Source organism: Salmo salar, chromosome ssa13 (assembly GCF_905237065.1).
Source record: "Salmo salar chromosome ssa13, Ssal_v3.1, whole genome shotgun sequence".
Taxonomy (NCBI): domain Eukaryota; kingdom Metazoa; phylum Chordata; class Actinopteri; order Salmoniformes; family Salmonidae; genus Salmo; species Salmo salar.
Genome location: NC_059454.1, coordinates 30,782,266 through 30,926,444, shown reverse-complemented (window position 1 = coordinate 30,926,444; position 144,179 = coordinate 30,782,266). Strand labels below are relative to the sequence as shown.

General features: G+C 42.2%; 1 protein-coding gene across 1 annotated transcript; it reads right to left on the bottom strand.

The window, feature by feature from the left end:
* Positions 1–35,714: 35,714 nt before the first annotated feature.
* ajap1 (adherens junctions associated protein 1) lies at positions 35,715–125,288 on the bottom strand. Its single transcript, XM_014135425.2, has 6 exons — positions 124,222–125,288; positions 87,585–88,342; positions 49,968–50,055; positions 49,575–49,817; positions 37,042–37,173; positions 35,715–36,185 (listed from the first exon to the last, which is right to left on the bottom strand). Exons 1-5 carry the CDS (start codon positions 124,248–124,250, stop codon positions 37,101–37,103), a joined length of 1,191 nt encoding a protein of 396 aa, XP_013990900.1. The 5' UTR covers positions 124,251–125,288; the 3' UTR covers positions 35,715–36,185; positions 37,042–37,100.
* Between the last annotated feature and the right edge of the window lie 18,891 nt (positions 125,289–144,179).

The window sequence follows — 144,179 nt, the reverse complement described above, 5'->3', positions numbered from 1 at the left end:
ATCCGGTCATCCCCCTCTTCAAAGGGGGGGACACTCTTAACCCAAACTGCTACAGACCTATCTCTATCCTACCCTGCCTTTCTAAGGTCTTCGAAAGCCAATTCAACAAACAGATTACCGACCATTTCGAATCCCTCCGCACCTTCTCCGCTATGCAATCTGGTTTCAGAGCTGGTCATGGGTGCACCTCAGCCATGCTCAAGGTCCTAAACGATATCATAACCGCCATCGATAAGAAACAATACTGTGCAGCCATATTCATTGACCTGGCCAAAGCTTTCGACTCTGTCAATCACCACATCCTCATCGGCAGACTCAATAGTCTTGGTTTCTCAAATGGTTGTCTCGCCTGGTTCACCAACTACTTCTCCGATAGGGTTCAGTGTGTCAAATCGGAGGGCCTGTTGTCCGGACCTCTGGCAGACTCTATGGGGGTGCCACAGGGTTCAATTCTTGGGCCGACTCTCTTCTCTATATACATCAATAATGTCACTCTTGCTGCTGGTGAGTCTCTGATCCACCTCTACGCAGCCGACACCATTCTGTATACTTCTGGCCCTTCTTTGGACACTGTGTTAACAACCCTCCAGACGAGCTTCAATGCCATACAACTCTCCTTCCTTGGCCTCCAACTGCTCTTAAATACAAGTAAAACTAAATGCATGCTCTTCAACCGATCGCTGCCTGCACCTGCCCGCCCGTCCAGCATCACTACTCTGGACGGTTCTGACTTAGAATATGTGGACAACTACAAATACCTAGGTGTCTGGTTAGACTGTAAACTCTCCTTCCAGACTCACATGAAACATCTCCATTCCAAAGTTAAATCTAGAATTGGCTTCCTATTTCGCAACAAAGCATCATTCATACATGCTGCCAAACATACCCTCGTAAAACTGACCATCCTACCGACCCTCGACTTCGGCGATGTCATTTACAAAATAGCCTCCAATACCCTACTCAATAAATTAGATGCAGTCTATCACAGTGCCATCTGTTTTGTCACCAAAGCCCCATATACTACCCACCACTGCGACTTGTACGCTCTCGTTGGCTGGCCCTCGCTTCATACTCGTCGCCAAACCCACTGGCTCCAGGTCATCTACAAGACCCTGCTAGGTAAAGTCCCCCCTTATCTCAGCTCGCTGGTCACCATAGCAGCACCCACCTGTAGCACGCGCTCCAGCAGGTATATCTCACTGGTCACCCCCAAAGCCAATTCCTCCTTCAGCCGCCTCTCCTTCCATTTCTCTTTTCCCAATGTCTGGAACGAACTACAAAAATCTCTGAAACTGAAAACACTTATCTCCCTCACTAGCTTTAAGCACTAGCTGTCAGAGCAGCTCACAGATCACTGCACCTGTCCATAGCCCATCTATAATTTAGCCCAAACAACTACCTCTTCCCCTACTGTATTTATTTATTTATTTTGCTCCTTTGCACCCCATTATTTCTATTTCTACTTTGCACTTTCTTCCACTGCAAATCTACCATTCCAGTGTTTTACTTGCTATATTGTATGTACTTTGCCACCATGGCCTTTTTTTGCCTTTACCTCCCTTCTCACGTCATTTGCTCACATTGTATATAGACTTATTTTTCTACTGTATTATTGACTGTATGTTTGTTTTACTCCACGTGTAACTTTGTGTTGTTGTATGTGTCGAACTGCTTTGCTTTATCTTGGCCAGGTCGCAATTGTAAATGAGAACTTGTTCTCAACTTGCCTACCTGGTTAAATAAAGGTGAAATAAATACAAATAAATACATAAGGACGAAGGGAGGGCTGACATTCAAACTACTATAGGTGAACGACCAAATAAAGGACTACCATAATGCTTTACAGGATTAACCTACTCCAAGAATGTACTCTTAGTGATGAAAAATCTGATTAGGGAGAGAGACTGTTTTTGTAATGTTACCTGTAATGTTCCCCTGATGTTTGAGTGTCCAGTTTTCCGTTCTGCCTTCTGCTCGTCGAACATCTCATTCCAAAATCATGGGCATTAATATGGAGTAGGTCCCCCTTTTGCTGCAATAACAGCTTCCACTCTTCTGGGAAGGCTTTCCACTAGATGTTGGAACATTGCTGCAGGGACTTGTTTCCATTCAGCCACAAGAGCATTACTGAGGTCGGGCGCTGACGTTGGGCAATTGGTCCTGGCTCACAGTCGGCATTCTAGTTCATCCCAAAGGTGTTCGATGGGGTTGAGGTCAGGGCTGTGTGTAGGCCAGTCAAGTTCTTCCACACTGATCTCGTCAAACCATTTCTGTATGGACCTCACTTTGTACATGGGGGCATTGTCATGTTGAAACAGTAAAGGGTCTTCGCCAAACTGTTGCCACAAAGTTGGAAGCACAGAATAGTTTAGCATGTCATTGTATGCTGTAGTGTTAAGATTTCCTGTCACTAGAACTAAGGGGCTTAGCCCAAACCATGAAAAACAGCCCCAGACCATAATTCCTCCTCCGCCAAACTTTGCAGTTTGCACTATGCGTTGCGGCAGGTAACATTCTCCCTCCAAACCCAGATTCATCCGTCGGACAGCCAGATGGTGAAGCATGATTCATCACTCCAGAGAACGTGTTTCCACGTTCTCAGAGTCAAATGGTGGCGAGCTTTACACCACTCCAGCCAAAGCTTGGCATTGCGATCTTAGGCTTGTGTGTGGATGCTCGGCCATGAAGCTCCTGACAAACAGTTATTGTGCTGACGTTGCTTCTGGTGACAGATTGTAACTCGGTAGTGAGTGTTGCAACCGAGGACAGATTTTTACGGCTACACGCTTCAACACCCGGCAGTCCGGTTCTTTGACTTTGTGTGGCCTACCACTTTGTGGCTAAGCTGTTGCCCCTAAACTATTCCACTTCACAATGACAGCACTTACAGGCTCCTGAGTGGTGCAGAGGTCTAAGGCACTCAGTACTTGAGGCATCACTACAGACATCCTGGTTCAAATCCAAGCTGTAACACAACCAGCTGTGATTGGGAGTCACATAGTGCAGCACACAATTGGTCTAGTGTTGTCTGGGTTTGTCCGGTGTAGGCTGTCATTGTAATTAAGAATTTGTTCTTAACTGACTTGCCTAGTTAAATAACTAAAATAAAGTTGGCTGAGACAGCTCCAGCAGGGCAGAAATTTGACAAACTGACTAGTTGAAAAGGTGGCATCCTATGATGGTGCCATGTTGAAAGTGTACTGAGCTCTTCAGGTAGGCCATTCCACTGCCAATGTTTTTCTATGGAGATTGCATGGCTCTGTGCTCAATTTTATACACCTGTCAGCAACGGGTGTGGCTGAGGTTGCCGAATGCACTCATTTGAAGGGCAGTCCACATACTTTTGTATATCTAGTGTATGTTAGCAAAAACATCCTGAGAACATATTTAGCATGTTTTGGCTTAATGTCAAACAAAAATGTTCCCAGAATCTGGCTATGATGTTCTCAGAAAATACAATATTAATGTTCTATACACGTTTCATAGGATGTTGCAAGAACATTCATTTGTCCAGTTTTCTGAGGGTTCGTTTTTACCCAGAAAGGATTTGATATTGAGATAAAAATGGCTGCATTGGACCTTTAAAAGTACACTAATTATGTTTTATCAAAGTGATTAAGGAAGAACCTTCAATTGGAGTAATATGCCCCACTAGCATTAGTCAACTATCAAAACAAAAATTACATTTGCTGAAACAAGTACAGTTAATGAAATCAATGATGAGAGAATGGTCAAATGAGCTGATAACTGACACGGACATGTTGGTGTAGCAGGAAGATTGGAACGCTGTGAACCAAGAGGTTGCGAGTTCAAATCCCAGGTTAAAACATGTTGAATAATATTTACTGTATAAATGAGCATCCACAATGTAATTGTGTGTTGAATATTTAAGTTGAAAACATTGTATGTTAAAAGCACTGTGTGTGGGTGTCCTTGACAACAGACAAATAACTGTAAATAGATCAGTGGTACACCAATTAGACCCTGATGGGCTTGTGTGTACAGAAATACATACTTTGGGGGGGTGAACTTTTCTTTGGGACCATCAAGCGACATCCTAAAAACATCTTTAGGGATGTCCTGGAACATGCTGGACAAAAACCTAGACAAAAACTAGACTAGACAAAAACCTCCAGGGGACCATGACAGAAGGCCTATGTTTTAATCGTCATTGGACACAGAAATGCTTTTGCAACGTTCCCATGAAACGTGTCTAGAACATTAAAATCGTATATTTTGACAACATGGCAACTATGTTCTGTGTATGTTTGATGTGACGTTGATGGAATGAATATTCTCATAACCCTCAGAAAACTAGACACTGGAATATTCTTGCAACGTTCCAATGAAACATGTTTAGAACATTAATCTAAAATATTCTCAGAACATGGTAACCACGTTCTAGGTAAGTTCTATTTGACATTAAGGGAATGGTCTCTTGGAAACAGTCCTTGCACATCACTGGAACATTCCTATGAAAAAGTTATGTAATGACCTAATGAGACTCTTATGGGAACGTTTTCCAAGTTTGTGGGAACGTTTATTGTTAGCTGGGCTACAGAATCAAACGCTGCTGTCACTGTCGTCATCATCATAGGCTGTGACCACCATCTGGTTGTAGAAAAGACACACCATACAGACTTCCAGGTGATTATTCTAGGCCTATAGGTTTCTATCGATTCTAATGATTAATAATTCATTTGGATCTCATGGGGCCAAAAGCACTAATGAAGATTAGAGCAAATTAGTAATTGTCAGCTGCATTATTGAATCCTCTGAGCCAGTACCGAAACATGACGAGTCGTACACATAAGGACTACTGTACTGCAGAGACCTCCTAACATACAGTATAGTAGTTATGTTTCCAGCCAGGTGGTTGGTTCTCTATGCAGTCAGCCCTGGTATAGTAGCAAGTAGTGACAATGCGCTGACAATTTTTTCTCCCTGTTCATTTCACTGGGTTATATTCCCCATAAATCCTAACTAAGAAGGGTGTCTTGCTTCCCTGTTCATTCCCCACTCTGTCATCGTGCTCGGGGTGCTGCAGTTATATATCTAGCCTGTCCGGGCATCTGAATCTTGGGCCTGATTGAAATGTACCATCATAAACCCCCGAGTGGGTCCCGCAGCCCGCCTCGCTAGGGGAGCCAAATGCCAGGGCTCTAGATCATAACAACCATGATAGTGGTTTCCTATGACAGTGGGAACAGGGAGCCATTGAAGGGCCCTATAAAGGGCTCCATTCAGGCCCCTGGCAGTCCCTATGTGCCCCTAAATGCACCTGCGGCTGCTGCAGGGACCCGGAGACCAGAGAGAAGAGCGAGAGAGAGAGAGAGAGAGAGAGAGAGAGGAGAAAAATACAAAAAGAGAAAGAAAATGGCAAAAGGAGAGATAGATGGGGTTTAGCATGTGCAAAGCATCGCCGGAGGGAGGGACAGTCAGGCAGTCCGCTGGGGTAAGGAGAAGGAGACTGCCGCCAGAGCTGCTGGGATATGGATGATAATTCAACCGGAGTGAATCATTTCCACTGTGGAATTCCCATTACAAATCTGTTGAAGCAGGCCGATGACCCGGGAGTGAGAGATCAGCGTCAAGCAGGGGAGCCTGATTACAAATGTCTCCATTAGCTTCCTCAGTAATGTCCACCCTCAGGATTAGTGGATGGCCTGTCGGCCTGTGTTTAACTCTAATAACCCTTCATTTAGGCAGTGTGGCTCCAATTCTAGGGCATCTACAATGGTCTGCACCTCTGCCATTGTCATGAAGGGGAGAGAAGAGGGCAAGGGAGTTAGACATGGTTATGGTGGGAAGAAAACGCTACTGGTGAATGAGGGATGAGGTCAAGGATTTGCTTAAATTCTGCCAAAAATGTCTAAATGTTTACTCCAGAGTGGTTACACAATGGCTTAGTTCACACAGTTTGTACCACTTATGTACAGTGCATTTGACACATCGTTTCTGATACAACAGATCATTTTCATGAGTTTGTCTGCTCAAAGCTGTTTACCCAACCGTTGTGGAGACACCACACAACCGATATAGTTACGCAACATGTTGATGTTTCAGGTTGCTTCTCCTGACAAAATGGGTGCATCCTTTTCTATAGTCACTTGAAAATAAATGTCAGTACCATAATGTTCCCTGTGATTTACGTGGATGGCAGGCTGTTATTTTTTTTTATCACTTGACATTAATATAAAACTTCTACTTAATTCAAAGTGCACAATTGAATTCATGAAAGGAAACTCCAGTGAGTTACCAGTGTAGTTACTGTGTGTAATCACACAAATGCATTACAATATTCTAGGCAACTACATGTTACCTTCATGTACAGCATGACCTCCAAAATCTCTGTATAGCAGTCAGACTGATGATTAATAGGGACACCCATAGGTGCAGAATAATCACAGAGTGGCCACCGGGGTTCTGAGGTGTCGGCCCCAGCGTGCCCCTCTTGCTCTCTCTCTCGCTCGCTGTGCATGCAGCTCCTCTAAAAGCACCGCTATTCTAGGGGCAAGGTAACAATCAACATGGCCAAGATCATTAGCCTCAGTTTTCCCTGCGGGCCAGACACAGAAAATAACTTTCCCTTATTCCTGGCATCTGCAGATACTGGGGTAAATGAAGACATACAGCCCCCAGGTCCAGCAGCTGGCTCAAGGTAACCTCTGCTGTCTGTGCACATTTACTAATGCCGGCTGCAAGGGGCCCGGATAAATAATATGCCACTGAGGTAATGCCCCTGATATAAATAAATAAATAGGCCCATTTCATTTCCAAGAGTGAATTTATGAAGGCGAAATTTACCTTCAGATTTTTCACAACTGATTTTCTTGTTTTTTTGTTGCGTGATGACACTTCTCGCCTCGCTTCTCTGTTTGGGTTGCACGAGCGATAGACCACCAGGTACTAAGCAGTGCACAGGAAAGAGACATGCTACACTTTAGATATATGCATGAAAACCTGTATTGAAATTGAGCGTAGAAAAATGTTCTGAAGGGAGATGATCGAGTTGAGTTCTCTTCATTATACAGTATAGAAGGGAAACATTTTTTAGTGCTATGACAATTATTGTTTCCCAAAATATACTAAATCACTAGACTCTCCCTCTGATGAAATAACATTGGGCTTGTAAGTGACATACAGTCAGGTCCAAAATTACTGGCACCCTTGATAAAGAATAGCAAAAAATATACTTTTTACTAATACAATGGCTCAGAGAAAGAGATTTTGTTTAATAATAAAACATAGAAAAAAAATAGAGGTAAAAATTGTTTTCAATACTCTAGCACCCTCCCCTTACATTGAGCCTTTTTCTAAAATGTTTTATGAAATTGATCTAAATCATTCCTCCATACAGAATGTTTCCAGATCCTTGATATCCTTCGTCTGCACCTATGGATATCCCACTTTAATTCAAACCATAAGCCTTACTGCTATTAGCCTATACAAACACATGGAATAACAGATTCACTTCATGGAGCAACAGATTGTCCCCCAAGAAATCTAAAGGAAGTTGTTATTTTTGTTCTGAAGTGTCTGTCCTATTTCTGAGAGATTATATATGTATTTTTATTTGTATTTAACCCTTTATTTTTTGTGCTAAACGGTTTCTATATATACTTCCGTTCATTTTTTCAACTGGTACCGGGGGACCTTCAGACCAGTCTTGTGAGGCCTGTGGGCGTCCTAGAGTAAAATAACCGACATGTACATGTTTCCACAGAGGGGTCATATTAGTGTGTAGCCCAAACTGTTCGGACACTACAGACAGAAGCTGGCAGATCGTCTGTACCGGCTTCAGACAAGTCCCAAGACGCTTGTGGGGGTTGTAGAGCAAAACGGAGAACACCATTGTGTTATTGAGAGTATCATCTGTCCATAGATGGGTCATAATAGTTTGGACTCTACAGATGATTTTGTGAGAAGACCGATTTTCGGGATGTCTCATGGTCTGACAAACACTGCACTAGATATGTCACCTTTCACTGCAGATGAGTAAGTGTGACAGGCGGATGCAGTTGCTTTCATATCCAATGCAAAAAAAACATATCTCTAGCTTAAACTGACAGATTTCTATGGGGATTTTTTTACTATGCTAATTAGACTTCCACGGTGGCTCAGACATCGACCTTAGTGGCTTTCAATGGGGTTCAAGTAATAACTTTGGACCTGACTGTATGAGACGATTTGCCAAGCGTTGCACACCATGATCCACAGTTAAAACAGACTCTCTGTAATCAATGAGACACGCTACACTGGCCGCAGAAGTAGCATGTCAGTGAAGTGAGTGTCATTTTACGCTTCAAGACAATATCAAGTGTTTCTACACGTCTCTAAAGTAGTCTCAACTGATAAAGTGGCTTGTGCTTCTGATTTCTGACTCTGTTAGCTGCTTCTGGTGTAGCAGGCTAAAAACAATGCTAACAACAATGCTAACGGAAGGTAAATGTGACACGTGCAGCTCACATTTCAGAGTGGGAATCCAACAAAATGAGCCAGTCTTATCTGTCATCACAAAGTAATGGTGAAATATTATGATATCTCAAAGAACCATACTTACACTTGATAAATACTTCATTAAATACTTTAAGAGGAACCATGAGGTTCTGAGCATGGTCTTGTCCAGACCAATATGGCCTCCTGAGGTTTACCAATCAAGTTGCTTACTGAGACCCGCAGAGAAATGTTCAACAAATGCAATTAGTTATGCCATTATTCCAATTTCGACATCAAAATGTCAAGAAACTACAGTACACTGCATGATGAAAGAGTTGTTATATGCTTATGCTATGACCAATTAGATCTAGCCTCTTTGGAGAGGCAGTGGGCTGATACATTTTTTAAAAGTGCATACTGGAGATGTGCGCATTATAACCGCTAAGATAGCTGAAGTGACAGCCAACATGGAGCACAGGGCTGAGAGAGGGATTGCATGCATGTCTCTCTCTCTCTCACTCTCTCTCTCCCTGTCTTCTTCTGCTCTATCCTCTCTCTCTCTATCTGACAGCAGCATAGCTCCTTTGGGAGGTAATTAGGAAAACCTCAACAGAGACACACACAGCAGCTGCTGAAAAAAGGCTCTCAACATTTTTCTCTCTCCCTCCATATTACAAGAATGGAGGGAAGGGAGGTGCAGGGGGGTACAGGGGAACTTTGAGGTCCTCTTTGGGGAATGGTGTAAAAAATGCAGCTTTTGTACTCCAAACTTTTAGGTGGGGAGGTTCTGATGCAACTTTTGACTAACTTGTTCTTGCACTGTTTGTGCGAGAAGTAGGTAGCGATTGATGTTTTTGAAGTAATGTGATGGAAGGCTAGGGAGATAAATAGCAAAGGAATTAACAGGAACAGTATTCCCGTTGAGGAGATGCCGGCGATTGATGGCCAGGTTCTGTAGCACGCTAAGAATGGATAGATGGCCATGCTGTTGGAGATAGTGAGGATGGATGGATGGTTAGTCTATGGTACAGAGAGGATGGATGGTTAGTCTATGGTACAGAGAGGATGGATGGTTAGTCTATGGTACAGAGAGGATGGATGGATGGTTAGTCTATGGTACAGAGAGGATGAATGAATGGTTAGTTTATGGTACAGAGAGGATGGATGGATGGTTAGTCTATGGTACAGAGAGGATGGATGTATGGATGGTTAGTCTATGGTACAGAGAGGATGGATGGATGGTTAGTCTATGGTACAGAGAGGATGAATGAATGGTTAGTCTATGGTACAGAGAGGATGGATGGATGGTTAGTCTATGGTACAGAGAGGATGGATGGATGGATGGATGGATGGATGGATGGATGGATGGATGGATGGATGGATGGATGGTTAGTCTATGGTACAGAGAGGATGGATGGATGGATGGTTAGTCTATGGTACAGAGAGGATGGATGGATGGTTAGTCTATGGTACAGAGAGGATGGATGGTTAGTCTATGGTACAGAGAGGATGGATGGATGGATGGATGGTTAGTCTATGGTACAGAGAGGATGGATGGATGGTTAGTCTATGGTACAGAGAGGATGGATGGATGGTTAGTCTATGGTACAGAGAGGATGGATGGTTAGTCTATGGTACAGAAAGGATGGATGGATGGATGGATGGATGGATGGATGGATGGATGGATGGATGGATGGATGGATGGCTAGTCTATGGTACAGAGAGGATGGATGGATGGTTAGTCTATGGTACAGAGAGGATGGATGGTTAGTCTATGGTACAGAGAGGATGGATGGATGGTTAGTCTATGGTACAGAGAGGATGGATGGATGGTTAGTCTATGGTACAGAGAGGATGGATGGTTCGTCTATGGTACAGAGAGGATGGATGGATGGTTAGTCTATGGTACAGAGAGGATGGATGGATGGTTAGTCTATGGTACAGAGAGGATGGATGGATGGTTAGTCTATGGTACAGAGAGGATGGATGGTTCGTCTATGGTACAGAGAGGATGGATGGTTAGTCTATGGTACAGAGAGGATGGATGGTTCGTCTATGGTACAGAGAGGATGGATGGTTAGTCTATGGTACAGAGAGGATGGATGGATGGTTAGTCTATGGTACAGAGAGGATGGATGGATGGTTAGTCTATGGTACAGAGAGGATGGATGGATGGTTCGTCTATGGTACAGAGAGGATGGATGGATGGTTAGTCTATGGTACAGAGAGGATGGATGGATGGTTCGTCTATGGTACAGAGAGGATGGATGGATGGATGGATGGTTCGTCTATGGTACAGAGAGGATGGATGGATGGTTAGTCTATGGTACAGAGAGGATGGATGGATGGTTAGTCTATGGTACAGAGAGGATGGATGGATGCTCATATGATGAGCCACAGTAACGAGGTGCAGAGGATGGATGATGCCAATAGAAGTCAGTGACTCCCCTTTCCCCGCCCTTGTGGGCTTCCAAATGGGCAAGGGAAACATGTATAGATACCATACCATCTACAGTACTACTGTGTAGCGTACTACTAAATGTAATGCAACCTGCTCTTACAAAACCAGACACACAGCAAATTAATAGATACCCTTTCCTCAGAGTTAGATACAGTACAACACCTGTTGTGTTCAACAAAAATCCCCAAATCTTCGTTCTAGGCTATGCATCCCCATAACATGAAATAACTACTAAATCAGCAACTCAGAAATGCATTCATAATCAAATTGTACAATAGCTGTGCTGTCACGTCCTGGCCAGTATAAGGTTAATTGTTTTTGTAGTTTGGTCAGGACGTGTCAGAGGGTATTTGTTTTATGTGGTTCGGGGTGGTGTGTTTGTGTAAAGGGTGTTTGATTTAGTATTTCCGGGGGTTTTTGGTTGATGGTCTATGTGTTTGTATTCTATGGTTAGTCTGGTGTGTGTGTTTCTATGTTTGGTTAATTGGGGTTGGGACTCTCAGTTGAAGGCAGGTGTTGTCTATCTGCCTTTGATTGAGAGTCCCATATATTAGGGTGTGTTTGTGTGTGTGATTTGTGGGTGATTGTTCTGTGTTGAGCTTTGCTTTGCCAGACTGGTTGTTAGTTGTTAGTTGTTAGTTGTTAGTTGTTAGTTGTTAGTTGTTAGTTTTTCGGTTTTGTTATTTTGTATGTTCATTTTTGAAGATAATTAAAAATCAAGATGAGCATTCACGTACCTGCTGCGTTTTGGTCCTCCATTTCTACCAACGACAACCGTGACATGTGCTTTGTTGATGACAACTGAGAAGCTAAACAACTAAAACTGCATTACTCCAATAAGCCTACCATTGGTATTATATACCGAATCCATAAAACCACAAATATTGCAGTGGAAACAGGAGGCAAAAACAAAGGATGGAACATGTCAAGGAAAAAGAAAGCAAGAAAAAGGGGAATCTGAGGAGTTTTTTGGTGATTTATGGAAAGATGTCTGCACGCATCGTTTGCATCGGAGGACCACTCACGGGGACATACTGTACGAGCAACAAAGTTATGTATTGTCTTTCCTGGTTATTAGATGGGAACTGTGATACACCAATTCTTGCTTTGTAGTACATGATAGAGTCTTAAAGGAGGTCTGGGTAAGGCCAAAATGTCAGTGTGCTAACTTCATTTAATTATTTATCAATTATGCTTTCAGATACAAATGTAAAATATATGTCAACAATCCTTCCTCCAAGGACCCTTCTATGGATTACATTTTATGAAAATGTTTTGTGTTCTAGTTTCATGAGGAACCACCCATTAGTGAGATGAAAGCAGCCTTTAGCCACCGTGTGCATTGGGACCCGCAGCTCTCCTGTTGCTTTAATTGAACAGGTTAGCTTTTTAGAGAGGCGTTAATAATCCACTGCTTTTCATTTTCCACTTAAGTCAGTGGAAACCAAAGGCGGACAGCGGAAAATGGAGGACGTGAGTCTTGTTGATAATGTTGACACAACAGAGCACAGTGGGGCCAAAACATTAATCTCATCACCAAACAATAAAGGCTCCCACGAGCATGTTCAAAGTAGTGATATGGCTCCGTCGGGGAATACAGTCAGGCACAGGTGAGTTTACTAGGTCTCAAGTATTTATTCATAAGGCTCTGGGGAGAGGAGAGGAACCAGGAAGAATAAACAGCTTCACAAGTGTTTTTGTTAGCTCAATAGAGACCTACAGTACATGTACGTACAGATGGCTAATCCTTTCGCCTTGAAAACGGAGCTAAAATATACTTTTTTACCACAATCATATAAAATAACCCAATTCAATGCAACCATTAGGACTTGTGAGACTACATGAGACTTATAGCTCTACCTGAAGTGGTGGGAGTATATTATGTATAGTCAGATATCCATTTAATTTAAAGGCTCAACTCAACAGACACAAACCAATGTATGGTTTGTAAATAACTAATATTAATTTACAAGACTCGATAAATCGCAAAAACAAACCCTTCTGACACACAAAACTCTTAACAGCTCCATAGTCATACAACTGACAGAGAGTTTTGCTTTCTCTATAGAGATTACTGAAACGGTCACAGGAATAGATGGAATTATTAGGATGAGGATAATAAATTCAGAGCGCGGGTCTCAATCCCCTGCAGGGGCTTCAGTATGTTGATATTATAAATGGAAAAGTCCCCTGAAAACAGGAAAAAGGTCAACCTGGCGGGGCACTGTCTGCAAAATATGAAAATCTTCAATCTGTGATTACAATCACAATGCACCGTCTTCTTCACATCTCCCACTGCCTGTGGCCAATTATCACCTGTAGATGTAGGAAGGCCTTTGTGAGGAAAGGTTTGTAATGCCTTCATTACAAAGCATGATGCACTGTAAAAAAAAAAAAAAATCTACGTCTTTTGCAATGCTTATGGAAGACATTATTGTGTTTGTTGTTGCTGCGTGTGGTTGAATATGTTATAAGATTTGTGATGATAGGAAATTACACATTATTCTATTGGCATAGTGTGTTATTGTTGTTCTGTTGTTGTTGTGTGTTTTGAATCTCAATGGCCTGCAACATGTCCGCATGTATACATCACCAAACTTACTTATGGTTTTGTTGTACTGATTTACTTAAATCAGTCTACTGGGCAATCAGCATCATTCTTGTTTATATCTCTGTGTGTTTTCTGCAGTGAATATGCCCACAAACACTTAAACAGCACTTTAACACAATAATGTCAATGATACAACTACATAAGACAAAAAAAACGAACTCCCTTCCATGCATCCACCAAAGTGATCTACAAACGTAGGTTCCCTTCATTGTTTTAACTCCACTTGACTCTTTTGTTCACGAAGAGCAAAGGTTACAATGAGCAAAACTGGCAGGAAAGACTAGCTAATAGCAACCCGAATCTGCTCTCCCTGGGTAGATAGATGCTATGACTTAAATATTAAACTCTTAACTAGCTTTGCTCTTACTTAGCCCTCTGGTGTGATAGCGGGCGAGTAAGTAGTTTATACTGCTGGGTGACCCGAGCTGCCCTGGAAGTTCTGAGAGCATGTCCGCGATAGTCAAAAGTTCAAAAACAGAATATCCAACAACAGTAGTGCTACGCTTTGTGTGTGTTTTTTTTGTTGATGGAACTGATGCACTTCACTGCTACGTCCAGTGTAACCTATTGAGCAGTTTCGACCAATCAAAATTAACCTAAAATCTCAACCTGTTGAATGAGGCCACGCCCACCATAAAGCATTGTCTTGGTGAGGTCACTCACTGTTGTTTGACTGTGCAGTTATTTATTCAGAAACAGAACACATAGCTGAGCCAATGAGGAGAACTAATGTAGGTCCTACAGAGTGTAGAGGTGAGAAGATCAGGACTCCTGGGCAATGTTATCTTTAGGAATGCTCATAGACTAGTGTTAATAGACTCCAAACCCGGTAATCCAGGCATTGAGAAGCAGTGGGGTGAGAGGAGGTAATCAAAGACCTCTGTGGGTGGAGGGGATCCATGATGAGGAGGAGGAGAACCAGGAAATGCCCTGGAGATGAACCGAAATAGAGAAATACATTAGACCCCCATCTCAGCTGTTCTCCAGTCAGTCTGGGCCTGCTCTCTCTTTCTCTCTACCCCCACTCTCTCTTTTCTCTCTCTCTGTCATTCTTTCTTTCTTTCTTTCTTTCTTTCTTTCTTTCTTTCTTTCTATACTTTCTTTCTCTCTCTTTCTCTTCCTACCTACTCTCTCCCTCCCCTTGCCCTCTCTCTATCTCTCTCTCTCTTTCATTGTGAAATAAGGATAGCCTACGGGGCTTCCTTCCTGCTTTACTGCAGCTCACTGATAACTCTTTTAATATAAACTCAGGACCCTGTCTTTCATAGATAATTGGTAAAGATCCAAATAACCGGCAACAACGTCGCCTATGGGCACAAACCCACCGTCGCTGGACCAGACAGGACTGGCAAAAAGTGCTCTTCACTGACGAGTCCCGGTTTTGTCTCACCAGGGGTGATGGTCGGATTCGCGTTTATCGTCAAAGGAATGAGCATTACACCGAGGCCTGTACTCAATTTGTAGGTGGAGGGTGCGTCATGGTCTGGGGCGGTGTGTCACAGCATCATCGGACTGAGCTTGTTGTCATTGCAGGCAATCTCAACGCTGTGCATTACATAGAAAACATCCTCGTCCCTCAAGTGATACCCTTCCTGCAGGCTCATCCTGACATGGCCCTCTAGCATGACAATGCCACCAGCCATACTGCTCATTCTGTGCGTGATTTCCTGCAAGACAGGAATGTCAGTGTTCTGCCATGGCCAGCGAAGAGCCCGCATCTCAATCCCACTGAGCTTGTCTGGGACTTGTTGGATCGGAGGGTGAGGGCTAGGGCTGTTCCCCCCAGAAATGTCTGGGAACTTGCAGGTGCCTTGGTGGAAAAGTGGGGTAACATCTCACAGCAAGAACTGGCAAATCTGGTGCAGTCCATGAGGAGGAGATGCACAGCAGTACTTAATGCAGCTGGTGGCCACACCAGATACTGACTGTTACTTTGGATTTTGACCCCTCCCCCTTTGTTCAGGGACACATTATTCAATTTCTGTTAGTCACATGCTGTGGAACTTGTTCAGTTTATGTCTCAACTGTCTCAATCTTGTTATGTTCATACAAATATTTATACATGTTAAGTTTGCTGAAAATAAACACAGTTGACAGTGAGAGGACGTTTCTTTTTTTGCTGAGTTTACATTGAACGTCCACAGGGCAGAACCAATACCTTGAAGAGGCTAGTCCCCGACTGAAATTAGTTGACTCTAACTATGAAGTGTGGACAAAAGCTTGACAGTCATTGTACTGTACATATCAATAACCACTAACATCATGTTTGATAAGGAGAAATAATGCCTTGGTCCCTAGTGCAGATAGGGTGTGATAAAACTATAGTGATAAAACTATTTTAACGCTGGGTGAGTTAGGAGTTTTATTACTGCATCCGTTCTGCATCTATGAATGTTTTCCTGTATACTGCAAAATAAGCTTGGAAGCCCTATTTGAAGGAGATGGAATCAGTTAACAAAGGGAAGAAAATGCAAAGAATCCTACACTTCCAAATGGACTAGCAGATTTACTGTATATCTTACCATGCTATACTGAAGTATAGCAAATTATTCATAAATGTTTGATCAACATTGTGAGAGCACAGTCATAATAATATGTTATTCCTGGAGTCTATGTTCAGTGTTGGGGCGTATGTGGGCATCTGATCTAAGTTTGGGAATTTCAAGCTCTTGAGAAGCAGCATTGCAACCAAAGCATTTAACACTGAAAAGGTCATTCAGAGAGAGAGAGAGGGAGAGAGAGGGAGAGAGAGAGAGGGAGAGAGAGGGAGAGAGGGAGAGAGAGAGGGAGAGGCGCTTACACCTACACAACACGGTAGTATCAGTTATTTCACAGTGTTGTCCATGGCACTTAGTAGTCATGTACTTGCATGATATTAATGCTGCTCTTTTGTATGCACAAAAAGAGAAGACAGTTCATGCTAACATTATACAGTTTAGGACCAAGAGGTTTCAAACACCCATAACATCTCCTCTTAGTATGATTATGTCAATAGAGAGTCATTCGTTCACACGTGACTTGTTCTAATTGGACTGTAATCCTTAGCTACGAATCGTAAGGTTTAGGTTTGATAAGGAATCTTTAACATGCCTAGTTATATGAGATATATATATATACAGTACAGGACAAAATGCATATTTATATTTTTCAAAAGGTAGTACAATGTATCCTTTAACTTTGACACAGTACACAGATGTGCTCAGTGGTTCCAGTGCAGAACATTTGCGCCAGCTATTAACTAGCTTTTTGGGTGCCACTGACTGGTAGGACACTTCAGGAGGGCAGTCATGTGTGCTAGCAAGGCAGAGTTCCTGGGTTCAAGCCTGGGTGTGAGCCAAATCAGGAGGAAGTCGTACTCGCTAAGCAGTAGCGTGACATTTTTAACACCAGAAACGATGGTCGATGATGTGTAACCTGCCCGGCTTGGCCCTATAGTAGGAATCAAGCTTGTAATTGGCAAATTATTTGCTTAACCTGAAAAGGCCATGGCGGTGCAACTCATCGTCGCTCTCGTTCTCCCTCGGACCCCACGGCATCTCACAGCTCTCCCCGGTGACAGACGTCCATTAGTCAATCGCTCCAAAATGTTTTGTCACTTGCAGATTGGACTGTAAATAATTGAAGACAGCAATCTGTCGTAATACATCAGTGTTGACTCAAATGGCTTGATAGAAGCAATAAACTATATTCTCTTGTGACAGTCCTTTGTGGATTAGCTAGCTAGTTTAGGGCTGTTTGATCCATATAGCCTAGATTAGAAACCAAGTGGCTCTGCACTCAATCATATGCAAACGTAGGGATAAGAAATATATGAATTGGAGTGAAGACTCAGGTTTCTATTCAATCGCAACTTTCCCCTGCTTTACGTTGAGTTTCACTTTGTTTGACACTTTAAATATTATTTTGCAGATTTTCATAATTCCAATTGTGTGTACTCTTGATGAGACAAGACAAATGTTGTTCTTGACTTATTCTAGAAACCCAGGAGACATTTTTTTTAAACATTCACATGTTATTTAGCAGATACATACAGTAATGAGTGCATATATTTTCATACTTTTTTTTATCTCCATACTGGGTCCCCGTAGGAATCAAACCCACAACCCTGGAATTGCAAGCACCATGCTCTACCAACTGAGCCACATGGGACTGAGCCACAAGAATAGCCATAACTTTGTTTATACAGGTCAATGACCACATATTATTTGATATTCACGGATTGAGGCTAAGCCTAAACCAGTCTCAGTCATCCCTGCACCTTTTCCCGTGCAGGGTATGAGCTTTGAGCAACAGGGGATTCTCACCATGCACAACAGAACCCTGGCCATCATAGCCAACAGTCAAAAGTGGACAGAGTCTACACCGAGACAAGCTGCAAACTAATCAACTCTGACTGGAGTGTCTGGGCTGGCAGTGGAACCTCCTTTGACGGGCACAGGTTGCAGCGGGTACTTTATCTTGCCGCACTAAAGCATCTCGCTGGCAGCTGTTGGCATGTGCTATCCACCTCATTGATCCAAGTGTCTGTGTGGGGCTGCATAATTCTGTTTAATGTATGAGGAGCGAGGGGCTCAGAGATTGTCAGAGGGAGTAGAAACTGATCTGCCCTGCCTCATACTAATGCCATGTGGCAGCCCTCCCTGAGGAGACCGGGGGGAGAGGAAACCAGGGCAGGCAGCGGGAGGACTCACTCTGCCCATGCACATTCATCAAAGAGGGGCTGGAGAGAGGGATTACGCCCTGGTGGTGGAAGACCATGCCTCCAGGTGATACCCAATTTACAAAGGCCTTTTTTAAAAATGAAAGTAAAGTCAGACCTTTGTGTGTGTCAGGTGAGCAGTTTAAGTGGTTGACTGTTGGTCAATCCAGAATCCAGAATAATATTAAAAGTATGAATGAAATGGAAATGTTGTTTGCACAAGCAGTAACACACTTCATTTTCTTTCGGGGGAATTTATATAAAATTCAAGAGCAGTGTGAGGACCGTACGAATTACAGAACATGATGGCAAAGTAAACCTCACAAGGCAGGCTAAAACACTGGAGCGGCTTTTCTCCTCAGGACAGCATGTGGTGAATGTTGAAATCCACTCGATGGCGATTAATGTCAGTAGGGCCTATTTATTTAATGCATTAATATTGAAATTAATTAAAACAAACATGGGTAGAGCCTGCCAAGCTAGCATTAACTGTACTATTAACAGCTGACTGCTTTAGCAGTTTTTTGTTTAAAATCAAAGGCAGACAGAGAAAAAGCTAATTATATTTGTGTCTATCACATTCTCTTAAAGGGATACTTTGGATTTTGGCAATGATACCCTTTATCTACTTCCCTAGAGTCAGATGAACTCGTGGAAACTATTTTTATTTTATTTTATTTAAAAAATGTTGTGTCCAGTATGAAGGAAGTTAGAGGTACGGTAGATTCGTGACCCAATGCTAACTAGCATTAGCACAATGACTGGAAATCTATGGGTATCTACTAGCATGCTACCAGATACCCATAGACTTCCAGACATTGCGCTAACGTTAGTTAGCATTTGCGCTAGCGGTAGTTGGCAACTTCCTTCAAACTGCACGCAGAGACATGGTATCCACTAATTCATCTGACGCTGGGGAAGTACTATAGATAAAGAGCCTCATTGCCAAAATCCTGATGTATTCCGTTAACCCATAAACTACTGTTTATTGATTATTAAGGCATTCCGTACTCAGGGAATACTTTAATAAAATGTGAAAGTACTGTAAATAAACTGATAATACAGGTGAAAACCCTAAAGCAAAAACAACAACCTAATATTAATGATTTATTGTTTTCCGGGCACTACATTTAAGCAATAAGGCCAGAGGGGGTGTGATATATGGCCAATAGCCCTTAGCCGGGGTATATTGCCCGTATATCACAAACCCCAGAGGTGCCTTATATCTATTATAAACTACTTACCAACATAATTAGAGCAGTAAAAATACATGTTTTTTCATACCCATGGTATACGGTCTGATATACCACGGCTTTCAGCCAATCAGCATTCAGGTCTCGAACCACCCAGTTTATAATCGCATCCAAGATGGCGTAGCAGTCAGACTTCTTTGTCCTTCGTCTTGTCGTGTCCCATGTATATATATATTTACATCTTTTCTTCGCATATCTTTTTATATATATTTTTCTAAAACCTCAACCTCAAAACACTCTCCTGCAACCAGCCACACCAATAAAAAATAAAAAAGTATTATTTACCTCAAATCTGAAATCTGATATCCACAACAGAAGCTAGCCAGAGGTTAGCCAGAGGTTAGCTAGCCACGGTTGGCGGTCATCAGCTATCCCTTAGCTCAAAAAGCTATCGCCAGTTTTGTACAGCGCGACTCAGACCAGAGCATACCGGACCTATTTTCTCTCCACATCCCCGGATTTCTACCGCAGGCTCTGGACATTTACACCTGGATCTTGCAGCTAGCTAGCTGCTACCCGAGTGACTATTGGCTAACGTCGGTCCCGGAGCTAACATCAATTACTCCAGAGCTAGCCAGCTGAAGAGTTCCATCAGCCACTCCTGGGTTACAATCACCTATACAGACCCTATTTACTGCCGATGCGGAGCCTCATCGGGCCTTCACGACTAGACTACCGACGTTATCTGCCCGAGGGATTTATCCAACTGGCCCCTCCTGTCGCGACGTAACCTGAACGCCCATCTGCGGCCCGCTAATCGTTAGCTGTCTTATCGGCTGCTATCTGAATAGGTCTATCGGACAATTTTCTTGGACCACTATAACTATAACTATTTTGCCAATTGGACTGGTCCCCTCTACCACACGGAGCCCCACTAATCTACAGACAGAAACGCATGAGGTAGCTAAAAACAGACCTCCCTCCATCTTCTGCCAGCTTGCTACCCATGGCAGGTTAGCTGTCTGAATCGTCGTGACCCCAACCAACCTCACTACTCACTGGACCCTTATGATCACTCGGCTAAGCATGCCTCTCCTTAATGTCAATATGCCTTGTCCATTGCTGTTCTGGTTAGTATTTATTGCCTTATTTCACTGTAGAGCCTCTAGCCATGCTCATTATACCTTATCTAACCTTTCAGATCCACCACCCACACATGCTATGACGTCTTCTGGTTTAAATGATGTTTCTAGAGACAATGTCTCTCTCATCATCACTCAATGCCTAGGTTTACCTCCACTGTATTCACATCCTACCATACCTTTGTCTGTACATTATACCTTGAAGCTATTTTATCGCCCCCAGAAACCTGCTCCTTTTACTCTCTATTCTGGACGTCATAGACGACCAATTCTCATAGCTTTTAGCCGTACCCTTATCCTACTCCTCCTCTGTTCCTCTGGTGATGTAGAGGTGAATCCAGGCCCTGCAGTGCCTAGCTCCACTCCTATTCCCCGGGCACTCTCTTTTGATGACTTCTGTAACCGTAATAGCCTAGGTTTCATGCATGTTAACATTAGAAGCCTTCTCCCTAAGTTTGTTTTATTCACTGCTTTAGCACACTATGCCAACCCGGATGTCCTAGCCGTGTCTGAATCATAGCTTAGGAAGACCACCAAAAACTCTGAAATCTTCATCCCTAACTACAACATTTTCAGACAAGATAGAACAGCCAAAGGGGGTGGTGTTGCAATCTACTGCAGAGATAGCCTGCAGAGTTCTGTCCTACTATCCAGGTCTGTACCCAAACAATTTGGACTTCTACTTTTAAAAATCCATCTCTCTAAAAACGAGTCTCTCACTGATTGCCCCCCATCTATCTTCAGAGCTCGTGCTGCTAGGTGACCTAAACTGGGACATGCTTAACACCCCAGCCATCCTACAATCTAAGCTTGATGCCCTCAATCTCACATAAATTATCAATGAACCTACCAGGTACCACCCCAAAGCCGTAAACACGTGCACCCTCATAGATATCATCCTAAACAACTTGCCCTCTAAATACACTTCTGCTGTTTTCAACCAAGATCTCAGCGATCACTGCCTCATTGCCTGCATCCGTAATGGGTCAGTGGTCAAACGACCTCCACTCATCACTGTCAAACGCTCCCTGAAAAATTTCAGCGAGTAAGCCTTTCTAATCGACCTGACCCGGGTATCCTGGAAGGATATTGACCTCATCCCATCAGTAGACGATGCCTGGTTATTTTTTTAAATGCCTTCCTCACCATCTTAAATAAGTATGCCCCATTCAAGAAATGTAGAACCAGGAACAGATACATTGGGGGAAAAAAGTATTTGATCCCCTGCTGATTTTGTACGTTTGACCACTGACAAACAAAGGATCAGTCTATCATTTTAATGGTAGGTTTATTTGAACAGTGAGAAACAGAATAACAACAAAAATATCCAGAAAAACGCATGTCAAAAATGTTATGAATTGATTTGCATTTTAATGAGGGAAATAAGTATTTGACCCCCTCTCAATCAGAAAGATTTCTGGCTCCCAGGTGTCTTTTATACAGGTAACGAGCTGAGATTAGGAGCACACTCTTAAAGGGAGTGCCTAACCGCAGCTTGTTACCTGTAAAAAAGACACCTGTCCACAGAAGCAATCAATCAATCAGATTCCAAACTCTCCACCATGGCCAAGACCAAAGAGCTCTCCAAGGATGTCAGGGACAAGATTGTAGAGCTACACAAGGCTGGAATGGGCTACAAGACCATCGCCAAGCAGCTTGGTGAGAAGGTGACAACATTTGGTGCGATTAATCGCAAATGGGAGAAACACAAAAGAACTGTCAATATCCCTCGGCCTGGGGCTCCATGCAAGATCTCACCTCGTGGAGTTGCAATGATCATGAGAACGGTGAGGAATCAGCCCAGAACTACACGGGAGGATCTTGTCAATGATCTCAAGGCAGCTGGGACCATAGTCACGAAGAAAACAATAGGTAACACATTACGCCGTGAAGGACTGAAATCCTGCAGCGCCCGCAAGGTCCCCCTGCTCAAGAATACATATACATGCCTGTCTGAAGTTTTCCAATGAACATCTGAATGACTCAGAGGACAACTGGTGAAAGTGTTGTGGTCAGATGAGACCAAAATGGAGCTCTTTGACATCAACTCAACTTGCCATGTTTGGAGGAGGAGGAATGCTGCCTATGACCCCAAGAACACCATCTCCACAGTCAAACATGGAGGTGGAAACATTATGCTTTGGGAGTGTTTTTCTGCTGAATCGAATCAAATCAAATGTATTTATATAGCCCTTCTTACATCAGCTGAAATCTCAAAGTGCTGTACAGAAACCCAGCCTAAAACCCCAAACAGCAAGCAATGCAGGTGTAGAAGCACGGTGGCTAGGAAAAACTCCCTAGAAAGGCCAAAACCTAGGAAGAAACCTAGAGAGGAACCAGGCTATGAGGGGTGGCCAGTCCTCTTCTGGCTGTGCCAGGTGGAGATTATAACAGCACATGGCCAAGATGTTCAAATGTTCATAAATGACCAGCATTGTCAAATAATAATAATCATAGTAGTTGTCGAGGGTGCAACAAGTCAGTAACACAAGAGTAAGTGTCAGTTGGCTTTTTCATAGCCGATCTTTGAGAGTATCTCTACCGCTCCTGCTGTCTCTAGAGAGTTGAAAACAGCAGGTCTGGGACAGGTAGCACGTCCGGTGAATAGGTCAGGGTTCCAGCAGGTCTGGGACAACAGGTCTGGGACAGGTAGCACGTCCGGTGAACAGGTCAGGGTTCAATAGCTGCAGGCAGAACAGTTGGAACTGGAGCAGCAGCACGGCCAGGTGAACTGGGGACAGCAAGGAGTCATCAAGCCAGGTAGTCCTGAGGCATGGTCCTAGGGCTCAGGTCCTCCGAGAGAGAGAAAGAAAGAAAGAGAAAGAGAGAATTAGAGAGAGCATATTTAAATTCACACAGGACACCGGAAAAGACAAGAGAAATACTCCAGATGTGACAGACTGACCCTAGCCCCCCGACACATAAACTACTGCATCATAAATACTGGAGGCTGAGACAGGAGGGGTCAGGAGACACTGTGGCCCCATCCGATGAAACCCCCGGACAGGGCCAAACAGGTAGGATAGAACCCCACCCACTTTGCCAAAGCACAGCCTCCACACCACTGGAGGGATTTCTCCAACCACCAACATACCATCCCGGGACAAGGCCGAGTATAGCCCACAAAGATCTCCGCCACAGCACAGCCCAAGGGGGGGCGCCAACCCAGACAGGAAGACCACGTCAGTGACTCAACCCACTCAAGTGACGCACCCCTCCCAGGGACGGCATGGAAGAACACCAGTAAGCCAGTGACTCTAAGGGGACAGGACAACTTCACCGCATCAAAGGGACGATGGACGGGGCCATGTACCGTCAAATCTTGGGTGAGAACCTCCTTCCCTCAGCCAGGGCATTGAAAATGGGTCGTGGATGGGTATTCCAGTATGACAATGACCCAAAACACATGGCCAAGGCAACAAAGGAGTGGCTCAAGAAGAAGCACATTAAGGTCCTGGAGTGGCCTAGCCAGTCTCCAGACCTTAATCCCAAAGAAAATCTGTGGAGGGAGCTGAAGGTTTGAGTTGCCAAACGTCAGCCTTGAAACCTTAATGACTTGGAGAAGATCTGCAAAGCAGAGTGGGACAAAATCCCTGCTGAGATGTGTGCAAACCTGGTGGCCAACTACAAGAAACGTCTGACCTCTGTGATTGCCAACAAGGGTTTTGCCACCAAGTACTAAGTCATGTTTTGCAGAGGGGTCAAATACTTATTTCCCTCATTAAAATGCAAATCATTTTATAAAATTTTTGACATGCGTTTTTCAGGATTTTTTTGTTGTTATTCTGTCTCTCACTGTTCAAATAAACCTACTATTAAAATTAGACTGACAATTTCTTTGTAAGTGGGCAAACGTACAAAATCAGCAGGGGATCAAAGACTTCTTTCCCCCACTGTATAGCCCTTGATTCTCTCCAGACCTGACTGCCCTTAACCAACACAAAAACATCCTGTGGCGTTCTGCATTAGCATCGAACATCCCCCTTGATATGCAAGTTTTCAGGGAAGTTAGAAACCAATATACACAGGCAGTTAGAAAGCCAAGGCTAGCTTTTTCAAGCAGAAATTTGCTTCCTGCAATACAAACTCAAAAAAGTTCTGGGACACTGTAAAGTCCATGAAGAATAAGAACACCTCCTCCCAGCTGCCCACTGCACTGAGGATAGAAAACTCTGTCACCTCCGATAAATCCACTATAATTGAAAATTTCAATAAGCATTTTTCTACGGCTGGCCATGCTTTCCACCTGGCTACCTCTACCGCGGTCAACAGCACTGCACCCCCCACAGCTACTCGCCCAAGCCTTCCCCATTTCTCCTTCTCCCAAATCCAGTCAGCTGATGTTCTTTCTAAAATGATCTGCCGAAATTGTTGCAACCCCTATTACTAGCCTGTTCAACCTCTCTTTCGTGTCATCTGAGATTCCAAAAGATTGGAAAGCAGCTGCTGTCATCCCCCTCTTCAAATGATGTGACACTCTTGACCCAAACTGCTAATGACCCATATCTATCCTACGCTGCCTTTCTAAGGTCTTCGAAAGCCAAGTCAACAAACAGATTACCAACCATTTCGAATCCCACCACACCTCCGCTATGCAATCTGGTTTCAGAGCTGGTCATGGGTGCACCTCAGCCACGCTCAAGGTCCTAAACAATATCGTAACCTCCATCGATAAGAAACAATACTGTGCTGCCGTATTCATTGATCTGGCCAAGGCTTTCGACTCTGTCAATCACCACATCCTCATCGGCAGACTCAATAGCCTTGGTTTCTCAAATGATTGCCTCACCTGGTTCACCAACTACTTCTCTGATAGAGTTCAATGTGTCAAATCGGATGGCCTGTTGTCCGGGCCTCTGGTAGTGTCTATGGGGGTGCCACAGGGTTCAATTCTTGGGCCATCTCTTTTCTCTGTATACATCAATGATGTCGCTCTTGCTCCTGGTGAGTCTCTGATCCACCTCTACGCAAACAACACCATTCTGTATACTTCTGGCCCTTCTTTTGACACTGTGTTAACAACCCTCCAGACAAGCTTCAATGCCATACAACTCTCCTTCCGTGGCCTCCAACTGCTCTTAAATACAAGTAAAACTAAATGCATGCTCTTCAACCGATCGCTGCCCGCACCTGCCCGCCCATCCAGTATCACTACTCTGGACGGTTCTTAGAATATGTGGACAACTACAAATACCTAGGTGTCTGGTTAGACTGTAAGCTCTCCTTCCAGACTCACATCAAACATCTCCAATCCAAAGTTAAATCTAGCATTGGCTTCCTATTTCGCAACAAAGCATCCTTCACTCATGCTGCCAAACATACCCTCGTAAAACTGACCATCCTACCGATCCTCGACTTCGGCGATGTCATTTACAAAATAGCCTCCAATACCCTACTCAATAAACTGGATGCAGTCTATCACAGTGCCATCCGTTTTGTCACCAAAGCCCCATATACTACCCACCACAGCGACCTGTACGCTCTCGTTGGCTGGCCCTTGCTTCATACTCGTCGCCAAACCCACTGGATCCAGGTCATCTACAAGACCCTGCTAGGTAAAGTCCCCCCTTATCTCAGCTCACTGGTCACCATAGCAGCACCCACCAGTAGCACGCGCTCCAGCAGGTATATCTCTCTGGTCACCCCCAAAGCCAATTCCTCCTTTGGCCGTCTCTCCTTCCAGTTCTCTGCTGCCAATGACTGGAACGAACTACAAAAATCTCTGAAACTGGAAACACTTATCTCCCTCACTAGCTTGAAGCACCAGCTTTCAGAGCAGCTCACAGATCACTGCACCTGTACATAGCCCATCTATAATTTAGCCCAAACAACTACTTCTTCCCCTACTGTATTTATTTATTTATTTATTTTGCTCCTTTGCACCCCATTATTTCTATTTCTACTTTGCACTTTCTTCCACTACAAATCTACCATTCCAGTGTTTTACTTGCTATATTGTATTTATTTTGCCACCATGGCCTTTTTTGCCTTTACCTCCCATATCTCACCTCATTTGCTCACATTGTATATAGACTTATTTTTCTACTGTATAATTGACTGTATGTTTGTTTTACTACAAGTGTAACTCTGTGTTGTTGTATGTGTCGAACTGCTTTGCTTCATCTTGGCACGGTCGCAATTGTAAAGGATAACTTGTTGTCAACTAGCCTACCTGGTTAAATAAAGGTGAAATAATATCCAATAAGTAATTTTACATTAGGGATGTTGAATATATTTAATATGTAGAGTTATAGAAATAATCTGATGAGTTATACTGTATGTTCGTGTGATTGAATTAGACAGACAGACAGATGCAGGCAAGCAGGCGGGCAGGAAGAGCAAACTTCAGGGTAAGTAGGTAGACTGACAACCCCCCTGGGTGCTTTGCATAGTCTGGTTTTGTTTGAGAGAAATCTGGGAGGAAATTAGCTTATGAGGCTTATGAGGCAATGAGGCTCTTTATCTACAGTACTTCTCCAGAGTGTGTACTACTCCCCTAGCACAGTGGATCTGGGCCGATTCCGACTGAGAGTTGAGGCACTCGGCTGAGAGTCAGACTCGGCCGACGTCATGTGGGCCGCCTTCAGCAGTATTACTTATGGCTAGGATGTTGGGATTGAGCTCGGGCCGATTCCGGTGATAGTTATCTGGCCCAAATGTATTACTTGAGGCTCGGGCCGATTGGGGCTACTCTCTGACAGATTATATACACTACCGTTCAAAAGTTTGCGGGGTGACTTCGAAATGTCCTTGTTTTTGAAAGAGCTCATTTTTTGTCCATTAAAATAACATACAATTTATCAGAAATACAGTGTAGACATTGTTAATGTTGTAAATGACTATTGTAGCTGGAAACGTCTTATTTTTTTATGGAATATATACATAGACTGATGAGTTTCAGAAGAAGGTTCATTGTTTCTGGCCTTTTTGAGCCCATAATCGAACCCACAAATGCTGATGCTTCGGATACTCAAATAGTCTAAAGGACAGTTTTACTGCTTCTTTAATCAGGACAACAGTTTTCAGCTGTGCTAACATAATTGCAAAAGGGTTTTCTAATGATCAATTAGCCTTTTAAAATTATAAACTTGGATTAGCTGACACAACGTGCCATTGGAACACAGGCTTGATGGTTCCTGATAATGGGCCTCTGTATGCCTACTGTATGTAGATATTCCATAAAAGAAATCTGCCTTTTCCAGTTACAATAGTGATTTACAACATTAACAATGTCTACACTGTATTTCTGATCAATTTGATGTTATTTTAATGGACAAAAAAGTAGTTTTTCTTTCAAAAACAAGGACATTTCTAAGTGGCACCAAACTTTTGAAAGGTAGTGTAATTAACATTTCATAATTTATTTTTCCATATTTTCTCATTGTTTCTGTGGTTAAAAAACAACACCATTTAAATGAAATTCTTTAAGAATCCTGCGTAGTATTTTAGTGTTTTCATACTTTGTGCAAAGCAATTGATAAGCATTAAAAACGTTGTGGATGTAGGCTCCTGAGTGGCACAGTGCAAACTGCGTTGCTACAGATGCTGGTTTGAGACCTGTGCCGGCTGCCACCGGGAGACCCACAAGGCGACGCACAATTGGCTTGAGTTAGGGGAAGGTTTCGCCAGCCAGGGCTGTCTTTGTCCCATCGTGCTGTGGCGGGCCAGGCGCATGCATGCTGACAGGGTCACCAGGTGTATAGTGTTTCCTCTGACACAAGATGATTTTTTGTGGATGGCTATAATTTGTATGTATAAAATTGTAATATTTAAAATGACTAAATTGGGTAACTTTATTTAAATTTGCATCGGGCAGCTTCTTGGGGGATTCTGGTAAAATGCCAGCAAAGTCGGCTGAATTCCGGTAGACCAGACGGAAATGGCCCGATGTACTTGGGCCGATTCTGGGCAGTCATTCATTTTAATTCCGGGCCGAGTCCGACAAACGATTCCGGGCCAATTCAATCAGTTCCGGCCCCCCGGAAGAGGAACGCTTCTGGGTGGATTCCTCATTGTTAGCTGGGTCATATTCAAATTGTTTATTTGTTAATTTGTGTTGTTTCCCTAAATCCACACCTATAATTATTAGACAAACTCCCCAGCATGACTTTAGACAGACAGTCTGTTGTGTTTGAAATTTTATTAATAGCAACATCAGAGTACTAAATGTACAGAGGACGAATCCAATGAGAATCGCATTTACAGTGCTTGCAAATACAGAGCTTAGAAGTACAAGAGTAACCAAATCAAGATCACCTGGAAATTCAAACGTTACCAATACCTACAAAAAGAAGAGAGATGTGATCCATAAGACACAAAATAAAAGTATACAACATTTAGCTGACACAGAAACTTACTGTTTATAGTACAGTCCTTCTGTGTGCGTATGTGTGTTTGTGTGTACTATATTCATAGATCTTATACAAAATTAACATAGGTACTCATTGATATATTAAACACAAATATAAAAGTTTAAGAGTCACAAAGTACAAATTTTCAGTTGTTATGGCAACAAGACTTCAGTCAGTTCTGTGTAGTAGTAGTAGTATGGATTCTTGTGATTGTTTCTCTGAACAAATTGTTGTTGTGTGGCCCCGTGTGAAAAAAACACCAGAAAGAAAAATATGTAATGTGTGTGTCTATCGTTCAGCTTTGTGAATGATTTCAATACCTGAAGAAACCTCTTCATAAAATATCTCCCAGACATATATCGGTTTGGCTTCGTCTTCTCTGAGAGAGTGACAAGGCAATGCTGAGGCAATGCCTCACTGTCAGGGATGACTCTGATGACCTGTCCAGTGATAACCATGTATCGATTGAGTCGTGCTATGTCAAATATCAATGTTAAACCAGTCCAGATCAACATACACTCCATTTTCAAGGCGTCATACTAAATGTCAGTCCAAGGCCCTTTTTTGTGCAGTGGCATATAGCTATGCTCATAGGCAGATGCGTTTCATGTAACCAGACTCCGCTTGACCCAAAATGGCCGTATAGGAAACGAGGACGTCATTAAATGATAGTTCAAGTCATTGACACTATTGATAAGCACTGGTGATCATGTCAGTACAATAGCTCTTATGAATAGAAAAATAAAAACATGATCTGGGAGGAGAATCGGAGCCCTCCGCTTTAGATACAGTTTAAGCGCACAATACGTGAAGTCATAATAACATGATGAGGGAAGCAGTGTGTGAACGAATGACCCTATGTAATGCAAAAATATGCACCCAAAAACAACCCAGACACCGTATTTATTCCCTTTCTCTAAGTATTTCAGAACAACTAGGAGTATCCGTAACCCCCCGGTGACATAACTAGCCTGTGGCCAGAAGAATTCTAATGATATCAATCAGTCACAATGTTCATTATGATAACATGTCCTCCCCCATCAGTATAGTGCCATATTGGAATACTTTAAGTCTGAACCCCCTGGCCTGTGATTAGACTGAGAAACAAGACAGATTGATTATTTTAGTTCTGGAGTGTTCATCATATCTCATAGATAGAAAAAGCCTCTTGGGCCATTGAGACGTCAGGCATACATTGAATATGTCAGTAGGTCGTAATCAATTCAACTAATATTCAATCCGATATTGACATGAAGCGAAATACTGCCCAATATGTGTGTCTCCTTTATATGTGTCTCCTTTACTCTTGCTGATGGTACTGACTGACTGCATCGTTTTGTTAATTGACAGTTTGTTTGTCATAGGTGACACATTGGGGACATTCTGTACCGTTAGTGTCAGGGATCACTGAAGAGACAGCTAGAGCAGATATGTCTCTTATGTAGACATTTGTTTGTTCACAAAAGGTGTTCAGTCTTTGGTGTCAACTTCATATTTCTCTGATCTTACTCCCCCTCCCATTCAGAGTATACATATGTCATCTTCACAGTCAAGTGGGCTAACTGTGAAATCAACAATGACATAAAATAGTCATGTTAAAGTATTTCCGAGTTGCCTAAAATGATAACTTAGTGTTACACTTTGTGAAAAATAAATAGGTTTTGCATGAGCTAGGTATGTTCTTATCGTGTTTCCTGATTTTGACCTGCCACAAGAATTGATAACCTCAAACAACTTTCTTGAAACACCGATACAAGGTAACAGGTCAAATGTGGAGGAAGGATGAGTGTACTGTGAACACGTTAGGGAACTACAGCACAGGTATGGTTCAGTGCATCATATTCTTCATAACAGATTGAGCAGAGAATCATGGTTATTGTAGTTGGCATTGATATTTCACACTGAGGGAAGAACTGAAATCCTGTGAGTGGCTTATGTCAAGTTACATTTTCTTTGCCATTCCAGTGCTAGTTAATTAAGTACTCAAGTGACGACCCTAAAGCCAGTTAGGTACACACTACATTTAGAAGTCCTATGGGTGTATTACCATTCATATTTCAAGACACTTGAGAGAGTTCTGATATTAATGTTGCAAGGTGCAAGGCTTTCACATGTAACAATTTCACAGTATATCAGGAATTTAAGAAATGTGCATTCAGGACAATGTAATATCACGTTTTGATATTTGATTGAGAGCATATACGAACATCTGAGGCTTGTAGATAGCACTCGAGGAACCTTTCACATGAAAGGAATTGTGCCACTGATATTCCTATGATGTCCCAAACTTCCTTTAGAATATTGAGGCAAAAACACATTTATGCCAAAAATAGTGTAGTATGTTACTGGCTTTAAACAATCATATCTAAAAATCATATCCAAAGATGTTCATGAGAGGGGAGAATTTTGTGGAAAACAATTAGCGGTATTTCAGTCATCATCATATGAAAGATACACATAATAATTACATACCCAATACATTTCAGTACCAGCATGAAAAAAAATGTACTTGTTCTCTGCATATGCATCAGCAGGTGTCCTTTTTTCAATCTTGCCCGTGTTACCATTGCATCAATGAGTGGTTTACCATGAAAGGGGAGTGAAATATTTACACTAAAAACCCATTGAACCCTTAATCTTTGTTTTCTTTACTACTCTACTTCTTCCTGATAATGTATCTATAGCTTCAACTCATGCTTAATAATATCGGGGTCATAGGTCTAATAGTTTTCCCTGCCTTTAAAGAGAAAAATAACACATCTAGATCTCTAGAGTAGTTACATGTAGTAAATATTACAACACAAATTCTTTCAAACGAAACTCAGTTTCAGTGTCTAACTTTCTCTCATCACAATTATTATTAGGTTAACATTACTTCCCCTTTTCACCATGACTAATCATATTTCCAGAAGCAAATAGAATTCCTATGAAAATGGTGTGTCAGCATTTGATAATTGCACATTGTTTACCAACCAAACCCAAGGCAGCAGCATTCTGATCTCAACCTTGTATACAATCAAAATAACTTCTCACGTCTGTGTAGATTCTCATGGACGGTAGCTCTGTAACCTCTCACAACCCAAATCCTTTATCAGTATTTAAAATATTGCAGCTTCTATTTAAGTATTGTATTAGTTAGCTAAATATATAATACAAGTACTGCTTGAAAGTGCAGGTAGGAAGCTTGGCACAATGTTAGTTTGTGTTGTGAAAGAAATACAGTAGTTACACATGTAAACAAAGACACTATCCCCGACCTAGCTGAACCTTTCCCAAAAAGGGACAGGTCTTTAAAAATAGAACACACCTGTACACAAATAGAAGCAAATATATATAAAATACATTTACACATGTATAATATACAGTAATTTAGTAACCCTCTGACTATTAGGATAACACTCTTCATTCCAAAAATATATGTTATGTTGACGCAACTCAACCTCAACGTACATGTTGGGCCGAATTGGCATTGTCATTCATGGTGTTTTGGTGTGTGAGGGGAGAGAATGGTGTACTTGGAGTCAATATTGCACCGCAGCCTCTGATCCAAGGTCAGTTCTTTACCCCTCCAGGTACATAAACATATGATTTAGTGATTTAGGTTAACTCATCTCGGACCTGTACTAAAGGTCTTCTGCCTTGAGCTCAGGGAACAGAATAGCAGAAGCCTGAATCTTGTTTGTCTCCTTGAGTAAGTGCAGATCTCAACCCGGGCCAGAATCCAGCCCATCTTTACATCTGTACATATTGCGTTCCACACAGAATAATTGCAATCGAGTGTTGTTGTTTTTTGTGCTTTCTACCAACCCACTAGTGTAATGAAAGATTTTTTGCGTTGTCCAAGTGTCCTGACTTACCAAATATGGAATTGAATTAACTTATAAATGAATTCATGTATTACATGTGGCCCAGACTTATTGTTTTTGATTGGCTGCTCCCAATCCCCCTGGTTCTGCATCTCATTGATGATGCTGGAGGTTTTGACGAGGCAAACACACTGATATTCCACAATCACGCATCCATGAGCAACCCCCACGCACCAGGAAAGTACATTCCTGTACTGCACTTGGCATGAAAGAGCTGAGATTGTATTCCTTCATACAGTAGAGGTGAGGTTTAGGGAGGAACATGATTATACATGGTTGTGACTGCATTCCCAGAGCAAGATATACAGCTAATTTGGACCTAATTTGAAGGGATACCTTTTAAAAAATTGCTGGAGGGGGATGTGCAGATGTCAATTTCTTGATTGCATTAATTTCTGAGATTATGGTATAGAAAAGACTACTTCCAATTGTAAATACTTCACATACCTTTATAAATGGTGCCCCGTGTGAGATGTTAATATGATCATTCCAATTATAATTTCAATTAGCATGTGCTTGATAAATACAACACAAAAAAAGTATTACAATTCCCCAAAAAATACACAGAATAGTGGCCGTAGAAGCGCTGTTTGAAAAATCTGAACCTTAGTTGTTTTAATATATAAATCACTGAATAATTAGATACAGCACATTCAGAATGTATTCAGACCCCTTCACTTTTTCCACATTTAGTTACTTTACAGCCTTATTCTAAAATTTAAAAATCTCATAAATCTAAACACAATACCCTATAATGACAAACAAAAACAGTTTTTTTAAATACATTTTTGCAAATGTATTAAGTATTCAGACCCTTTGCTAAGATACTCAAAATTGATCTCCGGTGCATCCTGTTAACATTGATCATCCTTGAGATGTTTCTACAACTTGATTGAAGTCCACCTGTAGTAAATTCAATTGATTGGACATGATTTGGAAAGACACACACCTGTTTATATAAGGTTTCACTGTTGTCAGTGCATGTCAGCCAAAATCAAAGCCATGAGGTTGAAGGAATTGTCTGTAGAGCTCCGAGACATGATTGTGTCGAGACACAGATCTTGGGAAGGGCAAAAAAAAAATATGCAGCATTGAAGGTACCCAAGAACACTGTGGCCTCCATCATTCTTAAATGGAAGAAGTTTGGAACCACCAAGACTCTTCCTAGAGCTGGCCACCCGGCCAAACTGAGCAATCGGGGGAGAAGGGCCTTGGTCAGGGAGGTGACTAAGAACCCGATGGTCACTCTGACAGAGCACCAGAGTTCCTCTGTGGAGATGGGAGAACCTTATAGAAGGACAACCATCTCGGCAGCACTCCACAGTCAGGCCTTTATGGTAGAGTGGCCAGACGGATGCCACTCCTCAGTAAAAGGCACATGACAGCCCGCTTGGAGTTCGCCAAAAGGCACCTAAAGGACTCTGACCATGAGAAAGTAGATTCTCTGGTCTGATGAAACCAAGATTGAACTCTTTGGCCTGAATCCCAAGCATCACTCTGGAGTAGATCTGGCACAAATCCTACGGTGAAGCATGGTGGTGGCAGCATCATGCTGTGGGGATGTTTTTCAGTGGCAGGGACTGGGAGACTAGCCAGGATCGAGGGAAAGATGAACGGAGTAAAGTACAGAGAGATCAATGATGAAAACCTGCTCCAGAGCGCTCAGAACCTCAGACTGGGGTGAAGGTTCACCTTCCAACAGGACAACGACCCTAAGCACACAGCCAAGACAACGCAGGAGAGACTTTGGGACAAGTCTCTGAATGTCCTTGAGTGGCCTAGCCAGAGCCCGGACTGATCAAACATCTCTGGAGAGACCTGAAAATAGGTGTGCAGCAACACTCCCCATCCAACCTGACGACAGAGCTTGAGTGTATCTGCAGAGAAGAATAGGAGAAACTCCCCAATACAGGTGTGCCAAGCTTGTAACGTCATACCCAAGAAGACTTGACTGTAATCGCTGCCAAAGGTGCTTCAACAAAGTACTGAGTAAAGGGTCTGAATACTTATGGAAATGTCATATTTCAGTTGTTTATTTTAATACATTTGCAAAAATGTACAAAAACCTGTTTTTGCTTTGTCATAATGGGGCATTGTGTTTAGATTGAGGGGGGGGGATAATATAATCAATTTTAGAATAAGGCTGTAACATAACAAAATGTGGAAAAAGTTAAGGGGTCTGAATACTTTCCGAATGCACTGTAGTTGAGAGGAGATATTCAATATTTCTCACTAACCGTAATTGTAGAGTTAAAATAATTATATTCTTACAAGTTAATTCTAAATGTACATCCTTGTGCGGTACTGCTCATATCCTACCTCCACTCATAGTAACGTATGTCTTATCACTTGTGAATAATGCTTGGGATGGAAGATGAAATGAAGACTCATATATTAGACATGACCTGAGGCAGTATATATGTAAACATACTGCTAATCCTCTCTATTTGCCTTAGCTATCTGGATAACCATTCAGATTGAACTGACCACAACAGAATATAGGGTATGCACTGTTCGACAGCCATTGAGACAGAAGTTTTGAAGAAATGTAGTAAGCACAATCAAAAACTACTGAGAAATAGGTCATACCGAATGGGGAATTAATCTGGGCTTGGATTTGATAAGTGTTTTGAAATCGTCCCCTTTGCTTTAATATCTGATTGGACAGCGGCACGTCATTAACAGTCCAAACATCGTGTGGCATGGGAACTGCACTGCTTGGGTTGTGACTGACCTCTTTTTATGTATAAAAATAGGCAGACCACTCTGGTTTTAAAATGGGACCTTAAACAATGCCTTAAATGTAAGTGTTGGATAAAGCATTTAGCATTATGCTTTTTTTTTCTTGGCCTCAATGAATAGTGCTTCATATAATAAACATTTTTGGGACTTTGCAACAATTCTTAAAACTACATCAGGAAAGATATTCAAATACTTATAACATTTTTTTTCTTCACTTTTCTTTAAAAAAAGATAGACTTGGGTTGATACAGAGTTAATATAGCAATATTTTAGTTGTCCATAAATTGTTGTCGAAAGTTCCTTCTGTACAGATTGTGGCACATAGTGGCATTATTGGCACATTGTTCAGTAATACAGCTCAGCTTCTTCCACTGTGAGCAGCGTCTCAGAGTCTCCTAGCTCTCCAAGGCAGCTAGTCTTCTTCAAGGTGTCGCTGACGTCAATGGTCTTCTCCTGCACATCCAGTAATATAGCTACACATTAACTCTAACTACATATCTAAACTACCACAGGTCTCTGGATAATAATATGAAGTGGCAGCGGTATGGCTGCTCGGTTTGTCATTATATTTAGAAAAATAAATATCTTCAGTGTCCAGAGAGAGAGTTCCCAGTATCTTACAAAATTGGCCATTGTTTGAGTCACTTCTTTCTCTTGGTTGGAAAAGTCTACCAAAGTGTCCTGTGGAGAAAAATCATGACATATGTCATTAAAATTGTCAAAATAGCTGTAGAAAATCAATAGGTTTGAAGCAGTAGTTGGAGAAATATAAGCATTTATGTGTCAAACTCATCATAAAGCACATCAAATAGCCTACAGCATGTGCCATAACACCCAGTTGTAAGTACCATGTCACAATGCAACCACACTGCAATACATAGTATATGTCCATCAAACTACCATGGCCCTCCATGTCCTTTAAGACTGCCGTGCTGGAAGGAAGAACTGGGGCGTTTGGGTTCTTTCTCTGAGTAAGACCAATGTTTGTATAGATATGATGGACTTGGCCCTCTTCCTTCTTCTATGGTACCTGCAGGCTTTCTATTCCTTTTTGAATCTGGGTCAAAAACAGACGTGTGGCCCCCTGGTATTTCAGCCACACTCTGGGCCGGAGCATGTGTTTAACTTTCACGCTTTGAATTTCAAAATGGAGTCAGTCCAGCCTATCGTGATGCATAAAAGAAATGCAGGAAAGTCAAGTGAAAGTGCCCCTTTCCCATAACACAACATTCAAACAATATTGCACTGACCACATGAATGAGGGGTGCAACTTCATAAATGCTTAAAATGTTTCATAAAGGCAAATAAAGACACACTAGGTTGTCGAAGGGAATGAATCAAACATGATCAAGCCTAAACTTCTAATAAACATATTGAATTATAATAGCTAATGAATGACCTTTGGTGATCTTGCCATTTAAATTGCATTTAGCAAAGCAGTTTATGAAAAATCATCGCCGAAATAACAACCATATGCCAAGTTCCCTTCTAGTCCCAAACTGGGACAAAAAAATCAGGGGGGGAAAGTGGTACTCACCAGAGCATAAATTCAGGAAGTCTATTCCACCCACATGACGTAAAAAAGCCTTCAGCTGGTCAGCAGGAGATCTCAAACCACTTCTCTGACACAAAGGCCACAGGAATCAGCTGCCTTTCAGTGGGAGAAGGTCTGTAGGACAAAGGATTGAGACAAAAAGACAGTGAGAACCTGATAGTTACTCATCAACTAAGTCCAGGACACACTCTTATAGAGGTACTTTGGAAAGGAAACAAATACCAGTTACATTTGACCCTCTCACCAGGCTCGAATTTGACTCTCACGATATTACCTTACTTAGAATATCTCAACAGCATGGGATATTAGTTGAGAAGGACATGTCCAATAAGAATCCCTATTGTAAACTATCTAGGGTGATGACAACTAGGGTATTCACTTCAGATAGAATGATTATAGATGTTGTTATTATATAAGGATATGCTTACCCATGCATTTAAATGAAACTGAAACAGTAAATGACTCCACCAATGCAACAGACATAAGGTTCAAGATCTGTATTATCACATTTTCAACGTACCACATTAAAATAAATAAAAATAATAAACCCCAATGAGTTGTGCACAACCCATGTCAAAATTACTTGCACCCATTGGCATGCGTTGGAGCTCAACAAAAATGACGACAGACATAAAGTCCCGAAGCACCCCACCGTTGTAGTTACTCACTACTCGTAGATATTCCCTCAGCGAAGTATAGCAGTTCCGTGCAGGTGTCCTCACAATATCCCCAGCAAGCACGGCTATCAATGCAGACAATACTCCTTAGCAGCAGCAGATATCCCATGGAAACATGAACTCATTAATCTTCCACAAGCAATTCTCTCCAGGTCTCGTACGTTGCTAGGCTAACCTCGAGGCTGTCAAATACATCCACAATGAGACGGTAGCTTCAGTCTCTACTAAGTCTTTCTTAACAAAATAATAATACTCTTATAAAATAAAATCAGTGTTTCCCTTCAAAACTCAGTATGGGTTTTGTTCTATTTTTATCGTCTTCTTTCATTGTTTTTCCTTCACCAACACTGATAATGTCTCTCCATCTTTCTTTCCAATCTCTTTCTTTCCCAGGCCTCCTGTTAACCAGGTCAACTCTCCCATTGGCCACAGCTTAACAAGCTACCTTATTGGTCAAAACTTAAACTTAGAAAGTAAACCAACCCATTCACTTGTGCATTAAATAAATATTTATTCAAAAGAAATGCATTAATGACATTACTATTCAGGAGCAATTCGAGCACCTTTTAAATCTAATACCAATTAGTTATAACAAATAAACTCTATACTTGGTATTAACAAGGGTATTACACTCTCCCCCCACCAAAAATAGGCATGTCCTCATGACTTGTAAAGATACAAGGGAAATGTAATAAGTAAACATGTCAACTCTTAACTCTGTCTACAACCTACAGCTTGAGACAAAACTTGTTAGATAATTGAAAAGGAGATACATTTGTGTTTCCCTTGTCCAATTCACTTGTATAGTGTGGAACAATATCTGACAACTGGGGCTATACTTGGAACTTCAGATTTGTCATAGGTAAGTAGTACAGGAGATTTCTTTACTCTCCGAGTTATTTTTATCCCTGGTTGTAGAGTTTGTATTAGCACTTCATACCATACTCCGATGTCCACATCTGAGTCAAAATTCTTCTCATTCTTAACCTCTTCAACTTTCTGATCATTCCGAGGAGCACAGTTTCCAAGTACAGTACTTCCTCTTCCTCCTTTGCAGGGTCCTTCTACTAGGAGTTGGTTCTATGTTAACCACAGGTTCTAGGCGCACTTTCTGCCCCAGTGGTAGCAGGTGTCTCCGATGAAGAATCTTACTGGGTCCATCTCCACTTTCAGGCTTCAAACGGAACACAGGTAAGTTTGACATCTGACTTTCCACCACATATGGTGTAGAGGCCCAGCGATCTGCCAGCTTATGTTTTCCGTGCAGTCCTAGATTCCATATGAGAACTCTGTCTCCAGACGTAAGTTGCGTGTGGCGAATCTTCGTATCATATCACTGTTTGTTTTCATGGTTTTGCTTTCCAGCAGTGCTCTCAGCAAGTTTGTAAGCAGCTTGTAACTGTTTCTTCATATCAGATACATACTTGAGGTAAGTTCTCTCTGAAGAGCTATCACTTGAGACTCCAAAACAGAAACAATCTAGCTTCACGTCCAAACAAAAAAATATGGTAAGTAGCCAGTCGCTTCATTCCGAGTAAACTAGATGCCAAATATACTCCAATTGTTATTTTGTGTAGGATCAAGAGTTTCAAGCATGTTCAACAATGTCCGGTTGAATCTCTCGGGTTCCGGCTCTCCCTGAGGATGATATGGTGTTGTCCTTGACTTCTCCACTCCAAGCATATTCAGTAGTTCACGGATGAGTCGTCTTTCAAAATCTCTACCTTGATCACTATGCATCCTCTTGGGTCGACCATAATGGATGAAGTACCTCTCCCACAATACTTCGGCGACAATGGATGCTTTCTGATCCTTCGTAGGAAAAGCTTGAGCGTATCTTGTGTAATGATCTGTAATTACCAGAGGCCTCATTTATAAAACTGTGCGGAAGATTCACGTCAAAAGGTGACGTACGGACAAAACACAGAAAGTGCTTACGCACAAAAATATTCTGATTTATAAAACACAGTTCGCACGCACGTCCCACGCCGGTTTCCCTTTATAAATCACTATCAACTCTAAATTTTACGCACGTGAGTGAGCGTCTTGTCCCACCCTTTTAACGCCCATTGTTGCCTATAAATAGTCAGTGAAACGCCCCTAATTAATATTCATCTATACTGACTGCTTGATGACAATGATGGCAAATCCTGACATAAAAGCAAAAAAAAATTGCACCCAGTGTGAAATGGAAGTTCTTGTAGGGGAGGTTGAAGCAAGAAAAAATACATTGTTTGGTGGACACAGTGTGGGCATTACAAATGCCAAAAAGGCGTTAGAGTGGCAGCATGTAGCGGACGCTGTGAATACTGTTGGCTCTGAAGGTCGGACCCTCTCAGAAATAAGAAAAGTGGTCTGACATAAAAGCGGAGGCCAAAAGGGGCATAGCCTTACACAGACAAAGTGTTTGTGCCACGGGCGGGGGAAAGGGGACACGGAGCTCAACCCCCTTGATGAGCGACTTGCCGGTATTATTGGGGAATCCCTCCTGAGTGGAGTAGTGACGGAGGTGGAGGGGGACATAGACATGAGACGCACCGGATGATCCAGGTATGTAATTAGTATTCCCTCATTTAAAAAGAGTAAACCAAATGCATTCAAGTTGTGTTTAAACATTTATTTATACAAACAACTGACATTTTCTATTGTTTTTAGTCGCTGCGTGTGCCAGCGGGGTCGGTGGTCCTGCAGCTGAGCAGTCGCTGAGTGCGCCCAGCCCTGGCGTTGCCACTGCACCTCGTGCTTCACAGCCCTCCAGCGGCCATGTCCTCACAGATGCAGTCCTGTAAACGCAAAGAGACACCATCAACTCTATTAACGAGGTTGTCAAGGAGTTGAAGTGGGACAGGCACGGCTTGGTTTCTGCAGGTGCTTCTCTGTAAAGCTGGGCCCACTATACAGCACAGAGATCCAAGAGAACAGCTCTTGGTAATCGGAACCGGCTCATAAGCCATTTATTATCATTGGTCAGTAAATCTTGCTGATCCCTGAAAATTCGCTCGCTCCGAATTCTTCCATTCGCCAAATCTTCCAACAGTGCCAAAGCAGCCATTGTGCTTCATTACGCATTGTATGCCTTTTTATACCCACCCATTTGATTGTCAAAGCTACCCAATTGCGTAAAACCTTCAGGTGTGGTAATTACCCTGATTGTAACTGACAATGACAGGGCCATTATCACATTGACAGTTCTGTGCAACGAACATGTGATAACAATATATGAAACTGTTATCTGCCCGACTGAGGCATCGAAAACGGCATCAGTTTAAACGTAATTTGTCCTACTGTTCACCTTATTATTCATGAGAATACATTTCATAACATGCAAGTATTGTTTAATAATTACAGATCCAATTAAACTTGATTCCCGATTTAAACTATACAACATATTTGAGGGGTTCTTTTGCAAAAACAGATATCTCCATTTGTATTTATTATCCTAAATCATGTTTGTGTGTATTTTTTGTGTACATTCCAGGGAACTCTTCATATATAATACGTGAGAGGTAATATTTCGATTTATTTTACACAATGGTATCAATTTCAAAGCGTTTCTTGAGTTTCATCCTTCTGCCATCGGAGTCGCAGTTTCTCATTTCTCCAGTTTATGTGCCTACGTATGGGTCAAAGTGTCCGTGGAGGACCGTACATTCTCCCGTCAAGTTTGTTTTTTATAAATCCCAAAGTTTGCTTAGAAAGTGGCGTATGCCTTCTTTTGTACCTACGCAACATTTATAAATGAGGCCCCTGTACATTCTGTGTTACTTGAGTCAGGCTCAATGGACAGGAAATCCATACACACAAGGTCCATAGGTCCATCACTTTGCATATGACCAAGCGGAGCAACTATCTTTAGAAGTGTTTTCCTCTTTACACAGCGAGCACAGGAATTTCAGTACTCTTCTACTTCCATCTCCATGCGTGGCCAGTAGAACTGGTCTCTGACAAGTCCATACATCTTGTCAAATCCTAAATGACCTGAATCATCATGCAGCGACATAGTTCTGAACTTCTCTGGAAGAACTGAGCCCGACAGGTCTTGTTTGGTGGATGTGTGATCCTGTACATAACTCCATCTTCCATCTTTAGCTTCTCCCACTCTCTCAGGAGCAAAGAGATGAGTGGATGTGTGGTCTTGGTCACCCTGGTGATATCATGTTTATTAAGAGCAATCCGCATCTCTCCTAAGAAAGGGTCTTCTTGTTGCGATGCAGAAAGTTCCATAGTGCTCAATCTGGGCATGTGAGACGTCAGCATGCTCAGGTTACAGTATGTTTGAGGCACAGCATGCATAGAGGCTCCCAACTGAGAAATCACTCTACTAGATGATCCAGGAGTTACTCTAACTACATTAGACATCTGGCACATGGCTCTAACACCAGATGCAGGAATGGCTCTCCAATCTTGTTCCACTGCAGATTGCTGATGAGAGCGGCGAGATAAAGCATCGGCATCTATGTTCTGCCTGCCAGGGCTGTACTTGAGACTAAAGTCATAGGTAAACAAAGCAGCTAACCAACGATGACCAGTGGCATCCAGTTTTGCGGAAGTGAGGACATTGTCAATTGGTTGTTGTCTGTTCTAACCTCGAACTTGACCCCATACAGCTAATCATGTAGTTTATCAACCACGGCCAACTTCAATGCAATAAACTAACTTGTGAGCTGGGTAGTTGCGTTCAGAAGCAGTCTGGCTACGACTCACAAATGCCACAGGATGCAGACTCTCACCTTGATCTTGGTACAGTACTCCACCTAACCCTTCACGGCTAGCATCTACATGTAAAACGTATGGCAACTGAGGATCAGCAAAATCCAACACAGGAGCTTTTGTGAGGTTTTCCTTCAATGTCTCAAATGCCAATTCACAATTCTCATCCCACCTTGATCCAAATGGTTCTGAGGGGTTGAGGTACGCTTTCTCCTCTTCCTTGGACATTCTTATTTTCTTGGCTGAGGGAAGATATCCGCATAAGAGCTGATTCAGGGGGTAACTCACTTTAGAATAGTATTTAACAAATCTTCTGTAATATCAACAGAATCCTAGGAAAGAACACAGAGCAGTCACAGTTTCAGGCCTTGGCCACGTGGTGACAGCTTCACTCTTTGACGGGTCTGTAGCCACTCCATTCTGGGATATGATATGTCCAACATAGTTGACAGATGTGCGGCAAAACTGACACTTGTCAAGGGACAGTTTTAGGCCTTCACTTTTCAAGCGGTCTAACACCTTGTGTAACCTCTGCTCGTGTTCCTCCAGTGTCCTTCCAAACACGATTAACTTCTTATGGCTCAAAACCCGTTAACGGGATCGATTTGACAACATCCGGTGAAAAATAATTATTACAAATATTTAACTTTCATACATTCACAAGTGCAATACACCAAATTAAAGCTGAACTTCTTGTTAATCTAGCCCCCGTGTCAGATTGCAAAAAGGCTTTACGGCGAAAGCAAACCATGCTATTATCTGAGGATAGCACCCCATCAAACAAACACAGACAATCATATTTCATCCCACCAGGCGCGACACAAAAGTCAGAAATAATGATTTAATTCATGCCTTACCTTTGAAGAACTTCTTCTGTTGGCACTCGAATATGTTTCATAGACATCACAAGTGGTCCTTTTGTTCGATTAATTCCATCGTTATATCTCCAAAACGTCCATTTATCTGGTGTGTTTGATAAAAAAACACACCGGTTCCAACTCACGCAACATGACTACAAAATATCTTATAAGTTACCTGTAATCTTGATCCAAACATTTCAAACAACTTTCCAAATACAACTTTAGGTATTTTTAACGTAAATAATCAATGAAATTTAAGACGGGATAAACTGTGTTCAATACCGGAGGAAAACAAAGAAAGCGCATTCCAGGTCGTGCGCATCAAAACATTAGAGAGCTGTTCTGGACAGCCGTACTTCTTCATTTCTCTAAAGAAAAACATCAACCAATTTCTAAAGACTGTTGACATCTAGTGGAAGCTATAGGAACTGCAAGCATATTTTTATTAAAACGGGATTACCATAGAAACCCAATGGAAAACAGATTGACCTCAAAATAATTCCCTGGATGGATTGTGCTCGGGGTGTCGCCTGCCAAATCAGTTCTGTTATACTCACATACATTATTCAAACAGTTCTAGAAACGTTACAGTGTTTTCTATCCAAATTCAACCAATTATATGCAGATCCTAGCTTCTGGGCCTGAGTAGCAGGCAGTTTACTTTGGGCACACTTTTCATCCGGACGTGAAAATAGCACCCCCAAGCCTAGAGAAGTAAAGTCATCGAGGTAAACAAGAACTTTGAGTAGGTTCATGTCTCCTACTGTCTTTTAAATGACACGCTGAAATGTTGCAGGTGCTCCAGAGACACCCTGCGGCATCCTCTCAAATTGTTAAAATCCAACTGGACAGATAAGACTGCATTTCCCTTTATCTGTATCGCCCATCAGAATTTGATAGCATCCGCTTCTGAGATCTATAACACTGAACCATTTGCTCTCACTCAAACATGTCAGAGCATCCTCCACACATGGGACTGTGTACTGGTCTGGAACAACTCTTTTCTCTGTATACATCAATGATGTTGCTCTTGCTGCTGGTGAGTCTCTGATCCACCTCTACGCAGACGACACCATTCTGTATACTTCTGGCCCTTCTTTGGACACTGTGTTAACAACCCTCCAGACGAGCTTCAATGCCATACAACTCTCCTTCCGTGGCCTCCAACTGCTCTTAAATACAAGTAAAACTAAATGCATGCTCTTCAACCGATCGCTGCCTGCACCTGCCCGCCCGTCCAGCATCACTACTCTGGACGGTTCTGACTTAGAATATGTGGACAACTACAAATACCTAGGTGTCTGGTTAGACTGTAAGCTCTCCTTCCAGACTCACATCAAACATCTCCAATCCAAAGTTAAATCTAAAATTGGCTTCCTATTTCGCAACAAAGCATCCAAAGCATCCGCAACAAAGCTGCCAAACATACCCTCGTAAAACTGACCATCCTACCGATCCTCGACTTCGGCAATGTCATTTACAAAATAGCCTCCAATACCCCACTCAATAAACTGGATGCAGTCTATCACAGTGCCATCCGTTTTGTCACCAAAGACCCATGTACTACCCACCACTGTGACCTGTACGCTCTCGTTGGCTGGCCCTCGCTTCATACTCGTCGCCAAACCCACTGGTTTCAGGTCATCTACAAGACCCTGCTAGGTAAAGTCCCCCCTTATCTCAGCTCACTGGTCACCATAGCAGCACCCACCTGTAGCACGCGCTCCAGCAGGTATATCTCTCTGGTCACCCCCAAAGCCAATTCCTCCTTTGGCCGTCTCTCCTTCCAGTTCTCTGCTGCCAATGACTGGAACGAACTACAAACATCTCTGAAACTGGAAACACTTATCTCCCTCACTAGCTTTAAGCACCAGCTGTCAGAGCAGCTCACAGATCACTGCACCTGTACATAGCCCATCTATAATTTAGCCCATACAACTACCTCTTCCCCTACTGTATTTATTTATTTTGCTCCTTTGCACCCCATTATTTCTATTTCTACTTTGCACTTTCTTCCACTACAAATCTACCATTCCAGTGTTTTACTTGCTATATTGTATTTACTTTGCAACCATGGCCTTTTTTGCCTTTACCTCCCTTATCTCACCCCATTTGCTCACATTGTATATAGACTTATTTTTCTACTGTATTATTGACTGTATGTTTGTTTTACTCCATGTGTAACTCTGTGTTGTTGTATGTGTCAAACTGCTTTGCTTTATCTTGGCCAGGTGGCAATTGTAAATGAGAACTTGTTCTCAACTTGCCTACCTGGTTAAATAAAGGTGAAATACATTTTTTTAAACTGTGTGTTTGTAGAGGGCCCTGTAATCAACACACAAGTGTATAGTGCCATTCTTCTTCCTCACCACCACAATAGGAGATGCACAGGGGCTTCTCGACTCAGATATGATCCCAGAACTTTAAGTTATGAAAATGCTTTCTCACATCGTCAACATCAGCTGGGGACAAGCGGCGAGATCTCTCCCTAAACGGTTTGACTTCAGTAACTCTGATGATGAGGTGAGTACTTTTTGAACAACCCACATCAAACTCATGTGTTGAGAACACTTCTTTCCGTTCCATCATCTTTTCACATAACCTCTTCTTCCATCCCTCAGGCACTGGAGAGTCTCCAAAGTTCAATGAAGAAGACATCAGTATCTCAGATGAATCCTGCTTACTTTTCAATGGAACACTCAGAGCAACATCTACAGGAAACAGATGAGCAATAGGCGTACCTCATTTCAGGGTTATCTCCTTTGTCGAGAACTTCCTGACAGTAAGGGTGATTCTTCTGGTCGACACAACTGCAACCGTCTGGATTTTAGGCCTCACTAGTAATTCTTCAGGGAACCGGAGTTCTTCAGGCCTCTCTACCAGAGGGTTTGAGTAGAAGGTATCCCAGGAAACTTTGGAATTCCAGTAACTCTCACTTGCACACCAGGTGGCAGGGTGACAGGTTTTTAGCATAGATACCTTCAATCTGCACAGGAACGACAGAACTTGGACCAACTAAACCTGTAGGTAGCATGTCTTTCATGTCTTCATACTTGTGGCACTTTGTGGAACATATCTTCACCGGGACGTCAGGCCGCTCCTTTACTGGGTCCCTTTGTAGACCGCTTTTGTTTGACCAGGCGTGTGTTGACTTTCCTCAAGCTCTCTTCACCTTCACAGTTTCACTTGAAATGGCCATCTTCTCCACATCTATAACAGAACACTGGGTTTGCTGTCAGCTTGTGTCTGTTGTTGTGATGGATTTACTCTCTTCTTTTTGCCTTTAAAGGCAACATCTGACCTTTGTGTGTCAGATTGAGCTGCTGTGACGTGAGCAGACATGAGACGCGTCATTTCAGTTTTTAAACCTTTTAGCTCTTTTCTCAGCGCTTCTGTCTCGGTATTAGCTGCTTTGCTAACTGTAGTAACAGGAGCAACAGCTGATGACTTCACAACACTCTTTGTTGTGTTCCTGTCTTGAATCATGTCCTTTTCCTCCCTTACTTCTTGCAGCAGCTCAGTAAATGTTGGTGGTTCACGCAACTTATAGGTCATGTGAATACGAAGCGCAATCATGTCATGTAAGGATGCACCTCTCACTACTTGGCCAATACGTGTGCGATTAATCTCTGACAGCTTAATGCCTTCTTTTCGATACACAGTGTGCAGAAATTTGTCAAGTCTCAACAGATAAGCTGAAAGCTTCTCTCTCACTCTGGAATGTGTTTCTGAACCTTACCATGAGATCAGGTGCACTTTCGGTGGTACCAAATGCTGTTTCTAGAGCCTTCATGTATTCCATCGCTGTAGCATGGGGGTTTCCTGTCTTGAATAACCTCACAATGTCAGCAGTAGGCCCTTTAAGACTTTATATTATTCTCAGTTTTTTCACATTGTCGGTGCACTGCCATTCCTCTAGAAAATGGGTGGTTTGCTCAGCCCATGTGTCATACTGGGTTTCACACCTGAGAACATACGCAGCTTACAGTAACTCTGAGTCTCAGATGGCACATTGTTGCCTTTCTCTACCAGTGAACTTATGGCAGTAACCAGTTCAGTGTTGAGGTCAGCCCCAGAGGGACTTACTAGGCCTTTAACCTCAGCTACAGTCTTCCCTTCATGTCTTAGAAAGGATAATAGCTTCGCCTGAAAATCTTCACCCTCTCTCTCAACAGGAGATGTGACTTGTGAAACTACATGTACAGGCCAGGGACCCAACTCTCCAGGTATCCCAACAACACTTGGGACAGCTATTTTGTTAAGGTTGTTTGATATCTGTACCAAAAAATAATGCTTTTAATCAGCTGAATAAGAACAACGACCATGCAGTCGAATTTTACCTAAAACCTTAACATAAGTCAACGTTCACAGCAGAACCTCAGACACATCCTCTGTAACACTGCTAAGGACAAATGCACGATTAGTAGCTAGTTGTTTCTCTCTACACCAGGTAACAATCTCTTCAACATCCATGTTGTAGGTTTATGCCTATACAGCAATGTCAGAAAGAAATCCAAAAATTCAATTCAAAATGTTCAAATAGTGAGTCAGTGTAGAATCTTAGTCTAGATGTCAGCAGTGAAAACAGTGAACAAAAAAAAACACCAGGGTCATTCTCAAAATATCCACCAACAATAACAACAATCCCAGACGAGCCCCCAAAAATGTAACCCTCTCACCAGGCTCGAATTCGACTCTTACGATATTACCTTACTTAGAATATCTCAAAAGCATGGGATATTAGTTGAGAAGGACATGTCCAATAAGAATCCCTATTGTAAACTATCTAGCGTGATGACAACTAGGGTATTCACTTCAGATAGAATGATTATCGATTTTTGTTATTATATAAGGATATGCTTACCCATGCATTTAAATGAAACTGAAACAGTAAATGACTCCACCAATGCAACAGATATACATTTCAAGATCTGTATTATCACATGTTCAATGTACCACATCAAAATAAATATAAATAATAAACCCCAATGAGTTCTGCACAACCCATGTCAAAATTACTTGCACCCGTTGGCGCGCGTTGGAGCTCAACAAAAATTACGACAGACATAATGTCACGAAAGTGTGTAGGAACGGACCAAGGCGCAGCGTGAATATCGTTACACATCTTTTATTTGATTGTGAAACTTAGCCAAACAAACAAACAAACAAACTATAAACAAAACACAAACCGTGACGAAAGAGGTGCAACATGCACTAACTCAAAATAATCTCCCACAAACACAGGTGGGAAAAACAACCACTTAAATATGATCCCCAATTAGAGACAACGATGACCAGCTGCCTCTAATTAGGAATAATACAAAAACCCCAACATCGAAAAAATTAACTAGAACACAACATAGAAAAAATAAACTAGATAAACCCCCCAGTCACGCCCTGACCTACTCTACCATAGAAAATAAGAGCACTCAATGGTCAGGACGTGACACATAAAGTTCCGAAGCGCCCCACCGTTGTAGTTACTCACTACTCATTGATATTTCCTCAGCGAAGTATAGCAGTTCGGTGCAGGTGTCCTCACAATATCCCCAGCAAGCACAGCTATCAATGCAGAGAGTACTCCTTAGCAGCAACAGATATCCCATGGAAACATGAACTCGTTAATCTTCCACAAGCAATTCTCTCCAGGTCTCGCACGTTGCTAGGCTAACCTCGAGGCTGTCAAATACCTCCACGATGAGACGGTAGCTTCAGTCGCTACTAAGTCTTTCTTAACAAAATAATAATACTCTCTTATAAAATAAAATAAGTATTTCCCTTCAAAACTCAGTAGGTATGGGGTTTGTTCTATTTTTATCGTCTTCTTTCTCATTTTTCTTCACCAGCACTGATAATGTCTCTCCATCTTTCTTTCTTTCCAACCCCTCTCTTTCTTTCCCAGGCCTCCTGTTAACCAGGTCAACTCTCCATTGGCCACAGCTTAAGAGCTACCTTATTGGTCAAAACTTAAACTTAAAAGTAAACCAATCTATTCACTTGCATTAACAGCATTACAATTCAGGAGCAATTCGATCCCCTTTTAAATCTAATACCAATTATTTATAACAAATAAACCCTATACTTGGTTTTAACATACAAGAGGGATTTACACCATTTCCCAAAGATAGGGCAAGGACTTTTTCCCAAATATGTGATTTTACCAGGAAAAACTCAGAACTAACCCAACAGTGAGAGGGAATCACTTACACAAACAGTAATCAAACTGACCCAGAAACCTAGAGCCAAGAGCAATTTAAAGCCGACATACCTATTTCCATTGTAGGTGGTCTTGTATATAGGGGTCTGCTGGATCATCTCGTCCGTGTAGACGGGCACGGCGGTGCGCACACACTCGTGCGAGCACTGCAGGCTGTCGTTATAGGCGGTGAAGATGTCCACCTTGCTGGGCACGCGGGCGGGGGTGAAGTCGGTCAGATTCTGACAGCTCTCCTCCTGCTGGTGGATCTTCCGCTGATGGCTACTGTGACGGCCATTCCCCGACTGTGCACAGCTACAAAAACACGTACCAAAGACAAAAAACAAACATAAAATCATACCTTGTACCACTGGATGAGTGGCTCTGGTAAAAGCTTCATTGCCATTTCAAATGTGGTGTGTTGTGTGACGGGAAGTAATTGCAAAGTAAAGGAATCTTTCCTACCAGTTTTTAAGGACAAGTGTAGTTATCAAGGCTGCGATGACCATAATGAGAGACACAGTGATTGTAATAATCTGGTGAACTGCCAGACCTGCAAAGAGACAAAGACACAAAACACACAGAAACGCTTAGTTCCGAAGGGAACTGTTTTAAAGGCAGGTGGTGATTTGCCATGTTATAGAAAATGATATAGTGATATTTTAAAGATGTTTTTGAATGAGGATATGTGCTCCACATTGCACCTAGGGTGACCACATGTCCCGGATTGTGTGGGACAGTTAACACCACTCATTTAGAAAATGTTGCGCTTACGAAAAGATACAAACTGAGTATACCAAACATTAAGAACACCTGTTCTTTCCATGATTTAGACTGATCAGGTGAATCCAGGTGAAAGCTATTATCCCTTTTTGATGTCACTTGTTAAATTCACTTCAATCAGTGTAGATGAAGGGGAGGAGATAGGTTAAAGAAGTATTTTCAAGTCTTGAAATAATTGAGACATGGATTGTGTATGTGTGCCATTCAGAGGGTGAATGGGCAAAACAAAAGATTTAAGTGCCTTTGAACGGGGTATGGTAGTAGGTGCCAGGTGCAATGGTTTGTGTCACGAACTGCAATGCTGCTGGGTTTTTCACGCATAACAGTTTTCCATGTGTATCAAGAATGGTCCACCACCCAAAGGACATCCAGCCATCTTGACAACTGTGGGAAGCATTGGAGTCAACATGGGCCAGCATCCCTGTGGAACACTTTGGAAACCTTGTAGAGTCCATGCTTCGATGAATTGAGGCTGCTCTGAGGGCAAAAGGGGTTGGGGGTTCAACTCAATATTAGGAAGGTGTTCCTAATGTTTGGTATAGTCAGTGTCAGGGGTTGCAACTTTGGTTTTAGAAGTGGGGGGGCATATTATTATTATTTTTATATATTTTTATCAGCCGGATAAACACTCCAAACATCCTACCCGGCCGCTCGGAGGCGTCTGCAGGGCCCTAAAGCACACCGTTACCTCGTTTTGTATCACATTCCAATTATAAAACTGGGGGGGACAAAAAATGCAATTTCAGAATGTGGACATGTGGACATGTCCCCCCTGTACCCAGTGAATGTTGCGCACCTGCTCAGTGTATGGATGTGGTAGCCTTAACCTACTGGTAATGTTAAACACTCGTTGTTGAGATCTAATATTCTGCACAGTGCTAAGATGAGACGTAGGCCATTGTCATAGGCCTATCTTCAACTAATCGTATTTATAAAATCCTTTCGAGCTAAATTCCACCTAAACTTGGAAAGTACAGTTAGGCTTACCACTTACAAAAAGTAAGTAAATAACCGTATTAGACTGACTGATATAAGGTCATTTAGTCAAACTTGTGAGGCTCTCCATGCTCATTAGTTGCTCATTCAACATATTTTCTGCAACTTTTTCATTAAACAGCCACGTGGTCACTCATTTCTGCATCACCAAATTTTCCGAGAGGTAAAAGAGTAGGCTAGGTGCGCTTCATTTGCTCATTCAGTGCAACAGACTGCAGGGGTGTAGTGCTGCCGGAGCGTCGGTGGCTCCACCACTTCTCCCAATGGTGCTTGTTTAGTAAAGTTAGATCAAAGCTGAATCAATGTCTCGGAAGTTCACACAATGATTAATGAGTATTCTACATAATATAACCAAATATAATAGCATAGTATAACATTACTAGCTAGATTTCCATCCAATTTGCGACAGATTTTCATGCGAATATTCTAAAATCTGCATAAAACAATATGCAAATATTTCCACCAGAGATGTGTTTCCATCACACTGAAATGTTGCAGTTAGTGATGACATAGTTCACATAATAATAACTTTTGCCATTAAATTAAATTCCCATGTACCAAATGAAAAATACAAGTTAAGTGATTTCCAGCGCATTTTCAACTCTACTGATGGTTTTGTCACAAAAACTGTTGCATTATTGTCACGCTCTGACCTAAGAGAGATGTTTTTTCTCTGTTTAGTTAGGTCAGGGTGTGATATGGGTGGGCATTCTATGTTTTTTGTTTCTATGTTTAGTTCTTGTTTTTCTATTTCTATGTTGGAGTTTTGGGATGATCTCCAATTAGAGGCAGCTGGTTCGCGTTGTCTCTAATTGGAGATCATATTTAAGTTGGGGTTTTTCTATTGGGTTTTGTGGGTAGTTGTTTTCCGTTTTGTTGTCTGTTGCCTAACGGAACTGTTTGCTGTCGTTTTGTTTCTTTGTAAAAGTGTTTTAGTTTTCATTAAAGATTAGTCATGAGCACTCAACACGCCGCGCCTTGGTCCCCTCTATACGATGCAAGTTACAATTATACAGCAAACATGCCCACTCTGGTCTTGGCACATGCGCTCTAGCCAACAGCTCGCAGATACAGTGCAGGTAGGCTACCTACATTATGAGATTATTATGGATAAGAGCGATATTATTTGTATTTGTCAAGCATCGATCATCATGTCACCAGAATAAGACTCTTGAAATTTATTGGAAAGGATCATCAAATCACATCAAATTTAATTAGTCAAATGCACTACAACAGGTGTAGACCTTGCAGTGAAATGCTTACTTACGAGCCCCTAACCAACAACGCAGTTTAAAAAAAATACAGATAAGAATAAGAAATAAAAGTAACAAGTAATTAAAGAGCAGCTGTAAAATAACAATAGCGAGACTATATACAGGGGGGTACCGGTACAGAGTCAATGTGCAGGGGCACCGTTTTTTTTTTTTTAACTAGGCAAGTCAGTTAAGAACTAATTCTTATTTACAATGACAGCCTAGGAACAGTGGGTTAACTGCCTTGTTCAGGGGCAGAACAACAGATTTTTACCTTGTCAGCTCGGGGATTCAATCTAGCAACCACTAGGCTACCTGCCACCCCTAGGCTACCTGCCGCCCCTAGGCTACCTGCTGCCCCTAAGCTACCTGCCGGCCCAATAATAAACTGCATGCTTTCCCGAGTCATAGTGGGAGGACCACACAACATATCATTGCATGACTCCAAGTTTACTTCAATATGTTGGTTATTATTTCAATATTTCTGCATAAAGGCGTTTCGACCGACATTTATCGCATAATTAATTTTACAGATACAAAAATATCCCACTATGTCGTAGGAACAAATTGTCTGTCTGCATTTATAAAATTGTAGCGGCATTTCATGTTTCCATTAGCCCGGTCGTGACTATTTTCATGAGTCAGGTAATTAATCTGCATGGAATGCTTGGATGGAAACGTGGTTACTGTTACACACACACAAAAAAACACATTTCGTATGAGATTTTAGGATGGTTAGCTGAATAGTCAGAACAAATTATCCTGTGGCCAAAACTCAACAGGGCGTGCAAATAGGCAGAATGTGCTTTGGTGCTGCCAAATGTGTTTATTAATGTAGGCTACACTGTCCCGCAAACGTCCCGTAAAATCATCCTGTTGACCTGCATTTGCGTATTTTATATGTGGTCACCCTAATTGCCCAAGGGCAATCAACTCAAAGTCAGAGGAAGATATCTGTGGAGAGTTTTACTTTAGGTATTGATAAAGATATCATTATTCTCTTTATTAAATAACAGAACTTTAAAATATTAAATCGAAGCCAGGCACCCGCATGTTCGATTAGAGTTCTTTTATAACTTCTCTTGAACTGGTGGGAACCTTTGAACTTCCTTTGAGTTTCTTAACACTTTCCTGATTCCCTATTAGTGAATTCAAAGCCCTAATGCTTGTCACTTGTCAAGCTACTGGAAGTGGTGTAGAGGGCCAGTAGGGGGCTCTCTGGTCTAAAGAGACATTTCCCTGCGTAGGGTGCCGTCTTTCGGATGGGGATATTAAACAGGTGTCCTGACTCTCTGTGGTCATTAAAAATTGCACGGCACTTATCGTAGGGGTGTTAACCCTGGTGTCATAGTTAAATTCCCAACCTGGCCACCTCATCATCCCCCTCATTCCTAATTGGCATATATCACTCCACATCCCTCCACCTTATGGCTGATGTGTGGTGAGTGTTCTGGCACAAAAAATGGTCGCCGTGCATCACCCAGAAGGCCCACATTAGTGGTGGATGAGGTGAGTTTCTCCCTACTATGTAAGACGCTTTGAGTACTTCAGTTGGTAAAACATTTAAATTGTTAAAAAAAATATTTTGGAAACTATGGAAATGCATTTATCAATGTCTACATTCGTTTTTCCCCATATGTATTATATTACAGACACCTTAATGTATAATTTAAATTATATTATGTGAGCAAAACATAAAAATATATATCAAATTTTTTTTAACAAAATATTTTCCTTAAAGTATAATTTTGTTAGATTTCTAATGTTACTGTACCCACAACAACAACAAAGCCTCTCAACTGCCAATACGTAGCATCAGCAATCCAGGGTTTATATACAGTGCCTTCAGAAAGTATTCATACCCCTTGACTTATTCCACATTTTGTAATTTTACAGACAGAATTCAAAATGGATTGAACGTCATTTACAACGCAAAGCCCTTCATGATGAAAATTTCCTCATGGGCCCATACGTCCAGACCCTCTCATCAGCCAATTGGCTGCTGATCCAGGCCAATTTGTCTTCAGAATATCTCAAAAGGAGCTGCCACTCCTCACGGACGTGCCAGCGCTCGTGGTGAATGCTAGCAGGCTAGCGCTACTCTAGCTCCATCATTGTGCATATGCACTTGGATAGCAAACTTCTGTGGGCAGGGCACAAAGCAGCCAGGTCAACCTTGGACGACTGATATCTCTGGCTGGCTCAGGAAAGCCTTCTTTCCTTCGCTGCAATCACAGTCCCTCTGCAGCAAAGGCACATTCACTTATCTGGCATTTGCATTTCTCGCTCTCGCTCGGCTCGCTCCTCTCCCTCCCTTCCTGGCTGACATCAAGGCTGAAGTTGAAAGTGTGGAGTAATAAATTAACAGCTGTCCAAGTTCATGGATAATATAGCTTGCCCTTGAACTTGATCCATAGAGAATTGTTTCGTTTTACATTTGTCAGCGTGAAAGGCTTCTCTGACAGAGATTTCCGGCTTAATTCTATACCAAATCAATATCAGGCTGAAGCCCTGGCCATACAAACCCAGTCTTAGGTCTCATTTTGACCTAATTTCAGGGCAGTGTATTAAGAAGAAAAGATCAAGTCAGATAATGACTCCACTGACACAACTGAGAGTCAGTCCAGACTATTCTCTATTCCCGTCCAGACCTGCCAGCTGAAGGGAGAAATATTTGGCCCGGCTAGCTCAAACTCATTGTGCTCTGGCAGCGAGGCTTAAAAATCACCTTTGGCAGTCACCTTGCTTTAGAGGTGCTGGGTTAGGTTTTGTTTGGACAAATCAGTGCCAGACAAGAGAGGGGGAGAAAAGAGAGAGAGGGATAGAGAGAGCTACACCAAGGCTCCCAGAGAGAACAAAATGAGGTGTTCACCTTTGTGGTCTTGACAGTTTGATGAACATGCCATTGACAAGCATGGTGTTTTAATAAAATCCCCCCCGCTACCTGCCTTTATTAAAAGAATAGTTGGTGCAGCCCACGTTTGTTGCTGATATCATATTCTATCAAACACATCCAGCATAACATAAATATATACCTATGTCTATGCACATCCAGTTCATTAAATAGTAGTGGATACAACCAAGGCCAGCATCCCGGAGTCACCTCTTCACTGTTGACATTGAGACTGGTGTTTTGCGGGTACTATTTAATGAAGCTGCCAGTTGAGGACTTGGGAGGCATCTGTTTCTCAAACTAGACACTCTAATGTACTTGTCCTCTTGCTCAGTTGTGCACCGGGGCCTCCCACTCCTCTTTCTATTCTGGTTAGGGTCAGTTTGCGTTGTTCTGTGAAGGGAGTAGTACACAGCGCTGTATGAGATCTTCAGTTTCTTGGCAATTTCTCACATGGAATAGCCTTCATTTCTCAGAACAAGAATAGACTGAAGAGTTTCAGAAGAAAGTTAATTGTTTCTGGCCATTTTGAGCCTGTAATCGAACCCACAAATGCTGATGCTCCAGATACTCAACTAGTCTAAAGAAGGTCAGTTTTATTGCTTCTTTAATCAGAAGAAAAGTTTTCAGCTGTGCTAACATAATTGCAAAAGGGTTTTCTAATGATCAATTAGCCTTTTAAAATGATAAACTTGGATTAGCTAACAAAACGTGCCATTGGAACACAGGAGTGATGGTTGCTGATAATGGGCCTCTGTACGCCTATGTAGATATTCCATAAAAAATCAGCTACAATAGTTTCCAGCTACAATAGTCAATTACAACATTAACAATGTCTACACTGTATTTCTGATCAATTGTATGTTATTTTAATGGACAAAAAAATAGTTTTTCTTTAAAAAACAAGGACATTTCTAAGTGACCCCAAACTTTTGAACGGTAGTGTATACCTGTGGCAAAACACCACAGCCAGTTGATAAAAAGCTAGCAACACTATAGCTCTTAACTCAGCCTGGTCTCATAGACTAGACATAGCATAGTAAATGTAAATCTGAATATGATATGTTATGTTTGGTATGGTTACATAAGACAGAAGGTTACTTAATGCAAAAATGAAAGTAGGGTGTTTGGTCGGGTTGGATGGATGGATGGATGCATGTGTGGGCATATAACGTGAATGTCTAGCAACCCAAAGGTTTGGTGTTCGAATCTCATCATGGACAACTTTAGCAACTACTTATTACTTTTGAGATACTTTGCAACTACTTAGCATTGTAGGAAACACTTACCCTAACCTTAACCTTTTAACCTAACTCCTAACCCTAACCTTAACCCTAGCCTAGCTAACGTTAGCGTTAGCCACCTAGCCAGTGTTAGCCACAACAAATTGCAATTAGTAACATATTATACAATTTGTATAAAACGGATGATGGACATCCACAAATTAATACATACTATACGAAACATAACATATACTGATTGAAGTGGGCTGGATTTACATTTACTATGTTACGTCTACCCCTGAGTCCAGGCTGCTTAGCTGGCCAAAATAAGAACCATACTCTAGCCAACCTCGATAACGAAACGGACACTGATATTGAGCTGAAAACTCTTGCCTGTTAAGTCAATGGTACCAGGAGCAAACAGTGTATTTAGTAAAGAAACCATCCACTCTGTGCTCTCCATAGAGAAAGAGAGGACTCATCTTTGTCTCTGTGCCATTATAGCATCTGTGACAGCATACAGTATGTAGTGCTATTCAGGCAATTTCCATTTTGAAGTAGTCAATTTTCTTCTTCACGATTGGCTGATCCCTCCTGATGACCCGGTTGAACACGACTCTGTCAGTTGACTACATTAAAATAGTGGAAGCCCTCATTGGCGTGGCCCATGTTACAATGGCTTTTAAGGCCACTAAAGGCCTCTATCATTCTCTATGATGCTCCTCAATAACTGAACATTGGCTTCACATTACAGCTGTTTACCCTCTCTCACATCTGTGTTCCCGATGGCAGAGCCTGTCAATTTTACAGCCTGGCTATTTGAATTGCTTTTGGGCATCGATTTGATACTGTTATAATACCATTTGTACACAGACCGCCTTCGAGCGGTTTGTCCTCCCAAAATTGCTTCAATAACGAAGGCATAGTTAAGGCATAGTTAAGGACTAATGCCGCCATACGGCTGCATCCGCTAGCAGCTTAAAAGCTCATGAAAAATGTAAATGGCGCCGTTGTGGAGAGCGAGCCAGCCAACGCACTCCCTCCCACCCACCCACTACAAATATCCGGAATCTGCCTCTCATTTATAATGCATTAAACTTCCTGGAGAGTGTGAGGGGTGACATGTAGTAGAACCCACCTATCCCCTCTGTTCTCCTCCTTGACCCCTCTCCAATCCATCCTCCCATACGTGGTACTTGAGGGATGTGGCGGGGTAAACCTTCTATCGAAGCCTGCTGATGGCTCGCAATGGCCAATTAACACTGATGTCAAATTGTCAATCTGGCCTGATTTCCACTGAGTCACCGAGCAATCTAAAACACTTACAAAAGAAGAGAGGATGCTTTTGAAGAGAGAAAGTGGAGAGAAAGAGAGCGACAGAGAGAGATAGAGAAAGATCAGAGCCAATTATTCCAAACTCCTTTTCTCCCAATGTCAAAGGCAACACTGCATAATTCAATCACTCCTGATAGCAAACTTTGACAGGAGAGGAGAGGTGGTCGGATTCCGCAACTTTTTTTACTGACCAGGAAATGCAGTTGTCCTTCATGCTTGTACTTTATTTGGGGAAATTTAGCTATAAAAGACTGGCCTGCTCATCTTCCAGTTAACTACACTGAGGCTAGGAAACACTGTCACCACCGATAAATCTACGATAATTTCAAAAACCATTTTTCTACGGCTGGCCATGCTTTCCACCTGGCTACCCACCTGGCTACCCCTACCCCGGTCAACAGCCCTGTACCTCCCACAGCAACATGCCCAAGCCTCCCCATTTCTCCTTCACCTAAATCCAGATAGCTGATGTTCTGAAAGAGTTGCAAAATCTGGACCCTTACATATCAGCTGGGTTAGACAATCTGGACCCTCTCTTTCTAAAATTATCCTCAGCAATTGTTGCAACCCTATTACTAGCCTGTTCAACCTGTCTTTCGTATAGTCTGAGATCCCCAAAGATTGGAAAGCTGCCGCGGTAATCCCCCTCTTCAAACTGTTACAGACCTATATCTATCCTACGCTGCCTTTCTAAGGTCTTCGAAAGCCAAGTTAACAAACAGATCACCGACCATTTCGAATCCCACCGTACCTTCTCCGCTATGCAATCTGGTTTCCGAGCTGGTCATGGGTGCACTTCAGCCACGCTCAAGGTCCTAAACGATATCATAACCGCCATCAATAAGAGACAATACTGTGCAGCTGTATTCATCGATCTGGCCAAGGCTTTCGACTCTGTCAATCACCACATTCTTATCGGCAGACTCAACAGCCTTGGTTTCTCAAATGACTGCCTCGCCTGGTTCACCAACTACTTCTCAGACAGAGTTCAGTGTGTCAAATCGGAGGGCCTGTTGTCCGGACCGCTGGCAGTCTCTATGGGGGTGCCACAGGGTTCAATTCTTGGGCCGACTCTTTTCTCTGTATACATCAATGATGTCGCTCTTGCTGCTGGTGATTCTCTGATCCACCTCTACGCAAACGACACCATTCTGTATACCTCTGGCCCTTCTTTTGACACTGTGTTAACTAACCTGCAGACGAGCTTCAATGCCATACAACTCTCCTTCTGTGGCCTCCAACTGCTCTTAAATGCAAGTCAAACTAAATGCATGCTCTTCAACCGATCGCTGCCCGCACCTGCCCACCCGTCAAGCATCTCTACTCTAGACGGTTCTGACTTAGAATATGTGGACAACTACAAATACCTAGGTGTCTGGTTAGACTGTAAACTCTCCTTCCAGACTCACATCAAGCATCTCCAATCCAAAGTTAAATCTAGAATCGGCTTCCTATTTCACAACAAAGCATCCTTCACTCATGCTGCCAAACATACCCTCGTAAAACTGACTATTCTTCCGATCCTTGACTTCGGTGATGCCATTTACAAAATAGCCTCCAACACTACTCAGCAAATTTGATGCAGTCTATCACAATGCCATCCGTTTTGTCACCAAAGCCCCATATACTACCCACCACCGCAACCTGTATGCTCTCGTTGGCTGGCCCTCGCTTCATATTCGTCACCAAACCCACTGGCTCCAGGTCATCTATAAGTCTTTGCTAGGTAAAGCCCCGCCTTATCTCAGCTCACTGGTCACCATAGCAGCACCCACCCGTAGCACACGCTCCAGCAGGTATATATCACTGGTCACCCCCAAAGCCAATTCCTCCTTTGGCCACCTTTCCTTCCAGTTCTCTGCTGCCAATGACTGGAACGAATTGCAAAAATCACTGAAGCTGGAGACTCATATCTGCCTCAGCTCACAGATCATTGCACATCTGTAAATCCTATCCAACTACCTCATCCCCATATTGTTTTTTCGTTTTTTTTGCTCCTTTGCACCCCAGTATCTCGACTTGCACATTCATCTTCTGCACACCTATCACTCCAGTGTTAATTGCTAAATTGTAATTACTTTGCCACTACGGCCTATTTATTGCCTTACCTCCCTAATCTTACCTCATTTGCATACACTGTATATAGATTTTTTTCTATTGTGTCATTTGTTTATTCCATGTGTAACTCTGTGTTGTTGTTTGTGTCGCACTGCTTTGCTTTATCTTGGCCATGTCGCAGTTGTAAATGAGAACTTGTTCTCAACTGGCCTACCTGGTTAAATAAAGGTGAAATAAATAAAAATAAATAAAATAAATTAATAGAAAGTGGATTGCCACCAGTAAGTGGGACTTTAGAAGAGAGAGAGAGTTCTATGGGTTGGATGTATTCAAACGAAATACCTCACATATACTATCCACTCAATTATCTGGCTTGATATTGATGTTTCTTCACACTGTCTGAATTTGTGGTAAAAAAACTAATGACGGACACAGTGAATACTTGCTGTTAGAAATTACAATCTAAAAAATTAAAATATTTCTTGTCAACAGTGGGTAAAGGAGAAATTTGCTAGCTTTTTAAAATGGTCGCTTGCCAGTAGTACACATTTTCTTCTCAGAGGAAATGTAAGACATGAAAGAGCTGAGCATTAGAAACATAAAGTAAAGCAGCATCTGTTCATTCTGGCTACTCTTCATCTCCTCTTGGCTGAGTTTCTGTAAATCAGGAGGATTGACTGTGCATGGCTGTCACCAGGCATCAGCACTTAAGTCCATATTTAACGCTCGGGAAGAAGATTCATTTTTACCCAGTTTATTGAGAGTCAATATAGAGTAATGGCGAGATAATTAGATTGCCATGGTAACCAGTGGGGAAAGTGTTTCTCTCTCATTTTCTCTCTCTCTTATCTCTCACTCTTTCTATCTGTGCCTGAAGGGCCTCTCTCTACAGAAGCCTACGCCTCTACAAGTCTCACCGACGTCACAATGTAGCATTAGTGGCGTGACATTTGCCACATTTGCACACCTATTTAAATATAGATATAAAACTGAAGCACTTGAGCACTTAACATACATTTTATATGTGTTCACTTTGCTTTGGCTGGATTCTACCCTTACTTATTTACTGTTCGTTTAACCTCGTCTCTTCAGAATGTGATAACAAAACCCAAATTAGCAGCAGGTTCTATACATTTCTGATGCGTCCATCACATTTTTGGCAGGATTTCACATTTACATATTGACTCCACTGCCTTGTTTAACCTAACTTCGGAATGCAATAACAAGACCTGAGCGATCAGCCAGCAAGATGGACGGTAGTTTTAATCATCTCGTATCCATAATGAAGCTGACAGCTCCATCTGTGCGGTTTGGAGAGAGCAGAGCGGAGTTAGCACAATATCATCAGGAACAATCAGCCAGCATCAGGAGGCTCTGCAGCTGCTTCACATGGTGGGGCAGAGGACCAAAGCATAATGATCTACAGCACACCATCCTAACTGTACTGTATGGTATTGTCTTCCACGTCATGCTACTTGTGTGCTAACCACCCCCGGTGGCTCTGTCTTAACTCTCTGAGTCACAATGAATTATGACCACAGTGCGTTTCTCGAGTGTGGATGTGAATTTACATAGCGTCACACTTATTTGAAATCTTCAATGTTTATGGGAGATGACATATTGATTTGTGATGCATGTGCAGTGCATTCAAAATAATTTGTATAAGGATGGGCTTATGCCTCTTCCTCCACATATTTTTCACCATTCTTTTGAATGCACTGATAGCTGATATCAATCGTTTCCACTTGCACTGCTAAATGCTCCAAATTATGCTAGCAACATAACCAGCTAACAAGCTTAAAAACTGTCTGGATTGAACGTAAACACAATATTAAGTTGAAAATAAGGTAAAACGTATATAAAATATAATATGGAACTTCCTCTTTAAGTGAGCAAACTGCAGTTCTAACAATAACAAAGCATAATCCCGCCACTGTTTTGGAAAAAACAGAGTGATGGGCCTGGACAAATGTAACCACTCTCAAATTCACTGATAGAGCTCTGGATATAAGGACTGACCCTCCATGATATCAAAATGATAGTTTTAAGCATGTTTTGAGGCTATACGGTGGTTGTTTACGTTTACATTGTTAACTTCTTATTGATGGTGGCAGTATTGAGTCGCATGGATGACTGACGTGCCCAGAGTAAACTGCCTCCTACTCACTCCCAGAAACTAAGATATGCATAGTATTAGTAGATTTGGATAGAAAACACTCTGATGTTTCTAAAACTGTTTGAATGATGTCTGTGAATATAACAGAACTCATATGGCAGGCAAAAACCTGAGAAAAAATCCAACCAGGAAGTGATTTGTAGTTCTTCTATCTAATCCCTGTTCAAACTACAGTGTGTGTGGGGTCATTTTGCACTTCCTAAGGCTTCCATTGGCTGTCAACAGCCTTTAGAAACGTCTTTCATGCATCTCCTGTTACTGGGCAGAGAATAGGAGCTCAGTCTATCAGTGGACTGCCTGGGAGCAGTGAGTTGTTTACTGCGCATTCACACTGGCACGCCACTCATTCTTTTTCTTCTGTAATGAATACGCTATTGTCCGGTTGGAATATTATCTACGTTTTATTTTAAAAAGACCTAAGGATGGATTGTAAACATCGTTTGACATGTTTCTACGAACGGTAATGGAACTATTTGACTTTTTGTCTCTTATTTTACGCACACGCGATATGCCTTTGGATAGTGATCTGTACGCACGAACAAAACGGAGGTATTTGGACATAAATATGGAGTATTTCGAACAAAAATAACATTTCTTGTGGAAGTAGGAGTCCTGGTAGTGCATTCCGACCAAGATCAGCAAAGGTAAGGGAATATTTATAATACTAATTCTGAGTTTAGTTGACTCCAGAACTTTGCTGGTATCTGTATAGCTTGTTTTGATGGTTGAGCTCTGTACTCAGAATATTGACAAATGTGCTTTCGCCGAAAAGCTATTTTAAAATCTGACACAGCGGTAGCATTAAGGAGTAGTATATCTATTATTCTTTCAAAAACTGTTGTAAATTTAATCAACGTTTATGATGAGTATTTTTGTAAATTGATGTGCTCATTCACCGGCGGTTTTGGTGGGAATACATTTTCTGAACATCACGCGCCAATGTAAAATCGGGTTTATGGATATAAATATCAACTTTATCGAACAAAACATACATGTATTTTGTAACATTGAGTCCTGGGAGTGTCATCTGATGAATATCATCAAAGGTTAGTAATTGATTTTAGCTGACTTTCTGGTTTTTGTGATGCCTCTGCTTGCTTGGAAAATGGCTGTGTGATTTTTCTTGTTTTGGTGCTGTCCTAACATAATCTAATGTTTTGCTTTCGCAGTAAAGCCTTTTTGAAATCGGACACTGTGGTTAGATTAAGGAGAATCTTATCTTTAAAATGGTGTATAATTCTTGTATGTTTGAGAAATTGTAATTATGAGATTTTTGTTGTTTTGAATTTGCCGCCGTGCACTTTCACTGGCTGTCGTCATATCAATCCCGCTAACGGGATTCAAGCCATAACAGGTTTTAACAAATATTGGCATAAAACAAGCTTATATTTTGGGTTGTGATGGGGTAAGACAGTTGAAGTAAGCCCATGAGGCATTTCTAATTTATATTCTTCAATAAGCAATGGGTACACACTTAGTTTATGACGTACACCCATCTAGTACCGGATCAAACCCCACTTTGCCCCCAGAATAGCCTGAATTCTTTGTGCATGGAAATGTTGCTTAATTGGTATCGAGAGACCTAACACGTTCCAGGAAAAATTTCCCCACACCCTTCCAACACCACCACCACCGTTGACATCAGGCAGGATGGACTCATGCTGTTTACGCCAAATCCTGACTCTGCCATCAGCATGACACAAAAGGAACTGGGATTCATCATCCCAGGCAATGTTTTTCCACCCCTCAATTGTCCAGTGTTGGTGATTGCGTGCCCACTGGAGTTGCTTTCATCTTGTTTTAGCCGATAAGAGTGGAACCTGGTATGGTCGTCTGTTGCAATAGCCAATCCGTAACAAGGATCGACGAGTTGTGCATTCCGAGATGCCGTTTTGCACACCACTGTTGTACTTAGCCATTATTTGCCTGTTTATGGCCTGCCTGCTAACTTGCACAATTCTTGTCATTCTCCATCAACCTCTCATCAACAAGCTGTTTTTGCCCACAGGACTGCTGCTGACTGGATGTTTTTTGTTTGTCACTATTCTCGGTCCTGGACTTCCTGATGGGTCGACCCCAGGTGGTAAAGGTAGGCAACACCTCCACTACGATGATCCTCAACACAGGGGCCCCACAAGGCTGCGTGCTCAGCCCCTTCCTGTACTCCCTGTTCACCCATGACTGCATGGCCACGCACGTCTCTAACTCAATCATCAAGTTTGCAGATGTCACAACAGTGGTAGGCCTGATTACCAAAAACAATGAGACAGCCTACAGGGAGGAGATGGGGGCCCTTGGGGAGTGGTGTCAGGAAAATAACCTCTCCCTCAACGTCAACAAAACGAAGGAGCTGATCGTGGACTTCAGGAGACAGCAGAGGGAGCATCCCTCACCGTCGGGGCCGCAGTGGAGAGGGTGAAAAGCTTCAAATTCCTGCCAGGCAGTGTGCCTACGGTGATGCGTTGACCTGACCGCACCACCCTCTGGATAGCCTTGCGGTTGCGGACAGTGCAGTTGCCGTACCAGGTGGTGATAAGGCCAAACAGGATGCTTCATTGGTGCATCTTAAGAAGTTTGTGGGGGTTTTAGGGTCCAAGTAGAAGTTCTTCAGCCTCCTGAGGTTGAAGACATTGTCAGTGATGTGCACGCTGAACTTGAAGCTTTTCACACATTCTACTGAGGTCCTGTCGATGTGGATGGGGGCATGCTCCCTCTACTGTCTCCTGTAGTCCACGATCAGCTCCTTCATTTTGTTGACGTTGAGGGAGAGGTTATTATACTGGCACCTACTTGAATCATGATGGTATTCATTATTCTATGACATACCAAATCAAATATATGTTATATGTATATACTACATGACCAAAACTACATGCTCGTCGAACATCCCATTCCAAAATCATGGGCATTATTATGGAGTTGGTCCCCCCTTTGCTGCTATATCAGCCTTCCACTTGATGTTGGAACATTTCTGCAGGGACTTGTTTCCATTCAGCCACAAGAGCATTAGTGAGGTAGGACACTGATGTTGGGCGATTAAGCCTGGCTCGCAGTTGGAGTTACAATTCATCCCAAAGGTGTTCAGTGGAGTTGAGGTCAGGGCTCTGTGCAGGCCAGTTAAGTTCTTCCACACCGATCTCAACAGACCATTTCTGTATGGACCTCGCTTTGTGCATGTGGGTATTGTCATGCGGAAACAGGAAAGGGTCTTCCCCAAACTGTTGCCACAAAGTTGGAAGCACAGACTCATCTAGAATGTCTTTGTATGCTGTAGCGTTACGATTTCCCTTCACTGGAACTAAGGAGCCTGAACCATGAAAAACAGCCTCAGACCATTATTCCTCCTCCACCAAACTCTACAGTTGGCACTATACATTGGGGGCAAGTAGCGTTCTCCTGGCATCTGCCAAACCCAGATTCGTCCGTCAGACTGCCAGAAGGTGAAGCGTGATTCATCACTCCAGAGAACGCGTTTCCACTGCTCCAGAGTCCAATGGAGGTGAGCTCTACACCACTCCAGGCAATGCTTGGCATTGTGCATAGTGATCTTAGGCTTGTGTGCGGCTGCTCGGCCATGGAAACCCATTTCATGAAGCTCCTGATAAAATCAAAATCAAATCAAATTTAATTGTCACATGCGCCGAGTACAACAGGTGTAGACCTGAAATACTTACTTACAAGCCAACAACAAAAAGTGTTAAGTAAAAAATAGATAAGTAAAAATGGAAAATAAAAGTTATGAATAATTAAACAGCAGCAGTAAAATAACAATAGCAAGGCTATATACAGGGGGTACCGGTAAAGAGTCAATGTGTGGGTGCACCGGTTAGTTGAGGTAATTGAGGTAATATGTACATGTAGGTAGAGTTAAAGTGACTATGCACAGATAATAAACAGAGAGTAGCAGCAGCGTAAAAGAGGGGTCTGGGTAGCCCTTTGATTAGCTGTTCAGGAGTCTTATGGCTTGGGGGTAGAAACTGTTAAGAAGCCTTTTGGACCTACTATAGACTTGGCGCTCCGGTACTGCTTGCTGTACAGTAGCAGAGAGAACAGTCCATGACTAGGGTGGCTGGAGTCTGAAAATGTTTAGGGCCTTCCTCTGATACCACCTGGTATAGAGGTCCTGGATGGCAGGAAGATTGGCCCCAATGATGTACTGGGCCGTATGCACTACCCTCTTGCGGTCGGAGGCCGAGCAGTTGCCATACCAGGCAGTGATGCAACTAGTCAGGATGCTCTCGATGGTGCAGCTGTAGAACCTTTTGAGGATCTGAGGACCCATGCCAAATCTTTTCAGTCTCCTGAGGGGGAATAGGCGTTGTTGTGCCCTCTTCACGACTGATCCTATGACAGTGCCACGTTGAAAGTCACTGAGCTCTTCAGTAAGGCCATTCTACTTCCAATGTTTGTCTATGGAGATTGCATGGCTGTGTGCTCAATTTTAAACAGGTGTTTCTGAAATAGCCGAATCCACTCATTTGAAGGGGTGTCCACATACTTGTGTATATATAGTGTATATTTCATCATACCACGGTACCACAACCATGCTGTAAGAACAATTTAACAATGCTCTACCTGCAAGTCACATTGGCGTATAAACTAATGGGCCTATCTACAGAGGTACAAATATGGCAGAAGCCTATTCTGAAGCCGCAAACTGTTGAATAAAACAAGACAGTTTGCTCTGAATCACAGCTCCTATCAGTTCACGGGAAAGCTTCGCTAAAATATTAATTGGCCGATGGTTAGGGAGGATGTACTTTGAATAGTTGAATCATTTTGAGGGGCACAGTCCTATCAATACCCTAGATAAGTCCAAAGGAGAAATCTTTCATCGCTGAATGATATTTAACTTCTTTTACACACATATTCAACACACTCTTTACTTAGTGGCTTCAAGAAGTATTCACACCCCTTGACTTTTTCCACATTTTGTTGTGTTATTAAAATTGATTTAATATTGATTTAATTGTAATTGTTGTGCCTTTATGCTATTATAAACTGGTTATCAACGTAATCAGAAGAGAAAAAAATCTATGTTTTGTCATATCCGTGGTATACCACAGCTTTCAGCTAATCAGCATTCAGGGCTCAAACCACCCAGTTTATAATAGAAAATAAAAGACTAATATACAGTATGTTGATTAGATAAGTATTCAACCCCCTGAGTTAGAATCACCTTTGGCAAGGATTACAGCTGTGAGTCTTTCTGGGTAAGTATCTAAGAGCTTTGCACACCTGGATTGTACAATATGTGCCGATTATTCTTTTAAATTATTCAAGCTCTGTCAAGTTGGTTGTTGACCATTGCTAGACAACCATTTTAATGTCTTGCCATAGATTTTCAAGCCTATTTAAATCAAAACTATAACTTGGCCACTCAGGAACATTAAATGTCATCTTGATAAGAAACTCCAGTGTGTATTTGGCATTGTGTTTTAGGTAAAAGTCCTGCTGAAAAGTGAATATGTCTCTAAGTGTCTTTTGGAAGCAGACTGAACCAAGTTTTCCTCTAGTGTTTTATCTGTGCCTAGCTCTATTCCGTTTATTATTATTATTATTTTTAAACTCCCTTGTCCTTGTCGATGACAAGCATACCCGTAACATGATGCAGCCACCATCATGCGTGCAAATATAAATTGGTACTAAGTGATGTGTTGTGTTGGATTTGCCCCAAACATTGCTTTGTATTTAGGACAAAAAGTACATTTCTTTGCCACATTTTTTTGCATGTAAAAGCACCACTGGAGATACACCTCACCACTTGAACTGGGCCTCTGTTGCCTCCCTGTTGTGCAGTCTGTCTCTGCAACTTCTCTTCTGTCACTCTGTCTGTCTCTCAATCTGTCTCTCTGTCTGTCCAGCCGTTCGTCTGTCTGTCTGTGATTCTCCTTTTGCTCCTCTGTTGTCACTTTGTCTGTCTGTCCGTCTTTCTTTCTGTCATTCTGTCTATCACTCCTAAATGGTAATTGCTATAACATATAGAGCCAACATATAAAGGAACTGGCAATACATCTGTGTCTCTCTGTTTTCTTCCTACTTCCACTGCTCTCACCTCTGAGCTCAAATCAAATCAAATTGTATTGGTCACATACACATGGTTAGCAGATGTTAATGTGAGTGTAGCAAAATGCTTGTGCTTCTAGTTCCGACTATGCAGTAATATCTAACAAGTAATCTAACAAATTCACAACTACCTTATACACACAAATACACACAAATATAAAGCGATGAATAAGAATATGTACATAAAAATATATGGATGAGCGATGGCGTGCGGCATAGGCAAGATGCACTAGATTGTGTAGAATACAGTATATACATATGAGATGAGTAATGTAGGATATGTAAACATTATTAACATGGCATTATTTAAATTGACTAGTGATATTTTTAATAAGTCCATTTATTTATTAAGTGGCCAGAGATTTGAGTCTGTATGTTGGCAGCAGCCTCTCTATGTTAGTGATGGCTGTTTAACAGTCTGATGGCCTTGAGATAGAAGCTGTTTTTCAGTCTCTCGGTCCAAGATTTGATGCACCTGTACTGACCTCGCCTTCTGGATGATAGCAGGGTTGAACAGGCAGTGGCTCGGTGGTTGTTGTCCTTGATGATCTTTTTGGCCTTCCTGTGACAACATGATGCGTTGTGCAGACCGCACTACCCTCTGGAGAGCCTTGCGGTTGAGGTCGGTGCAATTGCCGTATCTGGCGGTGATACAGCCTGACAGGATGCTCTCGATTGTGCATCTGTAAAAGTTTGTGAGTGTTTTAGATGACAAGCCAAATTTCTTCAGCCTGTTGCGCCTTCTTCACCACGCTGTCTGTGTGAGTGGACCATTTCAGTTTGTTCGTGATGTGTACGCCGAGGAACTTAAAACTTTCCACCTTCTCCACTACTGTCCAGTCGGTGTGGATGGGGGGGTGCTCCATCTGCTGTTTCCTGAAGTCCACGATCATCTCCTTTGTTTTGTTGACGTTGAGTGAGAGGTTATTTTCCTGATACCACACTCCAAGGGATCTCACCTCCTCCCTGTAGGCCATCTCGTCGTTGTTGGTAATCAGGCCTACCACTGTAGTGTCGTCTGCAAACTTGATGATTGAGTTGGAAGCGTGCATGGCCACGCAGTCATGGGTGAACATGGAGTACAGGAGAGGGCTGAGAACGCACCCTTGTGGGGCCCTAGTGTTGAGGATCAGCGGGGTGGAGATGTTGTTTCCTACCTTCACCACCTGGGGGCGGCCCGTCAGAAAGTCTAGGACCCAGTTGCCCAGGGCGGGGTCGAGACCCAGGGTCTCGAGCTTAATGACGAGTTTGGAGGGTACTATGGTGTTACATGCTGAGCTGTAGTCGATGAACAGCATTCTTACATAGGTATTCCTCTTGTCCAGATGGGATAGGGCAGTGTGCAGTGTGATGGCAATTGCATCGTCAGTGGACCTATTGGAGCGGTAAGCAAATTGGAGTGGGTCTAGTGTATCAGGTAGGGTGGAGGTGATATGCTCATTGACAAGTCTCTCAAAGCACTTCATGATGACAGAAGTGAGTGCAACGGGGCGATAGTCATTTAGTTCAGTTACCTTAGCTTTCTTGGGAACAGGAACAATGGTGGCCATCTTGAAGCATGTGGGGACAACAGACTGGGATAGGTATTGGTTGAATATGTCCGTAAACACACCAGCCAGCTGGTCTGCGCATGCTCTGAGGACACGGCTAGGGATGCCGCCTGGGCCGGCAGCCTTGCGAGGGTTAACACGTTTAAATGTTTTACTCATGTTGGCCACAGAGAAGGAGAGGCCACAGGCTTTGGCAGAGGGCCGTGTCAGTGGCACTGTATTGTCCTCAAAGCGAGTAAAGAAGTTGTTTAATTTGTCTGGGAGCAAGACATCGATGTCCGCGACGGGGCGGGTTTTCTTTTTGTAATCTGTGATTGACTGTAGACCCTGCCATGTGTTTGAGCCGTTGAATTGCGACTCTACTTTGTTTCTATACTGATGCTTTGCTTGTCTGATTGCCTTGCGCAGGGAATAGCTGCACTGTTTGTATTCAGTCATGTTTCCGGTCGCCTTGAAATGATTAATAGTGGTGGTTCGCACTTTCAGTTTTGCGCAAATGCTGCCATCAATCCACGGTTTCTGGTTAGGGAAGGTTTTAATAGTCACAGAGGGTAGTCACCGATGCACTTGCTCGTTCACCGAGTCAGAGTATACATCAATGTTGTTGTCTGAGGCTATCCAGAACATATCCCAGTCCACGTGATCAAATCAATCTTGAAGCGTGGAATCCGATTGGTCAGACCAGCATTGTATTGACCTGAGCACGGGCGTTTCCTGTTTTAGTTTCTGTCTATATGCTGGGACCAACAAAATGGAGTCATGGTCAGACTTGCCGAAGGCAGGTCGGGGGAGGGCTTTGTATGTATCACGGAAGTTCGAGTAGCAATTATCCAGAATACTACCAGCTCGTGTCGCGCATTCGATATGCTGATAGAATTTAGGAAGTATTGTTCTTAGGTTAGCTTTGTTAAAATCCCCAGCAATAATAAATGCAGCCTCAGGATGTATGGTTTCCAGTTGAAATAGAGTCCAGTGAAGTTCTTTCAGGGCCGACGAGGGATCTGCTTGGGGGGATATACTCGGCTGTGACTATAATCGAAGAGAATTCTCTTGGAAGACAATGCAGTCGGCATTTGATTATAAGGAATTCTAGGTCAGGTGAACAAAAGGACTTGAGGTCCTGTATGTTTGTAACGGCCGTCGTAGGAAGTGGACCAAGGCGCAGCGGGTTGAGTGCTCATTTTTAACATTTATTGAACACTTAAACAAAACAAGAAAACGGACGGACGACAAACAGTAATGCAGGCTATACACAGCTACGCATAAACAACCTCTCACAATTCCCATAACAAACACACTCCTAATTATAGGACCTTCAATCAGAGGCAACGATAAACAGATGCCTCCAATTGAAGGCCCCAATCCCAATTACCTAAACATAGAAATAGAATGACTAGACGGAACATAGAAATACACTAACATAGAACATAGACCAAAACCCCAGAATACATAAATCAAACACCCCTCTACATAAACACACACCCCGAACCATATAAAACAAATACCCCCCTGCCACGTCCTGACCAAACTACAATAACAGATAACCCCTTTACTGGTCAGAACGTGACAGTACCCCCCCCAAAGGTGCAGAGCCCGGATGCACCTCACACCATTTAAAAAAAAAATAAACACAAAAATAAACCCCCCAAACTAAAGGGAGGGAAGGGAGGGTGGCTGCCGTCACCGACGGTTCCTGTGCTACACCCCCCCCCTCCCCAAACCTCCTACTGTGGAGGTGGTTCAGGCTCAGGCCATAGTCCCCCACCTGACCAGTCCACCCCTACTGAATACCTCGGCCTGAAGCGTGTCACTGTCGACCCTGGACTGTACTCTGGAAGCTCCGGACTGTAGGGCGACTCTGGGAGCTCCGGACTGTAGGGCGACTCTGGGAGCTCCGGACTGTAGGCCGTCTCACTCAGTTCTGGACTGTAGGCCTTCTCACTCGGTTCCGGACTGTAGGCTGACTCACTCGGTTCCGGACTGTAGGCCGTCTCACTTGGTTCCAGACTGTAGGCCATCTCACTCGGTTCCGGACTGTAGGCCGTCTCACTCAGTTCCGGACTGTAGGCCATCTCACTCGGTTCCGGACAGTGGGCCGTCTCTCTTGGTTCCGGACAGTGGGCCGTCTCTCTTGGTTCCGGACAGTGGGCCGTCTCTCTTGGTTCCGGACAGTGGGCCGTCTCTCTACGGGGCACTGTCGCCGGAAGCTCTGGACGAGGCACTGTTGCCGGACACTCTGGACTAGGCACTGTTGCCGGAAGTTCTGGACGAGGCACTGTTGCTGGAAGTTCTGGACAAGGCACTGTTGCCGGAAGTTCTGGACGAGGCACTGTTGCCGGAAGTTCTGGACGAGGCACTGTTGCCGGACACTCTGGACGAGGCACTGTTGCTGGAAGGCCTGGTGCATGGGGCTGGCTTAGGACGCACCAGACTAAGGACACGCACCACAGGGCTAGTACAAGGAGCAGGGACAGGACGAGCTGGACTGGGCTGACGCGCTGGAGGCCTGGTGCGTGGGGTGGTAGTGGAGGTACCAGACTGGAGACGTGCACCCCAAGGCTAGTGCGAGGAGCAGGAACAGGACGAGTTGGACTGGGCTGACGCACTGGAAGCCTGGTGTGTGGGGCTGGTACTGGAGGTACCAGACTGGAGACACGCACCTCAGGGCTAGTGCGAGGAGCAGGAACAGGACGAGTTGGACTGGGCTGACGCACTGGAAGCCTGGTGCGTGGGGCTGGTACTGGAGGTATCAGACTGGAGACACGCACCTCAAGGCTAGTGCGAGGAGCGGGAACAGGACGTACTGGACTGGGCTGACGCACTGGAAGCCTGGTGCGTGGGGCTGGTACTGGAGGTACCAGACTGGAGTCACGCACCTCAGAGCTAGTGCGAGGAGCAGGAACAGGACGAGTTGGACTGGGCTGACGCACTGGAAGCCTGGTGCGTGGGGCTGGTAGTGGAGGTACCAGACTGGAGACACGCACCTCAGGGCTAGTGCGAGGAGCAGGAACAGGACGAGTTGGACTGGGCTGACGCACTGGAAGCCTGGTGTGTGGGGCTGGTACTGGAGGTATGAGACTGGAGACACGCACCTCAGGGCTAGTGCGAGGAGCAGGAACAGGACGAGTTGGACTGGGCTGACGCACTGGAAGCCTGGTGTGTGGGGCTGGTACTGGAGGTATCAGACTGGAGACACGCACCTCAAGGCTAGTGCGAGGAGCGGGAACAGGACGTACTGGACTGGGCTGACGCACTGGAAGCCTGGCGCGTGGTGCTGGCTTAGGATACGCCAGACTGGAAACACGCATCTCAGGGCTAGTGCGAGGAGCGGTAACAGGATACACTGGGCCATGAAGCATTACTGGAGGTCTGGACCACACAACCCCTACGGGGCTGAATTCTCACTCGAGCATGGCACTTGCGAGGGGCTGGAATCATTCTCACCGGACTGTTCGTGCCCATAGGCGAGATCGTGCGCATTTCCACATAGTACAGTGCTACTTCGATCCTCTGTTCCCCATAATAAGCACGGATAGTTGGCTCAGGTCTACTGCCTGCCCTAGCCAAACTACCCGTGTGCCCCCCCCAAAAAACATCTTGGGGCTGCCTCTCCGGCTTCCTTGCCAGCCGTGTTCCCCAGTAGCGTTCCCGGTATTCTTTAGCCTCTCTCCATGGTCCCTCTCCGGCTAATATCTCCTCCCAATCCCAAAACTCCCGATAGTCCACATGCTGCTCCTTTCCCCGCTGCTTGGTCCGTTGTTGGTGGGAGGTTCTAACGGCCGTCGTAGGAAGTGGACCAAGGCGCAGCGGGTTGAGTGCTCATTTTTAACATTTATTGAACACTTAAACAAAACAAGAAAACGGACGGACGACAAACAGTAATGCAGGCTATACACAGCTACGCATAAACAACCTCCCACAATTCCCATAACAAACACACTCCTAATTATAGGACCTTCAATCAGAGGCAACGATAAACAGATGCCTCCAATTGAAGGCCCCAATCCCAATTACCTAAACATAGAAATAGAATGACTAGACGGAACATAGAAATACACTAACATAGAACATAGACCAAAACCCCGGAATACATAAATCAAACACCCCTCTACATAAACACACACCCCGAACCATATAAAACAAATACCCCCTGCCACGTCCTGACCAAACTACAATAACAGATAGCCCTTTTACTGGTCAGAACGTGACAATGTTGTTGTGATTACATCATGAGTGGTTAATCATAAGGCATACACACCCGCCCTTCTTACCAGAGAGATGTTTGCTTCTGTCGGCGCAATGCGTGAAGAAACCGGGTGGCTGTACCGACTATGACAACAGCCATGTTTCCGTGAAACAGAGAACGTTACAATCTCTGATGTCTCTCTGGAAGGCAACTCGTGCCCTAATTTCGTCAACCTTGTTATCTTTAGATTGGACATCGCGAATAATATGCTTGGAAGCGGTGGATGGTGTGCTCGCCTTCTGAGTCTGACCAGTAGGCCGCGCCGTCAGCCTCTCCTGCGTCGAACACGTTGTTTTGGGTCGGCCTCTGGGATAAGATCGCATGTCCAGGATGGACAAAGGATCCGCATCGGGAAAGACGTATTCCTGGTCGTAATGATGGTAAATCGACATCGCTTTTATAGCCAATAGTTCTTCCCGGCTGAATGTAATAACACTTGAGATTTTCTGGCCTAACAATGTAAGAAATAATACATAAAAAACAAATAACTGCATAGTTTTCTAAGGAATTGAAGCGAGGCGACCATCCTGTCGGCGCTATCTCTGTCGGCACTGTCTCTGCTAAGCTTAGCATCCTTACCCACATCACTGGTACCAGAAGACCAGGGGACCACACTCGTAAGGGTTAATTACTATTACATATGTAATATAGAGCCAAAACATCAATACATGTGTCAATGTGTGTCGCTCCCTCTCTCTCAGCTAAGATGTCTGTGCTGTCTGTGCTGCTAGCATCACTAGGACCGGAAGACCAGAGGACCACATTGCCTGTGCTGGGCCAAGCAACATCCTAGGATAATACATTCAGGTCCATAATAAACCATTTATAAGGCATTTACAAACGGTTTGCTAACCATTTATTAATCATTACTGCCACATTTGTAAATGTTAGTAAGCTAGTCATTCACACATGTATATATATTTCCTTAAACATCTTGTGTTGTGTGCTTGTTCTTTTACCAGGTAAAATAACAAGATGCCCACTGAAGAAAAAGCTTCAAACTGTAACCAGTGCCTGCAACATTGTTCAGGTTATCAGTCAACCTACCAGGGGAGTTACAAACATGCAGTATCCACATCACATACAGATGTAGTGATCAAAATATAGTAGCCATATCTAGAAAAATCAAAGTTCCAAAGGCTGGGCCTAAAATAGTGTATAAGGGGTCATACAATAAGTTTTGTAGTGATTCCTATGTTGAATATGTAAAGAATATTTGCTGGTGTGTGGTATGTAATGAGGAGCAACAGGCTCTGCACTTGACACATTTATGAAATTGCTTATTCCAGATACTAAAAAGCATGCACCCATTAAGAAAATGACTGTAAAAACAGTTTAATCCCCATGGATTGATGAGGAATTGAAAAATTGTATGGTCAAGAGGATTGAGGCGAAAGGAATGGCAAATAAATTGGCAAATCTGATTAGCAAACATACTGTAAATGAAGAAATTGCATGACTAATACAAGTAGGAAATTGTACTATGAAACAAAGATGAATGATATAAAGAATGATAGTAAAAAGCTTTGGAGCACCTAAAATGAAATGTTGGCAAAATGGCGAACTCGGCTCCATCATTCATTGAATCAGATGGCTCATTCATCACAAAACCCACTGATATTGCCAACTTCTTTAATGATCTTTTAATTGGCAAGATTAGCAAATGTAGGCATGGCATGGCAACAAAATATTCTGAACCCTCACAGCCATGCATAACTGCACCAAATGATGAAAGACAAGCATTGTAATTTTGAATTCCGTAAAGTGAGTGTGGAAGAGGTGAAACAATTATTGTTGCTTATCAACAATGGCAATGCACCTGGGTCTGACAACTTGAATGGAAAAGTACTGAGGATGATAGCGGACCATATTGGCACTCCTATTTGCAATCTATTCAATCTAAGCCTACAGGAAAGAGTGCCCTCAGGCCTGGAGGGAAGCAAAAGTAATTCCACTATGCAAGAATAGCAAAGTACCCTTTTTCTGGCTCAAACAGCCAACTAATCAGCCTGTTACCAAGCTTAAGTAAACTCTGGGAAAAATTGTGTTTGACCAGATACAATACTATTTCACAGTAAACAAATGAACAACACGCTTATAGGGAAGGGCATTCAACATGTACAGTACAGCACTTACACAAATGACTGATGATTGCCTGAGAGAATCTTTGAATAAAAAAATTGTGGGAGCTGTTTTGACTTCAGTGCAGCTTTTGATATTATCGATGATAATCTGCTCCTTGAAAAACATATGTGTTAAGGCTTTAAATCCCCTGCTATATTGTGAATCAATAGTTACCTGTCTAACAGCACACAGAGTGTGTTCTTTAATGGAAGCCTCTCCAACATAATCCAGGAAGAGTCAGACATTCCCCAGGAAGAGTCAGACATTCCCCAAGGCAGCTGTCTAGGCCCCTTACTTTTTTCAATCTTTACTAATGACCTGCCATTGGTTCTAAGTAAAGCCTGTGTGTCTATGTATGTGGATGACTCAACACTGTACACGTCAGCTACCACAGCTGTAACGCCCATCGTTTGTAGTTGAAGAAGTGGACCAAAGCACAGCGTGGTAAGTGCTCATGATGATATTTTATTTTCAAGAAACACTCAAACAAAATAACAAAAGGGAAAAACGAAAACGCACAGTTCCGTCAGGCACATACGCTAAACGGAAAATAACCTCCCACAAAACTCAGGTGGAAAACAGGCTGCCTAAGTATGATTCCCAATCAGAGACAATGATAGACAGCTGCCTTTGATTGGGAACCACACTCGGCTCAAACACAAAGAAATAGAAAACATAGATATTCCCACCCGAGTCACACCCTGACCTAACCAAACATAGAGAATAAATAAGATCTCTAAGGTCAGGGCGTGAGAACAGCAAGTGAAATCACTGCAACACTTACCAAAGAGTTGCAGTCAGTTTCAGAATGGGTGGCACAATGTAGTCCTAAATATTTTTTACAAAAAACTAAAAGCATTGTATTTGAGACAAATTATTCACTAAACCCTAAATCTCAACTCAATCTTGTAATGAATAATGTGGAAATTGAGCAAGTTGAGGAGACTAAACTGCTTGGTGTAACCCTGGATTGTAAACGGTCATGGTCAAAACATTGTCGTGTCTTTGGGGTACCATTAAACTGAAGACATGTTTATCAATTAACTCCCTGTAATTATTATCACGCGATTAAACTGATTAATCGTTTAATTGTAATTAACTAGGAGATCGGGGCACCAAGGAAAATATTCAGATTACAAAGTTATAATTTTCCTAATATAACTTTCCTATATTATAACATTATATATTATATTCTATTATAGTATAGGCCGATTATCTTCTGGTTTAAATGGTGTATTTTACCTCGCGTCCAGTCTCATTCCAAACGTCGTAAATTGTTGTATCTGCACGAACCCAGTCTTTACTAAGAGTCATCCATACATCAATTGTCTTAAAATCATTTATTTACTAAACTAAGTAATTCACATAAAGTATACAAACAGTAATTATCATCACAAAGAATTGGTAGAGTAATGTGCCCTAGTGGTCTAAACAGGCATGGCTGGTCTGTTAGACAATGGGTCATAAACGGTCAGCTGAGGAGGTACACAGAGTTCATTAATATTAACAATTGACAATTGAACGCTCACTCATTCGGGAACAATTGCAATCAACATATATTTACGCTCAGTGTGTCGTCGGGATCCTTGTTGGAGCGTCGTTCGGTTGGAGAGTTCTCTCTCTCTCTCTCTCTCTCTCTCTCTCTCGGTTAGAATGGATCTTTCAAAGCGACATTCATTAATATCGTCATAGAATGGGTGTTTCGTTGGTCTTCGCGTTCAATGATATAATTTACTTAGCTGCAGACTAATAATTAATATCAAAGACTTGTTCTTATTCTGTCGGTATCAATAGTCTAAAAGTTAACCACGTGGTATAGTTCACTTTCAGTAGAATACTTGGATGGTCAAACCTATTGGCCAACTCGCAATGGAGTGGAGGCCGGGTCTGAAGAAAGTAGATCAGAGTATAGTTTTATAGTGAACATGTCACATGACGCCTGGTCCTGTCTGTGTCCCTGGGGGCGTGCCGATGACTGAGTTAAGCTTGGTACAGAAATATAATTCTATCACATTAACATCAGTACATAGCATCTCAATGTATTACAAATAGCTTTATCCTTATTAATAAATTCTATACAACCATGTGGTGCAAGTCTCATCGCTGAGGCTATTATATAAACCGTTTTATGGTAATATGGCTATATTGTCTCTTCTGAGTATCACAAAATTGTACCAAGCGGACCAGTTCGTAGCTGGATTCTTCACCAGTCTTCCATACCTTCTCCAGAACACAAATGTCGCTTGGCACCCCAATTCTGTGAGTTGGAAGAATTTCCTGTGTCTCTCTATGGGCCATGTGGCCAGAGACTCTCCTGGAATTTTACCACTCCTTCACACAGGGACTGGGTGGGGGAAGGTAGGTTGGGGGATGGTGCAAAGGGGGGGAGGGGGTCAACTGTCCTCCCTGTACTCAAAGAGGCCAACGTCATGACAACATATTGATGCAACAGTAGCTAAGATGGGGAGAGGTCTGTGCATAATAAAGCGCTACTCTACTTTCTTAACATCGCTATCAACAAGGCAGGTCCTACAGGCCCTAGTTTTGTCACATCTGGACTACTGTCCAGTTGTGTGGTCAGGTGCCACAATGAGGGACTTAGGAAAATTACAATTGGCCAAGAAAAGGGCAGCATGGCTGGGCCTTAAATGTACACAGAGAGCTAACATTAATAATATGGATGTCAATCTCTCATGGCTAAAAGTATAGGAGAGATTGACTTCATCACTACTTGTATATGTTGAATGCACTGAGCTGTCTGTTTAAACTACTAGCAAACAGCTCAGATACCCATGCATACCCCACAAGACATGTCATCAGAGGTCTCTTCACATACTCCAAGTCTAGATCAGACTTGGGAGAAGCACAGTACTACATAGAGCCATGACTACATGGATTTGTATTCCACATCAAGTAACTCATGCTAGCAGTAAAATCAGGTTAAAAAAAACTGATAAAAAAGACAACTTATGGAACAGCGAGGACTGTGAAAAGACAAACACACACGCATACACCCACACACACACACACATAACAACATATGCACTATACACACACATACACATGGATATTGTGTTGTAGATATGTGATAGTAGAGTAGTGGCCTGATGGCACAAAATGTGTTTTGAAATGTAATGTAATGTGTTCACTTGTACAGTACTGGTCCAAATTTTGGACACATCTATTCATTCCAGGGTTTTTCAAAATTTTTACATTTTTCTACATTGTAGAATAATAGTGAAGACATCAAAACTATGAAATAACACATGCGGAATCATGTAGTAACTAAAAGAGTGTTAAACAAATTCTTCAAGATTCTTCAAAGTAGCCAACCTTTGGCTTGATGACAGCTTTGCACACGCTTGGCATTCTCTCAACGAATTTCATGAGGTAGTCACCTGGAACGCATTTCAATTAACAGGTGTGCCTTGTTAAAAGTCAATTTGTGGAATGTCTTTCCTTCTTAATGCATTTGAGCCAATCGGTTGTGACAAGGTAAGGGTGGTATCCATAAGATAGCCAGCCCTATTTGGTAAAAGACCATGTCCATGTTAGGGCAAGAACAGCTCAAATAAGCAAAGAGAAATGACAGTCCATCATTACTTTAAGACATGAAGGACAGTCAATCCGGAAAATTTCAAGAACTTTGAATGTTTCTTCAAGTGCAATAGCAAAAACCATCAAGCGCTATGATGAAACTGGCTCTCATGAGGCCCACGACAGGAAAGGAAGACCCAGAGTTACCTCTGCTGCAGAGGATAAGTTCATTAGAGTAACCAGCCACAAAAATTGCTGCCCAATGCTTCACAGAGTTCAAGTAACAGACACATCTCAACATCAACTGTTCAGAGGAGACTTCGTGCATCAGGCCTTCATGGTCGAATTGCTGCAAAGAAACCACAACTAAAGGACACCAATAAGAAGAAGAGACTTGCTTCGGTAAAGAAACATGAGCAATGGACATTAGACCGGTGGAAATCTGTCCTTTGGTCTGATGAGTCCAAATGTTTGATTATTGGTTCCAACCGCCGTGTCTTTGTGAGACGCAGAGTAGGTGAACGGATGATCTCCGCATGTGTGGTTCCCACCATGAAGCATGGAAGAGGAGGTGTGATGGTGTAGGGGTGCTTTGCAGGTGACACTGTCTGTGATGTATTTACAACTCAAGGTACACTTAACCAGCATGGATACCACAGCATTCTGCAGTGATACGCCATACCATCGGGTTTGTGCTAAGTGGGAATATCATTTGTTTTTCAACAGGATAATGACACAACAAACCTCCAGGCTGTATAAGGGCTATTTGACCAGAAGGAGAGTGATGGAGTGCTGCATCAGATGACCTGGCCTCCACAATCACATGACCTAAACCCAACTGAGATGGTTTGGGATGAGTTGGACAGCAGAGTGAAGGAAAAGCAGCCAACAACTGCTCAGTATATGTGGGAACTCCTTCAAGACTTTGAGAAAATCATTCCAGGTGAAACTGGTTGAGAGAATGCCAAGAATGTGCAAAGCTGTCATCAAGGCAAACGGTGGCTACTTTGAAGAATCTCAAATATTAAATATATTTTGATTTGCTTAACACTTTTTTTGGTTACTACATGATTCCATATGTGTTATTTCATAGTTTTGATGTCTTGGCCAAACTTTTGATATATATATATATATATATATATATATATATATATATATATTTGTAGTCGGAAGTTTACATACACTTAGGTTGGAGTCATTAAAACTTGTTCTGTGAGGAGGAATGGGCCAAAATTCACCCAACATATTGTGGGAAGGTTGTGGAAGGCTACCCGAAACCTTTGACCCAAGTTAAACAATTTAAAGGCAACGCTACCAAATACTAATTGAGTGTATGTAAACTTCTGACCCACTGGGAATGTGATGAAAGATATACAAGCTAAAATAAATCATTCTCTCTACTATTATTCTGACATTTCCCATTCTTAAAATAAAATGGTGATCCTAACTGACCTAAGACAGGTAATTATTACTAGGATTAAATGTCAGGAATTGTGAAAATCTGAGTTTAAATGTATTTAGCTAAGGCGTATGTAAACTTACGACTTCAACTGTATATATACACACACTACCGTTCAAAAGTTAGGGGTCACTTAGAAATGTCCTTGTTTTTGAAAGAAAAGCTATTTTTTTGTCCATTAAAATAACATCAAATTGATCAGAAATACAGTGTAGACACTGTTCATTTTGTAAATGACTATTGTAGCAGTAAACAGCAGATTTTTTAGGGAATATTGTAACGCTCGTCGTTAGAAAGAGAAGTGGACCAAGGTGCAGCGTGTTAAGTGTTCATGATACTTTATTACAAGAAACACTCAAACAAGAATAACCAAAAGCAACAAAACGAAAGCAAACAGTTCCGTCAGGCACAGACACTAAACAGAAAATAACCTCCCACAAACACAGGTGGAGAACAGGCTGCCTAAGTATGATTCCCAATCAGAGACAACGATAGACAGCTGCCTCTGATTGGGAACCACACTAATCCAAGTTTATCATTTTAAAAGGCTAATTGATCATTAGAAATCCGTTTTGTAATTATGTTAGCACAGCTGAAAACTTTTGTTCTGATTAAAGAAGCAATAAAACTGGCCTTCTTTAGACTAGTTGAGTATCTGGAGCATCAGCATTTGTGTGTTCGATTACAGGCTCAAAATGGCCAGAAACAAAGACCTTTCTTTTGAAACTCGTCAGTCTATTCTTGTTCTGAGAAATGAAGGCTATTCCATGCAAGAAATTGTCAAGAAACTGAAGATCTCGTACAACGCTGTGTACTGCTCCCTTCAGAGAACAACCCAAACTGGCTCTAACTAGAATAGAAAGAGGAGTGGGAGGCCCCGGTGCACAACTGAGCAAGAGGACTAGTACATTAGAGTGTCTAGTTTGAGAAACAGACGCCTCACAAGTCCTCAACTGGCAGCTTCATTAAATAGTACCTGCAAAACACCAGTCTCAATGTCAACAGTGAAGAGGCGACTCCGGGATGCTGGCCTTCTAGGCAGAGTTCCTCTGTCCAGTGTCTGTGTTCTTTTGCCCATCTTAATCTTTTATTTTTATTGGCCAGTCTGAGATATGGCTTTTTCTTTGCAACTCAGCCTAGAAGGCCAGCATCCCGGATGTAGCAACTACAGATTGCCCCTTTCAATCTATCAAAGTGTGCAAGTTTGGGCATGTGTTCATTAGGACTATGGATTTTTATGCAGCTGTTGCAAGAACACTTTTTCACTGGCTGTCCACTGGTTTCAAAAACGAATGATAGGTATCTTAAACTTCTTGAATTCAACCATTATTGGGTTCAAAAACACATTTAGATTTGTGAATAGCCATTCACAACAACCACAGTCCGTACGGCACAAATAGCTAAATGAGAGAGCAGCAGTGTGATTCACATCAATGCTATGTAGATACCAATAATAAGTGAGATCTGTAACACCGTAGACACCACTGCTGTCATCCTTACCTCCAAGCGTTTATTCAAGGTGGATAATCTTTGGATGCCGACAGCAGTCGCACCATTGAATGACATAGCTTGGACTGTAGCCTACAAAACTCTATTCCTGCTCTTTTCCCGCGATCTATCAAACACATTTGGTGTGTCATCATAGTGGTCTCTGACTTGTGGTCAGACTTGCTCAGGTGGAACAAACTTAAACTTGCGCCCTTTTCAATGCTGATTTTGTCACGTCCTGACCAGTATTAGGGATTATTTGTAATTGTAGTTTAGTCAGGACGTGGCAGAGGGTATTTGTTATATGTGGTCCGGGGGTTATGTGTAGGTTAGAGGGGTGTTATATTTATGTGTTCCAGGGTTTGGGTGTGTGTTCTGGTTTTTGGTTGTCTAGGGGTTTTCTGGTTTGTGTATTTCTTTGTTGTCTGTGTGGCTCTCGATCAGGAACAGCAGTACTTAGTTGTTCCTGATTGAGTGTCATATATTAGGAGCTTGTTTTCACCTGGGGTTTTGTGGGTAGTTGATTTTGCACTGCTGTGATATAGCCTGTAAAACTGTCGGTTTGTCCTTCGTTGTTTTCTTGTTTTTCCGTGTTCTCATTATTTTAAATAAATATGATGTTGAGCACGCAACCCGCTGCGCCTTGGTCATCCCTACACTACGACAACTGTGACAGATTTGAATGTTATTGAGAAAACAGAGAAGTGTCAAAGATTTTTTTTTGCAAACATCCTTTCTGAATTTAAAAGTAATCCTCGAAGTAATCATCTAGTTTTACAAAAGTATCTGTAATCTGATTACAATATATTTGCTGGTGATGTAACAGATTACAGTTACCATTTTTTGTAATCCCTCTTTATAGATGACCATTGGTTTATATAATACCTTATAACAGCCTAACTACATTCCTTAATGTTTAGCCAATGGCTACATTAAGGAACTGGCAGTCTCACTCTCTCCCTCGCTCTCTGTTTTCTTCTATTGAATTCATTATACAAGCTTCTGTGTTTGTCAAAGAACGATGCTGGGACTAGTTTATGTGGATGCGGATAGAGTTCCAGCTTTGTGATTTGTTTGACGGTGCCACACGCATATGCGTATCTTTCTGCCAAGAAGTGACAGGTTCTATTTTGCGAATTAAATAAGCGGGACTTTCCAGCCTTCAGTGCAGTGTCTATGAAATGTAATCTGCCACCAGAGTCACTTGTTACTACAATTTATAAACTCACTCGCTGGGCTGAAAAGGTTGAGATTCAGAAGTTAATAAAACAATTACAATACATTGACAGTCCCCGAATTGACATTTATTGTAATACTTGATGATGTTTAGTAAAAAGCATAGTATAAATGTCAATTAGATGGCTATTGGTATGTTATAAAAGCCAATCTAATGACTTGTTAGGCTATATTGCAAGTAGCCTACTGTCTACAGTATTCAGGCCCCTTTCCACATTTTGTTACGTTATAGCCTTATTCTAAAATGGAATAAATTGTTTTTTTCCATTCATCAATCTACACCCAATACCCCATAACGACAAAGCAAAAACAGGTTTTTATACATTTTTGCAAATGTATTGCAAATAACATTTACACAAGTATTCAGACCCTTTACTCAGTACTTTGTTGAAGCAATTCTGGCAGCGATTACAATCTTGAGTCTTCTTGGATATGACGCAACAACCCTGGCACACCTGTATTTGGAGAGTTTCTCCCATTCTTCTCTGCAGATCCTCTTAAACTCTATCAGGTTGGATTGGGAGTGTCACTGCACAGCTATATTCAGGTCTCTCCAGAGATGTTCGATTGGCCACTCAAGGACATTCAGAGACTTGTCCCGAAGCCACTCCTGCGTTGTCTTGGCTGTGTGTTTAGGGTCGTTGTCCTGTTGGAAGGTGAACCTTCACCCCAGTCTGAGCTCCTGAGAGCTCTGGAGTAGGTTTACATCAAGGATCTCTCTGTACCTTGATCTGTTTCCCTCGATCCTGACTAGTCTCCCAGTCGCTGCCACTGAAAAACATCCCCACAGTATGATGCTGCCACCACCATGCTTCACCATAGGGATGGTGCCAGGTTTCCTCCAGACGTGACACTTGGCATTCAGGCCAAAGAGTTCAATCTTGGTTTCGTCAGACCAGAGAATCTTGTTTCTCATGATCTGAGAGTCCTTAAGGTGCCTTTTGGCAAACTCCAAGTGGGCTGTCGTGTGCCTTTTACTGAGGAGTGGCTTCCGTCTGGCCATTCTTCCATAAATGTCTGATTGGTGGAGTGCAGCAGATATGGTTGTCCTTCTGGAAGGTTCTCCCATCTCCACAGAGGAACTCTGGTGCTCTGTTAGAGTGACCATCTTCTCCCCCGATTGTTCGGGCAGCTAGCTCTAGAAAGAGTCTTGGTGGTTCCAAACTTTTTCCATTAAAGAATGATGTAGGCCACTGTGTTCTTGGGGACCCTTAATGCTGCAGACATTTTTTATACCCTTCCCCAGATCTGTGCCTCGACACAATCCTGTCTCGGAGCTCTACAGACAATTCCTTCAATGTCATGGCTTGGTTTTTGCTCTGACATGCAGTGTCAACTGTGAGACTTTATATAGACAGGTGGGTGCCTTTCCAAATCATGTACAATCAATTTATAAAAACATCTCAAGGACGATCAATGGAAACAGGATGCAACTGAGCTCAATTTTGAGTCTCATAGCAAAGGGTCTGAACACTTATGTAAATAAGGTATTTCTGTTTTTATTTTTACTAAATTAGCGCAAATTCTACAAACTTGTTTTTGATTTGTCATTTTGGGGTATCGTGTCTAGATTGATGAGGAACAATTTTTTTGAAGAAAGCTGTAATGTAACAAAATGTGATAAAAGTCAAGGTGTCTGAATACTTTTCGAATGCACTGTATATATATCACTGTATATACAGTGATGCACATATATTTATTTATTTTTGTTAATTTCAACCATAAAATATGGTCTTTGTAGTGACTGGGTGTATTGGTACACCATCCAAAGGGTAATTAATAACTGCACCATGCTCAAAGTGTCACGCCCTGACCGTAGAGAGCCCTGTTATTTCTCTATTTTGGTTAGGTCAGGGTGTGATTTGGGTGGGCATTCTAGATTTTGTATTTCTATGTTCCATTTCTATGTTGGCCTGATATGGTTCCCAATCAGATACAGCTGTCTTTCGTTGTCTCTGATTGGGGATCATATTTAGGCAGCCTTTTCCCACTGGGGTTTTGTGGGATCTTGTTTTTGTATAGCTGTTAGAAGCCTGCAAGACTTTTAATTAGTTCTGTTGTTTATTGTTTTTTTTTCTGGTTCACCTTAAATAAAATTATGATGAACCCAACTCACGCTGCGCCTTGGTCTACCCATAACGACGAACGTTACAAAAAGGGATATTCAATATCTGTTTCTCCCACCCCCCCAATGTATCGATAGGTGGCCTTCTTTGCGAACCTCCCTGGTTTTTGTGGTTAAATCTGTGTTTAAAATTCACTGCTCAACTGAGTGACCTTACAGATAAGTGTATATGTGGGGTACAGAGATGTGTGGGGTATAGTAATCATGTTAAACACTATTATTGCACACAGAGTGAGTCATTTTTACTCCTGAACTTATTTAGACGTGCCATAACAAAATCGTTGAATACTTATTGATTCAAGAAATGTCAGCTTTTCATTTGTATTAATTTGTAAACATTTCTAAAAATCATAGTTCCATCTTGACATTATGGGATATTGTGTGTAGATCAGTGACACAAAATCTAAATGTAATCCATTTAAAATTCAGGCTGTAACACAACAAAATGTGAAACATTAAAGAGGTGTGAATTCTTTCTGAAGACACTGTATCTGTCCCAGACAACAGCCCCTCATGCCATAATGTTACTTCACGCAGTTAGAAATAGAGTTGTCCCACAAAATGATATTGATATTTTAAGTAGAAATTGTGCACTAGTTATTTTGTTACATTGACAAAGTAATTTCTGAATATTATAATTTTTATTCATGTCCCTCATTTTAAGGTCAACCCTGTTACGGGAACTGAACTCTCATTTTATTATGGTGAAACTATTCTTTTTAAATATTTTTTCTCTCCAAAATAAACATTAAACATTTATAGTGAAATTATAGTGTAAAAGCAGGTGAGTTTGTTCAAGACTCTTAGAAAGAGAGGTTCCAAAACAGTTCTTCAGCTGTCCTCATAGGAGAACCCTTTTTGGTTTCAGGTAGAACCCTTCTCACAGAGGGTTGTACATGTACATTGAACTCAAAAGGGTTTTACCTGGAACTAAAAGGGTTCTACTTCGAACCAAAAAATTGTTCTTCAAATGGTTGTCTTTTGGGGACAAATTAAGAACCTTTTTAGAGTTTAGATATCAATTTTTCTCGAAGAGTGTACTCTTTTTGGCCATTTTCTGGTGTTTTGTGGTGGAAAATTGAGCATAACAAGTCGCGAAGCTTGCATTCAATTGCCACTGCCTGTTGCACACAACAAGCTTCCATTCCCCCTGTCACAAGGGGATTTATGGCTGATTTAAGATGAAATCGTCAACCCTGTTACGGTCAACCTGTTACGGTCAACCCTGTTATTTTATTTGGCACTGAATAGGCACTTTCTTTAGTCATTATTTAAACCTCTTGAAACAGAATGCTAGAATTCGTTTTTTTTACCAACTTACACATCTCAAAAGGCACCGCATTGGTGAATCGACCCAATAACGTCCTACTCTCCTACTGTCTTTCTGACTATTCTAGCCTTGACAAGCCAAATCCAACTCCACTCCTTCAAGTAGGACTATTATTCACTTAACAGTGGAATGCTTAACAGGATAGGAATACAAATGAAAGAGTTTTAAAATAGCATGATCGTAAACAGAGGAAATACGTTTTACCTGATGTGTCTCCATATGGCTTTGGTGGTTTGACAGTCTCCCCTAGACTGACGCTGGCCTTGGTGGTGCTCAGCCTTCTGGGGTGAGGGGTGGTCACCACTGCGAACGTCCTCTGGGGGCTCTTGGTGGTGGTGGTGGTGGTGGTGGTGGTGGCCATGGCAGTGGTCAAGGCCTTGGTGGACAGCGTGGAGTTGGCCGCCGTTTTACCCTCACCGTTCTCAAAGTTGTCCTCTGTCCCCGTGGGTCCCCAGTCGATATATCCGGCCACCGTCGTGGTCCTGCCGTCCTGAGATTTGTCATCGCTGTCCCATTTCAGCTGCCTCCTCGCCCTCAGTAATAACCTCACCACGTCTGTTTTGTGCCCCATGGGAAGATCTAGCACTGCTGCCAAATCCCCCACCTCGGTGGATGTGTATTTCAACCGGCACTCCTTACATGGCTGTCCTTTATGTGCCAGTCTCCTGTGCTTTTGACCCCTGAACTTTGGCCCTGGCCCTCCCATATTGTCTGGCGGTGGGACGGGGTTGAGGAGCCGGCGCGCCAGCGGCCTCACTGTCCTCCAATGGAGCATGTTGGGAGTATCCCAGAGGGGTGCCGAGCGGAGCCGGGGACGAGGCACAGGTTTGGGGATGAGCTTGATTCCTAGGCCCTGACTGAGGGGGCTACACAGGGAAAAATCCAGGGTGAGGTGGGTCATGGCCAGGAGGATCCACACCCGAAGCCCTACACAGCTCCCTGGCCGTAAAGCCGACATCTGACTGGGGAAAAAAGGACAGAGGACATTTTAGATTTGGCATTGGTTCACATTTAAAACCAAAAGGGATAGTAGTAGTTTTGTTGATGAAGGGTTGGTTTCCCAGACATGGATTAAGCCTAGTCCTGGACTAAAAAGCACTTTCAATGGATTGTACATGTTTTTTAGTTCAGGACTAAACTTAATCTACATTTGAAAACCATCCCAAAGGGCTTTTCAACTGTGAGATTGACACCACTGAAGTTATGTTGATGGTAGTCTCATTACCTAGACGATGAAACTGTTCTAAAATGTATGTCGATGTAACATTGTGTAGGTCTGCATCTGTATTCCACACTGACCTGCTTCTCAGGCAACTTTCTGCTCTCTGACTAAGTAAACTCTGGCAAATTGAACTCCGATAATAATTTGTTTAGCGGAGCACCTGACATTACAAAGGTCAAACACAAAATAAATGGTGTAATTCATTTTCAAAGATTACGGCTTTAACCTCTATTGCTTTGTCCTGTCAAACACAGCAAGGATTTATCCTTAATTTTAGAGGTTTACTTTTTCAATCCCGCCATGATTAACTGTCGAAGGACAAGGTCAGCCCTATTTTAGCTGATCATAATATTCAGCATAATCATGTCATATAGAATGTCATCTTGATTCCCAAAGGGCAATTTGATTATGCTGCGAGAGTACTGAAAGATGTCATATAATATAAAGTCAGAGTTAGACATGGCTTGATGTGAATATGATATTGAATATGAAAACGTAAAGCATACACAGCGAGGTGACTTTGTGCTTATAAAATATCAACAACAGACTTCCAATCTCTTCCTAATATGGGTATGTCTCAAGGGAGGGCATGGTGGTAGTATTGGCAGATTTTAACATTTTGTTTTTGTTGTTATTGATATCTGTAAACAGGACACCGCCCCACTACTACCTTTAACATAAAAATTAATACATTTTGTATCTTTTTAGTCATCATCGTCATTAAAATTGCATTCATACTAGTATTTTCTCAACATAATGAGTCATTTAAAACCTTTACATTTTAACCCCTGTGAAATTGTACCCTGTTTATAAACCTCATGAGACTGTACATTTACATTTTAGTCATTTAGCAGACGCTCTTATCCAGAGCGACTTCCAGTAGTGAGTGCATACATCTTTTTTTTTTGTACTGGCCCCCCGTGGGAATCGAACCCACAACCCTGGCGTTGCACACACCATGCTGGCGTTGCAAACACCATGCTCTACCAACTGAGCCACAGGGAAGCCTGTGTAAACACAGTGAAAGTAGAATGAGACTCTGCACACTAACCAGCAGTTGTTTTCCATGCAAGTTTGAGAATCACAGTCATCATTAAACATCAAAAAAGCAAAAATGCACAGTGGAGGAAAATGAACTGTAATACATTGTGCGAGGTCCTTTTGAAGTTCTGAGAGAATACATCAAGTTTCTCATCGGAAGTCCCATAGGGCGGCGCACAATTCGCCCAGCATCGTCCGGGTTAGGTGAGGGTTTGGCCGTCATTGTAAATAAGAATTTGTTCTTAACTGACTTGCCTAGTTAAATAAAGGTTAAATAAAAAAGAAATGGTAATGTCTGGTGACTAGGATTGGTCCTGCTCTCAAACCAAACTGTGTTTACTTCCTAAAAAGCACACTTGAAGTGAATCCACTCTCACCTAAGACTATTGTCTGAGGGCTCTGGAAGGAATATAATCTCCAATAAGGGAAGCAGTTGTTTCGCGTCCTGAGTAATATCAATTCTAGCAGGGGATGGGAATGTTTAATGACCACCTTGGTTCAGCATGTACCCCACTGCTCTACTGGGTTCCAACACAGCCACAGGGAAGAGTGTTCTGTTACAGCCCTATCTGGGTGTGAGTTATCATGAGTATTAAAGGGAAATGGTTGTTGTACAGATGTAGGATCTTAATTTGCAGGAAAACTTTCCTGCAATGCAGGACATTTAGAACATGTTGTGTATTTGAGGTTCAAAAATGATTCTGAAGTTTGTAATTTCCACTTCGACATTTTAGACAGATTTTCCTTTATGAAAAATTAATCAAACCCCTACAAAAATTTCCATTAATTATACTCCACATAATAATTCACATTTTGTGTTGCTGCATGATTCTTTTCCTGCTGCAGCAAACTGGCTCGATTAAGATCCTACATCTGTAGGTCTAGTGGTTGCCATATCTAGCCACATCCCCTGGTACAGTCGGTCATATTGATCACCTACAGTGCCGTAATCAGGAATGTGCTGCTCTATGAAAGCAGTAAGGTCATTGTATTTGGGGTTTGTAAACGGGATGACATATGAAGCTTGATAGATACCTCTGCATCATGAGCATTAGCATCTGATTCGCCGCCATCAAGGAAAGGGAGCATGGCTATTGGCAGAAAGAACTCTGTGGGCTTAAATTACCATTTCCCAGGATTTGAATTTGTTTTATATTACAGTAATCTAAATATATATTCTATAGGTGATGATGTTGGTGATAGCGAAAGCCATCACAGGAGATGATAGCCCTCTAGCTTATAAGTATCATGATCAGCTGACATTGACATTCAGCTTGACACTTGTGACCAGATTTCTATATGGGAGTACAAATTCACAGCATGGGAAAGTTATTCTGCTTTGAAAGTTGATACATTTGTTATCCCACTTAGGAAACAAGTAGGAGAAAAGGCCCTTTGAAAGATTTGTATGAGATTTTCACACTTTCAAGAGACACTTTCTTGTCTTTGTTTATGCCCATTCAGAAGGTAGCAGGTTGCCTAGCGGTTCAGAGGGTTGGGCCAGTAACCAGAAGTCGCTGGTCCGAATCCCGAGCCGCCAAGGTAGAAAAATCTGCCGTTCTGCCTTTGAGCAAGGCAGTTAACCCCCAACATCTGCTGACGTGGATGACGACTAAGGCAGCCCCCCACCTCTCTGATTCAGAGGGGTTGGGTTAAATGCGGAAGACACATTTCGGTTGAATGCATTCAGTTGCAACTGACTAGGTATCCCCCTCCCCCATCCCCCTTCCTTAAATCTAGATGTGACGAAAGTGTCATTTTAATGCAAAATTAATTTACATTTTTAATTACGCTGCCATTTTTTAAATCATATCCCCGTCCTTGACTTTTCCTAAATAAGTCTATATAACACACTGTTGTTGTTAGACTCTTAATATTATAAACATAAATTGTGTTATAAGCCATTATAAGAGGACATAGAACGCCAGTCATCGAAACTACACCTAAACTATATTGAAACTAATTTCACACACATAATAATAGAGTTATCTTAAAGACAAGATTAAATTGACAATAGTCTGATGGGTGACAATATTATAAATAGTTAAATTTTCAAAGAATAATCTGATGAACAGTGCAGCTTGGAATTGACACAGAGGCAGGGAAACAGAGTGCCAAAAATGGACTTTTTCAAGTCCTCCTACAGAGTCACAAGCAGGTAAGACGTTTTGATGTCTATATAGTTTCAGAAAGAGCAGATTCGACAGTTTCCAAATCACCTATCCTTGCCAAACAACTCTTAAAAATGCTGTGATTCCATGCGCTCCCCACGTGCACTCGGAACACTCAAAGCACAGTAGTCTATGTGACTAGTTTCAGGAAACTAGGCGTATGTTGCACGTCACTACTTCAGAGGAGAGGCATTTGAACGTAAACATACGTTTTCGATAAAAAATCGTTTTTTTGGCAGAAATACCTTCTGGAGCATGTGAACTTCCATGTGCCTTAATAATAAATGTGTATGCCATCTGTAAATATGAATACAATTGTTAAATTACGAGCCTAGTTGGTTTAGCCAAGGAAAAAGACAGGAAAGAAGTTTTGAAATCAGTGGAATGCCCGGTGGAAGCAGAGTATGATAGCTAAGGAGATGCCAAAAATTCTGCTGTTTGATTACAAATATGCAGATGGAGTGGAAAAGAGAACCCACAGAAGGCTGTTGTATAAATCAAATTAAATCAAAAAGTATTTGTCACATCCGCCGAATACAACAGGTGTGGTGAAATGCTTATAAGCCCTTAACCAACAATGAGGTTTTAAGAAAGATACGTGTTAAAGAATTTACCAAAATGAACTGATGTAAAAAATAAATACATTAAAAATCTAAATAAATGAAAGAGCAACAATAAAATAACAGTAACGTTTACATTCACTTAGGTTGGAGTCATTGAAACTCGTTTTTCAACCACTCCACAAATTTCTTGTTAACAAACTATAGTTTTGGCAACTCGGTTAGAACATTTACTTTGTGCATGACACAAGTACTTTTTCCAACAATTGTTTACAGACAGATTATTTCACTTATAATTCACTGTATCACAATTCCAGTGGGTCAGAAGTTTACATACACTAAGTTGACTGTGCCTTTAAACAGCTTGGAAAATTCCAGAAAATGATGTCATGGCTTTAGAAGCTCCTGATAGGCTAATTGACATAATTTGAGTCAATTGGAGGTGTACCTGTGGATGTATTTCAAGGCCTGCCTTCAAACTCAGTGCTTCTTTGCTTGACATCATGGGAAAATCTAAACAAATCAGCCAAGAACTCAGAAAAACAATTGTAGACCTCCACATGTCTGGTTCATCCTTGGGAGAAATGTCCAAACACCTGAAGGTACCACGTTCATCTGTACAAACAACAGCACTCAAGTATAAACACCATGGGACCACGCAGCCATTATACCGCTCAGGAAGGAGACGCATTCTGTCTCCTAGAGATGACCGTACTTTGGTGTGAAAAGTGCAAATCAATCCAAGAACAACAGCAAAGGACCTTGTGAAGACGCTGGAGAAAACAGATGCAAAAGTATCTACATCCACAGTAAAACGAGTCCTATATCGACAACCTGAAAAAACGGTCAGCAAGGAAGTAGCCACTGCTCCAAAACCAGACTACAGTTTGCAACTGCACATGGGGACGAAGATCGTACTTTTTGGAGAAATGTCCTCTGGTCTGATAAAACAAAAATAGAACTGTTTGGCCATAAAGACCATCGTTACGTTTGGAGGAGAAAGGGGGATGCTTGCAAGCAGAAGAACACCATCCCAACCGTGAAGCACGGGGGTGGCAGCATCATGTTGTGGGGGTGTTTTGCTACAGGACGGACTGGTGCACTTCACAAAATAGATGAAAAAATTATGTGGATATATTGAAGCAACATCTCAAGACATCAGTCAGGAAGTTAAAGCTTGGTCGCAAATGGGTCTTCCAAATGGACAATGACCCCAAGCATACTTCCAAAGTTGTGGAAAAATGGTTTAAGGACAACAAAGTCAAGGTACTGGAGTGGCCAATCCAAAGCCCTGACCTCAATCCCATAGAACATTTGTGGGCAGAACTGAAAAAGCATGTGCGAGCAAGGAGGCCTACAAACCTGACTCAGTTACACCAGCTCTGTCAGGAGGAATGGGACAAAATTCATCCAACTTATTGTGGGAAGCTTGTGGAAGGCTACCCAAAACGTTTGACCCAAGTTAAACAATTTGAAGGTAATGCTACCAAATACTAATTGAGTGTGTGTAAACTTCTGACCCACTGGGAATGTGATGAAAGAAATAAAAGCTGAAAGAAATAATTCTCTCTACTATTATTCTGAGATTTCACATTCTTAAAATAAAGTGGTGGTCCTAACTGACCTAAGACAGGGATTTTTTACTTGGATTAAATGTCAGGAATTGTGAAAATGCATTTGGCTAAGGTGTATGTAAACTTCCGTCTTCAGCTGTATATATCGGGGGTACAGGTACAGAGTCAATGTGCGGGGGTACACATGTTAGTCAAGGTAATTGAGGTAATATGTACATGTAGTTAGAGGTAAAGTGACTATGCATAGATAATAAACAGATAGTAGCAGCAGCGTAAAAACGGGGATGGAGGGGGGCAATGCAAATAGCCCGGTGTAGCCATTTGATGAGCTGTTCAGGAGTCTTATGGCTTAGGGGAAGAAGCTGTTAAGAAGCCTTTTGGACCTAGACTTGGCGCTCCGGTACCGCTTTCTGTGCAGTAGCAGAGAGAAAGGTCTATGACTAGGGTGGCTGGAGTCTTTGGCAATTTTTAGGGTTTTCCTCTGTCAACGCCTGGTATAGAGGTCCTGGATGACAGTAAGCTTAGCCCCAGAGATGTACTGTGCCGTACGCACTACCCTCTGTAGTGCCTGGCAGTTGGAGGCCGAGCAGTTGCCATACCAGGCGGTGATACAACCAGTCAGGATGCTCTCGATGGTGCAGCTGTAGAACTTTTTTAGGATCTGAGGACCCATGTCAAATCTTTTCAGTCTCCTGAGGGGGAATAGGCATTGTCGTCCTTCTTCACGACTGTCTTGGTGTGTTTGGACCATGATAGTTTGTTGGTGATGTGGACAACCAGGAACTTGAAGCTCTCATCCTGCTCCACTACAGCCCCGTTGATGAGAATGGGGGTGTGCTCGGTCCTCCTTTTTCTGTAGTCCACAATCATCTCCTTTGTCTTGATCACGTTGAGGTAGAGGTTGTATATCCTAGCACCACACGGCCAGGTCTCTGGCCTCCTCCCTATAGGCTGTCTCATTGTTATCGTTGATCAGACCTACTACTCTTGTGTGGTTGGCAATCTTAATGATGGTGTTGGAGTCGTGTTTGGCCATGCAGTCATGGGTGAACAGGGAGTACAGGAGGGGACTAAGCATGCACCCCTGAGGGGCAACTGTGGTGAGTATCAGCGCAGCAGATGTGCTGTTACCTACCCTTACCACCTGGGGGCGGCCCGTCAGGAAGTCCAGGATCCAATTGCAGAGGGAGTTGTTTAGTTCCAAGGTGATGAGTTTTGAGGGTACTATGGTGTTGAACGCTGAGCTGTAGTCAATGAATAGCATTATCATGTAGGTGTTCCTTTGGTCCAGATAGGAAAGGGCAGTGTGGAGATTGCATCATCTGTGGATCTGTTGGGGAGTTATGGAAATTGGAGTCGGTCTCCAGATTAAATCTTCAAGCTAAGGGCAACCATGGCATTCTTGACAGAGAGGGAGAAACGTTCATCCCCGTATAGGGGTAAGAGAGTCTAGTTAGCAACATTTTCAGATAGTATACATTTCAAATTTTGTCAGAAAGTTGTTTTCATTGCAAGTTAAAGCGTACTGTTAGCTAGCTAGCTAATGTTAGCTGGCTGGCTCACTAGCTAACGTTATGTGCATGATCTGTGTAGTAACATTATTAATTTCTCAGAAACCCATTTGCATTGCTAGTTATAGCCTAATGTTAGATAGCTGGCTAACATTGAACCTAGTTGGTTAGCTTTAGCTACCTGCAGATTCATGCATGGTGGCAAGCTATGAAAATCAGTTTGTATTGCTAGTAGTATCAGTTGGGATTATTGCCACATTCAAAACAACTGGAAACTGGGGACTCGGAAAGGTCTGACTTCCGACTTCAGTGCGTTCAAGACAACTGGGAAAAATCATTTTCAACGGACATCCAACTCTGAATTCTCTCTTGGGAACTCGGGCTTCCTTCTAGAGCACTGCATTTCCTACCTGAAGCTCACTGACGTTAGGTTTTGACCTCGTATTTATGCAAGTTCCCAGTTGTCTTGAAAGCACCATTACGTTCATTGTTTATCTTGCTAGCTAGCTAGCTACATGTCTAAACAATGATGATTATATGACCAAGTTTGCCAGGTTTGTCTATTGTATTTCATGAACAGGTGTGTGTATATGTCTAGACAATAGTGGCCATCCACTTAACTAGATGTGGCTGGGAGGTGGTTATAGCATTTATTTTAAATGACCCATCAATTTAGACAAGTGTGACTGGGTAAGAATCATCTAATATTTATACAATATTTATACAATATTTATTCTGGACACTTTTTCTTTTTGATATCGCTACTATGCAAATAACCATTTCACTGTACCGTTTACATACTTCTGTATCCTGTACATGTTACAAATAAACTTTTATTTCATTTGATATAGAGTAATGTGAAGAACAACATGCCCTGCACCAAAGTTACGATTAGGATGTAGGCCAAGGGCTAGATAAAGTGTATTTTTGCGACTGCTTTCACCACTTTTAGTCTTGAAACATTTGGTTGTTTACTGCACTACCTTACTCTGTTTAGCACATGGCCTCACATGTGAATCCTTAAAGAGATGTGGGGCTAAGGCTTAAGAGGGTGTGAACAATGCTGATTGGGTGTAGACAAAGAAAATCTCTCCAGTAGGTGTACCAAAATATTCAAGAAGCATTTTTTTTAAAGGAGAATGACTTTCCCATTGTTCCTCAACTGCAGTGTATGAATAACAATTTTCTAGCTCCGAGTCTCTACTTTTATCCAATGTAAAAAAAAAAAACACAATTTCAAATTTTGCTACATTGTGCCAAATTGAGCCGGTTGGTCATTTAAACTCAAAATATTTTATTCTGTTCTATTCTTAGACCTGCGTTTAAATAATTAATAATGAATGATCTTTGCGATGGTGTTCATAGACAGAGCTATGGATGCAAGGACTAACCATCCGTGATATCAACATTATAGTTTTAAACTATTTTGGGGATATATAGTGTTTGCTTACATTTACTTTGTTTACAAACATTGGAGTAAAACAAGCTTATATTTTGTGTTCGGGTGGGGTACAAAAGTTTAACTAAGCTCACAAGGCATTTATAAGTTATATTCTTCAAGAATCAGTGGGTACAGCAACTCCTGATTGCCCCTTTAAGTGTTAAGCCTTAGCCCCACCCATCTCTTTAAGAATTCACATGTAAATGCAGGCCAACTGTCAGCATGGTAAACCCCTATTGTCTCAGCCAATTACATCATGGCTATATAAAGTGCATTCGGAAAGTATTCAGACCCCTTTCACTTCTTCCACATTTTGTTATGTTACAGCCTTATTCTAAAATTGATTAAATTGATATTTTTCCCTCTTCAATCTACACACAATACCCCATAATGACAAAGCAAAAACAGTTTTTTTGTACATTTTTGCAAATGTATTACAAATAAAATATCACTTTTACATAAGTATTCAAACCCTTTACTCGGTACTTTTTGAAGCACCTTTGGCAGCGATTACAGCCTCAAGTCTTCTTGGGTATGACACTACAAGCTTGGCACACCTGTATTTCGGGAGTTTCTCCCATTCTTCTCTGCAGATCCTCTCAAACTCTGTCAGGTTGGATGGGGAGCATCATTGAACATCTCTCCAGAGATGTTCGATCGGGTTCAAGTCCGGGCTCTGGCTGGGCCACTCAAGGACATTCAGAGACCTGTCAAGAAGCCACTTCTGCGTTGTCTTGTCTGTGTGCTTAGGGTTGTTGTCCTGTTGGAAGGTGAACCCTCATCCCAGTCTGAGCTCCTGAGCACTCTTGAGTAGGCTTTCATCAAGGATCTCTCTGTACTTTGCGCCGTTCATCTTTCCCTCGATCCTGACTAGTCTCCCTGTCCCAGCCTCTGAAAAACATTCCCACAGCATGACCCTGCCACCACCATGCTTCACCGTAGGAATGGTATTGGCCAAGTGATGAGCGGTGCATGGTTTCCTACAGATGGGATGCTTGGCATTCAGGCCAAAATGTTTAATCTTGGTTTCATCAGACCAGAGAATTTTGTTTCTCCTTTAGGTGCCTTTTGGCAAACTTCAAGTGGGCTGTCATGTGCCTTTTACTGAGGAGTGGCTTCCGTCTGGCCACTCTACCATAAAGGCCTGATTGGTGGAGTGCTGCAGAGATGGTTGTCCTTCTGGAAGGTTCTCCCATCTCCACAGAGGAACTCTGGAGCTCTGTCAGAGTGACCATTGGGTTCTTGGTCACCTCCCTGACCAAAGCCTTTCTGCCCCCTTTGCTCAGTTTGGCCGGGCGGCCAGCTCTAGGAAGAGTCTTGGTGGTTTCAAACGTCTTCCATTTAAGAATGATGGTGGCGACTGTGTTCTTGGGGACCTTCAATGCTGCAGACATTTTTTGGTACACTTTCCCAGATCTGTGCCTCAACACAATCCTGTCTCAGAGGAGACAGGATTAGCAAAAATGTGTAGATTGATCAGGGAAAACAATTATTTAGTCCATTTTAGCTGTAACATAACAAAATGTGGAAAACGAGAAGGGGTCTGAATACTTTCCTAATGCACTGTATACTGTAGATATATTGCGTCCTAATATTGTACAATCTGTGTGATGCTTCATTGTCCTGGGACATTGTTTGTTTGAATTCAAGACCAGATTGATCTCAGTCTCAGAGTAGCCACTGATCTTGGTCAATTGTGTGGTATTTAAAAAGATTCAGCTAATGTTTTCTGTTGTGTAAATGACGAACTGCATGAAATTAGTTTTTAAAAGGCCAATTTTTTGCCCCAGACCCTGCTAAAAACATTTCCCTTGTGTGGAAATCCTAAAAACGCCTCTGCTTAACTGTAGCGTATGCCACATGGCAAACGTTATTATGGCTTTATTATAAAGGGTATTTTTCTTCATCAGTAAAGATACCACGTATCGAATTGCATCTTGATGCACAGATTTGTTTACAGAAAATGATGGCGTGCCGGGAAGGGGGGCCTATTTTTTTATTTAAAAAAAAACAAAGCTCCGGAGCCTATGATTTCTGAATCCGGAACTGGATCCCATACAAGTTTCTAATGAAGGCGCATGAAAGTTCACATGTTCAAGAAGGCATTTCTGCAACCCCCCAAAATATATCGAAAGGACCTACTGTGAAGTAGGAACAAGCATCAAACGCCCCCGATCCTGTAACCAGTCACATTTAACCCAACCGCCACAACTCCCACCCCCTACCACCGCTCTTGCATAATACATTCAGATGGTACTGTGGGATCATGGTAGTGGGAGTCATTATGGATGGTACAGCCTCATTGATCTTCATACCCAGTAAAACAGCAGAAAGAACAATTACTCAGAGACGGAGCCCACATATCCACATTCATATGCACTTCTTAGTGCTGAGAGACTGGCAAAGGGCAAGTTGATTGTAAACAATATGCATTATTCAGGCTCTCTTTAGACATCCGGCAGATAGCATGCACACACAGGCTCACACACAAGCAAAGGTACACACACACACACACACACACACACACAATTTTTATCAACAACAAAGATTCATTTAGTTTTCTTTCAAGCCGAAAACATTGTCTAATTTAAAGTTAATTACCGGTTAATACTTCAAATGTGTTTTTGTATGAGGCAGGGACAATATTATTTGTGCGGGTGTAAGAGAATAAAAACACAGTGGAGATGAATGGCTCAAAGCAGTGGGTGGCCACAGTGTGTTAGCGACTACCTGCAAGGTGGTGATGAACAGTGAGGATTGAATATGTAGAATTGTCTGGAAATTAACAGAAATTGGTGGCCGATATTCTGATCAGAGGTGATAGGAAGGCCACACACTCGGCCGACGTACGTTGCTCTGGTGTGCTTTCCTCTCTAAAGCACTGAGGTTATCATTGAATTCTAGCCTTTTGAATTCAACAGTTTTGATTGCCAATAACATTGGCCATTTGTTTGTTTTGCATTTTGGATAAAACAACACTTGAATCTGCTGAAGGAATGTTCTCAGTTAATATTCCACATACAGAGCCAGCCTTAGCCTGTCAGTATAGAGTAAATCCACTGTAATGTTATTTTGCAGCTCTATATAAATTCCATTGTCAAGGGGGTTAGGATTAGGCCTAGACAGGCATTCTAAATTAAGCACATGAGCCTCATGCTAGATGAATGTCAATCTGCAACACATTCATAGGTTTTCATTTTAGTAAAAAATATAATTGGCATATGACTCAAAACTTGGATTATACTGTTAGGGTAAGTTATAAATAAGTTATAAATAATATTCTGTGACTATGTTTAAAACATGCCTGTGGACAAAAAAGCGCTTTCTCTTGAACCGACTCCTGAATATCAGGCCGTGTTAACAAACTGGCACATTGGAGATTTCACAAACAAGATTAAAGTATATACTCTGAAAATGCATTCAACTGAAAATGTATAATAAATGATGTAGGACATGTTATGAGCAAGAATGACCCCCTTATAATGTCTTCTATCATCTAATAATTATCCATTTTGAGTCAGTTGAAATGTTAATACATAATGAAACAACATTTTATATGCCTGATTGTAAGACAGTATAAAGGCTTGGGCAGCATTATACCTGCAGGCTTTATGTAAAGTGTTACCAAACTTTAAATTCCAACGGACAAGAAACTGTGATCCATAGAAAATAAATGCATATTCTACTTAATGCCATTACCTGCACTTGAAACTTGAGTGTTCCATCAGTCAACTCAAAGCTATCCAAAAGCTAAATGAGCATAGAGTAACATAACCTTCCTTTGATGTCAGTTCGCAAAAAGATTTGGGAAATAATCCTTATTCGAATGTTTGGAGGACAAAAAAAAGGATTCATTCAATGTGTTTATGGAATTACAGCTCAGAGCATACTGTGCAAAGAGGATGTGGCCTATATTATGATATTATCAACTCATTGACATAGTGAAGTAGTGAACTGGGCTGCATGTTTGCTGCGATTTAAGCCTGAGCTCTCTGTGATCTATGCAATCTGAGAGAGCGCAAAGAGGGTTCAATGGTCCTCACGCTCAATGGCAGGATGACTAAGACACTTGTGACTGAGAACCAGTGACATTTGACTCCCCCTTCTTCGCTGTTTGTAGTTCAGACTGTCTCAGTCTTGGCCTTCGGGGCTTTACTCAGGAGCCACTGACGAACGCACAATGGACTACTTTAGTTTAGAGTAATCAAACGTGGCTGGCTAAAAGAGCTGGTTAATGTTTCCTGAAAGGTTGAGAGGAACGCAACTGGAAGACAGGGAGAGACATCCATCACTGGTGTAATCAGAGAGTAATTGAATGGATGGTTAGGTAGCAATTCCTTGTTTGGGAATGTATTTATGAGAGCTTGTGCCTGGTGTTCAGATCTCAGGTGTGTAATGAGGCCAGGCTGGACAACGTTCAGTGGTTATGAAAAAACAAAGGGCAGAGAGCAAAGCCTCACGTAGGAAGGTAGTGTCACTAGCCGACTACAGTTGAGCATCCATGGTTACACTGGCAGTGATAGAGATTAAGAAAACCATCCAGGACCAGGCACATAGGGACATGCAGTTTCATGCAATTCCATCACAGCTGAGATGTATTAGTGTCAAGGTAAATAACGCCACGTAACTAGTTGTGCACATCACTCCAGCAACAAAGGGAAAAACCAATTTATGCCATGCAAGATACAGACAACACAAAGGATCAAGGGCAGTTCCTTGCAATATGTACGTTACTATACACAAGGTCTGAACATAGTGCTCTCCTGTCAGTTCGCTCTCCTGTCAGTTTGCAAGTGATTGAATGTGGTCTAGAAAATAAGGTCTGCTATACTCACAGTACAGTAATGCTGTGTGTAATATAGGTTGTAATTAGAACTCTTCCTGGGAGTCAGGTAGCATCAGAAACAAGGCCTTTGGCAGATCCAGGTTCTTCACCAGAGGGAGGTGAGAAAGGCAGGCCTTTAAATAATCTAGTTCACCCCCCCCCCCCCCCCCACCACTCACCTCCCCACTGCTCCACATCGCCATCAATAGACATTTTATCAGCATTGCCTTCGACAACCCTTGCACTGAGTACACATCATTTCCCTTCCCAACACAGCCATTGAAAGGTGCTTTGGTGAAAGCACCTTCCCTCTGCTTGGCTGAAAGAGCTACAGCAGGTGCAATGGCAGGTAGGCGGGTTCCCACTGAATCAGTGTTTCGTCTTTTCTATGTGATTTATAGCCCTAGAGGCATTGTCTCGTGGTTTAAGCTAATGTTGACATTTTCAGAGCCTATACAGTAACTGAAGCTTTTTGTTGGAAGGTGTCTAGCAATTGATGGTGTATTTATGCCAGCTATAGTTGTATCATGCTCTCTCCCACACAAAGTTAAAAAAAATGGCCTTGAGGTCAAATCAATGGGCAAAGATATGCAAGCTTCAGAGAGCATGCATTTCATTTCTACAGTAGGTAGTACAGTTTGGATGGTCCACATACGTAAACATCTGAGGGTTAAATTATAATTTTTAGGGGATGAAACTCAAAATCAGTTTTCCAGTAGTTTTCAACAGAAATCCATTCTGTTTCCCACCCTAAGATGGTGGTGGTGCCCTGTTGCAGTCCCTAATCTCACTTCTGCTTCCAACATCATGTCACAGGAGCAGGGGCATTGGTGCAACTCGTTGTCCATAATATTTCAATAACCTTGAGATTGTTATACAAGACCAAAGGACATTACAGCTGCCAAAATTGAAAAAATGTCTCAAGTCTTCATCAATCATAGCTGCAACAATGTAAAAAGCGTTTAATATCGTCCATAGTGCACCACTAGGTGGAATGGTTTAAATCGAGTTTCTAATTCACCCTTCCTTAAGCTCCACCCACTTGGTTACTGTTGCTACCTATTTATTCAAGCTGGACTCAGGGTTAGATGTAACATAGTAAATATAAATCCACGACACTCCATTCAGCATGACATGTTACGTTTCGTATGGAAAGCATTAGTGTGGGGATTTCCATCATCCATGTATGATAAGTTATGAATTACAATTTGTATGACATGTTACAAATTGCAATTTGTACAATATGTTACGAATGGCAATTTGTGCAATATGTTACGAATTTGAAAACGTATAATATGTTACGAATTCTGATTTGTTGTGGCTAATGTTAGCTAGGTGGTTAGGTTGCTAAAGCTAAGGTTAGCTAGGTGGCAAACGTTAGCTAGGCTAGGGGTTAGGGTTAAGGTTAGGGTTAGAGGAAGGGTTAGCTAACATGCTAAGTAGTTGCAAAGTTGCTAATTAGCTAAAATGCTATAGTTGTCCGTGATAATTCGAAAACGCAACCTTTGGATCGCTAGATGGGTGGGTGTATATAACGTGTATATAACATTCACGTTATGCACCCACCCATCCACACTGACCACTCTGCTTTTGCTTTTGTCTTAAGTAACTTTCTATCTTATGTAACCATACCAAATGAAACATATCATACTCAATTCAGTGTCCCAGATTTGTGTTTACTATATTACGTCTAGTGTATGAGACGAGGTAGATTCAGGTTTTGCTATTGCCTTCATTGGATTCCGCACATTTAAAACGGGAGCCTGTCCAAGGCATCAGACTCGAGCTTGGTTGCTATCCACAAGAGTGCTGCGGCCATTTAATCATCTTGGTGTAAGACCCTTGACAGGAAAACATCTACAGTTACATTTTTTTTTGTCTCAGCAGCTACTCCAAAAGTGCTGTGCAAAGTCAGTACAACATTTAACTGGTGACATGTATTTTGGAGACCTTACACTTAAGGACCACGCACACCAAACCGAATGTTGATCTGCCGTTCATCTGCGATTTGTCGGTGTGCTGGCAAATTGTTCACCATTTTCATATATGCCTGCATTCATAAAGCCATTATAACACCTACATAAGATATTATAACATCATACACAGTGATAAACTGTAAATATCTCTTTGTGTCACGCCTGCTCCCGCTGCCCATCATTACGCACACCTGAGACGCTACAGAGTGTAGTGTGTACGGCCCAGTACATCATTGGGGCCAAGCTTCCTGACATCCAGGACCTATATACAAGGCGGTGTCAGAGGAAGGCAAGCAGTACAGGAGCGCCAAGTCTAGGACCAAAAGGCTCCTTAACAGCTTCTACCCCCAAGCCATAAGACTGCTGAACAATTAATAAAATGGCCACCCAGACTATTTACGTTACACCCCCCCAACCCCCTCCCCCCCTTTGTTTTTACACTGCTGCTACTCACTGTTTATTATCTATGCATAGTAACTTAACAAATTACCTCGACTAACCTGTACCCCTGCACATTGACTCGGTACCGTTACCCCCTCTATATAGCCTCGTTATTGTTATGTAATTTAATTGTGTTACTAATTTATAAAAAGAAAGAAATTCACTTTAGTTTATTTAGTAAATATTTTATTAACTCTATTTCTTGAACTGCATTGTTGGTTAAGGGCTTGTAAATAAGCATTTCAAGGTCTACACATGTTGTATTCGGCGCATGTGACAAATGATTTGATTTGATTTGAGTGGCCAGACGGAAGTCAATTCTCAGTTAAGGGCACATGACAGCCCGATTGGAGTTTGCCAAAATGTACCTAAAGATTCTCAGACCATAAGAAACAAGATTCTCTGGTCTGATGTAGCAAAGATTGAACTCTTTGGCCTGAATGCCATGCGTCACATCTGGAGGAAACCTGGCACCATCTCATGCCATAGTTGCTCCATATCTCTAGAAATTATTCAGTGTCTTTTTTTTTCTTTCTTTTTTTAAAGAGTTTGGGTTTATGATGATTCCATGTTTGATTAGTGTTTTGTTTTTTTGTGAAGCATTTTTTTTATTGTGAAGCATGGTGGTGGGTGTTTTTCAGCGGCAGGGACTGGAAGACTAGTCAGGATCGAGGCAAAGATGAACGGAGCAAAGTACAGAGAGATCCTTGATGGAAACCTGCTCCAGAGCGCTCAGGACTTCAGACTGGGGCGATGGTTCACCTTCCAACAGGACAACGACCTTAAGCACACAGCCAAGACAACGCAGGAGTGGCTTCAGGACAAGTCTCTGAATGTCCTTGAGTGGCCCAGCTAGAGCCCTGACTTGACCTTCCTAGGTTTTGGCCTTTCTAGGGAGTTTTTCCTAGCCACCGTGCTTCTACACCTGCATTGCTTGCTGTTTGGGGTTTTAGGCTGGGTTTCTGTACAGCACTTTGAGATCTCAGCTGTAAGAAGGGCTATATAAATACATTTGATTTGATTTGATTTGAACCTGATCGAACATCTCTGGAGAGACTTGAAAATAGCTATGCAGCAAAGCTCCCCATCCAACCTGACAGAGCTTGAGAGGATCTGCAAAGAAGAATGGGAGAAACTCCACAAATACAGGTGTGCCAAGCTCGTAGCGGCATACCCAAGAAGACTTGATGCTGTAATCGCTGCCAAAGGTGCTTCAACAAAGTACTGAGTAAAGGATCTGAATACGTATGTAAATGTGATATTTCAGTTTTTTGATTTTTTTTTATAAAGTCTTTGCTAGCAAATAAACTTTCAAACTGTTTTTGCTTTATCATTATGGGGTATTGTGTGAAGATTGATCAATGTGGAAAAAGTCAAGGGGTCTGAATACTTTCCGAAGGCACTGTATATATATTTCCTGAGTTTTCTTATATCTCCTAGATTTAGGACAGACACTTCAGAACCCTGTTTTTTATTATAGATTTTTTGACAGTCCTTTTTTCCATTTATGAATGTGTTATTCAATTAGTTTCTATGGGCTACAGTAGTACAGTTCAAAATCAATATTTGATCAAATAATTTTGTAAATTTTTGGGGGATACCTCAAGGGGTTCTAAAATTCCAAATCAAATAGCTAAATGATCCATAGTATGACCATCTTAAAACAATTCCATATGTCATCTTTGCGTCGCCCCTCCCCACAAGGTTTTAGACTCTAAAGAATTAACAGGTGTCATCAATAAGGGATCATAGTTTTCACCTGGTCAGTCGGTCATGGAAAGAGCAGGTGTTCCTAATGTTTTGTACACTCAGTGTATATTACAAAGCTTGTTGTAATTATTTAATAAATAATTACATATTTCACAACTCTGGAAGAGTATAGTGATTTACGTAACAGGATCAATTTCCAGTTGACTGGGAGAGAACCCTCTGTCATTTTATGTCTGTGTGTATTCTGACATAAGACCAAGTTAGCCAAGTTGTCTGAAAAGGCTGCTTTTTATTCCTTATTTTTCATTGCAAAGACACAGCATTGCCAAGGCTTTCCATCACCTTTAGGGTATGCGGGGGTAAGGAACGACATTCTGAAAACCACACAGTTTGAGTCGTGGCACTATGAACCAGGTTCATCTCTGCATGAAGAGCATTGAAAGGGCATTGAAAGGCATCTGACACTCAGGCAAAATATCAGCAGTAGCTCATACAATGGGAATCCATTCATTCTACCTCTCCTCTCCTGAAACTGGCAGCCTCGAGCGCCTGCTCACATGAGGGTTATGATACTTAAAATAGAAGAGTGGGGGAAATGGGAGGGAGGGACAGGGGGGGTAGCATTTGCATTACCTTGAGAGGAACTTCTGAACAGTTGCAGAGTGGTGTAGCGGGGGGAAACTGTGTGATCACATACAGTCCATGGAACAAAGACGGATCCCTTTCATCTGACTCACAGGGGCAGTGCAGGCAGAAACAGCAACTGGGAGCCCACTGGCAGCAGGACAGATTTGACTGCTTCATCAAATTACAACAATGGCCCCACGAGTGTAGTTAAGAGGAGAGCAGAAGAGAGCCGAGGCCCTGGGTTCTATGAATAGCTTCAAGCATGCAAGGAGAGGGACCGGGGCTCTGCTATTGTTTTTGGTGCAGCAGCAGATTGTGGTATTACAAGCTGACATCATGTTGATGCATTCCCCAAACAACCATGTGTCAATGAACCATCGACAGTGAGTCTGGATGGGAAATAGCACAGTAGTCTTGTTCCAATGAATGCTGCTATAGCTACATCTTAAAAGGATTCATCGACAGAAACTAATGAACATGCTTCAAATGCAACCATTCATTGTTATATTAGGAGAATGTAGTTGACCTTGATTGGAATTGGAAAACACGTTTTTCATATTGGCAGATTAGACTGAGCATTTCATATTACTACAATGGTTAACATCAGAAGTGTGTGTGCACCAACATTGGTTTGGAAATTACAGTAAATTACAGTAACCCCCCCCCAAAAAAAAACCACACACACACGCACCATAGGATGCCAATTACCCCATAATTAATTACATCTGAAGTGTAAATTAACCTAAATATCCACAGTGGGTGGTTGTATCTCCGCGATTCATAAGCAGCCTTTTTTTTTACATTACCCTAAGTAGATAAGGAAGAGAGCGGGTCATGCGGTTTATTTCACTCCTATTTTGAGGGTACGGCAAAACAAGGGCAGGAGAACAGTCCTTCACTGCCTTCCCACTTCGATTAATACGAGCATTGCAGCTTTAAGGGAGTCTGACCCAGAATAATCACTGTTTTTAAGACGAGGTCAGTGGAGATGCACTTTAAAGCCCGAATAGCCTTAAGCAACCGTGCTCCAAACGACTGAAATAAACGACTGACCACTATGAAATAAATATTTAGAAAAACAAGAAAATTACAGAGAGATTACAAAAAGCCCAATTTCTGTTCCCCTATGACGTCTTTGCACATTGCACCGACATCAACCCCCACTGCAATGTAGTGAAGTGAATGAGTCAGTCTCCATGGCTAATGTCTCTATCGCTACCTGTATCAGAACCTTGAAACAGCCAAGTGATTAATAACTTTCTCAAAAAAGCCTGTGATTCCATACTGTTTTGAGTTTCTTTGAAGGACTGGTGCTCAAGATTTACTTTTATGGCTAGGTACTGTAGGTTTAGGAATGGGGTGGGGTGGGGTGGCAGATGATGTGGTCCTTCCTTGCCAAGAACTCACATCAACAAATGAGATACAATCTCCACAGCATTCTTTTCCAATACCTTTATCACCATCTCCACTTTAGAACACAGATATCATTAGGAAAATGAGAGCTATATTACAGTGCTTAAGACTGGTGCTTGGAGATGGTTGGGATGGAATTATTAGAGCACTTATGAAGATCTACTGCACCATTCTCCTCTTAATTACTTTCTTATTCTCAATCACCCTGGTCAGGAATGGTTAACATGACATTCAAGGGAAATGCTGATTCTGAAGATGATCAATGAATCACTGGCAAATTGTTATTCTACAGATAGTTAGAGTGAGACTAACAGTTAGCTCACTGGAGAGAATGATGGGGAGAACGTTAATTGGCAATGGCATCTTCTTCCCCTGAATTAAGCTTGATGGAACGACGCTATAGTACACTGTAATGCAAGTGTCTCTCAAAAGCTGAATTGATGTTAATCTCCAATGTTACTTAGAAAGGAACGCGTACACTTAAGTTAATCATCCATGATGTTGGTAAAACACCAGCTATCATTTTCCGGAGATATATAGACATTTACAATAGCAGGACTTCACAGAAAATTGTGTTATTGAAATGAAAAATATGGCAGCCCTTCTTTCAGTCCAATAAACTCAATGAATTACTAACGATAAGGTTAATTGAATATGTCAGGGTGTATACAAAATACTGACAGGGATTCGGAGGGACCCTGATGGATGCTGCCGCATTGGAAATTCATGAATGATGAGGATACATGGCTGCTTCTTTTATTACATTAACCCCCCCCCCCCACACACACACACAGTTTATCTAGCTATAGCACTACAGTCCTCCAGACAAACTCTCTTCTTTCATTGAATGTGCCATATTCTGACACGAGTAGAAGAGAAAAAACTTAGGGTTAGGCCTATTCTATCACACTGTAAGATATTGCACAGTCACAGACAATAACTACATGCGCTGCCAGTAGTCTCGGGATACAGAATTAGGAAATACAAGATATAAAGTGCCTCATTCCATATTAGCTTGCATTCTATCCAATACTACCATTGGCACTGAATCTATTATCAAAGCCTGGAAAACATTAGTGTTCTTTTGAGACATCAATGCATTACTTATCTCCTACGTATAATCCCCTGAGTAAATGTCACATTGTGGCAGTGCTTCAAATTAGGGCCATTAGCAAATTTGTCTATAGTTATTTTAATCCTTTATTGCCTATGTTGTTTCCCTTTTTTCCAATAACTGTCTTAGCTTCTGGACCAGAGATAGAAAGGGCTCAGCCTTGGCCCCCGTTAAGAGTAGCAGCGTTGTGGAGGGGAGATTCAGGGGGAAGGTGGGCTATTGGGGGTGTTCTGGAGAAGAGAAAAGCATCATCCTCTGGCAGGCTTTAGATAAGTGGCTAAATGGTTGCGATAATCAGCCCAGCATAAGCTAATTGTTGAAAATGTTTGGAAGTGTGCGTAGAATTTATTTAATTTTATAATTGATAATATTCTCTAAGCTTCTGTTTAAAACATTTAAGAGTTTATATGCAAAACTTAAACCATGGAGACTAGGTTGAGCATACTGGTGATATTGTCATACTGTCATACTGGAGATATTGTTAATTTAAGTCTAATATTTAAGTCTGATATTGTCAATTTAAGTCTGAACTTTCTCATGTTCTTCTATTTCTTGTCTGTTTTTGTTCTCCCTTATGTTATTTTTAGTACTACATTGTTATTGATTACTGCATTGTTGGGTTTAGAGCTTGCAAGAAAGGAATTTCACTGTACTTGTGCATGTGACATAAAGAAATTGTCTGAGGATGGTCCTGTACCATCTGACATGAAAAGAAAAGGGGACAGTTTGATAAAAAAGCTTTAAATAAAGGTTAAAATCCAGGTCATGTGACATGATTAACTAAAACACAGGGCCCTAGTTCATGACACTTGGAAAATGTATCACTTTTGTCACTTGTTCATCAACAGAAAAGTAATAGCAAAATATTGTTTTTTGGTAGGCCTAGTGGCTTGTGTTTGCTCAAGAAATCCCATTTTGTGAATATTGTTAGCGGTCTGTGTGGTTTTGATAAGTCTGTTTAAAACGGCAAGTCTTAGGAAAGGCTGAGAGCCCATTGAGCCTCCATTTGGAGCCTGTTGGGAGGCCTGTGTACTCAACCTCTTAGAGTAAGCATTAGAGCAAACACCATCCAGCATGTTCTCACATACACACACACACTACAGTATACACACTCCTCCCATCGCAAGACATTTTGAAATCATGAATCAAACAGTGTTATTTGAGAAATAAGTATAAGCTGGAACTTTAATTGGAGTGTGCAGTTTCCAGTTTCTGGTCAGTGTGGAAACATTGGGTGGGATACATTTTTGTAGTTTAAAAAGCAAAATTCCTGTAATTCTACACATTTTGCCATGGCATGTTCATTTGATATTTGAGTTAGCGTGACTAAAAAAATCAATGGGGGACCCCTGAAGGTCAGAACACTGGGAGGTCAGGACCCCTGGAGGTCAGGACCCCTGGGCACGTGCCCTAAGTGCCCTGTTCGGTAATTTTGCCATGATTACTACAAGTTACTGTAAATAGCTGGCTAGACTAACTAGACTAAGGGCACTTTCACATATCCTCTTATGATCCAGATCCTGGAGAGCTTGGCACCCTGATCCACGCTATAAAGCATGTGTGAAATGCAAACGAACCCTGGCTGAAACTAATCCTGGACCTGCGTGAGTAGTGGGTCCAAGATCTAGGACCATAGTACCAGGTATTGTGACGCAGCAATGTGTGGAACTTTTTTTCCCCATTGTAAACAAGATAGCTCGCTAACGTCATGTAAAATGTGTGTCTTGCTAATAGAACCTGAAACTGATTTTTTCAGATCTTGCAAAACGTATTTTGTAGAATTCTCACAAACACTACCGGAAACCGAACCAGGGTGCCGAATTTCATGTGAAAACGCCCTAATTTAACAATCAACCTTTTTTTTTTAAACCCAGAGCATTCAAAAACGTTACTTCTTTTTTTTCCCAAGTGTATTCAAAAGCCTTTATATATATATTTCCACACTATGAGGTTGCAATAATACTGTGAAATTGTGAAAATTATGATAATGTCCTGTCTGAAAAGAGATGTTTGAAAAGACTGCCTGAAATATCTGCCTGTTTTGGTGGGATGGTGTCTTGGCCGTCCATGGTGTCATCACCATGCGGTAAATTAGTTAATAGACCAATAAGAAAGAGAGTTCCAAACCTCTCTGCCAATATCAGCTAATTTTCTTGCTAAGAATCCATTTTTGTTTCTTTTTTACCATTTTAATTGAAAACAACCACAGTAATATACATAATTGTTACCCATAAATGATTCGATATTGAGCTACAACAGCTGCATTGGACCTTTAACTGACATGGGGTAATTGAGTGACATTCTGCCCAACGCATCATCGGGGGCACACTGCCTGCCCTCCATGAACCGAAAGAACCCAATGTCACAGAAAGGCCAAAAAGATCATCAAGGACATCAACCACCCGAGCCACAGTCTGTTCACCACGTTATCATTTTTATTTATTTTTTATTTCACCTTTATTTAACCAGGTAGGCCAGTTGAGAACAAGTTCTCAATTACAATTGCGACCTGGCCAAGATAAAGCAAAACAGTGCAATGCAAACAACACAGAGTTACACATGGAATAAACAAACGTACAGTCAATAACACAATAGAAAATTCTATACACAGTGTGTGCAAATGAAGTAAGATTAGGGAGGTAAGAGAATAACTAGGCCATAGTGGTGAAATAATTACAATTTAGCAATTAAACACTGGAGTGATAAATGAGCAGAAGATGAATGTGCAAATAGAGATACTGGGGTGCAAAGCAGGGGAAAAAACAATATGGGGATGAGGTAGTTGGGTGGGCTATTTACAGATGGGCTACGGACAGGTGCAATGATCTGTAAGCTGATGCTTAAAGTTAGTGAGGGAGATATGAGTCTCCAGCTTCACTGATTTTTGCAATTTGTTCCAGTAATTGGCAGCAGAGAGCTTGAAGGAAAGGCGGCCAAAGCAGGAGTTGGCTTTGGGGGTGACCAGTGAAATATACCTGCTGGAGCGCGTCCTAAGGGTGGGTGCTGCTATGGTGACCAGTGAGCTGAGATAAGGTCGGGGCTTTACCTAGCAAAGACTTATAGATGACCTGGAGCCAGTGGGTTTGGCGACGAATATGAAGCGAGGGCCAACGAGAGCATACAGGTCGCAGTAGAGGGTAGTATATGGGGCTTTGGTGTCAAAAAGGATGGCACTGTGATAGACTGTATCCAATATATTGAGTAGGGTATTGGAGGCTATTTTGTAAACTACATCGCCGAAGTCGAGGATCGGTAAGATGGTCAGTTTTACGAGGGTATGTTTGGCAGCATGAGTGAAGGATGCTTTGTTGCGAAATAGGAAGCCGATTCTAGATTTAACTTTGGATTGGAGATGTTTGATGTGAGTCTGGAAGAAGAGTTTACAGTCTAACCAGACACCTAGGTATTTGTAGTTGTCCACATATTCTAAGTCAGAACCGTCCAGAGTAGTGATGCTGGACAGGCGGGCAGGTGCAGGCAGCGATCGGTTGAAGAGCATGCATTTAGTTTTACTTGAATTTAAGAGCAGTTGGAGGCCACGGGAGGAGAGTTGTGTGGCATTGAAGCTCGTCTGGAGGGTTGTTAACACAGTGTCCAAAGAAGGGCCAGAAGTATACAGAATGGTGTCGTCTGCGTAGAGGTGGATCAGAGACTCACCAGCAGCAAGAGCGACGTCATTGATGTATACAGAGAAAAGAGTCGGCCCAAGAATTGAACCCTGTGGCACCCCCATACAGACTGCCAGAGGTCCGGACAACAGGCCCTCCGATTTGACACAATGAACTCTATCAGAGAAGTAGTTGGTGAACCAGGTAAGGCAATCATTAGAGAAACCAAGACTATTGAGTCTGCCGATGAGGATGTGGTGATTGACAGAGTCGAAAGCCTTGGCCAGGTCAATGAATACGGCTGCACAGCATTGTTTCTTATCGATGGCGGTTAAGATATAATTTAGGACCTTGAGCGTGGCTGAGGTGCACCAATGACCAGCTCTGAAACCAGATTGCATAGCGGAGAAGGTGCGGTGGGATTCTAAATGGTCGGTAATCTGTTTGTTGACTTGGCTTTCGAAGACCTTAGAAAGGCAGGGTAGGATAGATATAGGTCTGTAGCAGTTTGGGTCAAGAGTGTCCCCCCCTTTGAAGAGGGGGATGACTGCAGCTGCTTTCCAATCTTTGGGAATCTCAGACGACACGAAAGAGAGGTTGAACAGGCTAGTAATAGGGGTTGCAACAATTTCGGCAGATAATTTTACAAAGAAAGGATCCAGATTGTCTAGCCCGGCTGATTTGTAGGGGTCCAGATTTTGCCGCTCTTTCAGAACATCAGCTGACTGGATTTGGGAGAAGGAGAAATGGGGAAGGATTGGGCGAGTTGCTGTGGGGGGTGCAGTGCTGTTGACCGGGGTAGGAGTAGCCAGGTGGAAAGCATGGCCAGCCGGAGAAAAATGCTTATTGAAATTCTCAATTATAGTGGATTTATCGGTGGTGACAGAGTTTCCTATCCTCAGTGCAGTGGGCAGCTGGGAGGAGGTGCTCTTATTCTACATGGACTTTACAGTGTCCCAGAACTTTTTTGAGTTTGTGTTGCAGGAAGCAAATTTCTGCTTGAAAAAGCTAGCCTTGGCTTTTCTAACTGCCTGTGTATATCGGTTTCTAACTTCCCTGAAATGTTGCATATCACGAGGGCTGTTCGATACTAATGCAGAACGCCACAGGATGTTTTTGTGTTGGTTAAGGGCAGTCAGGTCTGGAGAGAACCAAGGGCTATATCTGTTCCTGGTTCTACATTTCTTGAATGGGGCATGCTTATTTAAAATGGTGAGGAAGGCATTTAAAAAGAATAACCAGGCATCCTCTACTGACGGGATGAGGTCAATATCCTTCCAGAATACCCGGGCCAGGTCGATTAGAAAGGCCTGCTCGCTGAAGTGTTTCAGGGAGCGTTTGACAGTGATGAGTGGAGGTCGTTTGACCGCTGACCCATTACGGATGCAGGCAATGAGGCAGTGATCGCTGAGATCTTGGTTGAAAACAGCAGAGGTGTTGTCACAACACCTACGGAAGGTGGCGCCCCTCCTCGCCCGGGCGGCGCTCGGCGGTCGTCGTCTCCGGCCTACTAGCTGCCACCGATTTATGTTTCACGTTTTGTTAGTTAGGCCTAGGTTAGTTACGCACCTGTTTTGTGTTAGTTGATAGTGGGGAAGGGTATTTAGGCTAGCTAGTTAGGTTTGTGGTTTGTCCGGGATTGTTCGTTGTCAGGGTTGATTGTTTGTTATGAGGTTCTGTGTTTTTCCCTCTTGGAGTTACGTTGTATTGTTTTTGGACTGCGTCCCTGGTGAACGTTCTTTTAAGGGTGGTGCCTTTATTTTTGCACACCCTGCACTCCGTTCTTTGCATATTTTTCTGTGTGAATATTTTATTAAACTTTATTCCCGGAATCATCTGTCTCCTGCGCCTGACTCCACCTCTCCTGATTCCTCAAGCCACCCGTTGTGACAGGTGTATTTAGAGGGCAATTTGTTTAGGATGATATCTATGAGGGTGCCAGTGTTTACGGCTTTGGGGTGGTACCTGGTAGGTTCATTGATAATTTGTGTGAGATTGAGGGCATCAAGCTTAGATTGTAGGATGGCTGGGGTGTTAAGCATGTCCCAGTTTAGGTCGCCTAGCAGCACGAGCTCTGAAGATAGATTGGGGGCAGTCAGTTCACATATGGTGTCCAGAGCACAGCTGGGGGCAGAGGGTGGTCTATAGCAGGTGGCAACGGTGAGAGACTTGTTTTTAGAGAGGTGGATTTTAAAAGTAGAAGTTCAAATTGTTTGGGTACAGACCTGGATAGTAGGACAGAACTCTGCAGGCTATCTCTGCAGTAGATTGCAACACCGCCCCCTTTGGCCGTTCTATCTTATCTGAAAATGTTGTAGTTAGGGATCGAGATTTCAGAGTTTTTGGTGGTCTTCCTAAGCCAGGATTCAGACACGGCTAGGACATCCGGGTTGGCAGAGTGTGCTAAAGCAGTGAATAAAACAAACTTAGGGAGGAGGTTTCTAATGTTAACATGCATGAAACCAAGGCTATTACGGTTACAGAAGTCATCAAAAGAGAGTGCCTGGGGAATAGGAGTGGAGCTAGGCACTGCAGGGCCTGGATTCACCTCTACATCGCCAGAGGAACAGAGGAGGAGTAGGATAAGGGTACGGCTAAAAGCTATGAGAATTGGTCATCTAGGACGTCCGGAACAGAGAGTAAAAGTAACAGGTTTCTGGGGGTGATAAAATAGCTTCAAAGTATAATGTACAGACAAAGGTATGGTAGGCTGTGAATACAATGGAGGTAAACCTAGGCATTGAGTGATGATGAGAGAGACATTGTCTCTAGAAACATCATTGAAACCAGGTGATGTCATCGCATGTGTGGGTGGTGGAACTGAAAGGTTGGATAAGGTATAATGAGCAGGGCTAGAGACTCTACAGTGAAATAAGCCAATAAACACTAACCAGAACAGCAATGGACAAGGCATATTGACATTAAGGAGAGGCATGCTTAGCCGAGTGATCATAAGGGTCCAGTGAGTAGTGAGGTTGGTTGGGGTCACGGCGATTCAGACAGCTAGCCGGCCATGGGTAGCAAGCTGGCAGAAGATGGTCTGTTTTTAGCCACATTGTGCGTTTCCGTCGGTAGATTAGTGGGGTTCCATGTGGTAGAGGGGACCAATCCAATTGGCAAAATAGTTATAGTTATAGTGGCCCAAGAAAATTGTCCGATAGACCTATTCAGATAGCAGCCGATACGACAGCTAACGAATAGCGGGCCGCAGATGGGCGTTCAGGTTACGTCGCGACGGAGGGGCCAGTTGGATAACTCCCTCGGGCATCCGCATCGGCAGTAAAACGGGTCCGGATAGGTGATTGTAGCCCAGGAGTGGCTGAAGGAACTCTTCAGCTGGCTAGCTCCGGAATAATTGATGTTTGCTCCGGGACCGACGTTAGCCAATAGTCACTCGGATAGCAGCTAGCTAGCTGCAAGATCCAGGTGTAAATGTCCAGAGCTTGCGGTTGAAATCCGGGGATATGGAGAGAAAATAGGTCCGGTATGCTCTGGTCTGAGTCGCGTTGTACAAAAACTGGCGATAGCTGTTCGAGCTAAAGGATAGCTGATGACCGCCAATCGTGGTTAGCTGAATACTAACGTTAGCCAGTGAACTGGCTAACTTCTGGCTAACTTCTGTTGTGGATTTCAGATTTGAGGTGAATAATACTTTTTTTAAACAATTGGTGAGGTGGGTTACAGGAGCGTGTTTTGAAGTTTTTAAAAAAAATATATAAAAAGATATGCGAAGAAAATATGTAAATATATATATACACGGGACACGACAAGACGAGGACAAAGGACGTCTGACTGCTATGCCATCTTGGATGGAAGTGAATGTAAACTTCTGACCCACTGGAATTGTGATACAGTGAATTGTAAGTGAAATAATCTGTCTGTTAACAATTGTTGGAAAAATTACTTGTGTCATGCACAAAGTAGATGTTCTAACCGACTTGCCAAAACTATAGTTTGTTAACAAGAAATGTGTGGAGTGGTTGAAAAATGAATTTTAATGACTCCAACCTAAGTGTATGTAAACTTCTGACAACTGTAGCTATGAATCTGGGAACTAGCCCAGCGTCATGGTTTCTCAGTAGAAATCCACTATTTCAGAGTAAATTGCTCTAGCGAAGGTTCTGCTGATTTATGGATTGCCTCAGTGCAGGCCTCTAGGTGGTAAATATTTTACGAAATATATCAAGTGCTTCAATACAATGCTTCAGATTCTCACATGAAAAGCTGTAAAAAGTCAACCCTGCCATAGACACATACAGACAGACACACACATAAACCCACACATAAACACACACACACACACACACACACACACACACACACACACACACACACACACACACACACACACACACACACACACACACACACACACACACACACACACACACACACACACACACACACACACACACACCATGCCTGTAAGGCAGAGCAGGCAGCAGCTGCTACCACGGGCGGATGAAGTAATGTTGCGTCTCCGCTAGCTGTGGGAACCTACGCCTGGAAAAACAAAAAATGTGGAGGATCCAAGATGGAACAGCCAAGGGCGCTTTGACGTTCCATTAATTAATCCCTCAGCACACCGTCCTCCACTACTGTGTACATGACCCACATGCTGAAAAAGATAAGCGGGGGGATGAGGCTGCATGGCGAAAGGAGAGCGATGGGGGGGAACCACCCCAAGCTTCCTGATTGGACTTATGGGACAATGTTAGAATCAACTCAGTTCTCATACTCAAGGTTTTCGCCTCCTATCCAGCCATCTCAATTACTGTACAGTCTGACTGGATGGAACGGGGAAAAGGGAAACCATTCCCAGAAAATCCCTGTTGTTCATTTATGAAGTGTTTTCGGAAAAGCAGGCCGCTGAGAGGCAACCTCCATGCCTGCATGCAGCAGGCCAGTTAGTGGAGGTGCCCTGACGGATAAATCTGATCCTTTGTAGAGTCAGTATTGATCTGACAAAAGCTCACTACATGAATCAGGTATGAGCTCCGCTGCTTCCTCTCCCAGGCTCGGTTCAGTGCGATGGATGTGCTTCAGTGAAATAATAGCCCATATCCTCCTTCACATGCTCACACACTGGCAACTGTGGCAAGGCTTAGTTACAGCAGTGGTCATTAAAACCACTCACAAATTTGCTATCAACCTCTTCTCTGCAGTTAGCATATTGTGGTTGGAATAGAGTATGTTTCAATTGCATGGAATGGAGCTTGGCCTATATTTCGGATAAGATTGAGAATATTTGTAGTTGACATGCATAGTGTTTAGTTCAATAAGTTGATGGTCTGAAATATTCATTATGATTCTAACTCTTCTTAGTAAACCTTTGTCATGTACATAACATGTGTACTTTCTGCAGATGTTAGGCATATTTTACCATGACACAACAATGTAACAACATAACCTGACTAATGTCTCAAAGTCTTGTTCTGTTGTGGTGGTATTTCAATTCCCTTAAAGGTAGGCGAGGCAACTTCCTGCTTACAGAAACCAACAACAACAAAATTCAAATCTTCCAAGACTGCCACTATTGGCTCTTCCCAACATGGGCATGCCTCAAGGTAGGGCCAAATTAGTGTCAGTCTTGAATCCTGGTGTTGTTGTTTCTGTAGGCAGGAAGTAACCCCACTGTGAATGCTGATGTCATTATGCTGAGTCTAACTTTAACACCATTCAGGGAATCACAATTCTGACTTAGGTGCCTCACATTAACAGCCAGTGCTGTGCTACAGTAAGAGGTCTGATCAACTCCACTATATGTTGTGGCAATTATTAAGCTATATAACGCACTAATGAGATTCAGAAGATCAGGCTGTGCGGCTGGGCAAACTGAGATGTATACTGTTACGTCAGGTGTTAATAGCATGGTCCAAGTTGGCGGTTTGTGTTTTGCTGTCACTGCTGTGTGTCACAGGAACCAGCTCTCCTTCCCCTCCTGGGTTTAGCAGACTGCTGAGTGCAGGGTGTTTGTAAGCACGCGCACACACACACACACACACACACACACACACACACACACACACACACACACACACACACACACACACACACACACACACACACACACACACACACTTCTCCAGAGAAGGGAAGCTCAGAGATGCAACACAGCCTATTTCACTGCAAATGAGAAAATAAAAAAAACTAAGGTTGATGTCCGCACCCCTGTGGAAATCTAAATAGCATAATAAAAAAATCCCCATAAAAATATGTCAGTTTAACAAAGAGATACCTCAATCCACAGCATTCGCCTATGTCGCACTTCCGCATCTGCAATAAAAGGTGACAGAGCTAGAGCGGTGTTTCTCAGACCATGAGAAAATCGGTCTTCCCACAAAATCGTCTGTAGCGTCCGAACGGTTTGGCCTACAAACTATTATGACCCCTCTATGGACAGATGGGACTCTCACGAACACGTACATGTCTGTTTTGCTCTAGGATGCTCAAAGGCCTCACAAGACTCATCTGAAGGTCCCTGGTACCAGTTGAAAAAATATATGGAAGTATATAGAGACTGTCAATGCCAAAAATAAGGGGTTAAATACATGTAACATTTTTTTTTAAAAGACAAATGTTTCCTAATCTTTCTTATATCTCTCAAATATAGGACAGACACTTCAGAACAAACTTCCTTTTCATTTTTGGGGGGGACTAACTGTTGTTTCATGTAGTAAATCTGTTATTCATGCGTTTGTATGGCCTAATAGCAGTAAGGCCCAAAATATTTTGTCTTTTTTTTCATTTTTATCCTTCAAGGTGTCTGAAAATGTCAAATCAAATAGCAAAATGATCCTCAGTATGACCTTCTTAAAACGATTCAATATAGCTTAGTAGAACCCCCACAAATGTTTAATGTGTAGGATCCATTTATAATTTTCAGTTTCACTTTTTATTAGTCGTATGTGCGAGATACATTGTCCAATAAAATGCTTACTTGCAGGTTCCTTCTCGAAAATTCAACAACAATTAGAAATAAATCAAGTTGATTTTAGTTATCAAATGATTATACATTCATTAACAAAGACACACACAAAAAAAATACCACCCCAAACCCCTCCCGAAGGATCCGGGCAGCCCTGCCAATTCTTCCCCTCCAGCAACAGTAGCAGAGGCTGTCTGGTCTATCTAACTACTGCCAGGGCTCACCGTAGGGAACATCACATGTGTGACATCCATGAAAAGAGCTCAAGATAAGGCCCATTGATGCCAAGGAGGAGGAGAGCGGGAGGAATCCCTATTGGTTAAGACGAGCCATGCATGCTGACTCTATTATTCTATACCATCACAATGAGAAGTAGAATGAAGAGTATCTTTAAATATAACGAACCATTTGGGGCCACTTTTAAAAATATGAAAATCTTGGGGCACTCCCACACACTATGCGTATAGGTCCCAGGAGAAAACCCGGGGGGGATTCAAGGGAACAATGTCTACTTTGAGTTTATCTCATTTGAAACTGTTCACGATGAATCAATCACCTATATTCCGTAAATAATGAATTTTTATTCATATTTAGTAGTAACTGGCTTTGGTATAAAATGAACAAATAGGTGACATGTGCTGTCCTACCACATTCTCGCTAGTCTGTGAAGAGGACAGATTAGATTCGAATAATGAGCAATACTTTCGTGCTTGGTTAGTCAATACTGTGTTGATTGTTTTGGGGTTTCTAGCCAGCCATTTTTCCAGCCCAATGGAGGAACTTGTGCAGCAGGAGGTGTAGGAATTTGGTGTTACATTTAAAGAGCTTTTTTTCTAAAACTCTATAAATCCATTTCAGAAATGTTGGTCAATTAGCTTTTATTGTTTAAGGAATTTATGAAACAGATTGGTGTGTTTTTCACTATCTAATACTGGCATGGGGTTGTTCAATGACATCCATGTATTTGTTTGAAATCTATCACTTGATGGTTTCATTTCAGAGAGAAAAAGAATCATGTTTTCTTGCAAAACGCTAAATAACCACTTCACTCTCAGATAAAGTAGTACTGCTATGTTTTACACAGTCAAATGTAGCAAATAACATTTTTTTGTAAGATTTGTGATACCAATTTTTTTTTTAATGAATCAACACAGTAATATGAGAACTCTATGGAAAACATTTACATTTTAGTCATTTAGCAGATGCTCTTATCCAGAGTGACTTGCAGTTTGTGCATTCATCTTAAGATAGCCATGTGAGACAACCACATATCACAGTCAAATATATAGTATACGCGAACATTCCATTCCAGCTAAAGAATGGATGAATAGCGTTTTGCCACAACAACAAAAAACATTTTAATGAACACCTAAAATCTATGAATCAAAAATCTGAGAACACTAATATTTTACACACACATGAAAGTACCCATAAGCCACATGTGTCAAACTCATTGCACGGAGGGCCGAGTGTCTGCGGGTTTTCACTCCACCCTTGTACTTGATTGATGAATAAAGGTCACTAATTAGTAAGGAACTCCCCTCACCTGTTTGTTTAGGTCTTAATTGACAGGAAAAATCAAAGTCCTGCAGACACTCAGCCTTCCGTGGAATGAGTTTGACACCCCTGCCATTAGCTATAATTTCTGGTGAAAAAACACAATGTGAAATATTGGTGTATATAGTGATTTGGAAATAAGCTCTTCATTTGTAATCATCAAAGTATTATTAAATTAAACCCGGTGCTTTTATGTTCATTTAAGCCAATAAAATTGTAATTTCACCAATAAAAAAATGATATATACAAAAATAAACTTCCAGTTGATGAGGTTGTTTGAACAAGGTCCAAAATGTATAATTTCCATTCTACAAACAACAGATGTTAGCAGACACATTACTGTAGCTACTACACTATTTATGTTGCCTGTAGTATTTGACTATTACAGCAACACAAGGTGGTATTAAATCTTCATAGGTTCACATCAACAGCTTCTTACGCACTTTACTAGCCTAAACACACACACACGCACACACACGGTAACACGCATAATGATACAATCACATGTTAGAATTAGGGAGACCAAATTGTTGTGGCTTTCCTCTAGGATCATGTCTCGTAACATAACCAGAGTGATAACACTGAATAGTAATAACACAATAATAGAATCTCAATATGGAATGCTACACCTCAAAATTCTCAGAATTGTTTGAATAATATTTCAGCCTGATAAAACCAAATCCTATATAAATATAATTCATGCCATTTTAAAGCAGGCCAGGGAAATGTGGTGGGTGTGGGTTGTGGGACTCGATCTCTAGCTCTCTAGCTGTGATGTCACTGACCTGACCAATCATTTTATAGGCGTTCTGCCTTTTCATTTCTAAATCTTCCAAAGCAATGATTGCTCTGTCCACAATTATTATTGTTTGACTGTGAAGTCAACCCTCAACATTATCCATAATGTCTAATTAACGTTGTTTCAGTGGGAAATAAATAAATGTCTAGTGATTAGAAACACAATTCAGCATGAAATCCTATTGCAATTAGCAGTCCCTCCCATTCTGCATTCAGTGAATCACCTAAAAAGCTTGTTCACTCCCATACTATTACTTTCCTAATTAAATAATTAATTCTGAATAAAAAACTAATAAAACGCCTCTCTTCTACCTCTCACAGGGGGGAACCTGTCTCAACCAACCAATCAACCAACCAACCAGCCTCATCCTATCTGAACACCACAGAAGTCAGTATGAATCACTGGTTGTGTGGCCCTAATGGTGTGATGTTGAGTTCATGTAGAGTTGATGTTAAGTTGATGCTGAGTTAATGTTGACTGTGAGAAGGGGTAGCTAGTTCATTAGGGGCATTTAACTAGTTGTGTGTTCTGAGTAACAAGGTGTGCCACGATAGATGTCTTTTGATACTTTCCCATGTAACTGCTGTCATAAACATTAGCAGTAAACATTAGCATACTTGGCAAGAGGGATGTGCTTACATTAGCTCTGCTCTAATGTGAGCAGCCACAGGAACAAACTGCAAAGAATCTAGTGGTGCCGGATGATGCTATCTCATAGACATATTAGCCACCAAATTCATGCAATAAATATGACCTGGCATGTAGACATTTTAATATGTATCAAAAACACAACATTGTCACATACAAGTAAAGTCACCCATTTCAAGGGTTATTATAAACTGGGTGGTTTGAGCCCTGAATGCTGATTGGCTGAAAGCTGCAGTATACCAGACTGTATACCATGGGTGGGAAAGCAGGTAGCCTAGCACTTAAGAGCATTGGGCCAGTAACCAAAAGGTCACAGGTTTGAATCCCGAGCCAACTAGGTGAAAAATCTGTTGATGTGCCCTTGACCAAGGCACTTTAACGATAATTGCTCCGGTAAGTTGCTCTGGATAAGAGTGTCTGCTAAATGACTCAAATGTGTATGACAAAACATTTATTTTTACTGCTCTATTTTCGTTGGTAACCAGTTTATAATATCAGTAAGGCACCTCAGAGGTTTGTGATATATGGCCAATATTTATTTATTTATTTTATTTTACCTTTATTTAACTAGGCAAGTCAGTTAAGAACAAATTCTTATTTTCAATGATGGCCTAGGAACAGTGGGTTAACTGCCTTGTTCAGAGGCAGAACGACAGATTTTTACCTTGTCAGCTCGGGGATTCGATCTAGGAACCTAAGGGCTGTATCCAGGAACCTTGCGTTGCATCATGCATAAGAACAGCCATTCGTTGTGGTATATTGGACATATATCACACCCCCTCAGGCCTTATTGCTTAATTATAAACTGGGTATATCAGACTGTATACACACGGGTATGACAAAACATGTATTTTTACTACTCTAATTTAGTTGGTAACCAGTTTATAATATCAATAAGGCACCTCGGGGGTTTGTGGTATATGGCCAATATACCACGGCTAAGGGCTGTGTCTAGGCACTCCGAGATGTGTCATCCTTAGCCATGGTATATTGACATATACCACACCCCCTCGTGCCTTATTGCTTAATTATAGCATAGTCTCTTTGGAACAGGGTTAACAGTTCTGGTACAACTTATGGCTTGTAATTCATATATTGAACTTGTGTTAGGCAATGAGAAAATATAGTGTGTGTGTGTGTGTGTGTGTGTGTGTGTGTGTGTGTGTGTGTGTGTGTGTGTGTGTGTGTGTGTGTGTGTGTGTGTGTGTGTGTGTGTGTGCGCGTGTGTGTCGACCTATTTGCCAGCTAGGGCTTGCAGTCGTGTCGTGCAACAGCATGTACTTTTGGCGACCCCCAGCGTGCGGTAAGTGAAAGTTTTTCTCAGTTTCTTCACATCGACATTTCTTCACACCGAGTCTTCATACGACTGATGCCCACATTCAAAATATTGAATGCACAATCTAAAAACCATTGTGACAGTAAAGACACCATAGAAATATAGAAATAATATGTATGTATTGTGTGAGCCCTATAATTGATAAAGTAATATTAAATTCCAGCAGACGCTCATAACTCTTGCCATGGCGTAGTTTATAGAGAGCATTTGTCGATATGGGCGTATGCAAATATGAAACAATAATATATTATAAATTGAAAAACACCAACAGACATGTTCCACTTACCATAAAACGTATATAATGCAAATTATATAAGGTAGAGACTAAATTATTCTTACCTGCGTGCAATACACCGTTTTATCCACATTTTCTCGACAACAATTTCGAGTCAGTTCTTCAGGTATTCTCCCATTTAGATGGCTTCCACAAAAGTCGATAGTGGCTAATACACTCAAGTGACGAACCTTACTCCAAATGTCATTAATGCAAACATTCTAAGGCTATATCCTTCAACATTGCGCATATACAATTACTCCATATATGATGTCAACCCTGATCTTACACCACCAAAGGAGAGAATATGCAAATATCTTGGACGTTGTTTGTTTATTCTAACTTGGCAATTATCTTCCCATTAATTTGATAAGGTTGATAAGGACGCACCGAGTCCGTGGACAGGTGGTCCACTGTGCTTTTACCAAAAGGTGTCCTCTGACCACTTGTGTCGGTCAAACTTTGTCTTTATATAAATCATCGAATTTACTCCACTAGACAGTCAAAAAGCTATGAAAAAGAACACCAGAGAGGCAAGGTGATTCGTTGGCATCCTCAGTGGATTCGGCGCTGAAAATGACCACGCACGTTTCTACATTATTGAGAAGCAGAGAATAGCAAAACATCAGGAAATATACCCAGCTTGGACGGTTATAACAGTCAATCCCGAAAAGATGCGCCGAAGAATTTCGAAATGCTGATAGGTCACCGTTGGCCAAAATTCCACATTTCGCACATCTCTGAATAAATGAATGTAAGTAAAAGGTTAAAATGTTAAAAAAGAAACAGGAGACTAGGTGAGAGAACGGGTTATTTTGGAAGAGTGTCTGTGAGCGCGTCAGCGCGAGATGTTGCGTGTGGTAAGCGGTATAGGGAAAAATAACCACTTGTCATTTGAAGAGAGAGAGTGCAATATTATCACACCGTGCTATATCTCCGTGCCTTTCCGTTCCTCTCGCAGACTGAATAACAACCTGCCAGTCCTACTTCGGCTGACACCCATCTGACGTCATTTTAAAGTAAAATATGTGATATTGGAGACCACACTGCAAACTCAAACCGTCGCTCTGGTCTTGCCCTCGGCCATCGGCACACCTGTATTACAAGATGTTGGAGGTAGGCAACCTCCCATCACATTAGACTCGACATACTGATATGACCACAGCGAGATAAGTGAAAACATTACATATGACAAGCTCAGCTCTTGCGTGATACAGAGAGAGCACGTGGTGGTCTTCTTTTGCACCTCAGGGTCAATGTGTCAAACAGGTGCAGTCAGCTGTTGAAATCACCTGTTATATATGATTTACACAGCAAACATTGCATTACCAATTTGTTGTGTTTGAAGGTGAGCTATTAGGAATGTGAGAGTGCATGAGAGGTTGATTTCTCTCTATCACTCTCTCAGTTGACTACCATTGACAGATAAACAAACCTCTACACTCAAAACATTTATTTTGGCTGCCCTTAAGTTTTGCTGTATAGTATTTCATTAACATTACCACAATCCATTCATGTTTTATGGCGGAATGTAATTGTCTCTTGTAGAACTGACTTAACTCGGTGGAACTTGATGTGCACCAGATTAATTCATGTAGAATGAACTGACCAAATTTGGTTTGGTCAAAGAGTTTCTATTGTTGTGGGACAGAGGTCATTAGACTAATACCCAGCATATTTTACAACTGTGCATTTGGACATTTACATTTAGGTCATTACATTTTGGCAGTTCAGGCAGTGAAATTAAGGTAGATAAACAACCACAAGTAAAGATGTAAAAGTTTATGTAACTGTTACTGAGAATATGTTGTTGTTAAACTGGTCTGTTGGTTAGCTGGCAAACGCAACTGTCTCCCCAGCAGATGGAGGTTGTCTGTCTGTCTGTCTGTCTGTCTGTCTGTCTGTCTGTCTGTCTGTCTGTCTGTCTGTCTGTCTGTCTGTCTGTCTGTCTGTCTGTCTGTCTGTCTGTCTGTCTGTCTGTCTGTCTGTCTGTCTGTCTGTCTGTCTGGTCTGTCTGTCTGGTCTGTCTGTCTGGTCTCTCTCTCTCTCTCTCTCTCTCTCTCTCATGACCCAGCAGTGGGTTATTTCTAAGTTGTTTGAGTCCTGACGCTGAACTCTAATCCTATGAGTAACTGGGCTATTACGCCCTCACATTTCCCCCTCTGTCTTATTCTTTCTTTCTTTTTTATTCATTTATTTTTGTGAAGTGTATTGTGATAGAATTGATTTTGATTTCTCTTTCCCCTCCCCTCTCTTTTTCTCTCTCACACACTCTCACACATATTAGAGAGAGTGTGTGACAGGGAGATTGAGAGAGAAAGACAGCGTTGATGAGGAGAGTGCTGTTGTTTTACCTCAGAGATAGTCACTGGTTGCTGTGCATCAGTCAGACTGTGGGTGTTATGGTTCACATGGAGGAATCGTAAACCCAAACGCTACTGGTGAAACAGCTGTTGTGTAAGTCATTAACGCCCCGCAATGAGGACTAGAATTAAAGGGAGAGGGATTTGGGCTGTGCAGCGTGTCTGCATTGCTCTTCAGTGCCTCACATTGGCATTTCTTAGTTTCGTTTGTGCAAAGTAAAAGTACTCGCAGTATTAAAAAAAATAACAAAATAAGAAATGTTTTATTGTCACATACACAAGATAGGTGCAGTGAAATGTGTTGTTTTACAGAGTCAGCCATAGTAGTACGGTACCCCTGGAGCAAATTAGAGTTAAGTGCCTTGCTCTAGGCTACCTAGAGCTTTCCCAAACAGTAGGCTGCCTTAGACTAGTGTGGATTAGAGTGGATTCCCCTGTACTGCATGCTGCGATGGAAAACAAAAACTCAGAGTAAATTCCTTTACTCACAAAGAAAATTCCTTTCTATCTCTATGAGCTTCTCAATTTCTACAAAACAAAGTGCTAATACACATGAAGAAATCTAGGAAGAGTTATTCAGAGGAACTTTTTTCACAGTGTCACAATGATGGCCTTTTTGGTATATCTACTAATTATATGTTTTTTTATTTTCCTTTATATGGGATGTCTTCCTGAATAATGTCCACTTATTGATTGGTGTTTTATGCCATATGAAGGGAGGACAGAGAGAGCAGCAACTCTACCCTGCTATGATGAGTGGTTTGTATTGAACTTGTTTATACTATGGGGAAATCCTTGCGAAATCCACTCTGCACAAAAGCAAACAATGACATCAGGGACCTTGTATCGGAATATTGCTGGGAATGTAGGATGCAATGCATCTCCATTCACTCAAAATTTGGCAAGGTTGTGCATATATCAACAGACGATGTTAAGCTAAGATTGTGGGTTCAATATATGAAAGGTGTGCTGTAGTATTACCAGTTTCATGTCAGGTTAGTGCTGTCTTGAGGTAGTCATAACTGCATGTTACTTAAAATAATTGATATAATTGTGTGTACACACACACACACACACACACACACACACACACACACACACACACACACACACACACACACACACACACACACACACACACACACACACACGAGATAGCAAACTTGTCAGAACACACTGGACCTGCTAAATGTTAAATGTCATATATTGTCAATTCAGAGACAAACACACTTTCTTCAATAATGTTTAAACTTGCATTTCCCTAAAAATGTATAATACAGAATGGCAGTATCATCACATGTATCAAGTATTATCCTCATAAAAACGTTGTTCAGCAGCTGGACTTCTGATGATTCAATAGAAAATGTAAATGCATTAGTAGGCTAAGCTTCATGAATCATGGCATCAGTGGGAATCAATGCCTAGTGTGGGAAGACAACTCCTACTCTTTCCAAAAACACAACCGGAATTGGGATCACTTCTCAGGAGCAAGCACCAACTCAGAAAAAAATACCACAGAAGAAGCCCTGAAAACAGAAAAGTGATGCTATAACATCCATTGTGTATGTTGTTAAAACGAAGACGTCTTGTTTAAGTGGCGTTTTACTGTTATTATAGCTAGTAGGTGCTAACACCTATCTAACGTGCTAAAATAACTTACCGTTTGCACATCGTCAGCAGAACTGCAGTGTGTTTGAGATATGAGGGAACCAACCATTTTTTTAAACTTTACTTCAAAAGATGTGATCCCTTACAATGCTACAGCACAATTCTGTAAATTTGAGACGTATAACATAGCATGCTGGCACTCGGTCAAAGCAAATAAATGTTTGTTCTAGCTATTGTCTGAGATTATTATGCAAATACACACACATAAGAGTACGTACGTACTAACACATTTCTAAATGTTTTCTGCACTCTGCACTTAATATGTTTTAAAGACAAGGCCAGGCGTAAACGTTCTGTTATAAAAATGTTTTTAAGAATGTCTGCTAATAGTGCCTTGGGCCCCCTCAAGGTCATACCACTTATGTATATGGGAATGTCTCACCATACACTCTAAGGGAGGTCTTGTAGTCTAATGATCAGAGATCCACCAGTTTATGATGTCATCCTGTGAGTGCCTACCTGGGAGGAGAGTGAGCGTGGGAGCACAGAAAAAGGCATTGCTATGGAAACAAGGAAACAAGGGTAACGGTCAAGGAAAAAGGCATACATAGGCCACAGCTTAAAGAGAAACTGTGCCGAGGAAGAAATCGTACCAAATAGGTTTGTCGATCGAACTGAACAAAGTACATGAATGGCATGAACCATTTTACTTGGTCGTACATCGATAGACAGATACAGCAGAACAACAAGCTGGCATCCATGCCTGATGAAGACCTAAGGGTCGAAACGTTGTAACAATAAAATCACCTTGGAGCATGAACAGTAGTGTACGGTATTTTCCTTTTTATTTTTCATGAGTTCACCTATAACTCCAGCACCTGCAAAATAAAAAAAAATGAGGCCCTAATTTATGGGTTTCACATGACTGGGTTGGACGTACAGCCAAATTCTCCAAATCACATTGAGGCAGCTTATAGTAGAGAAAGGAACATTCAATTTTCTGGCAACAGCTATGGTGGACATTCCTGCAGTCAGCATGCCAATTGCATGCTCCCTCAAAACATGATATATCTGTGGCATTGTGTTGTATGGCAAACTGCACATTTTAGAGTCGCCTTTTATTGTCTCCAGAACTAGGTGCACCTGTGTAATGATCATGCTGTTTAATCAGCTTCTTGATATGCCACACCTGTCAGGTGAAGAAATGCTCCCTAACAGGGATGTAAACATTGAGAAAAATAAGCTTTTTGTGCAATGAAACATTTCTGCAATATTTTATTTAAGTTCATGAAACATGGGACCAACACTTTACATGTTGTGTTTATATTTTTGCTTTATATCTAATTGTATTATATACACTATAAACACTGGAAGCTATATGATCCTGTGTTCAGAGTCAACAAGTCTCTTTCACCACAATTCCCTTTGGTCTTCTCAACATCAACAGTGATTTGAAAAGATGGCAGCGTACAGTAGGAGCACCGTTTTGCGAGCTCCAACCCAACTTGCTATTTTGTGATTCTTTTGGCGTTTATTTTTCATTCCTTATAACCGCTATAACCGCTATAGTTCTTAGAAACTACAATAACTTTTCAACATCAGATTGGCAGTTACTTACCTCAATTCCGGCTTTAACTTTGACTTTGACTCATCTGCCTTTGGCTTTTTCTATAATTCCGACCGGAATATTCAAGTGGAAATGCCGGCATTACAGAGGCAAGACAGGGGGAGTCCTGGTGAGATTAAGGTGAACGGAAAACCGGCCACCTTTTCCCTCCATTCCATTCACCAGTCACTTGATAACAAGATGGATGACCTCCGATCACGGATTTGCTACCAATGGTACTGTTGTAACTGCAATATTCTCTGCTTTTCTGAAACATGTCTTTCAGACAAGATACCCCCCATGGCTATCTAATTAGATGGATTCTCCATTCACCGAACAGACAGGCCAGTGGAGTCAGGCGTATCGAGAAGGGGCAGGGTTTGCCTCTCAATTTGCCTGACTCCAATGACCTGTCCGTTCGGTGAACAACAAATGGTCTGCTGACTCAAGCGCAGTGGAAGTCTATTTATAAGCATTTTCCTGCTTATAAATAAGCAGGAAAATGTGCAGTTGCTGCTTTTCTTATTGCTGGCAATTTTAATTAATTAAGACATGGGATGCCCAACTTCCATCAACACGATAGGGGCGAAAATGTCCTAGAGCACTGTTAGTCTACCCAGAAGCAAGCATACAAGGCACTCCCTCATCCCCCATTCGGCAAATCAGATCATGCCTCCTTACTCCTGCTTTCTGTTTACAAGCAGAAGCTCAAATAGTAAGTACCTGTGACCATTTCCATTGAGAAATGGTCATCTGAATCAAAGATTATGCTACAGAACTGCTTCGCTAACGCTGATTGGAATATGCTCTGAGACTCCGCTGATAACATCAACTAGCTAACCACCTCCATCACTGGCTTCATTAGGAAATGTATCGGCGATGTTGTCCCCACAGTGAAGGTTTGCTTCCTCCCCAATCAAAAGTCCTGGATTAACACAGAGCTAAAGGACATGGCTGCTGCACACAGTGCTATTGCAAACAACCCTGAGGACAGGAACAAGCACAAGAAGTCCTGCTACTATCTCTGCAGAGTCATCAAGTGAGCAAAAGGACAATATAAGAATAAGGTGGAGTCATAGTACACAGGCTCCCACGCCTGCCGCATTTGGCAGGGGCTGCAGTCCATTATGGATTACGAAGGAAGACTCACCCTTGATCTGCCCAACAATGCCTCTCTACCAGACTAATTCAATGCATTTTATGCACGCTTCGACAATAACAACACCGTGCCGTGCGTGATGGGCCCCCACTAACCCAGAGGACTGGGTGATCCGGCCAACGTGAGTAAGGCCAGACGGTATTCCAGGGCGTGTTCTCAAAGCTTGCGCAGAACAGCTGGCAGGCATATTCACTGTCATTTCCAACCTCTCGTGTAACCAGTCTGTAATCCCCACATCTCAAGAAGACCACCATCATGCCTGTCACCATCATTCCTGTTCCCAAGGCTTCATGCCACAATTACTACTGCCCTGTAGCACTCACATATGTAATCATGAAGTGGTTTGAAAAGCTGGTTATGGCACACATCAACTCCATCATCCCAGACACCCTAGACTCATTCCAATTTGCATACCGTTCCAGAGATGACCCAATGTCAATTGTACTCCACACTGCTCTCACTCACCTAGATAAAAGGAATACCTATATGAGAATGCTCTTCATTGACTACAGTTCAGTGTTCAACACCATTGTCCCCTCCAAGCTTGTCACCAAGCTTAGGACCCTGGGACTGAACACCTCCCTCTGCAACTGGATCCTGGACTTCCTGACGGGCAGACCCCAGGTGGTGATGGTAGGCAACATCACCTCTGCCACACTGACCCTCAACACGGGAGCCCCACAGGGGTGTGTGCTTAGTCCCTTCCTGTACTCCCTGTTCACTCACTACTGTGTGGCCAAGCACGACTCCAACACCATCATCAAGTTTACTGATGACACAACTGTACTGTGTCTGATCACCGGCGACGATGAGCCTACAGGGAGGAGGTCAGTGACCTGGCAGTGTTGTGCCGGGACAACAACCTCTCCCTCAATGTCAGTAAGACCAAGGAGCTGATCGTGGACCACAAAAAAAATGGGGGGGCGTTGAGCACGACCCCATCCACATCGACGGGGCTGCAGTGGAGCGGGTCGAGAGCTTCAAGTTCCTCTGTGTCCAAATCACTAAAGACTTAAAATGGTCCCCACACACGCGCTCCTCAGGAGCTTGGAAAGGTTTGACATGGGCCCTCAAATCCTCAAAAGGTTATAGAGTTGCGCCATTGAGAGCATCTTGACAGGCTGCATCACGTTTGGTATGGCAACAGCACCGTCCTCGAAAGCATGGCGCTACAGAGGGTGATGCAGACAGTACATCACTGGGGCTGAGCTCCCTGTCATCCAGGACATCTATATCAGGCGGTGTGAAAGGAAGGTCCGGAAAATTGTTAAAGACTCCAGCCACACAAGTCATAGACTGTTCTCTCTGCTTCCGCACAGCAAGCAGTACAGGTGTATCAAGTCTGACATCAACAGGCTCCTGAAAAAGTGTTGGTCCAATGTTTCATGAGCTGAGATAAGATCCCAGAAATTGTCAACACATACAAAAAGCTTATTTCTCACATTTTTGGCACAAATGTGTTAACATCCCTGTTAGCGAGCATTTCTCCTTTGCCAAGATAATCCATCCACCTGACAGGTGTGGCCTATCAAGAAGCTGATTAAACAGCATGATCATTACACAGGTGCACTTTGTGCTGGGGACAATAAAAGGCCACTCTAAAATGTGCAGTTTTGTCAAACAACACAATACCACAGATGTTCAAGTTTTGAGGGAGCTGACTGCAGGAAGGTCCACCCTAGGTGTTGCCACAGAATTGAATGTTCATTTGTCCACCTTAAGCCACCTCCAACATCATTTTAGAGAATTTAGCAGTACGTCCAACCGGCCTCACAACCGCAAACCATGTGTAACCTCGCCAGCCCTGGACCTCCACATCCGGTTTCTTCACATGTGGGATCATCTGAGACCAGCCTCTAGGACAGCTAATGAAACTCTGGGTTTGCACACCCAAAGAATTTCTGCACAAACTGTCGGAAATCGTCTCAGGGAAGCTCATCTGCGTGCTCATCGCCCTCACAAGGGTCTTGACCGGAATGCAGTTCGACATCGTAACTGACTTCAGTCGGCTAATGCTCACCTTAGATGGCCACTGGCACGCTGGAGAAGTGTGCTCTTCACGGATGAATCCCGGTTTTAACTGTACCGGGCAGATGACAGACGGCGTGTATGGCGTCCTGTGGGCGAGTGGTTTGCTCATGTTGTGAACAGAGTGCCCCATAGTGGCAGTGGGTTTATGGTATAAGCAGGCATGCGCTATGGACAACAACCACGATTACATTTTGTCGATGGCAAATGAATGCCAGAGATACCGTGACGAGATCCTGAGGCCCATTGTCGTGCCATTCATCCGCCGCCATCACCTCATGTTTCAGCATGATAATGCACTGCCCCATGTCGCAAGGATCTGTACACATTTCCTGGAAGCTGAAAATGTCCTAGTTCTTCCATTGCCTGCATACTCAGCAGGAATGTCACCCATTCAACATGTTTAGGATGCTCTGGATTGACATGTACTACAGCGTGTTCCAGTTCCTGCTAATATCCAGAAACTTTGCACAGCCATTGAAGAGGTTGGGGACAACATTTCCCAGGCCACAATCAACCAACAGCCTGATCAACTGTGAAGGAGATGTGTCGAGCTTCACACCAGATACTCTACAGGTTTTCAGATCCACACCCTTACCATTTTTCAAGGTATCTGTGACCAAAAGATGCAAATCTGTATTCCCAGTCATGTGAAATCCGTAGATTAGGGCCTAGTGAATTTATTTCAGTTAACTGATTCCCTTATGTGAACTGTAACTCAGTAAAATCTTTTGTCACACACATGTAACATGCACACACATTTATACTGACTCTACAAACACGCACATACAATCATCATATACTGTACACTGGTGCTACTCTGTTCATCATATATCCTGATGTCTAGTCACCTTACCCCTATACGTATATACTTCTATTGGAACTGACCCTGTATATAGCTTACTTACTTTCTTTCTTATTTTTATTTCTTGTGTGTTTTTGTTCCAACTTATGTTATTTGTAGTACTATATTGATATTGATTACTGCATTGTTGGGTTTAGAAAGGCATTTGCAAGAAAGGCATTTCACTGTACTTGTGCAAGTGACATTAACCTTTTACTGCAGTGGGCTAAGTCAGGATCACACAGAGTGTTTCTTGGTAGTCTTAAACAAATCTACTTTGAAACCAAAGTACACACCTCACACATATGGTTATGAGCTTAAAGAAAGACATCTGTACTATGCCAGATATTGAATTGAAATGTATTTAATTTTGAGTTTGTATCCCAATATTACACTGTATATATAACAGAAGACTGAAATATAACAAAACTGTTTGACATAGAAATACCAGATTTTTGGCTGGTTATGAAAAATATTAATAACATTTCACCCATGAGGTCACTCGGCACTTGACTGCAGGAAAAGGCTACAACTGAAAACTGAATTGAAATTGAAACTGATCTCACCCCAAAACTCATCCACAGGGTCAGTGGTTGTCAATCAAGCCAGAAGCTCCTCCCCTTTCCCCAAATTATAATGTAACTTAGCTCCTCCCCCACATACATCAACTGGGCTAGTGCTAGTAGGCCTAGCTGATGCATGTTTATTTCCATCCCGTTCTAGCAGAAAGATGCCTGTCTGCCTGCCTGTCAGTTGGGAAATGTGCTTCTCTCATTGGTAAATTGGAGCAATGAAATGGCAGAATAACCATAATTCCACAACTCCAAGCCGAGGAACAAAATATAGCTGGAGTGCAGTGGGTGGACAGGAGACCATCAAGCTAGCGTGGCCAATATCGCACATGGTTGGCTATAGGATTAAGTACCATGAAATATCTACAGAGGATGAGTGGACAGGACAATGTCCAGCCAAAGATAACTGTAGAAGTTAGCAGCACATATAATAATTAGTTCTAGGTTACTGTGGCGAAAGTGGTAGCCACTATAGGAAAATATATGCTTATATTTTGTATAAAGATATTTAAAGAGGTTGTCTTCTGTATGTAAGACGTTCCACAAATGAGGACTTGAATAGGGATAGTTCACCCCAATTACAAAATTACACATTGGTTTCCTTACCCTGTAAGCAGTTAATGTAGAAGGTATGATAGCAATCCATGCTTTGGTTTTATTTCTCTGACACTGTTTCCAAACGTTTTAGCATTTGTGGCACAAATCCCAGTCAATTCATGGTACTGATATTAGCATTTTTCACACATTATGCCCAAATCATCCAAAAGTATAAAATTCAAATTGATTTTGAAGCTCAACAAACTCACTTATAGATTATTTGAACATGGTGTGTGAAAAATGCTAATATCAGTACCATGACTTCAATGGGATTTGTGCCACGTGCTAAAACGTTAGCATTTGGAAACAGTGCCAGTGAAATTAACCCAAGCATGGATTGCTGTCATACTTTGTCCATAGACTGCTTACAGGGTAAGAAAACCAATATGTCATATTGTAATTTGGGTGAATATCCATTTAACATGGAGTTAAGGTAATAACCATATCAATTGAAGAGATTGTGGCTAAAATGATGTACTTCTATTGTTTCATTTGGGAAATGTTGTAGCGATGCAGCTGTGAGTGACGAGAGCTGTAGCCCCTGTTGTACATTGGATTAAACTCTAATCTTCTTTTAGCCTGTGAAGAATCTGATTGAGTTTATGACCCTCATTTGACAGTGGCATCCCCTTACTGGGGGTAGGGGAGGGGCGGAATGGAGGGGGCTGCATATTTGGCTAAAGAGGGCGCGAAAGAGTAATCAAATGCAGAGTAACACCAACCTCAAATGCACTTACAATCCCCATTATGTCAATATTACACATGTACCCAAGAGATGGAAAGTATGCATTATGGTAGCTGTGGTGGAAATTATTCAGTACATTTGTAAAATATTTTTAATAGCAGATAATACCTCATAATTATATAAATTATATAATTATTATTATAATACCTCATAATACACAGCATAAGCAGCCTTTTTGGACATGCCATCCTTCAACTGGAACAGATGAATGGGAAGTATGGCCTGAGATACAAAGCAAAGATGATTACGAGCATTCCTTCAAAGGCCTAGTTCTTTTTAAATGTCAACCTTGTAAAGATTGTGAAGAGAAAAGAAAAGTTAATAGCTAGAGTGTCTTAAATCTGCTCGTTGCCATTTTTTATTGCTCGGTGCCAGAGTGATTTAAGCCATCCCAGTGACATAGCCCGTGGGGTAATACCCTACATTTGCACTAATTCAGTTTCACTGACAAACATCAAGCACTGGGAGCTCCCCTCCCACCAATTGACTAGTAATGGCCAGCAGAAAGAGAACATAGCTGGCCGAGAGAACAGCCATGGTCCAAATTGTTATTAATCAGAAATTACACTGGAATGACGACGCTAGAATGTCGCACATGTAGGTCCAAAAGAGTGGTCAACTTTATGTGTGTACATCTCAAAATGGAGCACGACATCCCGATGCAGTGCTGCAACCGTAGGCGTATTTTCATGTAAAAATGACTTTTTTATAGCTGCAGGGTCTAACTATCTGTAGGCGTCGAGGCATGCACTCTAATCTCTATCAATTGAGACCACACACTGTTTTGTGGTGGTCGTGCAACAATGCAGGACATCATGAACACTTTGTTTTCCCTGGTTCTTTAGAGATATTTGATAAATATGCAAGTTTGTTTGTCATGTGCAGTTTGCGCATCTCTAGGTGTGAATGAAATGAAATGAAATCAAACTGTATTTGTCACATGCACTGAAAACAACAGGTGTAGGCCTTATGGTGAAATGATTACTTACAAGCCCTTAACCAACAATGCAGTTCTAAGAAAAACAAGTCTTAAATGATTTACTAAAATAAACTTAAGTAAAAATAAATAATTTATATATATATATATATATATATATATATATATATATATATATATATATATATATATATATATATATAAAACATTAAAGAGCAACAATAAAATAACAGTAGCGAGGCTATATACAAGGGGTACCGGTACAGAGTCAATGTGCGGGGGCACAGGTTAGTCGAGGTAATTGAGGTAATATGTACATGTAGGTGGAGGTAAAGTGATGATGCATAGATAATAAACAAAGAGTAGCAGCAGCGTAAAAATCTATGCAAATTGTCTGTGTAGCCTTTTGATTAGCTGTTCAGGAGTCTTATGACTTGGGGGTATAAGCTGTTAAGAATCACTTAGGACCTAGACTTGGTGCTCTGGTACCACTTGCCGTGCGATAGCAGAGCAAGCTGTCTACGACCTGGGTGGCTGGAGTCTTTGGCAATTTTTAGGGCCTTCCTCTGACACCACCTGGTATAGATGTCCTGGCCATATGTACTACCCTCTGTAGTGCCTTGTGGTCGGAGGCCGAGCAGTTGCCAGACCAGGCAGTGATGCAACCAGTCAGAATGCTCTCGATGGTGCAGCTGTATAACTTTTTGAGGATCTGAGGACCCATGCCAAATATTTTCAGTCTCCTGAAGCATTGTCGTGCCCTCTTCACGACTGTCTTGGTGTGTTTGAACCATGATAGTTCGTTGGTGTTGTGGATTCAAGGAACTTGAAGCTCTCAACCTGCTCCACTACAGCCCCGTTGATGAGAATGGGGGCCGTGCTCAGCCCTCCTTTTCCTGTAGTCCACGATCATTTCCTTTGTCTTGATCATGTTGAGGGAGAGGTTGTTATCCTGGCACCTCACTGCCAGATCTCTGACCTCCTCCATATAGGTTGTCTCATCGTTGGTCGGTGATCAGACCTACCACTGTTGTGTCATTGTCAAACTTAATGATGATGTTGGAGTCATGCTTGGCCATGCAGGAATGGGTGAACAGGGAGTACAGGAGGGGACTGAGCACACACCCCTGAGGGGCCCCTGTGTTGAGGATCAGCGTGGCAGATGTGTTGTTACCTACTCTTATCACATGGGGGAGCCCATCAGGAAGTCCAGGATCCAGTTGCAGAGGGAGGTGTTTAGTCCCAGGGTCCTTGGCTTAGTGATGAGCTTTTTGAGGGCACTATGGTGTTGAACGCTGAGCTGTAGTCAATGAATAGCATTTTCACGTAGGTGTTCCTTTTGTCCAGGTGAGAAAGGGCAGTGTGAAGTGCAATAGAGATTGTGTCATCTGTGGATCTGTAGGGGCAGAATGCAAATTGGAGTGGGTCTACGATTTCTGGGATAATGTGAGCCATGATTAGCCTTTCAAAGCACTTCATGGCTACAAACATCAGTGCTACGGGTCGGTTAGCAATTTAGGTGGGTTACCTTGGTGTTCTTGGGCACAGGGACAATGGTGGTCTGGACGAAACATTATTGGTCAGGGACAGGTTGAAAATGTCAGTGAAGACACTTGCCAGTTGGTCAGCGCAAGCTGGCAGTACACGTCCTGGTAATCCGTCTGGCCCTGTGGCCTTGTGAATGTTGACCTGTTTAAAGTTCTTACTCACATCGGATATGGAGAGCGTGATCACACAGTCGTCCAAAAAAGCTGGTGCTCTCATGCATGCTTCAGTGTTGCTTGCCTCGAAGCAAGCATAGAAGTCATTTAGCTTGTCTGGTACGCTCGTGTCACTGGGCAGCTCTTTGTAGTCCGTAATAGTTTGCAAGCCCTGCCACATCCGACGAGCGTCGGAGCCGGTGTAGTACGATTCAATCTTAGTCCTGTATTGATGCTTTGCCTGTTTGATGGTTCGTTGGAGGGCATAGAGGGATTTCTTATAAGCATCCGGGATGGAGTCCAATCCTTGAAAGCAGCAGCTCTACCCTATAGCTCAGTGCAGATGTTGCCTGTATCCATGGCTTCTGGTTGGGATATGTACGTACGGTGACTGTGGGACGACGTCATTGATGCACTTATTGATGAAGCCAGTGACTGATGTGGTGTACTCCTCAATGCCATCGGAAGAATACGGGAACATATTCCGGTCTGTGCTAGCTAGCAAAACAGTCCTGTAGCTTAGCATCTTTATCATCTGACCACTTCCGTATTGAGCAAGTCACTGGTTCTTCCTGCTTTAGTTTTTGCTTGTAAGCAGAAATCAGGCTGATAGAGTTATGGTCAGATTTACAAAAAATTAGGGCGAGGGAGAGTTTGTATTCATCTCTGTGTTGGGAGTAAAGGTGGTCTAGAGTTTTTTTTCCCTCTGGTTGCACATGTAACATACTGGTAGAAATGAGGTAAAACGGATTTATGTTTTCCCTGCATTAAAGTCCCCGGCGACTAGGAGCGCCGCCTCTGGATGAGCATTTTCTTGTTTGCTTAATGCCTTATACAGCTGGTTGAGTGCGGTATTAGTGCCAGCATCGGTTTGTGGTGGTAAATAGACAGCTATGAAAAATATAGATGAAAACTCTTGGTAAATAGTGTGGTGTACAGCTTATCATGAGATACTCTACCTCAGGTGAGCAAAACCTCGAGACTTCCGTAATATTAGATTTCGGGCACCAGCTGTTATTTACAAATAGACACAGAACTCCACCCCTTTTCTTACCAGAGGCAGTTATTCTATCTTGCCGATGCACGGAAAACCCATTACAGATTTGAATGTCCCTTATTATGGTCCCGTGTGGCTCAGTTGGTAGAGCATGGTGTTTGCAACGCCAGGGTTGTGGGTTAGATTCCCACGGGGGGCCAGTATGGAAAAAAATTTATGAAATGTATGCATTCACTACTGTAAGTCGCTCTGGATAAGAGCGTCTGCTAAATGACTAGAATGTAAATGAATGTAATTATCCAATGATTGCAGATTGGCTAATGGGACTGATGGTAGAGGCAGATTACCCACTCGCCATCGGATCCTTACGAGGAACCCCGACCTATGTCCCCAATATCTCCATCTTCATACGAATGACGGGGATTTGGGCCTTGTCCGGTGTCTGAAGTAAATCCTTTGTGTCCGACTCATTAAAGAAAAAATCTTCATCCAGTACGAGGTGAGTAATCGCAGTTCTGATTTCCAGAAGCTGTTTTCATTCATAAGAGACGGTGGCGGAAACATTATGTACAGAATAAGTTAGAAATAACACAAATAACACAATTGGTTAGGAGCCCGTAAAACAGCAGCCATCTCCTCCGGCGCCATTAGTGAATGAGGCCCATTGTCTGTAGATATTACAGTATTGTGAAAAGGATTCCAGTGTTTCACCAGTAGAGCATGCGAATATTTGCATAAATACACTGAAATACTTATCTCCTTGTGATTTTGCTGACAATAGACCACAAACATTTCAAATACTCTTTATCAGACCATTTCACGAATACCTTAGCAAGCAGGTGGAAATCTGATCAGCCCAAAAACTTGCAGACAAATTTGGGCTAGTAAATAGGCTCCCTTGTTTCCCTTGTTTCCCCTAATACAGCACATTCTCAGGCAGTGTAGCAATTTATAGAGACATTGTTCTAATCACCTTCTAATCGCACCACAGTCAGTTCCCCTGCGCTCCTGTTCTCCCTCGCCCCGGCATTTAATTTATTCTTGATGCATCGATTTAGGATCAGAGTGCAGGCCAGCCTTAATGACGCTCTCTCTATATTATTCATATGATTATTGAGAGCCCTGTAAAGTTCTCTGAGACCCGCTATTCCCCTCTCTGTGATAAATTCACCCAGGGCTTCAGAGACAGGTGATTTGAATGATTTATCCCCCTCCTTATACATTGGTTTAGTTTCCTTGTTAAAGTAAAATGCTGCAGTGTGCTCCGGCACTTTGCTGATTGCGGATCCACTTCTGCAGAATACCTTGCGGAAGATTGTCATTTTTATTTTACCATTTGCTAATTACAAACTAAGTACACTTCATGACCAAAAGTATATGCTCGTCGAACATCTCATTCCAAAATCATGGGCAATAAAATGGAGTTGGTTCCCCCTTTGCTGCTATAACAGCCTCCACTCCTCTGGGAAGGGTTTCCACTAGATGTTGGAACATTGCAGCAGGGATTGGCTTCCATTCAGCCACAAGTGCATTAGTGAGGTCGGGCACGGATGTTGGGCAATTGCGCTTGCAGTCGACGTTCCAATTAATCTCAAAGGTGGTCGATGGGGTTGAGGTCAGGGCTCTGTGCAGGCCAATCAAGTTCTTCCACACTGATCTCAACAAACCTTTTCTGTATGGACTTCGCTTTGTGCCCAGGGGCATTGTCATGCTGAATCAGGAAAGGGCCTTCCCCAAACTGTTGGAAGCACAGAATTGTCTAGAATGTCATTGTATGCTGTAGCGTTAAGATTTCCCTTCACTGGAACTGAGGGGCCTAGCCTGAACCATAAAAAAACAGCCTCAGACCATTATTCCTCCTCCACCAAATTTTCCAGTTGGCGCTATGCATTGGGGCAGGTAGCGTTCTCTTGGCAACCATCAAACCCAGATTCGTCTGTTAGACTGCCAGATGGTGAAGCGTGATTCATCACTCCAGAGAATGCATTTCCATTGCTCCAGAGTCCAATGGCGGCAAGCTATACACCACTCCAACCAATGCTTTGCATTGCTCATGGTGATCTTAGGCTTGTGTCCAGCTACTCGGCCATGGAAACCCATTTCATTAAGCTCCCGACGAACAGTTATTGTGCTGAGGAAGCAATAACTGTTGGAACTCAGTAGTGAGTGTTGCAAAAGATGACAGACAACTTTTACGTGCTACGCTCTTCAGCACTCAGCAGTCCCGTTCTGTGAGCTTGTGTGGCCTACCAGTTTTCGGCTGAGCCGTTGTTGCTCCCAGATGTTTCCACTTCACATTACAGCACTTACAGTTGACCGGGGCAGCTCTAGCAGGGCAGAAATTTGACCAAATGACTTGTTGGAAAGGTGGCATCCTATGCCACGTTGAAAGTCACTGAGCTCCTCAGTAAAGCCATTCTACTACCAATGTTTGTCTATGGAGATTGCATGGCGGTGTGCTCGATTTTATACACCTGTCAGCAACAGGTGTGGCTGAAGTAACCGAGTCCACTATTTTGAAGGGGTGTCCATATACTTTTGTATATATAGTGCATCTTCTCAAACTTGATAGGTACTGTGACTTGGCTGCGGTGCTTTTGCGTGATGGTGAAATGTTCTATTGTGATTAAAAACTGTGGTGGTTTAAAAATACTTTGACATGAACATTTTATAAGTTTCAATCTCATTTTTATCTCAAGTATCAAGACAACCGTGTTTTACAGGCAGAGTTAGCTATGTTTTTCTTCTCGTATCCCATGGCCACGCATCTAAATGACCTAGTGGGTTTGCTTGTATTTGTTTCACGTAGAGTACACTTGTTGGAAGGGCAGTGAACATGAGATAATGATACCCAGACAGGGTTTGGTAAGTGGTCAGACAGCTGCTACACTAAGCAGATGGACTGATGTACCCTTTACTGAGCTGAATGTCATTCGCTGGCATTTCCTTCATGTCTGAGGGAAAGACAGCTGAGAAATGGTCTGGAGAAAGACAATCTGTCGAAAGCCAAGAGAAAAGCAGGTCAGGTTGTGATCAGGTTCTCAACGAGCGATTGCTGTAGATTCCTATAGGTTACATCAGACATTAGTGGTATTTGCATCTCTCTTGTTCTGAACAAGGTCAATATTTTCTAATTTGTCAGAGAAGAAACAGTTCTCATTTCACATCTGGGCCAAATAGTTGGATTTACATACGTTTATGTTTGCTTATGGTCTTTGAATGTTATTAAATATTTCTGTGAATAGATGGATTGGTATACAGTAATACATTTTCCCCATACGTAATATAGATATACTAAACATGGTGGGGAAGTAATTCCCTGTGATACTACCAGTCATGTCTCATAAAAGATTGCAAGCTGTCTCCGAGGGAGTTATATATCTAGTAATGAAGTTAGATTTAAGTAATAAGGCCAGAGGGGGTGTGATATATGGCCAATATGCACGATGCAACTCGGAGTGCCTGGATACAGACGTTAGCCGTGGTATATTGGCCATATACCACACAATCCCGAGGTGCCTTATTGCTATTATAAACTGGTTACCAACGTAATGAGAACAGTAAAAATAAATGTTTTGTCATACTCTGGGTATACGTTCTGATATACCACGGCTGTCAGCCAAACAGCTTTCAGGGCTCGAACCACCTATAATTTCTGTTATATCCTCCAGCCTCTTATTCTTAACCAGTCCGGGCTTATTGCCCGACTTTAACCTTCCAGGTTCTTGTCCTTAAAGTCATTATTTTGGTGAGCTAATGTTACATTCTGTGTGGGGGTTTCCAAGTCATAATTTGCTGTACCAAAATCTGGCATTGACGTGTTGGGATCATTCTCACATTGTCTCTCCATATTAAAAACCGGGGACCGGCATTGTATCTAAAGAAAACAACGTTGTTTTTATGAGGATGTATACATTTTTTGTAGCAATCAGTTCCGACAAAGTAGAGATGGGAATAGGAGCAATGATAAGGTTTAAGTGTTTTTCCCCTCCTTTAATTTGGAGACTGCCATTGGCGGTAGTAATAACTCTAGATTAGCACTATGGGGATTTCTCATGGGAAAGGGGCTACATGGAGAAAGCCTTCCAAGCCCGATACCTTTTGGCAAATGTTTTTCTTTCCAAAGGCCAGATTTCTCTTCTTCTTTGTCCTTCGCAGATCCCATATTTTCCCCTTTTACTGCTCTTCTGTGGGACAATTTGTGTGTCGGCTGTAGTTTTATTTGTTGGTGCTCGGTGGAGGGTAAGTGAGAACATCAAATGAAAGCCATTCATCACCTCACAGGCTGTAAGAGATAATTGTGAAGGGAGAGAGGAAGAGGTAAGGGAGAAGATCCCAGGGAGGGAAAACAAAATAAATCAGGAAGTGTAGTGTGGGGACTCTTACAAGTGCCATATAACAACCATGCCTTCAATTTCTTCCCATCTCTTTTTGCCATGAGTATGAGAGAAGTGTGATGGAGTGCTGGGAAAAGTTAAATATCTGCAAAAATAGATCACTTTTCAGGGCGTGTTGCTTCGTTGATGTCCCAATATGTGCGGTTTGATTATGGTATGGATGTAAACTCACAGAGGTACAGTGCCTTCATAAAGTATTCACACCGCTTTACTTTTTCCACATTTTGTTGTGTTACAGCCTGAATTTAAAATGGATTAAATTTAGATTTTTGGGGGATACTGGCCTACACACAATACCCCATAATGTCAGTGGTATTATGTTTTACAAATTAATTAAAAATGAAAAGGTGAAATGTCTTGAGACAATAATCCACGAATTTTGTGTTAAACGCTCTACAACAAAGCTTTCTTAGTGTCCAACAAGCTTTCTCTGCCCTTAACCTTGTTCTGAACACCTCCAAAACAAAGGT

Bases quoted from the DNA above. Each gene is read 5' to 3' on its own strand.
- ajap1 (XM_014135425.2), bottom strand. From the start codon at position 124,250: ATGTGGATAAAACGGTGTATTGCACGCAG. The intron at 49,818-49,967 runs GTAGGAAAGATT...GTGTTTTTGTAG, and splicing joins ACACTTGTCCTTAAAAACTG to CTGTGCACAGTCGGGGAATG. The intron at 37,174-49,574 runs GTATGTCGGCTT...TTTGTCCTACAG, and splicing joins ACCACCTACAATGGAAATAG to ACCTTCTCCCACTGAAAGGC.